This window comes from Phyllobates terribilis, unplaced genomic scaffold, assembly GCF_046119375.1.
Source record: "Phyllobates terribilis strain yellow unplaced genomic scaffold, ASM4611937v1 Scaffold_2__4_contigs__length_985480577, whole genome shotgun sequence".
Lineage (NCBI taxonomy): Eukaryota > Metazoa > Chordata > Amphibia > Anura > Dendrobatidae > Phyllobates > Phyllobates terribilis.
Window position 1 is genome coordinate 20,611,587 of NW_027362762.1, and position 144,179 is coordinate 20,755,765.

The 144,179-nt window shown below is 50.7% G+C and overlaps 3 protein-coding genes across 5 annotated transcripts in view; all 3 read left to right on the forward strand.

The window, feature by feature from the left end:
* LOC141189879 (transmembrane O-methyltransferase homolog) overlaps positions 1 to 5,213 on the forward strand; it is a 7,126-nt gene extending 1,913 nt beyond the window's left edge. The window contains exons 2-4 of the mRNA XM_073661178.1: positions 3,808 to 4,077; positions 4,185 to 4,381; positions 4,890 to 5,213. Of these exons, the coding sequence (XP_073517279.1) occupies positions 3,816 to 4,077; positions 4,185 to 4,381; positions 4,890 to 5,213 (783 nt within the window). The 5' untranslated portion in view covers positions 3,808 to 3,815. The remainder of the gene's footprint in view (positions 1 to 3,807; positions 4,078 to 4,184; positions 4,382 to 4,889) is intronic.
* Positions 5,214 to 23,166: 17,953 nt separating this feature from the next.
* Positions 23,167 to 28,147, forward strand: LOC141189853 (folate receptor alpha-like). 2 transcript variants are annotated; one of them, XM_073661176.1, is made up of 5 exons: positions 23,167 to 23,685; positions 25,516 to 25,783; positions 26,628 to 26,816; positions 27,392 to 27,527; positions 27,651 to 28,147. In XM_073661176.1, the coding sequence occupies exons 2-5, from the start codon at positions 25,523 to 25,525 to the stop codon at positions 27,926 to 27,928; spliced, it is 864 nt and encodes a 287-aa protein (XP_073517277.1). In that variant the 5' UTR covers positions 23,167 to 23,685; positions 25,516 to 25,522; the 3' UTR covers positions 27,929 to 28,147. The 2 variants fall into 2 exon arrangements, with proteins under 2 accessions (XP_073517277.1, XP_073517278.1); XM_073661177.1 differs by having other exon boundaries at positions 23,169 to 23,685; positions 25,642 to 25,783.
* Positions 28,148 to 32,290: 4,143 nt separating this feature from the next.
* INPPL1 (inositol polyphosphate phosphatase like 1) lies at positions 32,291 to 93,469 on the forward strand. 2 transcript variants are annotated; one of them, XM_073661170.1, is made up of 28 exons: positions 32,291 to 32,877; positions 55,824 to 55,887; positions 66,918 to 67,062; positions 73,795 to 73,897; positions 74,090 to 74,230; positions 74,974 to 75,064; positions 79,225 to 79,314; positions 80,087 to 80,185; positions 80,404 to 80,548; positions 82,202 to 82,308; positions 82,516 to 82,618; positions 82,744 to 82,940; positions 83,014 to 83,131; positions 83,202 to 83,298; positions 84,541 to 84,679; positions 84,867 to 84,966; positions 86,201 to 86,289; positions 86,512 to 86,593; positions 86,671 to 86,760; positions 87,653 to 87,766; positions 88,053 to 88,141; positions 88,843 to 88,930; positions 89,483 to 89,638; positions 89,716 to 89,800; positions 90,260 to 90,397; positions 90,793 to 91,504; positions 91,651 to 91,778; positions 93,168 to 93,469. In XM_073661170.1, exons 1-28 carry the CDS (start codon positions 32,696 to 32,698, stop codon positions 93,256 to 93,258), a joined length of 3,783 nt encoding a protein of 1,260 aa, XP_073517271.1. In that variant the 5' UTR covers positions 32,291 to 32,695; the 3' UTR covers positions 93,259 to 93,469. The 2 variants fall into 2 exon arrangements, with proteins under 2 accessions (XP_073517271.1, XP_073517270.1); XM_073661169.1 differs by having other exon boundaries at positions 90,257 to 90,397; positions 93,168 to 93,468.
* The last annotated feature ends 50,710 nt before the right edge of the window (positions 93,470 to 144,179 follow it).

The following is a 144,179-nucleotide window of genomic DNA, read 5'->3' on the forward strand; positions in this document are numbered from 1 at the left end:
ACATAGGGGGCAGTATTATAGTAGTTATATTTTTGTATATAGGAGCAGTATTATAGTAGTTATATTCATGTACATAGGAGCAGTATTATAGTAGTTATATTCTTATATATAGGGGGCAGTATTATAGTAGTTATATTCTTGTACATAGGGGGCAGTATTATAGTAGTTATATTCTTGTACATAGGAGCAGTATTATAGTAGTTATATTCCTGTACATAGGGGGCAGTATTATAGTAGTTATATTCATGTATATAGGAGCAGTATTATAGTAGTTATATTTTTGTATATAGGAGCAGTATTATAGTAGTTATATTCTTGTACATAGGCGGTTGTATTATAGTAGTTATATTCTTGTACATAGGAGCAGTATTATAGTAGTTATATTCTTGTACATAGGAGCAGTATTATAGTAGTTATATTCTTGTACATAGGGGGCAGTATTATAGTAATTATATTCTTGTACATAGGAGGCAGTATTATAGTAGTTATATTCTTGTACATAGGAGCAGTATTATAGTAGTTATATTCTTGTACATAAGGGCAGTATTATAGTAGTTATATTCTTGTACATAGGGACAGTATTATAGTAGTTATATTCTTGTACATTGGAGCAGTATTATAGTAGTTATATTCTTGTACATAGGGGGCAGTATTATAGTAGTTATATTTTTGTAGATAGGAGCAGTATTATAGTAGTTATAATCTTGTACATAGGGGGCAGTATTATAGTAATTATATTCTTGTACATAGGAGGCAGTATTATAGTAGTTATATTCTTGTACATAGGGGGCAGTATTATAGTAATTATATTCTTGTACATAGGAGGCAGTATTATAGTAGTTATATTCTTGTACATAGGAGCAGTATTATAGTAGTTATATTCTTGTACATAACGGCAGTATTATAGTAGTTATATTCTTGTACATAGGGACAGTATTATAGTAGTTATATTCTTGTACATAGGAGCAGTATTATAGTAGTTATATTCCTGTACATAGGGGGCAGTATTATAGTAGTTATATTCATGTATATAGGAGCAGTATTATAGTAGTTATATTTTTGTATATAGGAGCAGTATTATAGTAGTTATATTCTTGTACATAGGGGGTTGTATTATAGTAGTTATATTCTTGTACATAGGAGCAGTATTATAGTAGTTATATTCTTGTACATAGGGGGTTGTATTATAGTAGTTATATTCATGTACATAGGAGCAGTATTATAGTAGTTATATTTTTGTAGATAGGAGCAGTATTATAGTAGTTATATTCTTGTACATAGGGGGCAGTATTATAGTAATTATATTCTTGTACATAGGAGGCAGTATTATAGTAGTTATATTCTTGTACATAGGGGGCAGTATTATAGTAATTATATTCTTGTACATAGGAGGCAGTATTATAGTAGTTATATTCTTGTACATAGGAGCAGTATTATAGTAGTTATATTCTTGTACATAAGGGCAGTATTATAGTAGTTATATTCTTGTACATAGGGGCAGTATTATAGTAGTTATATTCTTGTACATAGGAGCAGTATTATAGTAGTTATAATCTTGTACATAGGAGCAGTATTATAGTAGTTATATTCTTGTACATAGGAGCAGTGTTATAGTAGTTATATTCTTGTACATAGGAGCAGTATTATAGTAGTTATATTCTTGTACATAGGGGGCAGTATTATAGTAGTTATATTCTTGTACATAGGGGGCAGTATTATAGTAATTATATTCTTGTACATAGGAGGCAGTATTATAGTAGTTATATTCTTGTACATAGGGGGCAGTATTATAGTAGTTATATTCTTGTACATAGGGGGCAGTATTATAGTAATTATATTCTTGTACATAGGAGGCAGTATTATAGTAGTTATATTCTTGTACATAGGAGCAGTATTATAGTAGTTATATTCTTGTACATAAGGGCAGTATTATAGTAGTTATATTCTTGTACATAGGGGCAGTATTATAGTAGTTATATTCTTGTACATAGGAGCAGTATTATAGTAGTTATATTCTTGTACATAGGAGCAGTATTATAGTAGTTATATTCTTGTACATAGGGGGCAGTATTATAGTAGTTATATTCTTGTACATAGGGGGCAGTATTATAGTAGTTATATTCTTGTACATAGGAGCAGTATTATAGTAGTTATATTCTTGTATATAGGGAGCAGTATTATAGTAGTTATATTTTTGTACATAGGAGCAGTATTATAGTAGTTATATTCTTGTACATAGGAGCAGTATTATAGTAGTTATATTCATGTACATAGGAGCAGTATTATAGTAGTTATATTTTTGTATATAGGAGCAGTATTATAGTAGTTATATTCATGTACATAGGAGCAGTATTATAGTAGTTATATTTTTGTATATAGGAGCAGTATTATAGTAGTTATATTCTTGTAAATAGGAGCAGTATTATAGTAGTTATATTGTTGTATATTTGGGGCAGTATTATAGTAATATTCTTGTACATAGGAGCAGTATTATAGTAGTTATATTCTTGTACATAGGGGGCAGTATTATAGTAGTTATATTCTTGTACATAGGAGCAGTATTATAATAATTATATTCTTGTACATAGGAGGCAGTATTATAGTAGTTATATTCTTGTACATAGGAGGCAGTATTATAGTAGTTATATTCTTGTACATAGGAGCAGTATTATAGTAGTTATATTCTTGTACATAGGGGGCAGTATTATAGTAGTTATATTTTTGTACATAGGGACAGTATTATAGTAGTTATATTCTTGTACATAGGAGCAGTATTATAGTAGTTATATTCCTGTACATAGGGGGCAGTATTATAGTAGTTATATTCATGTATATAGGAGCAGTATTATAGTAGTTATATTTTTGTATATGAGCAGTATTATAGTAGTTATATTCTTGTACATAGGGGGTTGTATTATAGTAGTTATATTCTTGTACATAGGAGCAGTATTATAGTAGTTATATTCCTGTACATAGGAGCAGTATTATAGTAGTTATATTCATGTACATAGGAGCAGTATTATAGTAGTTATATTTTTGTAGATAGGAGCAGTATTATAGTAGTTATATTCTTGTACATAGGGGGCAGTATTATAGTAATTATATTCTTGTACATAGGAGGCAGTATTATGGTAGTTATATTCTTGTACATAGGGGGCAGTATTATAGTAATTATATTCTTGTACATAGGAGGCAGTATTATAGTAGTTATATTCTTGTACATAGGAGCAGTATTATAGTAGTTATATTCTTGTACATAAGGGCAGTATTATAGTAGTTATATTCTTGTACATAGGAGCAGTATTATAGTAGTTATATTCATGTACTTAGGAGCAGTATTATAGTAGTTATATTTTTGTATATAGGAGCAGTATTATAGTAGTTATATTCTTGTACATAGGAGCAGTATTATAGTAGTTATATTCTTGTACATAGGGGGCAGTATTATAGTAGTTATATTCTTGTACATAGGAGCAGTATTATAGTAGTTATATTCTTGTACATAGGAGCAGTATTATAGTAGTTATATACTTGTACATAGGGAGCAGTATTATAGTAGTTATATTCTTGTACATAGGAGCAGTATTATATTAGTTATATTCTTGTACATAGGAGCAGTATTATAGTAGTTATATTCTTGTACATAGGGGGCAGTATTATAGTAGTTATATTCTTGTACATAGGGGGCAGTATTATAGTAGTTATATTTTTGTACATAGGGGACAGTATTAAATTAGTTGTGATATTTTCTCTCCTGGAGGAGGATTATGATTAGATTTCACAACTCTCCCGTTTTCTGTCGTGCAGGTTGGATCATGGTGTCTCCAGCCATTGCTTTGGCCTTCATCCCCTTCATTATCACTGTGATTATCCGGTACCGTCATTACTTTCTGCTCTTCTATCGTGCCGTCATTGTGCGTCGTATTCAGGATTACCTCACCGGTATCCCTCGGGAGGAGAGGGCCTTTCAGTACGTCATCACCCATGCCATCCCTGGAGACCCCCAGCACGTGCTCAACACATTTGACCAATATTGTTATCACTGCGAATATCTAAGTAACATCGGGCCCCAGAAAGGTATAAGTTACAAAGGGCCACCAAGACTGAGGAACATCTATCCTGTAACCTTATGGGGCTCTTCCCCATGAGATGTCACTCACGTGTCCCAATATTTCTATTTTCAGGGAAGATCCTGGACCGGCTGATTTACGAGAACGCGCCGCTCAATGTGCTGGAGCTGGGCACTCAGTGCGGGTACGCCACCATAATAATGGCGCAGGCTCTGCCCCTGGGCGCCAGACTATACACTGTGGATGCCAACCCCAGGAAAGCCGCGGTGGCTGAGAAGGTGATCCGACTGGCCGGGTTTGATGACGACACGGTGAGATATATAAGATAAATATATTTATTCTGTATGGTCAAATCACAGTTCTTGTCATGGTCATTGCAAAATTGTGCCCAAATTTTGCTCCGATTCTTATTTTCCCAAAATATCTACCAAGGAGGGGTTACTTCCAGGGCTATATGTGGATGGCAAATGATAAGCGCCAACTGGGGGGGCACAGTTATTAAACGGTGGTTGTTGCAAGCTACGATATGTCCTGTGCCCCCCTGACACTGACAGCTCCGCGTTCTGCCTGTAGGTGGGAAAAACCAAGATATTTAGGACATATATTGGCCAATTTATGTGCTAAGTATCTTCTTTTTTTTTCCTATTTTCTAAGGCAGTAATGCAATTCAGATGTGATATATTTCATGTTCACATGCTGTAGCGTTACAGAGTGCTGCTTCGTTAGTTATGCGTGGAGACGGCTGCTGTTACTATGCACCTGTTCACACCTGTTTTGTGTTTTGGAAGTGACGGTCAGTCTTCTGATATCGGCCTGTAGGTGGCGCTCCTGGTTGGGCCCTCCGATGACATCATTGCGCAGCTGAAGGACAAGCACGGGGTGCAGAAGTTGGACTTCATCTTCATGGATCATGGGAAGCGCTGCTACCTGCGAGACCTGCAGCTGCTGGAGGAGGTGGGACTGCTCCAGGAAGGGACCATCATCCTGGCGGACAACGTGCTCTTCCCCGGCGCCCCCCATTTCTTGCAGTACGTCAAGACGTCTGGGAAATATCAGCTGAAGATGCACCGCGGTCACCTGGAGTATTTCCGATACATCCGGGACGGGATGGCGGAGCTGACGTTCACCAAACTGCAGGACTGAGGACAATAAAGACTTTATTCCTAATATCTGCGCTCCGTTCATTTTTTTTTTGGGGGGGGGGGGGGGGGTTGGTCACCACCGTCACTGCACGAGTCACGCTAAAATCCAAAACTTAATGAGCACAAAGACCGCAGGCAATAATGAGACAGTTTCCGTATATAATCACTGAGCGCTCAATGACACAGGAAGTAATAAATAATACCGCGTCCTACCCAAAAACTGCGACATTTTTATTTCAAAACTTCTGAAAGTTTTTCACCTCTAAAATATATATAAAAAAAAAACTGGAAAGGTTTGGTATCACCGAAGCCGGACGGCCCTGGAGCATCAGGTGCCAGGTGATTTTTACACATAACAATGCATTAACAAAAAAACAATGGCCATATTGCGGGATTTTTAGTGAACCATGACACCATAGTGAACCGTGTGACGCCATAGTGTACCGTATGACGCCATAGTGTACCGTGTGACGCCATAGTGAACCGTGTGACGCCATAGTGAACAATGTGACGCCATGGTGAACAATGTGACGCCATAGTGAACCGTATGACGCCATAGTGTACCGTGTGACGCCATAGTGTACTGTGTGACGCCATAGTGAACCATGACACCATAGTGAACCGTGTGACGCCATAGTGAACCATGACACCATAGTGAACCGTGTGACGCCATAGTGAACCGTGTGACGCATAGTGAACCGTGTGTCGCCATAGTGAACCGTGTGACGCCATAGTGAACCGTGTGACGCCATAGTGTACCGTGTGACGCCATAGTGTACCGTGTGACGCCATAGTGTACCGTGTGACGCCATAGTGTACCGTGTGACGCCATAGTGAACAGTGTGACGCCATAGTGAACCGTGTGACGCCATAGTGAACCGTGTGACGCATAGTGAACCGTGTGTCGCCATAGTGAACCGTGTGACGCCATAGTGAACCGTGTGACGCCATAGTGTACCGTGTGACGCCATAGTGTACCGTGTGACGCCATAGTGTACCGTGTGACGCCATAGTGAACAGTGTGACGCCATAGTGAACAGTGTGACGCCATAGTGAACCGTGTGACGCCATAGTGAACCATGTGACGCCATAGTGTACTGTGTGACGCCATAGTGAACTATGTGACGCCATGGTGAACCGTGTGATACCATAGTGAACCGTGTGACGCCATAGTGAACCGTGTGACGCCATAGTGAACCGTGTGACACCATAGTGAAACATGTGACGCCATAGTGAACCGTGTGATGCATAGTGAACCATGTGACGCCATAGTGAACCACGTGACGCCATAGTGAACCACGTGACGCCATAGTGAACCACGTGACGCCATAGTGAACCACGTGACGCCATAGTGTACTGTGTGACGCCATAGTGCACCGTGTGACGCCATAGTGAACCATGTGACGCCATAGTGAACCATGACACCATAGTGAACCGTGTGACGCATAGTGAACCATGACACCATAGTGAACTGTGACACCATAAAGAACCGTGTGACGCATAGTTAACCATGTGACGCCATAGTGAACCATGACACCATAGTGAACCGTGTGACGCCATAGTGAACCGTGTCACGCCATAGTGAACAGCGTGACGCCATAGTGAACCGTGTGATGCCATAGTGAACCGTGTGACGCCATAGTGTACCGTGTGATGCCATAGTGTACTGTGTGACGCCATAGTGAACCGTGTGACGCCATAGTCTACTATGTGACACCATAGTGAACCGTGTGACGCCATAGTGAACCGTGTGACGCCATAGTGAACCGTGTGACTCCATAGTGAACCGTGTGACGCCATAGTGTACTATGTGACGCCATAGTGAACCATGTGACGCCATAGTGAACCATGTGACGCCATAGTGAACCATGTGACGCCATAGTGAACCATGTGACGCATAGTGAACCGTGTGACGCCATAGTGTACTATGTGACGCCATAGTGTACTATGTGATGCCATAGTGAACCATGTGACGCCATAGTGAACCACGTGACGGCATGGTGAACAACGTGACGCCATAGTGTTCTATGTGACGCCATAGTGAACCGTGTGACGCCATAGTGTACCATGTGACGCCATAGTGCACCGTGTGACGCCAGTGAACCATGTGACGCCATAGTGAACAATGTGACGCCATAGTGAACCACGTGACGCCATTGTGAACCACGTGACGCCATGGTGAACCACGTGACGCCATGGTGAACCACGTGACGCCATGGTGTACTATGTGACGCCATAGTGAACCGTGTGACGCCATAGTGTACCATGTGACGCTATAGTGAACCGTGTGACGCAATAGTGCACCGTGTGACGCCAGTGAACCGTGTGACGCCATAGTGTACCATGTGACGCCATAGTGAACCATGACACCATAGTGAACAACGTGATGCCATAGTGTACCATGTGACGCCATAGAGAACCATGTGACGCCATAGTGAACAACGTGATGCCATAGTCTACCATGTGACGCCATAGTGAACCATGACACCATAGTGAACAACGTGATGCCATAGTGAACCGTGTGACGCCATAGTGAACCGTGTGATGCCATAGTGTACTATGTGACGCCATAGTGTACCGTGTGACGCCATAGTGAACCGTGTGACGCCATAGTGAACCGTGTGACGCCATAGTGAATCGTGTGACGCCATAGTGTACCGTGTTACGCCATAGTGAACCCATAGTGTACCATGTGACGCCATAGTGACCCATGACACCATAGTGAACAACGTGATGCCATAGTGTACCATGTGACGCCATAGAGAACCATGTGACGCCATAGTGAACAACGTGATGCCATAGTGTATCATGTGACGCCATAGTGAACCATGACACCATAGTGAACAACGTGATGCCATAGTGAACCGTGTGACGCCATAGTGAACCGTGTGATGCCATAGTGAACCATGTGACTCCATAGTGTACCGTGCGACGCCATAGTGTACCGTGTGACGCCATAGTGAACCGTGTGACGCCATAGTGAACTATGTGACGCCATAGTGAACCATGACACCATAGTGAACTGTGTGACGCCATAGTGTACCGTATGACGCCATAGTGTACCGTGTGACGCCATAGTGAACCGTATGACGCCATAGTGTACTATGTGACGCAATAGTGAACCGTGTGACGCCATAGTGAACAGTGTGATGCCATAGTGAACCGTGTGACACCATAGTGAACCATGTGACACCATAGTGAACCATGACACCATAGTGAACCGTGTGACGCATAGTGAACAACGTGATGCCATAGTGTACCATGTGACGCCATAGAGAACCATGTGACGCCATAGTGAACAACGTGATGCCATAGCGTACCATGTGACGCCATAGTGAACCATGACACCATAGTGAACAACGTGATGCCATAGTGAACCGTGTGACGCCATAGTGAACCGTGTGATGCCATAGTGTACTATGTGACGCCATAGTGTACCGTGTATCGCCATAGTGAATCGTGTGACGCCATAGTGTACCGTGTTACGCCATAGTGAACCATGTGACGCCATAGTGAACCCATAGTGTACCATGTGACAACATAGTGAACAACGTGATGCCATAGAGAACCATGTGACGCCATAGTGAACAACGTGATGCCATAGTGTACCATGTGACGCCATAGTGAACCATGACACCATAGTGAACAACGTGATGGCATAGTGTACCGTGTGACGCCATAGTGTACCGTGTGACGCCATAGTGAACCGTGTGACGCCATAGTGTACTGTGTGACGCCATAGTGAACCATGACACCATAGTGAACCGTGTGACGCCATAGTGTACCGTATGACGCCATAGTGTACCGTATGACGCCATAGTGAACCGTGTGACGCCATAGTGAACAATGTGACGCCATGGTGAACCGTATGACGCCATGGTGAACCGTATGACGCCATGGTGAACCGTGTGACGCCATAGTGTACTGTGTGACGCCATAGTGAACCATGACACCATAGTGAACCGTGTGACGCCATAGTGAACCGTATGACGCCATAGTGTACTATGTGACGCCATAGTGAACCATGACACCATAGTGAACCGTGTGACGCCATAGTGAACCGTGTGACGCATAGTGAACCGTGTGTCGCCATAGTGAACCGTGTGACGCCATAGTGAACCGTGTGACGCCATAGTGTACCGTGTGACGCTTAGTGAACCGTGTGACGCCATAGTGTACCGTGTGACGCCATAGTGAACCGTGTGACGCCATAGTGAACCATGTGACGCCATAGTGAACCATGTGACGCCATAGTGAACCGTGTGACGCCATAGTGAACCGTGTGACGCCATAGTGAACCGTGTGACGCCATAGTGTACTGTGTGACGCCATAGTGAACTATGTGACGCCATGGTGAACCGTGTGATACCATAGTGAACCGTGTGACGCCAAAGTGAACCGTGTGACGCCAAAGTGAACCGTGTGACGCCATAGTGAAACATGTGACACCATAGTGAACCGTGTGATGCATAGTGAACCATGTGACGTCATAGTGAACCACGTGACGCCATAGTGAACCACGTGACGCCATAGTGTACTATGTGACGCCATAGTGAACAGTGTGACGCCATAGTGAACAGTGTGACGCCATAGTGCACCGTGTGACGTCATAGTGTACCGTGTGACGCCATAGTGAACCATGTGACGCCATAGTGAACCATGACACCATAGTGAACCGTGTGACGCATAGTGAACCATGACACCATAGTGAACTGTGACACCATAAAGAACCGTGTGACGCATAGTTAACCATGTGACGCTATAGTGTACTATGTGACGCCATAGTGAACCATGACACCATAGTGAACCGTGTGACGCCATAGTGAACCGTGTCACGCCATAGTGAACAGCGTGACGCCATAGTGAACCGTGTGATGCCATAGTGTACCATGTGACGCCATAGTGTACCGTGTGACGCCATAGTGTACTGTGTGACGCCATAGTGAACCGTGTGACGCCATAGTCTACTATGTGACACCATAGTGAACCGTGTGACGCCATAGTGAACCGTGTGACGCCATAGTGAACCGTGTGACGCCATAGTGAACCGTGTGACGCCATAGTGAACCGTGTGACGCCATAGTCTACTATGTGACACCATAGTGAACCGTGTGACGCCATAGTGAACCGTGTGACGCCATAGTGAACCGTGTGACGCCATAGTGAACCGTGTGACGCCATAGTGTACTATGTGACGCCATAGTGAACCATGTGACGCCATAGTGAACCGTGTGACGCCATAGTGAACCGTGTGACGCCATAGTGAACCGTGTGACGCCATAGTGTACTATGTGACGCCATAGTGTACTATGTGATGCCATAATGTCACTGTCACAGAATACTGGAGGTAGGGGGCCTAAGCTGACCCTAAGCTGGGGCCCTGACTAATCCCTCAACCTGGAGGTACTGTTAAAGGTACAGAGGTCCAGGCCGCCAGCGTAACCCCTACCTCCTGAGGATCCCTGCACCTCAGTAATCTAGTCCTGAGAAGGACCCCGATCACAACAATTGGGAACCAGAAATAATATGCCCACACACAGTATTTAGACGAACGAGACAGTACAAGGGAAAAACCAAAACCACCTTGCATACAACTTCTACACAACTACAACAGAGGGAACACCAACGGGAAAGGAGATAAATGATAAAGCGAGGAAAGGGAAAAAACACTTCCAAATACACTTATCTCAGCAACTCCAAACACCACGATCCGCTCTGTAAGTCTGAATGAAAAGCTTTCACCGACACCTCCCAAACAGACCTGCAGGAATATGAAGGAGTCTCACTAAAGAAGCATTGATTGCAGCTGGGCGAGGCTGGACCTCAGCTAGCCCAGAGAGAGAGAGAATTAACTCCTTCACTGCCGAAAAAACACAAAGCACCAACAAGTCAGCTGCGAGAAGTCAGGCTGTGTACTCGTGACGATCTTCGTGGCAACACACCCGTGACAGTACCCCCCCTTCTACGAGGGGCCTCCGGACCCTCAGGGCCAGGTTTATTCGGGTGAGTCGTGTGGAAGGCCCGAACTAATCGGTCTGCGTTAATATCCGACGCAGTAACCCACATCCTCTCCTCAGGACCATACCCCTTCCAATGAACCAAGTACTGAAGGGACCGGCGATTAAAGCGTGAATCAATGACCCTCGATACCTGGAACTCCAAGTTACCATTGACAACCACAGGAGGGGGAGGTAAAAGTGACGGTACCACCGGCGCCACATACCTCTTAAGCAATGATCTGTGAAACACGTTGTGAATTTTAAACGTAGGGGGGAGGTCAAGACGGAATGCCACCGGATTAATAATAGAACTGATTCTGTACGGCCCGATGAACCTGGGACCCAGTTTCCAGGAGGGAACCTTAAGTTTAATATTCCTGGTAGACAACCATACCTGATCGTTCACACTTAGGTCCGGACCAGACACTCTCCTCCTATCAGCCATACGTTTGTATCGGTTCCCCATAGTATTCAGATTCTTCAGCACCCCTCTCCATACTGAAGCGAGAGATGAGGAAAATCGTTCCTCCTCCGGAACCCCCGAAGAGCCCCCCCTACTGAAAGTACAAAACTGGGGGTGAAAACCATATGCCCCAAAAAACGGGGACTTACCAGTGGACTCGCTCCGCCTATTATTGAGAGCAAACTCTGCCAGAGGTAGGAAAGAAGCCCAGTCCTCCTGGTTCTCTGACACAAAACACCGGAGATATGTCTCCAAGCTCTGGTTCATACGTTCCGTCTGACCATTGGTCTGAGGATGAAAAGCCGACGAGAATGACAAATGCATCCCCCGCCGTGCACAAAACGCCTTCCAGAACTTGGACACAAACTGAGACCCCCGATCAGACACCACCTCGGAGGGTACCCCGTGAAGCCTCACAATCTCCCCAATGAACACCTGCGCAAGAGTTTTAGCATTAGGGAGAGCCGGAAGAGCGATAAAATGTGCCATCTTGCTGAACCTGTCCACTACAACGAGTATGACCGTTTTACCCGAAGACGGAGGGAGGTCCGTAATAAAGTCCATAGACAGATGAGTCCAAGGACGCTCCGGGATCTTCAAAGGTAAAAGGGCCCCAGACGGACGGGTATGTGAGGTCTTAGAGCGCGCACAAACCCCACAGGACGCGACAAAAGTTACCACCTCTTTATGTAAGTTAGGCCACCAAAACCGACGCGAGAGGAGATCCACAGTTGCTTTACTCCCCGGGTGTCCTGCAAAAACTGAGTTATGGTGTGCCTCGATCACCTTTTGTCGCAACTGATCTGGAACGAACAGTCTCCCCGGAGGTCCAACAGGGGCGTCCCCCTGAGCCTCCAATATCTCCTCCTCCAGCTCAGAGCATACTGCCGAAACCACCACCCCCTCCTGAAGAATAGGAATCGGGTCGTCCGTATTCCCGGCCCCAGGGAAACTACGAGATAAGGCATCCGCCTTTACATTTTTAGACCCAGGACGATATGTAACGACGAAATTAAACCTGGTAAAAAACAATGACCACCTAGCTTGTCTGGGATTCAGACGTTTAGCGGACTCCAGATATAGCAGGTTCTTGTGATCGGTGATGACGGTGACCGGATGAACTGCCCCCTCCAAAAAATGGCGCCACTCCTCAAAAGCTAACTTAATGGCCAAGAGTTCCCTATTGCCGACATCGTAATTCCTCTCAGCGGACGACAATTTTTTAGAGAAAAAGGCGCACGGATGCCACTTACCAGGGGACGAACCCTGTGACAATACTGCTCCCACCCCTACCTCGGAAGCGTCTACCTCTACAAAGAATGGCTGAGACGCATCAGGTTGAATGAGTATGGGTGCCGAGGCAAAACATTTTTTCAAGGAGGAGAATGCTTGACAAGCCTTGTCAGACCACCTAGAAAAATCCGTCCCCTTTTTAGTCATGTCTGTGAGAGGCTTAACCATGGACGAGAAATTACGAATGAACTTCCGGTAATAGTTAGCAAACCCCAGGAAACGTTGTAGTGCCTTAAGATTCTCCGGCCGATCCCACTCAAGAACTGCCCGCACTTTCCCAGGGTCCATACGAAAACCGGACGCTGAAACCAGGAAGCCTAAAAACTGGAGTTCCTGTACGGCGAACACACACTTTTCCCACTTGGCATACAGTTTATTATCCCGCAAGATCTGTAACACCTGTCTAACGTGCTCCTGATGAGACACCAGATCCGGCGAGTAAATTAAGATATCATCCAGATATATGACAACAAACTGTCCCACCAGGTGGCGAAAAATATCATTAACAAAGTGTTGAAACACCGCCGGGGCATTAGTCAGACCGAATGGCATGACAAGGTTCTCATAATGCCCCTCCGGAGTGTTAAAAGCCGTCTTCCACTCATCCCCCTCCTTCATCCTAATCAGATTGTACGCCCCCCTGAGATCCAACTTAGAGAACCATTTGGCGCCCACGATCTGATTAAAGAGATCGGGAATAAGTGGGAGCGGATACGGATCTCGGACCGTAATCCGATTAAGTTCACGGAAATCCAGGCAAGGGCGTAGGCCTCCATCTTTCTTCTTAACAAAGAAGAACCCCGCGGCCACCGGTGAAGATGAAGGTCTAATATGCCCCTTAGCCAGACTTTCAGAAATATAATCCTTCATGGCCTGCCTCTCAGGACCAGAAAGGTTATACAACCTAGCTTTAGGTAACTTGGCCTCAGGGAGCAGTTTTACAGAACAGTCATACTCGCGATGAGGAGGTAGTTCCTGACACCCATTCTCCGAGAATACATCCTCAAAGTCCGCCAGAAATGGAGGTAAGACCCAAGGAGTAACCGCACCGATGACCGTGTTCATGCAGTTTTTATTACAGAATTTACTCCATTGGCTTATCTCTCTGGTTTGCCAATTAATAACCGGGTTATGCTTAGCTAACCAAGGAAGGCCCAACACTATAGGAGTGGGAAGACCCTCCAACACGTAGCAAGACAACAGTTCTTTATGTATTGCCCCCACTTGAAGTTTTACGCCATGCACAGCTTGCAAAAAACTTCCCTGACCGAGAGGCCTGGCATCGATTGAGAATATGGGGATGGGTTTAGCCAACTCACTCAATCGCATACCTTGAACCCGGGCAAACCGAGCATCAACCAGATTAGCCCCGGCCCCACTATCCAGAAGAACAGATATCCTCTCAGTTCTCGCACCCACCACCACCTCCGCCGGTACGAGAAACTGAGACGAACCTAGGGACGAAATACCTACTCCCAGATTGCCGTCCACCACACAACCTGGGATCAACAGTTTTTTCGACGACTCTTTACTCTGCAAGGGACGGGATGGACACCCCCCAATAAAATGTCCCTTTTTCCCGCAGAGGAAACACCTTCCTGTCTTATGGCGCTCCACCGGTCCCCTTCCCCGAAATGATGTCCCTCCTAATTGCATAGGCTCCTCCGGACTGACCAGGGGAACCACCATATGAGGGGACCTTGAAGGAGGTGGAGACATTACAGGGGGTAGAGTTATCCCGCACCTCTCCCGAAGCCGTCTGTCAACGCGAATGGCAAGGGCCATAGCGGCTTCCAGTGACGCGGGAGAGTCATACTGTGCCAACACATCCTGTAATTTGTCGGATAAACCATGACAAAACTGGCTCCTAAGAGCCGGGTCATTCCACTGGGTGTCCGTGGCCCACCTACGGAACTCCGAACAGAATTCCTCCGCCGGACGATCTCCCTGCTGAATCCTACGTAACTTAGACTCAGCAAGGGAGATCCGATCTGGGTCATCATATACGAGTCCCAGAGCAGCAAAAAACCTATCCACTGACTGGAGAACCGGGGAGCTTGGGGGAAGAGAGAACGCCCAAGATTGTGGGTCCCCTTGTAGGAGCGAGATGACAATTCCCACCCTTTGTTCTTCGCTGCCCGATAACCGAGGCCGCAGCCGAAAGTACAATTTGCATGCCTCCCGGAAAACAAAAAACTTGTCCCGCCCCCCAGTGAACCTGTCAGGGAGAGCTACTTTAGGTTCTGGTCCGGCTTGCTCCAGAGGATGCAAAACCTTGGACCTAACGTCCGCCAGCCCCATGGACAAACTCTGCAACTGCCGAGCTAGACCGGCTACTGGATCCATGGTAGCTGGAGAAAAACTAAGTTGGTCGGTGAAAATGTCACTGTCACAGAATACTGGAGGTAGGGGGCCTAAGCTGACCCTAAGCTGGGGCCCTGACTAATCCCTCAACCTGGAGGTACTGTTAAAGGTACAGAGGTCCAGGCCGCCAGCGTAACCCCTACCTCCTGAGGATCCCTGCACCTCAGTAATCTAGTCCTGAGAAGGACCCCGATCACAACAATTGGGAACCAGAAATAATATGCCCACACACAGTATTTAGACGAACGAGACAGTACAAGGGAAAAACCAAAACCACCTTGCATACAACTTCTACACAACTACAACAGAGGGAACACCAACGGGAAAGGAGATAAATGATAAAGCGAGGAAAGGGAAAAAACACTTCCAAATACACTTATCTCAGCAACTCCAAACACCACGATCCGCTCTGTAAGTCTGAATGAAAAGCTTTCACCGACACCTCCCAAACAGACCTGCAGGAATATGAAGGAGTCTCACTAAAGAAGCATTGATTGCAGCTGGGCGAGGCTGGACCTCAGCTAGCCCAGAGAGAGAGAGAATTAACTCCTTCACTGCCGAAAAAACACAAAGCACCAACAAGTCAGCTGCGAGAAGTCAGGCTGTGTACTCGTGACGATCTTCGTGGCAACACACCCGTGACACATAGTGAACCATGTGACGCCATAGTGAACCACGTGACGCCATGGTGAACAACGTGACGCCATAGTGTTCTATGTGACGCCATAGTGAACCGTGTGACGCCATAGTGTACCATGTGACGCCATAGTGCACCGTGTGACGCCAGTGAACCATGTGACGCCATAGTGAACAATGTGACGCCATAGTGAACCACGTGACGCCATGGTGAACCACGTGACGCCATGGTGTACTATGTGACGCCATAGTGAACCGTGTGACGCCATAGTGTACCATGTGACGCTATAGTGAACCGTGTGACGCAATAGTGCACCGTGTGACGCCAGTGAACCGTGTGACGCCATAGTGTACCATGTGACGCCATAGTGAACCATGACACCATAGTGAACAACGTGATGCCATAGTGTACCATGTGACGCCATAGAGAACCATGTGACGCCATAGTGAACAACGTGATGCCATAGTCTACCATGTGACGCCATAGTGAACCATGACACCATAGTGAACAACGTGATGCCATAGTGAACCGTGTGACGCCATAGTGAACCGTGTGATGCCATAGTGTACTATGTGACGCCATAGTGTACCGTGTGACGCCATAGTGAACCGTGTGACGCCATAGTGAATCGTGTGATGCCATAGTGTACCGTGTTACGCCATAGTGAACCCATAGTGTACCATGTGACGCCATAGTGACCCATGACACCATAGTGAACAACGTGATGCCATAGTGTACCATGTGACGCCATAGAGAACCATGTGACGCCATAGTGAACAACGTGATGCCATAGTGTATCATGTGACGCCATAGTGAACCATGACACCATAGTGAACAACGTGATGCCATAGTGAACCGTGTGACGCCATAGTGAACCGTGTGATGCCATAGTGTACCATGTGACTCCATAGTGTACCGTGCGACGCCATAGTGTACCGTGTGACGCCATAGTGAACCGTGTGACGCCATAGTGTACTATGTGACGCCATAGTGAACCATGACACCATAGTGAACTGTGTGACGCCATAGTGTACCGTATGACGCCATAGTGTACCGTGTGACGCCATAGTGAACCGTATGACGCCATAGTGTACTATGTGACGCAATAGTGAACCGTGTGACGCCATAGTGAACAGTGTGATGCCATAGTGAACCGTGTGACGCCATAGTGTACTATGTGATGCCATAGTTAACCATGTGACACCATAGTGAACCATGTGACGCCATAGTGAACCATGACACCATAGTGAACCGTGTGACGCATAGTGAACCATGTGACGCCATAGTGAACCGTGTGACGCCATAGTGAACCGTGTGACGCCATAGTGAACCGTGTGACGCCATAGTGTACTATGTGACGCCATAGTGTACCGTGTGACGCCATAGTGAACCGTGTGACGCCATAGTGTACTGTGTGACGCCATAGTGAACCGTGTGACGCCATAGTGTACTATGTGACGCCATAGTGAACCGTGTGACGCCATAGTGTACTATGTGACGCCATAGTGAACCGTGTGACGCCATAGTGAACCGTGTGACGCCATAGTGAACCGTGTGACGCCATAGTGAACCATGTGACGCCATAGTGTACTATGTGACGCCATAGTGAACCGTGTGACGCCATAGTGTACTATGTGACGCCATAGTGAACCGTGTGACGCCATAGTGAACCGTGTGACGCATAGTGAACCGTGTGACGCCATAGTGAACCACGTGACGCCATAGTGAACCGTGTGACGCCATAGTATACCATGTGACGCCATAGTGAACCGTGTGACGCCATAGTGCACCGTGTGACGCCAGTGAACCGTGTGACGCCAGTGAACCGTGTGACGCCATAGTGAACCGTGTGACGCCATAGTGTACTATGTGACGCCATAGTGAACTGTGTGACGCCATAGTGAACCGTGTGATGCCATAGTGTACAATGTGATGCCATAGTTAACCATGTGACGCCATAGTGAACCATGTGACGCCATAGTGAACCATGACACCATAGTGAACCATGACACCATAGTGAACCGTGTGACGCCATAGTGAACCATGTGACGCCATAGTGAACCATGTGACGCCATAGTGAACCATGACACCATAGTGAACCGTGTGACGCCATAGTGAACCATGTGACGCCATAGTGAACCGTGTGACGCCATAGTGTACTATGTGACGCCATAGTGAAACATGTGACGCCATAGTGTACTATGTGACGCCATAGTGAACCGTGTGACGCCATAGTGTACTATGTGACGCCATAGTGAACCGTGTGACACCATAGTGAACCGTGTGACGCCATAGTGTACTATGTGACGCCATAGTGAACCGTGTGACGCCATAGTAAACCGTGTGACGCATAGTGAACCGTGTGACGCCATAGTGAACCATGTGACGCCATAGTGAACCACGTGACGCCATGGTGAACCACGTGATGCCATAGTGTACTATGTGACGCCATAGTGAACTGTGTGACGCCATAGTGTACTATGTGACGCCATAGTGAACCGTGTGACGCCATTGTGTACCGTGTGACGCCATAGTGTACCATGTGACGCCATAGTGAACCGTGTGACGCATAGTGAACCATGACACCATAGTGAACCGTGTGACGCATAGTGAACCATGTGACGCCATAGTGAACCATGACACCATAGTGAACCGTGTGACGCCATAGTGAACCGTGTGACGCCATAGTGAACCGTGTGACGCCATAGTGTACTGTGATGCCATAGTGAACCGTGTGACGCCATAGTGAACCGTGTGATGTTATAGTGTACCGTGTGATGCCATAGTGAACCGTGTGACGCCATAGTGTACCATGTGACGCCATAGTGTACCATGTGACGCCATAGTGAACCGTGTGACGCCATAGTAAACCGTGTGACGCATAGTGAACCGTGTGACGCCATAGTGAACCATGTGACGCCATGGTGAACCACGTGATGCGATAGTGTACTATGTGACACCATAGTGAACTGTGTGACGCCATAGTGTACTATGTGACGCCATAGTGAACCGTGTGACGCCATAGTGCACCGTGTGACGCCAGTGAACCGTGTGACGCCATAGTGTACCGTGTGACGCCATAGTGTACTATGTGACGCCATAGTGAACCATGTGACGCCATAGTGAACCGTGTGACGCATAGTGAACCATGACACCATAGTGAACCGTGTGACGCATAGTGAACCATGTGACGCCATAGTGAACCGTGTGACGCCATAGTGAACCATGACACCATAGTGAACCGTGTGACGCCATAGTGTACTGTGACGCCATAGTAAACCGTGTGATACCATAGTGAACCGTGTGACGCCATAGTGAACCGTGTGATGTTATAGTGTACCGTGTGACGCCATAGTGTACCATGTGACGCCATAGTGAACCGTGTGACGCCATAGTGTACCATGTGACGCTATAGTGTACCGTGTGACGCCATAGTGAACCGTGTGACGCCATAGTGTACTATGTGACGCCATAGTGAACCGTGTGACGCCATAGTGAACCGTGTGACGCCATAGTGTACTATGTGACACCATATTGAACCGTGTGACGCCATAGTGTACTATGTGATGCCATAGTGAACCGTGTGACGCCATAGTGTACCGTGTTACGCCATAGTGAACCATGTGACGCCATAGTGAACCATGACACCATAGTGAGCAATGTGATGCCATAGAGAACCATGTGACTCCATAGTGAACAACGTGAAGCCATAGTGTACCATGTGACGCCATAGTGAACCATGACACCATAGTGAACAACGTGATGCCATAGTGAACCGTGTGACGCCATAGTGTACCATGTGACGCCATAGTGAACCGTGTGACGCCATAGTGAACCGTGTGACGCCATAGTGAACCATGTGACGCCATAGTGAACAACGTGATGCCATAGTGTACCATGTGACGCCATAGAGAACCATGTGATGCCATAGTGTACCATGTGACGCCATAGTGAACTATGACACCATAGTGAACAACGTGATGCCATAGTGAACCGTGTGACGCCATAGTGTACCATGTGACGCCATAGTGAACCGTGTGACGCCATAGTGAACCATGTGACGCCATAGTGAACCATGACACCATAGTGAACAACGTGATGCCATAGTGTACCATGTGACGCCATAGAGAACCATGTGATGCCATAGTGTACCATGTGACGCCATAGTGAACTATGACACCATAGTGAACAACGTGATGCCATAGTGAACCGTGTGATGTTATAGTGTACCGTGTGACGCCATAGTGTACCATGTGACGCCATAGTGAACCGTGTGACGCCATAGTGTACCATGTGACGCTATAGTGTACCGTGTGACGCCATAGTGAACCGTGTGACGCCATAGTGTACTATGTGACGCCATAGTGAACCGTGTGACGCCATAGTGAACCGTGTGACGCCATAGTGTACTATGTGACACCATATTGAACCGTGTGACGCCATAGTGTACTATGTGATGCCATAGTGAACCGTGTGACGCCATAGTGTACCGTGTTACGCCATAGTGAACCATGTGACGCCATAGTGAACCATGACACCATAGTGAGCAATGTGATGCCATAGAGAACCATGTGACTCCATAGTGAACAACGTGAAGCCATAGTGTACCATGTGACGCCATAGTGAACCATGACACCATAGTGAACAATGTGATGCCATAGTGAACCGTGTGACGCCATAGTGTACCATGTGACGCCATAGTGAACCGTGTGACGCCATAGTGAACCGTGTGACGCCATAGTGAACCATGTGACGCCATAGTGAACAACGTGATGCCATAGTGTACCATGTGACGCCATAGAGAACCATGTGATGCCATAGTGTACCATGTGACGCCATAGTGAACTATGACACCATAGTGAACAACGTGATGCCATAGTGAACCGTGTGACGCCATAGTGTACCATGTGACGCCATAGTGAACCGTGTGACGCCATAGTGAACCATGTGATGCCATAGTGAACCATGACACCATAGTGAACAACGTGATGCCATAGTGTACCATGTGACGCCATAGAGAACCATGTGATGCCATAGTGTACCATGTGACGCCATAGTGAACTATGACACCATAGTGAACAACGTGATGCCATAGTGAACCGTGTGACGCCGTAGTGTACCATGTGACGCCATAGTGAACCGTGTGACGCCATAGTGAACCATGTGATGCCATAGTGAACCGTGTGACGCCATATTGAACCGTGTGACGCCATAGTGAACCATGTGACGCCATAGTGAACCGTGTGACGCCATAGTGAACCATGTGATGCCGTAGTGAACCGTGTGATGCCATAGTGAACCGTGTGACGCCATAGTGAACCATGTGACGCCATAGTGAACCATGACACCATAGTGAACAACGTGATGCCATAGTGTACCATGTGACGCCATAGAGAACCATGTGACGCCATAGAGAACAACGTGATGCCATAGTGTACCATGTGACGCCATAGTGAACTATGACACCATAGTGAACAACGTGATGCCATAGTGAACCGTGTGACGCCATAGTGAACCATGTGACACCATAGTGAACCGTGTGATGCCATAGTGAACCGTGTGATGCATAGTGAACCGTGTGACGCCATAGTGAACCGTGTGATGCCATAGTGAACCGTGTGACGCCATAGTGAACCATACTGTGCCGAGTCCGCGCTGGGAAAAGAAAAATGCTCCCTGACAGCAAACGAGGATCTTGGGCATAATTGTGAACTTCAAGAGGCGAAATGCTGAGGGTTTGTTACAATTGTATCCAGTGAGGTCAGTAGATCAGCAGAATAAATGTGTCAAGACTCCAGACTGTCACATCACCTGCACTGATACATTGTAACGATTGTCTGGACTGGATACAATTGTTCCAAATCCTCAGCTCTGAGAACTCGCACCATTCTGCAAATAATCAGGTAAAATAGTGAAAAGCCGTCATTTTGGGAGACTTCTTCGTGCTCGGCCGGATCCTATACTCGAGGTGTTACCGGCTCTGAGAGACTCTAGAATTTAATGCGTCTGTACAGGTTTTGGTTTTTTTTTTCCTGTCCCTTAGAGAAGCCCATAAGACTGTGCAGCGGCTCCTCCACATCCCCGGAAGCCGGTCCCTGTCCTCCCCCCGCTCACAACCGTTGTGGCTGCAATTTACAGCTGCATCGTGGGCCCCCGCAGAATGGCGGTGGTGGGCATACGTCCATCCTACTCTGTGGCCGAAAAGGAGTTGTCCAGGATTGGATGACTGTGACTTTAGGGATGTTACTGTAGCTCATCTCCATTCACTTCAGTGGAGCTGAGTTGTAATACCAGACAGAATCCTTGGTCAGGAGGGGGGCGCTGTTTCTGAAGGAAATCAGCCATGTCTTTCTAATCCTGAACCTCTCCTCACCTCTCCTCCTACGATGGTGCGGCACAATGGCTGTTCCTTTCTCACTAATCGTGGCGTCTGAACTCCATATTGAAAAGGGCCGCGACTGCCAGACGCCACTTCAGAGATTGGAAGACCCTCATACAGTTAGTAAGTGAAAATAATGGCGCTCTCCACCGCCCGAGGAGCGGCACAGCTCAGACCCTTGTGTATACAGCGACTCATAGAATCACAATGTGGCCACTAGGTGGCGGCACAACATATAGAACATGAGGTGACCCCCAGCCTGAACCTCTGGCGGCAAAAAAAACCACTGAGGGGGTCCACACATGGAAAAGACATGGTGGTGAGCCAAACATTTTGGGGGGATTCTCCTCACACTCTACACAGTCAGGCAGAGAGGTGCCATTTTTATCCCGGGCGTACATCTTATTTCACCACACTTCAGTTTTACTCTGGTTTATAAAAAGCCAGAGAAAATAAGGGAGGAAAATATATATATAAAACCGCCGCGCAGCTGCAGAGTGAGAGATCTGCCTTTAAAAACTGCAGGTGTGAACAGGGTTGGACTGGCCCACCGGAGAATCCTCCGGTGGGCCCTGGCCGGTGGGCCCTGGCTTCTCCTTCAGGAGAGTTCATAGTGCAAACTTAGCAGCTGCTATGGGGCTCTTGAGCGGGGAGAAAGGTGGGCTCTCAGAATCCAATCCTCTGGGGGGCCCAATGTTCTTCAGTCTGACACTGGGTGTGAACATCCCCTGGTGCCCCCCGCCCATCAGCAGGTAAGGAGCCTCCAGGGGGCGGTGCAGGGGTGCGGCTGCAGGTGATTAGTGTCCTGAGGGCACATGGATGCTTCTAACCTCACAGTCTTGGCTAAAGATTAATGCAGATGGCGACTCGCACTTTGTTCCCAGCTGAATATTCCCTGAGATAACATTTCCTTACTCTGCAGATTCTAGCAGGGATAAGAGACCGGGCAGGTTCTCTGCCTGACACCTGTCCACCTGGTCCCTGCCGCTTGTGGGACCTCAGCCCCCGATTCCTGCCGCTTGTGGGACCTCAGCCCCTGATTCCTGCCGCTTGTGGGACCTCGGCCCCTGATTCCTGCCGCTTGTGGGACCTCGGCCCCTGATTCCTGCCGCTTGTGGGACCTCGGCCCCTGATTCCTGCCGCTTGTGGGACCTCGGCCCCTGATTCCTGCCGCTTGTGGGACCTCGGCCCCTGATTCCTGCCGCTTGTGGGACCTCGGCCCCTGATTCCTGCCGCTTGTGGGACCTCGGCCCCTGATCCCCAGCACTTTCCACTCCTAGCCACCAAACCCCGTGGCACTTGCCCACCGGGACCCAGAACTGACACGTCCACATTGCGGTAAGTACAAGCCACTTATAACATTCAGGCAATGAGCCATAGACTGTATCTGTAATCATGGAGCTAAAGACCCCACACAATTCAGGTATTTCTTATGCAAGGCATGCTGAGACTTGTAGTGTGCTGCCCATGGTTGTTGATATAGGGTGTGTACAGGGAGTGGATGCTGTTGGATCCTGCTGCCTTGGTGGTAGTGGGGGGCTCCTCTGCCACATAAGACCCTTATATTATAGGGGTACCGATTCTGCATTAGGACCCAGAAGCCTGAATTCGCCTCCTTGGCGCTGTCACTTGGTAGGAAGCTGCTGATGGCTGTTCTTACAGCTGGGGGGCTATTACTTTCCCACTCTCCTCAGCGACCTAGGAGTGTGCCATGGACTGACCATTCAGGGCTCTGGGAAAGCTGCATACATGTCTGTGCACATCACATTCATATGTAAAATACCAATAAATTGAAAAGTCGGCAACTTTGTAATAATTTTGTGGCAGCTCTCTGCTGGCTGTCAATGAATGGCAACATACGGCTGCATGCCTGTCCTGCCTCTATACTACTGATAGATACAACTTGTTACAATGTATCCAGACAAGACAATCCTCGCTTCACGCCTAATAGTAAAAAGTATCTGCCCGGATGCGACTGTAGCAAATCTCCAGCTCGGGGAAGACAAAAGTGCGGTAGGACTATAGGGAGCTCACAGGTGAGTCACACCTGGTGTCTGGGGGTCCAACTCCTTTGACCCCATTATTATAAATGGCACATGATGGGACAGATTTATACTCCGGGCCATAAACGTTGATACGTCTCCGGTGACGGGTCGGGTTCGAGGTTCGGCATCTGGCGCAAAATTAAAAAATGTTTCCCGTTCACGAGCAGAAAGCGGAGATGCTGAAAATCTCGACTAATTAAAACACAAAGGTGTCAAAGCTTTAATTACGTGGGAAAAGCTTTGTAAAAATCGGAAACAATGTGACTCTTTTTTTTTTTTTTTTTTTTTTTTTTTTTTCAATTTTTGCTCCAATATTAAAGCAACTCAGCCAAATGGGCGAAGCTTGGGAGGTCCCGGGACAGCATGGGGCTACGTCCGCCCGGCAAAACTGTCCTGATCAGGCTCGTCTTTAAAAGTAGTGACGGGAGTAACGTTGGTAAGGTACGCCACAGCTCCTCGTGAATTAGACGAGCGCGTCTCGACCCATTTTGGCTGAGCTGCTGAACCTGGCAGGAAAACATAAATCTTAATCCGGAATAGCAGCGGATTGGACGCAGTTCACCTGCGCTGCGTCCAAACCGCTGCGTTGTACATTGGATGGATTTATAGAAATCCTCTGCCCACTGTGCTTCAATTTGCCACCGCGTAAACTCGCCGGCGGCGCGGCTTCAGGAGCTGCAGCATGTCAATGAAATTTCCACAATAGAATGGATAGGATGCAGTAACTCCGCATGGTTCAATGAACACATGCCGATTTATCTGCGGGACTGGACGCAGCAAAAACTACGCTGAGTCCATAGCGCTGCTATAGCCTGATCGTGGGCATGGTGCCTCAATGGCCGCACTTTTGAAGGGTGGGCATAGCCGAGCTCCGGCCCACCCCCGCTCTTCCCCAGCTCTGTCCATTTTGGCGGAGTTGCTTCAAAGTGGCATGAAAATACCAGAAGCTGTAAAATTTTGCGCAGCTCAGATATGCACAATAATTGATCAATTTTGTAAGAGTTTTATGCCAGTTTTCTGGTATAAAATCTTTGCTGAATTGGGTCTTAGTCTATTAATTACAGAGGTTTTTACGATATCCTGATTAGCCGGATGATCCCTGAACGTTACTGACTGTTTGTAGGAATCTAATGATTCTCCGGTGCTCAGAGCAATGTCAGATCATAGAAAGAACCAAGACTGAGGGCGATCACAATGTAGAACCAGCGAGACCGGCACCGATTACACTGCCAAACCTTCATCATTCTAGAACCATGCTGCGCTGCCTCCTCCTCCTCCTCCTGACCGCCGCGTCCTTACTGTCTGCTGCCAAGGAGGACTACATGAATCAGTGCATGGACGGGAAACACCACAAGACTGAGCCAGGACCTGAGGACAACTTACATGGTCAGGTGAGAAAAAACAGGAATATGTCGAATATAATACTGCCCCCTATGTACAAGAATATAACTACTATAATACTGCCCCCCTATGTACAAGAATATAACTACTATAATACTGCCCCCCTATGTACAAGAATATAACTACTATAATACTGCCCCCCTATGTACAAGAATATAACTACTATAATACTGCCCCCCTATGTACAAGAATATAACTACTATAATACTGCCCCCCTATGTACAAGAATATAACTACTATAATACTGCCCCCTATGTACAAGAATATAACTACTATAATACTGCTCCCTATGTACAAGAATATAACTACTATAATACTGCTCCCTATGTACAAGAATATAACTGCTATAATACTGCTCCTATGTACAAGAATATAACTACTATAATACTGCCCCTATGTACAAGAATATAACTACTATAATACTGCCCTCTATGTACAAGAATATAACTACTATAATACTGCCCCTATGTACAAGAATATAACTACTATAATACTGCTCCTATGTGCAAGAATATAACTACTATAATACTGCCCCTATGTGCAAGAATATAACTACTATAATACTGCCCCCTATGTACAAGAATATAACTACTATAATACTGCCTCCTATGTACAAGAATATAACTGCTATAATACTGCCCCCTATGTACAAGAATATAACTACTATAATACTGCTCCTATGTACAAGAATATAACTACTATAATACTGCTCCCTATGTACAAGAATATAACTACTATAATACTGCCCCCTGGGTACAGACAGGAGACTTTGGGTCCTGAGGTTGGTGCCCTCTGCGGTATTATGTGGGGTTTATTCTGTTTTCTTCTGTGCAGTGTGCAGCCTGGAAGGACAAGGCTTGTTGCACTGAGAACACCACCCATGCCGCTCACCAGGACCAGTCGTACCTGTACAGCTTTAACTGGAATCACTGCGGCTTAATGTCTGAACAGTGCAAGAAGCATTTTATCCAGGATACTTGTTTCTATGAGTGTTCCCCAAACCTGGGGCCCTGGATTCAGACGGTAAGAGGGAGGGACGGGACTACTAATATGGCGGGCATCGGGATGCAATCCACGAGGGTATGGGGCTCTGTACATTTTTACCTTTTATTGCTAATACTGCAGTCACAATTGTGCACGTGAGTAGGGTGAGTGCACCCATGGATGTTGGGGTTCATTGGGTCCAAAGTTTGGTTCTGGTACCAAAACTTTACTTGAACCCGAACCCCATAGAAGTCAATGGGGACTCGAATCTCTATATTTCTATTGAGAAGTTTGTGTTCAGTATGAACCCTGAACTTTGCCGTTGGGGTTCGCTCACCTCTACACACAAGTCATTGATTATCCTCCAGTCGCGTCCAGAGCTGCATTCGGTTCTATAGACTGTTTTTGGCAGCTGTTACCTCGCTGCGGTATAGTTTTCTCTTATGGTTTTATGTTCAACAAATATCCACAATGTGACAACTCTGTATATAATATCCTATAGCCAAGAGCTGTTGAGAATGCAGATGTGGGTAACTGTGATGTAACGGCAGAATTGTGAGTTCAGCTCTGGCTGTGGTTGGAGTATAAAGCCGGGCTGCTGTCTTCGCCTGCAGGTGGACCAGAGCTGGAGGAGGCAGCGCATCGTGGACGTTCCCCTCTGTAAGGAGGACAGCGAGGCTTGGTACAACGACTGCAAAGACGACTACACCTGCATGGAGAACTGGCACAAGGGCTGGAATTGGACGGACGGTGAGTGAGCGGCGCCCCCTCCTGGGACTATGAATGAATCCTGCCCGATATTTGTCTCCAGAGCTGACGCTCTAATATCCATGGCCACCTTTAAAGGTGCATCTTTGTCTTTATTCCTAACAGGAGTCAATAAATGTCCGGCTGGGACCTCGTGCCGGAAGATCGGAGTCGTCTTCCCGTCCGTGAAGGATTTCTGCGAGAAGCTCTGGAGTAATTCCTACAAGTTCACGGAGCACCTGCGGGGCAGCGGGCGGTGCATGCAGCTCTTCTTTCTCAACACTAGTGCCACCGCCAACGTCAAAGTGGCTGAATACTACGCCGGTCTCAAGGGCTCCGGCTCCAGTCCTCGCCTGGGGCTGGGGGTATTCCTGCTGCCCTTCTTATCACTGTGGGGGGTGTGAAGTTATTTGGTTTGCAGTCCTCAGAGCTGCGCTCCATAATACAAGACTCAGGAACTGACTGCTGACACCTAAGAAACCATGACCATGTGCCGTGCCTGCTCACATCGGCTGCTGCTGTGATATTTGTCATTCCACTACTATTCATATATTGCACGTCACAATATATCCAGTTGTTAAAGGGCCATACACACTAATAAAAGCGTGTCCATAGGCGGAAAAGTGTGCCCGTATGTTCTCTCTGTGCAGCGAAGGTGGTGGGGGTCTTTGGTTGTGACTTGCTCCCCTCTACCTGTTCAGAACATGAGCACGCTCCACTAAATTGTGAATGGGGTGGAGGAAAACTATAGAAATTGTGCATGCCTGTGAATGGGGTGGAGGAAAACTACGGAAATTGTGCATGCCTGTGAATGGGGTGGAGGAAAACTACGGAAATTGTGCATGCCTGTGAATGGGGTGGAGGAAAACTATGGAAATTGTGCATGCCTGTGAATGGGGTGGAGGAAAACTATGAAAATTGTGCATGCCTGTGAATGGGGTGGAGGAAAACTATGAAAATTGTGCATGCCTGTGAATGGGGTGGAGGAAAACTATGGAAATTGTGCATGCCTGTGAATGGGGTGGAGGAAAACTATGGAAATTGTGCATGCCTGTGAATGGGGTGGAGGAAAACTATGGAAATTGTGCATGCCTGTGAATGGGGTGGAGGAAAACTATGGAAATTGTGCATGCCTGTGAATGGGGTGGAGGAAAACTATGGAAATTGTGCATGCCTGTGAATGGGGTGGAGGAAAACTATGGAAATTGTGCATGCCTGTGAATGGGGTGGAGGAAAACTATGGAAATTGTGCATGCCTGTGAATGGGGTGGAGGAAAACTACGGAAATTGTGCATGCCTGTGAATGGGGTGGAGGAAAACTACGGAAATTGTGCATGCCTGTGAATGGGGTGGAGGAAAACTACGGAAATTGTGCATGCCTGTGAATGGGGTGGAGGAAAACTACGGAAATTTGCTAAATGGGCACTTAGAAAAGTGTATTTTCATTTTAAGTACCCCCGTGCCCCCAGCCGTGGCAGTGAAGAACCTATTATGGAAGGGTTTCAGCGCCTAGAAATAAACATGAATGCTTCCATTTAGGAACAAAACCCCCTTCCCCACCTATTGGGAAGAATGGGTTAGAAAAGTGGTGCTGAAATCCTCTGCACTGATGGATTGCTGAGAAGGGGATGTGTCTGTGAATGTGATGGCTTGTGCTGCCCTCTGGTGGCCGAGTGCAGACTCGCACACAATGACAGGCTGTTCTGGTCCCTGTGCTCACAGCTGTTGTATCATGATGGGAGTTATCCCTCTTGCGGCAAGAAATCCCCACAGGGCAGAGAAGGAGTTAATGGAAATGTCATTTGTGGTCGACAAGGAAATGAATCCCGATCTGCTCCTCCAGGAATCAAGAGCGTATTGTCCCGGGGCGGACACAGACAGGATGGGCCCTCGGGGCCGGTGTATGGGGCCCCTGGGCCGTCCAATAGCTCCTCATAATGCACAATTCCACCTGCTGTGGAGGTAGTAGTGGCCCCGGAGCTCAGGGGCCCCTGTGGGTCTGCAGAGATTGCACCAATGCTGCGTCCGCCATTGCGATGGTCTGTTAGGGCTCAGGCTCATATGCGAGAAATACGGACGAGGGTAATCTGATAAATCGCATTTCACTCTGAGCGATGTTCTCCACCAGTCTCTGCTCATCGGCGAATTTATTGATTTTCTTTCTCTTTCAAATGAAATCGGACTGAGAAAACAATCGCATGTGGCCGCGTAAACCGTCCGAGACTCGCCAATGGGTGAGAGAAAAACAGACGATCCGGGACGGACGATCCGGGACAGTGCATCCGGGACGGACGATCCGGGACAGCGTCCGACATTTACAGATACTTTACATTCTGTAGCACAGAACACTGTAAATGGTCGTCCTGTAATGATCGCAGAATGATGATATACGCATTGCATGTGGATCTCGTACGGACGGTAGGTGAGATGAAGATCGCATTGTCCCTCCATGACACTCGTCAGACTTTTCAGGAACAACGTCGGACAGTATTTTTTTTCTCGCAGATGAGTGAAAGCCCTAAAACTTGAAGCTGTGATGCCCCGAAAACCACGGGGATAAGTTGTCCGGCAGTGAAGGAGTTAATGAGATATGCAGCAGAAGACGAGACGTTCATGTGTCTGGAGAAGGGAGAAGAAAGGTCCAAGTACAGGTGCTCCGCGTCCCGGCGGCGGTAAGGGGCTCCGCGTCATGGTGAGCTGCGTTACCTCACACGGTCTGACGTCGGGGCCTCGCTACCTCACACAGTCTGACGTCGGGGCCTCGCTACCTCACACGGTCTGACGTCGGGGCCTCGTTACCTCACACGGTCTGACGTCGGGGCCTCGTTACCTCACACGGTCTGACGTCGGGGCCTCGTTACCTCACACGGTCTGACGTCGGGGCCGCGCTACCTCACACGGTGTGACGTCGGGGCCTCGTTACCTCACACGGTCTGACGTCGGGGCCTCGCTACCTCACACGGTCTGACGTCGGGGCCTCGTTACCTCACACGGTCTGACGTCGGGGCCTCGTTACCTCACACGCTCTGACGTCGGGGCCTCGTTACCTCACACGGTCTGACGTCGGGGCCTCGTTACCTCACACGGTCTGACGTCGGGGCCTCGTTACCTCACACGGTCTGACGTCGGGGCCTCGTTACCTCACACGGTCTGACGTCGGGGCCTCGTTACCTCACACGGTCTGACGTCGGGGCCTCGCTACCTCACACGGTCTGACGTCGGGGCCTCGTTACCTCACACGGTCTGACGTCGGGGCCTCGTTACCTCACACGGTCTGACGTCGGGGCCTCGTTACCTCACACGGTCTGACGTCGGGGCCGCGCTACCTCACACGGTGTGACGTCGGGGCCTCGTTACCTCACACGGTCTGACGTCGGGGCCTCGCTACCTCACACGGTCTGACGTCGGGGCCTCGTTACCTCACACGGTCTGACGTCGGGGCCTCGTTACCTCACACGGTCTGACGTCGGGGCCTCGTTACCTCACACGGTCTGACGTCGGGGCCTCGTTACCTCACACGGTCTGACGTCGGGGCCTCGTTACCTCACACGGTCTGACGTCGGGGCCTCGTTACCTCACACGGTCTGACGTCGGGGCCTCGTTACCTCACACGGTCTGACGTCGGGGCCTCGCTACCTCACACTGTCTGACGTCGGGGCCTCGTTACCTCACACGCTCTGACGTCGGGGCCTCGTTACCTCACACGCTCTGACGTCGGGGCCTCGTTACCTCACACGCTCTGACGTCGGGGCCTCGTTACCTCACACGCTCTGACGTCGGGGCCTCGTTACCTCACACGCTCTGACGTCGGGGCCTCGTTACCTCACACGTTCTGACGTCGGGGCCTCGTTACCTCACACGCTCTGACGTCGGGGCCTCGCTACCTCACACGCTCTGACGTCGGGGCCTCGCTACCTCACACGGTCTGACGTCGGGGCCGCGCTACCTCACACGCTCTGACGTCGGGGCCGCGCTACCTCACACGCTCTGACGTCGGGGCCGCGTTACCTCACGGAGGTGACCTCACCACCAGCTGTGGCCATTTTTCTTCACAGGTTATGGAGGCTCTCAGCAGGAGGTTGTGTCAGACATCGGGGAGATCTGACCCCAGATCTGCTGTGTATGAGGCTTGTGCGGATCCTTCAAGTGATCCCAGACAGACGGGCTGATCAGGACTCCGAATCATCGCCCCCAGGAGTCCTCGCTCTTAAAGGAATTTTCCAGATTTTACACAAAAATTTGCAGTCAGACTATGTGACTGTAGACTTGTGAATCCTCACAGCCACACAGGTGACATCGGGAGGTCATATTTACATCTACCTCCTGCCGAGATCCTCTATAACCTGAGAAGAAGTGATGGAGGTGACGGGGGTCACCAGATACTGATGATGGGGGCGACAGGCGGTCACCAGATACTGATGATGGAGGCGACGGGCGGTCGCTAGATACTGAGGATGGAGGTGACGGGCGGTCACCAGATACTGATGATGGAGGCGACGGGCGGTCGCTAGATACTGAGGATGGAGGTTTGATAGTTTTTTTTAATAATAACAGTGAATTATTTACTTCTACTTGTGAAACCTTCTGACTTCGCCGGACTTTCCCCACTACTGTGTAGACACACTGTGTAATGTATGATGTCAGTGTACAGCATACTGTCCAGCCTCTGTACACGGTGTATACGCTAGGTGCCGTCCTACTCTCTGCTGACACCAGGTGTCGCTGTCCATCCCCGGTGCAGTTACTCTGTGCGGCCGCTCGGTGTCGCTGTGTTCTCCGGTGTCCGGGGAGGAGGCGGCTGCTCTGTCTCCGGCGGTTCCTCTTTCTGGCCGCCAGTGTCGCTTTGTGGCCGCGGGATGTCGGGCGTTGTGTCGGTGCCCGGGGTTTGGCCGCTGTCCGCCCGGTGTCCGGGTGCTCAGTGACCGCGGCTCCTCCTCTCCTCCGGGCGCAGGGTGATGCGGGCTCGGGGGGCGCGGGCGGATTTCCTGGGGTGTCGCCCCCTCTCTGTGCGGGGCCCCCGGCTGCGGCCGCTCGCGGCTTTTACTTGACCCCTTGTAACTTTTTGTGGAAACTTGTTGCGACTTTTTACTTGTTGACACTTTAATTTCTTCCATTTATTTATTTTTTTTTAGTTTTTGGATTTTTTTTTTTTCTTACTTAATTTCCTGGAGATGGCGTCGAGCTGCGGCGCGGTGCTGGCGTCCAGCGCTGCGGGGAACATGGCGCTGCCCTGGTACCACCGCGATCTGAGCCGCGCCGCTGCCGAGGAATTATTGGCCAAGGCCGGGAGAGACGGCAGCTTCCTGGTCCGAGACAGCGAGAGCGTCACCGGGGCGTACGCCCTCTGCGTCCTGTGAGTACCCGTCACCCCCGCCTCCCATGGGGGCGACACACGAAGGATGGCGGAGGATGCGGTGCTGGTCACGGCCCGGCATCACCCGCCATACTGCGCTGCTATAACTGCCATCCCGCCGTCATGGCGGTAATCTGTGGTGGATACGGCGGACGCGTCCCGCTGAGCCTCCTGGCCCTGTGGCCGCCGTGAATCCAGTCCGGGCACAAATCTGTTAAAGGAATAGGAAAATTATTTACAATTGTGTATAGAACAGAAAAAGTTTAGAACTTAGGAGACTCCAACCAAAACTGTGGTCCCTCCAGGATTCTCCATCCTCCAGGTAGTCGGGCCCCCTCGCCGTTGTGTGGCCTCTGGTGGGAGTCGGGCCCCCTCGCCGTTGTGTGGCCTCTGGTGGGAGTCGGGCCCCCTCGCCGTTGTGTGGCCTCTGGTGGGAGTCGGGCCCCCTCGCCGTTGTGTGGCCTCTGGTGGGAGCCGGGCCCCCTCGCCGTTGTGTGGCCTCTGGTGGGAGCCGGGCCCCCTCGCCGTTGTGTGGCCTCTGGTGGGAGCCGGGCCCCCTCGCCGTTGTGTGGCCTCTGGTGGGAGCCGGGCCCCCTCGCCGTTGTGTGGCCTCTGGTGGGAGCCGGGCCCCCTCGCCGTTGTGTGGCCTCTGGTGGGAGCCGGGCCCCCTCGCCGTTGTGTGGCCTCTGGTGGGAGCCGGGCCCCCTCGCCGTTGTGTGGCCTCTGGTGGGAGCCGGGCCCCCTCGCCGTTGTGTGGCCTCTGGTGGGAGCCGGGCCCCCTCGCCGTTGTGTGGCCTCTGGTGGGAGCCGGGCCCCCTCGCCGTTGTGTGGCCTCTGGTGGGAGCCGGGCCCCCTCGCCGTTGTGTGGCCTCTGGTGGGAGCCGGGCCCCCTCGCCGTTGTGTGGCCTCTGGTGGGAGCCGGGCCCCCTCGCCGTTGTGTGGCCTCTGGTGGGAGCCGGGCCCCCTCGCCGTTGTGTGGCCTCTGGTGGGAGCCGGGCCCCCTCGCCGTTGTGTGGCCTCTGGTGGGAGCCGGGCCCCCTCGCCGTTGTGTGGCCTCTGGTGGGAGCCGGGCCCCCTCGCCGTTGTGTGGCCTCTGGTGGGAGCCGGGCCCCCTCGCCGTTGTGTGGCCTCTGGTGGGAGCCGGGCCCCCTCGCCGTTGTGTGGCCTCTGGTGGGAGCCGGGCCCCCTCGCCGTTGTGTGGCCTCTGGTGGGAGCCGGGCCCCCTCGCCGTTGTGTGGCCTCTGGTGGGAGCCGGGCCCCCTCGCCGTTGTGTGGCCTCTGGTGGGAGCCGGGCCCCCTCGCCGTTGTGTGGCCTCTGGTGGGAGCCGGGCCCCCTCGCCGTTGTGTGGCCTCTGGTGGGAGCCGGGCCCCCTCGCCGTTGTGTGGCCTCTGGTGGGAGCCGGGCCCCCTCGCCGTTGTGTGGCCTCTGGTGGGAGCCGGGCCCCCTCGCCGTTGTGTGGCCTCTGGTGGGAGCCGGGCCCCCTCGCCGTTGTGTGGCCTCTGGTGGGAGCCGGGCCCCCTCGCCGTTGTGTGGCCTCTGGTGGGAGCCGGGCCCCCTCGCCGTTGTGTGGCCTCTGGTGGGAGCCGGGCCCCCTCGCCGTTGTGTGGCCTCTGGTGGGAGCCGGGCCCCCTCGCCGTTGTGTGGCCTCTGGTGGGAGTCTGGCCCCCTCGCCGTTGTGTGGCCTCTGGTGGGAGTCGGGCCCCCTCGCCGTTGTGTGGCCTCTGGTGGGAGCCGGGCCCCCTCGCCGTTGTGTGGCCTCTGGTGGGAGCCGGGCCCCCTCGCCGTTGTGTGGCCTCTGGTGGGAGCCGGGCCCCCTCGCCGTTGTGTGGCCTCTGGTGGGAGCCGGGCCCCCTCGCCGTTGTGTGGCCTCTGGTGGGAGCCGGGCCCCGGCCTCCAACGCACTGTTGTCCGCCAGGATCCTAGCGTGACCCGTGGATAAGGCGGACTCCTGGCCCGTGGATAAGGCGGACCCCTGCCCTATGTTGTCTGTGATGTAGTCTGACACCTTTTTTCCTATGAAGTCCTGTTGTCAGGAGCAGCCATTGACGTATAGTGGGGTCCGCAGGGGAGGGTCCAGAGTTTGTGTTTTCAGTGCGGTCAGTGATGATTGGGATAGTTCCCAGGATCTCCTGAGGTTGCAACATTTTAGGTTGTGTTTGTTGTCAACTGCGGTCATGTGACCGGGTTTTGGGGCAACTCTCGTGGCATCGGTGACCCCGGAGTCGTCCTGTCCTCTGATTACAGCACCGACGCCTGCAGATCCGCGCTGCTCCAGTATACGGGGGATACAGGAGGGTATATACAGCCCTGCTCCAGTATACGGGGGTCCAGGAGGGTATATACAGCCCTGCTCCAGAATACGGGGGTACAGGAGGGTATATACAGCCCTGCTCCAGTATACGGGGGTCCAGGAGGGTATATACAGCCCTGCTCCAGTATATGGGTGGTACAGGAGGGTATATACAGCCCTGCTCCAGTATACAGGAGGTTATATACAGCCCTGCTCCAGTATACGGAGGTCCAGGAGGGTATATACAGGTGCATCTCACTACATTAGAATATCATCAAAAAGTTAATTTATTTCAGTTCTTCAATACAAAAAGTGAAACTCCTATATTATATAGAGTCATTACACACAGAGCGATCTATTATATAGAGTCATTACACAGAGGGATCTATTATATAGAGTCATTACACAGAGGGATCTATTATATAGAGTCATTACACACAGAGTGATCTATTATATAGAGTCATTACACGCAGAGGGATCTATTATATAGAGTCATTACACACAGAGGGATCTATTATATAGAGTCATTACACACAGAGGGATCTATTATATAGAGTCATTACACACAGAGGGATCTATTATATAGAGTCATTACACACAGAGGGATCTATTATATAGAGCCATTACACGCAGAGGGATCTATTATATAGAGTCATTACACGCAGAGGGATCTATTATATAGAGTCATTACACGCAGAGGGATCTATTATATAGAGTCATTACACGCAGAGGGATCTATTATATAGAGTCATTGCAGGCAGAGGGATCTATTATATAGAGTCATTGCAGGCAGAGGGATCTATTATATAGAGTCATTGCAGGCAGAGGGATCTATTATATAGAGTCATTGCACGCAGAGGGATCTATTTCTTGCAGCCAATGAAAACACAAAAGTCATTATCTCAGTAAATTAGAATACTTTATAACAGCTTGTCGTCCTCCTGAAATGTCTGTTCAGTAAATGCCTCAATACTTGGTCGGCTCCTTTTGCATCAATTACTGCATCAATGCGGCAATGTGGCATGGAGGGATCAGCCTGTGGCATGAAGGGGTCAGCCTGTGGCATGGAGGGATCAGCCTGTGGCATGGAGGGATCAGCCTGTGGCATGGAGGGGATCAGTCTGTGGCATGGAGGGATCAGCCTGTGGCATGGAGGCGATCAGCCTGTGGCATGGAGGCGATCAGCCTGTGGCACAGAGGCGATCAGCCTGTGGCACGGAGGCGATCAGCCTGTGGCACGGAGGCGATCAGCCTGTGGCACGGAGGCGATCAGCCTGTGGCACGGAGGCGATCAGCCTGTGGCACGGAGGCGATCAGCCTGTGGCACGGAGGCGATCAGCCTGTGGCACGGAGGCGATCAGCCTGTGGCACGGAGGCGATCAGCCTGTGGCACGGAGGCGATCAGCCTGTGGCACGGAGGGGATCAGCCTGTATCACGGAGGGGATCAGCCTGTATCACGGAGGGGATCAGCCTGTATCATGGAGGGGATCAGCCTGTATCATGGAGGGGATCAGCCTGTATCATGGAGGGGATCAGCCTGTATCATGGAGGGGATCAGCCTGTATCATGGAGGGGATCAGCCTGTATCATGGAGGGGATCAGCCTGTATCATGGAGGGGATCAGCCTGTATCATGGAGGGGATCAGCCTGTATCATGGAGGGGATCAGCCTGTATCATGGAGGGGATCAGCCTGTGGCATGGAGGGGATCAGCCTGTGGCATGGAGGGGATCAGCCTGTGGCATGGAGGGGATCAGCCTGTGGCACGGAGGCGATCAGCCTGTGGCACGGAGGCGATCAGCCTGTGGCACGGAGGCGATCAGCCTGTGGCACGGAGGCGATCAGCCTGTGGCACGGAGGCGATCAGCCTGTGGCACGGAGGCGATCAGCCTGTGGCACGGAGGCGATCAGCCTGTGGCACGGAGGCGATCAGCCTGTGGCACGGAGGCGATCAGCCTGTGGCACGGAGGCGATCAGCCTGTGGCACGGAGGCGATCAGCCTGTGGCACGGAGGCGATCAGCCTGTGGCACGGAGGCGATCAGCCTGTATCATGGAGGCGATCAGCCTGTATCATGGAGGGGATCAGCCTGTGGCCCTGCTGAGGGGTTATGGAGCCCAGGTGGCTTTGATAGCCGCCTTCAGCTCGTCTGCATTGTGGGGTCTGGGGTCTCTCATCTTCCTCTTGACAATACCCCATAGATTCTCTATAATAGATTCTCTATGGGGTTAAGGTCAGGCGAGTTTGCGGCCAATCAAGCACAGTGATACTGTTGTGTGTAAACCAAGTATTGGTACTTTTGGCCGTGTGGACAGGGGCCAAGTCCTGCTGGAGAATGACATTTCCATCTCCATAAAGCTTGTCGGCAGAGGGAAGCATGAAGAGCTGTAAAATGTCCTGGTAGACGGCGGCGCTGACTTTGGTCTTGATAAAACACAGTGGACCTCCACCAGCAGATGACATGGCCCCCAAACCATCACTGATGGTGGAGACTTCACACTAGACCTCCAGCAGCTTGGATTGTGGCCTCTCCACTCTTCCTCCAGACTCTGGACCTTGATTTCCAAATGAAATGCAAAATTTACTTTCATCTGAAAACACCTTGGAGCACTGAGAACAGTCCAGGTCTTCTTCTCCTTGGCCCAGGTAAGACGCTTTTGTCATTGTCTATTGGTGATGAGCGGCTTGAGACCAGGAATGTGACACTTGTAGCCCATGTCCTGGATACGTCTGTGTGTGGTGGCTCTGGAAGCAATGACTCCAGCAGCAGTCCACTCCTTGTGAATCTCTCCCACATTTTTGAATGGCCTTTTCCTAACAATCCTCTCCAGGCTGCGGTTATCCCGGTTACTTGTGCACCTTTTCCTACCACACAACTGTCCATTAATCTGCTTGGATACAGCGCTCTGTGAACAACCAGCTTCTTTAGCAATGACCTTTTGTGGCTTACCCTTCTTGTGGAGTGTGTCAATGACTACCTTCTGGACATCTGTCAAGTCAGCAGTCTCCCCCATGATTGTGGAGCCTACTGAAACAGACTAAGTGACCATTTTAAACGCTTCGGAAGCCTTTGCCGGTGTTTTTTGTTAATTATTCTAATTTACTGAGATAATGACTTTTGTGTTTTCATTGGCTGTAAGCCATAATCATCAACATTAACAGAAATAAACACGTGAAATAGATCCCTCTGTGTGTAATGACTCTATATAATAGATCCCTCTGTGTGTAATGACTCTGTATAATAGATCCCTCTGTGTGTAATGACTCTATATAATAGATCCCTCTGCGTGTAACGACTCTATATAATAGATCCCTCTGCGTGTAACGACTCTATATAATAGATCCCTCTGTGTGTAACGACTCTATATAATAGATCCCTCTGTGTGTAACGACTATATAATAGATCCCTCTGCGTGTAACGACTCTATATAATAGATCCCTCTGCGTGTAATGACTCTATATAATAGATCCCTCTGCGTGTAATGACTATATAATAGATCCCTCTTCGTGTAATGACTCTATATAATAGATCCCTCTTTTTTGTAATGACTCTATATAATAGATCCCTCTGCGTGTAATGACTATATAATAGATCCCTCTGCGTGTAACGACTCTATATAATAGATCCCTCTTCGTGTAATGACTCTATATAATAGATCCCTCTGTGTGTAATGACTCTATATAATAGATCCATCTGTGTGTAATGACTCTATATAATAGATCCATCTATGTGTAATGACTCTATATAATAGATCACTCTGTGTTTAATGACTCTATATAATAGATCCCTCTGTGTGTAATGACTCTATATAATAGATCCCTCTGTGTGTAATGACTCTATATAATAGATCCCTCTGCGTGTAATGACTCTATATAATAGATCGCTCTGTGTGTAATGACTCTATATAATAGATCGCTCTGCGTGTAATGACTCTATATAATAGATCCCTCTGTGTGTAATGACTCTATATAATAGATCCCTCTGTGTGTAATGGACTCAATATAATAGATCCCTCTGCGTGTAATGACGCTATATAATAGATCCCCCTGTGTGTAATGACTCTATATAATAGATCCCTCTGTGTGTAATGACTCTATATAATAGATCCCTCTGTGTGTAATGACTCTATATAATAGATCCCTCTGAGTGTAATGATTCTATATAATAGATCCCTCTGTGTGTAATGACTCTATATATTAGATCCCTTTGTGTGTAATGACTCTATATAATAGATCCCTCTGTGTGTAATGACTCTATATAATAGATCACTCTGTGTGTAATGACTCTATATAATAGATCCCTCTGAGTGTAATGACTATATAATAGATCCATCTGTGTGTAATGACTCTATATAATAGATCACTCTGTGTGTAATGACTCTATATAATAGATCCATCTGTGTGTAATGACTCTATATAATAGATCACTCTGTGTGTAATGACTCTATATAATAGATCCCTCTGTGTGTAATGACTCTATATAATAGATCCCTCTGTGTGTAATGACTCTATATAATAGATCCCTCTGTGTTTAATGACTCTATATAATAGATCCCTCTGTGTGTAATGACTCTATATAATAGATCCCTCTGTGTGTAATGACTCTATATAATAGATCCCTCTGTGTGTAATGACTCTATATAATAGATCCCTCTGCGTGTAATGACTCTATATAATAGATCGCTCTGTGTGTAATGACTCTATATAATAGATCGCTCTGCGTGTAATGACTCTATATAATAGATCCCTCTGTGTGTAATGACTCTATATAATAGATCCCTCTGTGTGTAATGGACTCAATATAATAGATCCCTCTGCGTGTAATGACTCTATATAATAGATTCCTCTGTGTGTAATGACTCTATATAATAGATCCCTCTGCGTGTAATGACTCTATATAATAGATCCCTCTGTGTGTAATGACGCTATATAATAGATCCCTCGGTGTGTAATGACTCTATATAATAGATCCCTCTGTGTGTAATGACTCTATATAATAGATCCCTCTGTGTGTAATGACTCTATATAATAGATTCCTCTGTGTGTAATGACTCTATATAATAGATCCCTCTGTGTGTAATGACTCTATATAATAGATCGCTCTGCGTGTAATGACTCTATATAATAGATCCCTCTGTGTGTAATGACGCTATATAATAGATCCCTCGGTGTGTAATGACTCTATATAATAGATCCCTCTGTGTGTAATGACTCTATATAATAGATCCCTCTGTGTGTAATGACTCTATATAATAGATCGCTCTGCGTGTAATGACTCTATATAATAGATCGCTCTGTGTGTAATGACTCTATATAATAGATCGCTCTGCGTGTAATGACTCTATATAATAGATCCCTCTGTGTGTAATGACTCTATATAATAGATCCCTCTGTGTGTAATGGACTCAATATAATAGATCCCTCTGCGTGTAATGACTCTATATAATAGATTCCTCTGTGTGTAATGACTCTATATAATAGATCCCTCTGTGTGTAATGACTCTATATAATAGATCCCTCTGCGTGTAATGACTCTATATAATAGATCCCTCTGTGTGTAATGACGCTATATAATAGATCCCTCGGTGTGTAATGACTCTATATAATAGATCCCTCTGTGTGTAATGACTCTATATAATAGATCCCTCTGTGTGTAATGACTCTATATAATAGATTCCTCTGTGTGTAATGACTCTATATAATCCCTCTGTGTGTAATGACGCTATATAATAGATCCCTCGGTGTGTAATGACTCTATATAATAGATCCCTCTGTGTGTAATGACTCTATATAATAGATCCCTCGGTGTGTAATGACTCTATATAATAGATCCCTCTGTGTGTAATGACTCTATATAATAGATTCCTCTGTGTGTAATGACTCTATATAATAGATCCCTCTGTGTGTAATGACTCTATATAATAGATCCCTCTGCGTGTAATCACTCTAATATAGGAGTTTCACTTTTTGTATTGAAGAACTGAAATAAATTAAATTTTTGATATTCTAATTTAGTGAGAAGTCCTGCTCCAGTATACAGGGAGGTACAGGAGGGTATATACAGCCTGGACCAGTATTCGGGGGTACAGGAGGGTCTATACAGCCCTGCTCCAGTATATGGGGGTACAGGAGGGTATATACAGCCTGGTCCAGTATTCGGGGGTACAGGAGGGTCTATGCAGCCCTGCTCCAGTATACAGGGGATACAGGAGGGTATACACAGCCCTCCTCCAGTATACAGGGGTACAGGAGGGTATATACAGTCCTCCTCCAGTATACGGGGGTACAGGAGGGTATATACAGCCCTGCTCCAGCATACAGGGGGTACAGGAGGGTATATACGGCCTTGCTCCAGTATACGGGAGGTACTGGAGGGTATATACACCCCTGCTCCAGTATACAGGGGGTACAGGAGGGTATATACACCCCTGCTCCAGTATACAGGGGGTACAGGAGGGTATATACACCCCTGCTCCAGTATACGGGGGCTACAGGAGGGTATATACACCCCTGCTCCAGTATACAGGGGGTACAGGAGTGTATATACACCCCTGCTCCAGCATACGGGGGGTACAGGAGGGTATATACGGCCTTGCTCCACTATGCGGGGGTACAGGAGGGTATATACACCCCTGCTCCAGCATACAGGGGGTACAGGAGGGTTATATACACCCCTGCTCCAGTATACAGGGGGTACAGGAGGGTATATACACCCCTGCTCCAGCATACAGGGGGTACAGGAGGGTATATACACCCCTGCTCCAGTATACAGGGGTACAGGAGGGTATATACGGCCTTGCTCCACTATGCGGGGGTACAGCAGGGTATATACACCCCTGCTCCAGTATACGGGGGGTACAGGAGGGTATATACACCCCTGCTCCAGTATACGGGGGGTACAGGAGGGTATATACACCCCTGCTCCAGTGTACGGGGGGTACAGGAGGGTATATACACCCCTGCTCCAGTATACTGGGGTACAGGAGGGTATATACACCCCTGCTCCAGTATACGGGTGGTACAGGAGGGTATATACACCCCTGCTCCAGTATACGGGGGGTACAGGAGGGTATATACACCCCTGCTCCAGCATACAGGGGGTACAGGGCGGTATATACAGCACTTCTCCAGCATACAGGGGGTACAGGAGGGTATATACACCCCTGCTCCAGCATACAGGGGGTACAGGAGGGTATATGCGGCCTTGCTCCAGTATACGGGGGGTACAGGAGGGTATATACACCCCTGCTCCCGTATACGGGGGGTACAGGAGGATATATACACCCCTGCTCCAGTATACGGGGGGTACAGGAGGGTATATACACCCCTGCTCCAGCATACAGGGGGTACAGGAGGGTTATATACATCCCTGCTCCAGTATACAGGGGGTACAGGAGGGTATATACACCCCTGCTCCAGCATACAGGGGGTACAGGAGGGTTATATACACCCCTGCTCCAGTATATGGGGGTACAGGAGGGTATATACACCCCTGCTCCAGTATACAGGGGGTACAGGAGGGTATATACAACCCTCCTCCAGTATATACAGCCCCCTCCAGTATACGGCTGTTTATACAGCAGAGGTGATTATTGATGTGTAATAATCTCCGCTGACGTCGTCCCCATTGTTCTGCGGCGCCGTCACCTTCAGGCCGCGACTCCAACAACCAGAAATCCGACTGTTTCCTTTCTACCGGGAGGAGAGAAGCTGAGGGGAAGCGGCAATGTCCTCGCAGGAATGAGGAGCCATCCGGGAGGAAGCGGACTCACCGTGGGGGGCGAGGATACAGGGTCGCGATCACACAGGACCCCCACATCTGAGGGTGCAGGGGCAGAGACCCTGAGGCCAGCGAGGTGTCATACGGGGCTGCTGGCTGCAGTTTTATCTGTCGGTCCTGATAGGAGTAACGTCAAGATGCCCGAAAAACCACTGCCACGTCCCCACCCCGAACGTCAGGACGCCAGAGACAACAGCCCCTGGCACCAGTGCCCCCTCCCCTACAGCGACAAATACCCCAATAACAATCCATTAGATACGACGGCCCCCAACATCAAGAAGGGAGGACGACCCCCACAGTCCAGAGACAATAAGTACGAGCTCTGGCTGACTCCAGCCTGCACTGGCTGATAACAGAGAGCAACAGACCTGCAGAACCGATGCAGAGAAGTCGGACACTGAGGAATCAGAAGAAGGAGCAGCACGAATCTGCAGGCCGTATATACCCTCCTGTATACTGGAGCAGGGCCGTATGTACCCTCCTGTATACTGGAGCAGGGCCGTATGTACCCTCCTGTATACTGGAGCAGGGCCGTATATACCCTCCTGTATACTGGAGCAGGGCCGTATATACCCTCCTGTATACTGGAGCAGGGCCGTATGTACCCTCCTGTATACTGGAGCAGGGCCGTATATACCCTCCTGCATACTGGAGCAGGGCCGTATATACCCTCCTGCATACTGGAGCAGGGCCGTATATACCCTCCTGCATACTGGAGCAGGGCCGTATATACCCTCCTGCATACTGGAGCAGGGCCGTATGTACCCTCCTGTATACTGGAGCAGGGCCGTATGTACCCTCCTGTATACTGGAGCAGGGCCGTATATACCCTCCTGTATACTGGAGCAGGGCCGTATATACCCTCCTGTATACTGGAGCAGGGCCGTATGTACCCTCCTGTATACTGGAGCAGGGCCGTATGTACCCTCCTGTATACTGGAGCAGGGCCGTATGTACCCTCCTGTATACTGGAGCAGGGCCGTATGTACCCTCCTGTACACTGGAGCAGGGCCGTATATACCCTCCTGCATACTGGAGCAGGGCCTTATATACCCTCCTGCATACTGGAGCAGGGCCTTATATACCCTCCTGTATAATGGAGCAGGGCCATATATACCCTCCTGTATAATGGAGCAGGGCCATATATACCCTCCTGTATACTGGAGCAGGGCCATATATACCCTCCTGTATGCTGGAGCAGGGCCATATATACCCTCCTGTATGCTGGAGCAGGGCCGTATATACCCTCCTGTATGCTGGAGCAGGGCCGTATATACCCTCCTGTATGCTGGAGCAGGGCCGTATATACCCTCCTGTATACTGGAGCAGGGCCTTATATACCCTCCTGCATACTGGAGCGGGGCCGTATATACCCTCCTGCATACTGGAGCGGGGCCGTATATACCCTCCTGCATACTGGAGCGGGGCCGTATATACCCTCCTGCATACTGGAGCGGGGCCGTATATACCCTCCTGCATACTGGAGCGGGGCCGTATATACCCTCCTGCATACTGGAGCGGGGCCGTATATACCCTCCTGTATACTGGAGCGGGGCCGTATATACCCTCCTGTATACTGGAGCGGGGCCGTATATACCCTCCTGTATACTGGAGCGGGGCCGTATATACCCTCCTGTATACTGGAGCAGGGCTGTATGTACCCTCCTGTATCCCCCCTTATACTGGAGCTGGGCTGTATGTACCCTCCTGTACCCCCATATACTGGAGCAGGGCTCTATGTACCCTCCTGTACCCCCGTATACTGGAGCAGGGCTGTATATATCCTCCTGTACCCCGTATACTGGAGCAGTGCTGTATATACCCTCCTGTACCCCGTATACTGGAGCAGTGCTGTATATACCCTCCTGTATCCCCCGTATACTGGAGCAGGGCTGTATGTACCCTCCTGTATCCCCACATATACTGGAGCAGTGCTGTATATACCCTCCTGGACCCCCGTATACTGGAGCAGGGCTGTATATACCCTCCTGGACCCCCGTATACTGGAGCAGGGCTGTATATACCCTCCTGGACCCCCGTATACTGGAGCAGGGCTGTATATACCCTCCTGTAGCCCCGTATACTGGAGCAGGGCTGTATGTACCCTCCTGTATCCCCCCGTATACTGGAGCAGGGCTGTATGTACCCTCCTGTATCCCCCCCGTATACTGGAGCAGGGCTGTATGTACCCTCCTGTATCCCCCCGTATACTGAAGCAGGGCTGTATGTACCCTCCTGGACCCCCGTATACTGGACAGGGCTGTATATACCCTCCTGGACCCCCATATACTGGAGCCGGGCTGTATATACCCTCCTGGACCCCCATATACTGGAGCAGGGCTGTATATACCCTCCTGGACCCCCGTATACTGGAGCAGGGCTGTATATACCCTCCTGTATCCCCCGTATACTGGAGCAGGGCTGTATATACCCTCCTGTATCCCCCGTATACTGGAGCAGGGCTGTATGTACCCTCCTGGACCCCTGTATACTGGAGCTGGCCTGTATATACCCTCCTGGACCCCCGTATACTGGAGCAGTGCTGTATATACCCTCCTGTACCCCCCATATACTGGAGCAGGGCTGTATGTACCCTCCTGTACCCCCATATACTGGAGCAGGGCTGTATTTACCCTCCTGTATCCCCCGTATACTGGAGCAGGGCTGTATATACCCTCCTGTACCCCGTATACTGGAGCAGTGCTGTATATACCCTCCTGTAGCCCGTATACTGGAGCAGTGCTGTATATACCCTCCTGGACCCCCTTTATACTGGAGCAGGGCTGTATGTACCCTCCTGGACCCCCCTAATACTGGAGCAGGGCTGTATATACCCTCCTGTATCCCCCGTATACTGGAGCAGGGCTGTATGTACCCTCCTGTATCCCCACGTATACTGGAGCAGGGCTGTATATACCCTCCTGGACCCCCGTATACTGGACAGGGCTGTATATACCCTCCTGTACCCCCATATACTGGAGCAGGGCTGTATATACCCTCCTGGACCCCCATATACTGGAGCAGGGCTGTATGTACCCTCCTGGACCCTCTTATACTGGAGCTGGGCTGTATATACCCTCCTGTACCCCCGTATACTGGAGCAGGGCTGTATATACCCTCCTGTATCCCTCGTATACTGGAGCAGGGCTGTATGTACCCTCCTGGACCCCCGTATACTGGAACAGGGTTGTATGTACCCTCCTGTACCCTCGTATTCTGGAGCAGGGCTGTATATACCCTCCTGGACCCCCGTATACTGGAGCAGGGCTGTATATACCCTCCTGTACCCCCTGTATGCTGGAGCAGGGCTGTATGTACCCTCCTGTATCCCCCCGTATACTGGAGCAGGGCTGTATGTACCCTCCTGTATCCCCACGTATACTGGAGCAGGGCTCTATATACCCTCCTGTACCCCCGTATACTGGACAGGGCTGTATATACCCTCCTGTACCTCCCCATATACTGGAGAAGGGCTGTATATACCCTCCTGGACCCCCGTATACTGGAGCTGGGCTGTATATACCCTCCTATACCCCCATATACTGGAACAGGGGTGTATATACCCTCCTGGACTCCCGTATACTGGAACAGGGTTGTATGTACCCCTTTATACTGGAGCAGGGCTGTATATACCCTCCTGTATCCCCGTATACTGGAGCAGGGCTGTATATACCCTCCTGGACCCCCATATACTGGAGCAGGGCTGTATATACCCTCCTGGACCCCCGTATACTGGAGCAGGGCTGTATGTACCCTCCTGTAGCCCCCGAATACTGGAGCAGGGCTGTATGTACCCTCCTGTAGCCCCGTATACTGGAGCAGGGCTGTATATACCCTCCTGTATCCCCCATATACTGGAGCAGGGCTGTATGTACCCTCCTGGACCCCCGTACACTGGAGCAGGGCTGTATATACCCTCCTGGACCCCCATATACTGGAGCAGGGCTGTATGTACCCTCCTGGACCCTCTTATACTGGAGCAGGGCTGTATATACCCTCCTGGACCCCCGTATACTGGAGCAGGGCTGTATATGTACCCTCCTGTAGCCCTGTATACCCCACAACTTTCCTCCCTCTCGTTGCTCTTCCTGGCAGCAGTCACCTTCCCTCTCGCTGTTGATGGAGAGATGCCACCAGTTCTCTATCGGTGAAGGATGAAGTAGGTAACTTCTCCGGGACTGTAAGAGAAATCTCTCACGACGGGGGTCCGGATGGCCGGGGGTCATTTCCTTAGCTGAGGTTCCGTCGCAGTGACCTCACCGCCCCGTACTAGGTGACGTCATGCTCTTCCCTTGCTGTCATTCAGGATCTTGGGGAGTGTTTTTCCTCTTTTCCTTGAGGTATTCGAGGTTCTGAATGTGTAAAAGAGGATGTGGTGAAGCCGAGGTGCCGTCACCTGCCGCAGCGGCTGCTGACTGATCAGAAGTGGTCGGGGCGATGAGTCACAGCCGTACAGATAGTGCACAGTACAGTACTGTCCTCACGCTGCACTCCCCCCGTGTATGGCTGCCAACAGGAAGTGGTGACCCCCCCCTCTGCCCGAATAGGCAAAATCCTGCTGCGTGTAATGCCGGCCAAACCGGTCCACAGCGCCATCCCACTAATGTCCAGTCCTACATCTACACTAGTTGCCTCCGGAGCTGCGCTCATCATTTTGCTGGTGTCCCGTTTGCTCTCAGGTTGCAATTCCTCAGTGACGCCCCCAACTGGTGCAGTTTTTATAATGCACCCACATCCCTGGCACGGCATGATGGCTAATACCTGTGAATGGCGCCATCATGCGTGCCCCGCGTTCACTGCACATGACCGCGCCACCATGGCTGCCGGCGGGGGATTCCTGGCGGGTGAGGCGTCTCTGTAGCCCGAGGCTTCACCATGTCACGCCTCATCATAGCAGGAATGTGCGGGAAACAGCTGCCGCCGAGACACGTCCGCGGGACGCCGAGGAGCAGCCGCACACCCCGTGCACCCACCCCTTACCCCCACCCCATACACCCACCCTGTACCCACTGCTCGGATACACATATATATATATATATATATATATATATATATATATATATATACTGTATAGAGTCACCGCAGGCACAAATCCAGACCAAGAGCCAAAATCATACAGTCCAGGGAGAGGCGCTGTATCTAATCCTCTCCTGTGTGATACTGTCTGCTGAGCTGTGTATCTAATCCTCTCCTGTGTGATACTGTCTGCTGAGCCGTGTATCTAATCCTATCCTGTGTGATACTTTCTGCTGAGCTGTATCTAATCCTATCCTGTGTGATACTGTCTGCTGAGCCGTGTATCTAATCCTATCCTGTGTGATACCGTCTGCTGAGCCGTGTATCTAATAATCTCCTGTGTGATACTTTCTGCTGAGCTGTATCTAATAATCTTCCTGTGTGATACTTTCTGCTGAGCTGTATCTAATCCTATCCTGTGTGGATACTGTCTGCTGAGCTGTGTATCTAATCCTCTCCTGTGTGATACTGTCTGCTGAGCCGTGTATCTAATCCTCTCCTGTGTGATACTGTCTGCTGAGCCGTGTATCTAATCCTATCCTGTGTGATACTGTCTGCTGAGCCGTGTATCTAATCCTATCCTGTGTGATACTGTCTGCTGAGCCGTGTATCTAATCCTCTCCTGTGTGATACTGTCTGCTGAGCTGTGTATCTAATCCTATCCTGTGTGATACTGTCTGCTGAGCCGTGTATCTAATCCTATCCTGTGTGATACTGTCTGCTGAGCCGTGTATCTAATCCTATCCTGTGTGATACTGTCTGCTGAGCCGTGTATCTAATCCTCTCCTGTGTGATACTGTCTGCTGAGCTGTGTATCTAATCCTATCCTGTGTGATACTGTCTGCTGAGCCGTGTATCTAATCCTATCCTGTGTGATACTGTCTGCTGAGCCGTGTATCTAATCCTATCCTGTGTGATACTGTCTGCTGAGCCGTGTATCTAATCCTCTCCTGTGTGATACTGTCTGCTGAGCTGTGTATCTAATCCTATCCTGTGTGATACTGTCTGCTGAGCCGTGTATCTAATCCTATCCTGTGTGATACTGTCTGCTTAGCCGTGTATCTAATCCTCTCCTGTGTGATACTGTCTGCTGAGCTGTGTATCTAATCCTATCCTGTGTGATACTGTCTGCTGAGCCGTGTATCTAATCCTATCCTGTGTGATACTGTCTGCTGAGCCGTGTATCTAATCCTATCCTGTGTGATACTGTCTGCTGAGCCGTGTATCTAATCCTCTCCTGTGTGATACTGTCTGCTGAGCTGTGTATCTAATCCTATCCTGTGTGATACTGTCTGCTGAGCCGTGTATCTAATCCTATCCTGTGTGATACTGTCTGCTGAGCTGTGTATCTAATCCTCTCCTGTGTGATACTGTCTGCTGAGCTGTGTATCTAATCCTATCCTGTGTGATACTGTCTGCTGAGCCGTGTATCTAATCCTATCCTGTGTGATACTGTCTGCTTAGCCGTGTATCTAATCCTCTCCTGTGTGATACTGTCTGCTGAGCCGTTTATTTAATCCTATCCTGTGTGATACTGTCTGCTGAGCCGTGTATCTAATCCTCTCCTGTGTGATACTGTCTGCTGAGCCGTGTATCTAATCCTCTCCTGTGTGATACTGTCTGCTGAGCCGTGTATCTAATCCTATCCTGTGTGATACTGTCTGCTGAGCCGTGTATCTAATCCTCTCCTGTGTGATACTGTCTGCTGAGCCGTGTATCTAATCCTCTCCTGTGTGATACTGTCTGCTGAGCCGTGTGTCTAATCCTCTCCTGTGTGATACTGTCTGCTGAGCCGTGTATCTAATCCTATCCTGTGTGATACTGTCTGCTGAGCTGTGTATCTAATCCTATGCTGTGTGATACTGTCTGCTGAGCCGTGTATCTAATCCTATGCTGTGTGATACTGTCTGCTGAGCCGTGTATCTAATCCTATCCTGTGTGATACTGTCTGCTGAGCCGTGTATCTAATCCTATCCTGTGTGATACTGTCTGCTGAGCCGTGTATCTAATCCTCTCCTGTGTGATACTTTCTGCTGAGCCGTGTATCTAATCCTCTCCTGTGTGATACTGTCTGCTGAGCCGTGTATCTAATCCTCTCCTGTGTGATACTGATAGCTGAGCTGTGTATCTAATCCTATCCTGTGTGATACCGTCTGCTGACCCGTGTATCTAATCCTATCCTGTGTATCTAATCCTATCCTGTGTGATACTGTCTGCTGAGCTGTGTATCTAATCCTTCCGTGTGATACTGTCTGCTGAGCCGTGTATCTAATCCTCTCCTGTGTGATACTGTCTGCTGAGCCGTGTATCTAATCCTATCCTGTGTGATACTGTCTGCTGAGCTGTGTATCTAATCCTATCCTGTGTGATACTGTCTGCTGAGCTGTGTATCTAATCCTCTCCTATGTGATACTGTCTGCTGAGCCGTGTATCTAATCCTCTCCTGTGTGATATTGTCTGCTGAGCCGTGCATCTAATCCTCTCCTGTGTGATACTGTCTTCTGAGCCGTGTATCTAATCCTCTCCTGTGTGATACTGTCTTCTGAGCCGTGTATCTAAACCTCTCCTGTGTGATACTGTCTGCTGAGCCGTGCATCTAATCCTCTCCTGTGTGATATTGTCTGCTGAGCCGTGTATCTAATCCTATCCTGTGTGATATTGTCTGCTGACCCGTGTATCTAATCCTCTCCTGTGTGATACTGTCTTCTGAGCCGTGTATCTAATCCTCTCCTGTGTGATACTGTCTGCTGAGCCGTGCATCTAATCCTCTCCTGTGTGATACTGTCTGCTGAGCTGTGTATCTAATCCTCTCCTATGTGATACTGTCTGCTGAGCCGTGTATCTAATCCTCTCCTGTGTGATATTGTCTGCTGACCCGTGTATCTAATCCTCTCCTGTGTGATACTGTCTGCTGAGCCGTGTATCTAATCCTATCCTGTGTGATACTGTCTGCTGAGCCGTGTATCTAATCCTATCCTGTGTGATACTGTCTTCTGAGCCGTGTATCTAATCCTCTCCTGTGTGATATTGTCTGCTGAGGCGTGTATCTAATCCTATCCTGTGTGATACTGTCTGCTGAGCCGTGTATCTAATCCTCTCCTGTGTGATACTGTCTTCTGAGCCGTGTATCTAATCCTCTCCTGTGTGATATTGTCTGCTGACCCGTGTATCTAATCCTATCCTGTGTATCTAATCCTCTCCTGTGTGATATTGTCTGCTGAGGCGTGTATCTAATCCTATCCTGTGTGATACTGTCTGCTGAGCCGTGTATCTAATCCTCTCCTGTGTGATACTGTCTGCTGAGCCATGTATCTAATCCTCTCCTGTGTGATACTGTCTGCTGAGCTGTGTATCTAATCCTTCCCTGTGTGATACTGTGCTGAGCCGTGTATCTAGCCGCAGTCACACAGATATACTGCTGCTGCATCTTGTCGTCCACCTTTTACTCGGGGCGTCCGCACTACAAACACCAGCATTCAGCCATGTTACCTATGGATCACGGGACTGTGTGGCCCATAGCAACCAATCAGGACTTAGCTTTCACTTCTTTAAAGCCTTGTTTCCTATAGTAACCAATCATAACTCTTCTTTCATCTTGCTCTTCATAGCCACCAATCAGAGCTAGGCTTTCTTGGTCGGGCCTGCTCTGGGAAAGTGAAAGATGAGCTTTGATTGGTTGAGGTGAAATTGGGACTGTTGTCATAGAAACAACATTTGATTGTTCCCCATCAAATCTGATTGGTCCTTACAGGCAGCGGTAATCAGTTATTACATTCGTTTCTGGTGGCTCCGCGCGGCGGTCAGCTCTCTATAATAATGGAGGGCAATGTGGAGACGTCCGATCTCTGGGGCCCGTCAGACTAATGACCCTTAATTATATCCCAGACGTCCTCCCATAACTGTAGCATCCCATCCATAACCCAGAGCCGGGAGCTTCAGCAGCTTAAAGGGGCAGGTCAGGATTAGACAGTAATGGCTGCTTACTGCCTGGACAGCGCCACTTTGGTCCACAGGTCATGTGCGGTATTACTGCTCCGCTCCTGTGACGGCAATGAAGCCTGTAGTGCTGCTTATAGAAGAAGCTGCCATGAATTCTGGACAACCCCTTTAAGAATGAATTCACACAGCAGAAAAATACTCCGCAAGCTGCGACTAATTCTGCTGGAAACGAATAATCATTTTTATTTCGTAGTCACAATCTGAGGAGACAGTTTTGCAGCAGTGCCTGAAAGCAAGTGATGGGCGTTTTAATAACGGCGGCCATATTAGTGTTTGCAGATATGTTCACTAAAGAGGGTGCGAGGGTTAAGTGATGTTCCTGCGCGACACTTCTCCTCGCCTGTCATTATTTCCCTATGTAAATACCCCCGAGGTCACGTGACCAGCGGCAGGCGGCGGGTTACAAGGTGGAGAGCGCGGATTCAGCCTCTCCACAATATGGCGTCGTCCATAGCAGGAGCTGAGTGCCGGACTATCAGACGGCGGATTGTAGGACGTGTCCATACTAATCAGTGGGGTGAGGCTAAGCCTTGTAAGTCGTCCCCTAGAGACCACCGCACGGCCGGCTGCACATGGCGACCGGGGGAAGTGACAGTCTGCAGATGGCGACCAGGGGATGCGACAGTCTGCAGATGGCGACCAGGGGATGCGACAGTCTGCAGATGGCGACCAGGGGATGCGACAGTCTGCAGATGGCGACCAGGGGATGCGACAGTCTGCAGATGGCGACCAGGGGATGCGACAGTCTGCAGATGGCGACCAGGAGATGCGACAGTCTGCAGATGGCGACCAGGAGATGCGACAGTCTGCAGATGGCTACCAGGGGATGCGACAGTCTGCAGATGGCGACCAGGGGATGCGACAGTCTGCAGATGGCGACCAGGGGATGCGACAGTCTGCAGATGGCGACCAGGGGATGCGACAGTCTGCAGATGGCGACCAGGAGATGCGACAGTCTGCACATGGCGACCGGGGGAAGTGACAGTCTGCAGATGGCGACCAGGGGATGCGACAGTCTGCAGATGGCGACCAGGAGATGCGACAGTCTGCACATGGCGACCGGGGGAAGTGACAGTCTGCAGATGGCGACCAGGGGATGCGACAGTCTGCAGATGGCGACCAGGGGATGCGACAGTCTGCAGATGGCGACCAGGAGATGCGACAGTCTGCAGATGGTGACCGGGGGAAGCGACAGTCTGCAGATGGCGACCAGGGGATGCGACAGTCTGCAGATGGCGACCAGGAGATGCGACAGTCTGCAGATGGCGACCAGGGGATGCGACAGTCTGCAGATGGCGACCAGGGGATGCGACAGTCTGCAGATGGCGACCAGGAGATGCGACAGTCTGCAGATGGTGACCGGGGGAAGCGACAGTCTGCAGGTGGCGACCGGGGGATGCGACAGTCTGCTGCATTTGGCGACCAGGGGATGCGACAGTCTGCTGAAGGTGGCGACCGGGGGATGCGACAGTCTGCTGCAGGTGGCGACCGGGGGATGCGACAGTCTGCTGCAGGTGGCGTCCGGGGGATGCGACAGTCTGCTGCAGGTGGCGTCCGGGGGATGCGACAGTCTGCTGCAGGTGGCGTCCGGGGGATGCAGCAGTCTGCTGCAGGTGGCGTCCGGGGGATGCAGCAGTCTGCTGCAGGTGGCGACCGGGGGATGCGACAGTCTGCTGCAGGTGGCTACAGGAGGATGCGACAGTCTGCTGCAGGTGGCTACAGGAGGATGCGACAGTCTGCTGCAGGTGGCTACAGGAGGATGCGACAGTCTGCTGCAGGTGGCGACCGGGGGATGCGACAGTCTGCTGCAGGTGGTTACAGGAGGATGCGACAGTCTGCTGAAGGTGGCGACCGGGGTGATGCGACAGTCTGCTGCAGGTGACGACCGGGGGATGCGACAGTCTGCAGATGGCGACCAGGGGATGCGACAGTCTGCCGCATTTGGCGACCGGGGGATGCGACAGTCTGCTGCAGGTGGCGACCGGGGGATGCTACAGTCTGCTGCAGGTGGCGACCGGGGGATGCGACAGTCTGCTGCAGGTGGCGACCGGGGGATGCGACAGTCTGCTGCAGGTGGCGACCGGGGGATGCGACAGTCTGCTGCAGGTGGCGTCCGGGGGATGCGACAGTCTGCTGCAGGTGGCGTCCGGGGGATGCGACAGTCTGCTGCAGGTGGCGACCGGGGGATGCGACAGTCTGCTGCAGGTGGCGACCGGGGGATGCGACAGTCTGCTGCAGGTGGCGACCGGGGGATGCGACAGTCTGCTGCAGGTGGCGACCGGGGGATGCGACAGTCTGCTGCAGGTGGCTACAGGAGGATGTGACAGTCTGCTGCAGGTGGCTACAGGAGGATGTGACAGTCTGCTGCAGGTGGCTACAGGAGGATGTGACAGTCTGCTGCAGGTGGCTACAGGAGGATGTGACAGTCTGCTGCAGGTGGCTACAGGAGGATGCGACAGTCTGCTGAAGGTGGCGACCGGGGTGATGCGACAGTCTGCTGCAGGTGGCGACTGGGGGATGCGACAGTCTGCTGCAGGTGGCGACCGGGGGATGCGACAGTCTGCCGCAGGTGGCGTCCGGGGGATGCAGCAGTCTGCTGCAGGTGGCGTCCGGGGGATGCGACAGTCTGCTGCAGGTGGCGTCCGGGGGATGCGACAGTCTGCCGCAGGTGGCGTCCGGGGGATGCGACAGTCTGCCGCAGGTGGCGACCGGGGGATGCGACAGTCTGCTGCAGGTGGCGACCGGGGGATGCGACAGTCTGCTGCAGGTGGCGACCGGGGGATGCGACAGTCTGCTGCAGGTGGCGACCGGAGGATGCGACAGTCTGCTGCAGGTGGCTACAGGAGGATGCGACAGTCTGCTGCAGGTGGCGACCGGGGGATGCGACAGTCTGCTGCAGGTGGCGACCGGGGGATGCGACAGTCTGCTGCAGGTGGCGTCCGGGGGATGCGACAGTCTGCCGCAGGTGGCGTCCGGGGGATGCGACAGTCTGCCGCAGGTGGCGTCCGGGGGATGCAGCAGTCTGCCGCAGGTGGCGTCCGGGGGATGCGACAGTCTGCCGCAGGTGGCGACCGGGGGATGCGACAGTCTGCCGCAGGTGGCGTCCGGGGGATGCGACAGTCTGCTGCAGGTGGCGACCGGGGGATGCGACAGTCTGCTACAGGTGGCGACCGGGGGATGCGACAGTCTGCTGCAGGTGGCGACCGGGGGATGCGACAGTCTGCTGCAGGTGGCTACAGGAGGATGCGACAGTCTGCTGCAGGTGGCTACAGGAGGATGCGACAGTCTGCTGCAGGTGGCGACCGGGGGATGCGACAGTCTGCAGGACGTCTCCCGCCGGTGCTTGTCGCTCGTGGCTGGGTGGTTTTCCAGTGACGGCTGTGAGGTCCTCGGGGTCTCGGGTGCGGCTCCGCAGGTGGAGCGCTCTGTGTTGCAGTCGTTTGTTTACAGTAATATCTGGTTGGCACAAATCACCCAAAACAAGTGTGTTGTGGGGCGAGGATCTCAGGTCGCTGTGACCTCACAAGGACGCGGGGGCAGCGGGGTGACATGGTGCGGACCGGCCCGGGCTGGAAACTCCCAGCGTCCTCTGCTGCTCTGACACCTGGCGCTCAGGTGATGGGCCGCACCCGTCCAGGTCACCTGGCCCTTTGTTTTATGAGGGAGCAGTGCCAGCCTGCAGAGGGCGCCACAGTACAGCAGAGGCTGCCGCCCAGCGATCCCTGCAAGAATAGCACATACAAGCAGTGACCTCGTACAGGGAATTCTGCCGGGGAGGATCTCTGCCGGGGATCCCTCCAGTTGTCTGTGGTTATAATCACCGGTGACCTGTAATAAAAGTCCTGTGTCTTCTCCCTGCAGGTTCCAGAAACACGTGCACACCTACCGGATCCTGCCCGATGAGGAGGACCACCTGGCTGTGCAGGTATCTACCACCCTGATAACGGGTATCTCTGCCCCTCTGATCCCTGCTCTATGGCGACCTTTCCATCATTTGTGCAGTATAAGCGCCTGCTGTCCCGCTATAAGCCTCAGACAACTCGGTTACATACAGGGGTCTGGTGGGCGGGTATAATGAGGTTGTGTAAGCCCCGCCCCCTGGACTCCTGGGCGTGTCCATCACCAGGGAGAACCCCATTTTTGAGTTGGGCTTATATAAGCCTCACATAAATCTACAGTGAGTAGTGTGGGCTGTTGCGCGGTCCATGCCGTTGCGTGGTTCGTGCTGGTGCTTGGGCCGGTGCATGTGCTGGATCGTGAGCCTTTGCTGTTGCGTGGGCCTGTGTTGGTGTGTGGGCTGTTGCGTGGTCCGGTGCACATGCATGGTCCAGTGCCGGTACGTGGGCCGTTGCGTGGGCTGATCTGTGGTCCGGTGCCGGCGTGTGGGTCATGCTGTTGTGTGGGTCATGCTGTTGTGTGGGTCATGCTGTTGTGTGGGTCATGCTGTTGTGTGGTCCGTGCTGTTGTGTGGTCCGTGCTGTTGCGTGGGATGTTGTGTGGTCTGGTGCCGGTGTGTGGTCTGGTGCCGGTGTGTGGGCTGTTGTGTGGTCCGTGCCAGTGCGTGGGCTGTTGTGTGGTCCGGTGCGTGGGCTGTTGTGTGGTCCGGTGCGTGGGCTGTTGTGTGGTCCGGTGCGTGGGCTGTTGTGTGGTCTGGTGCCGGTGTGTGGTCTGGTGCCGGTGTGTGGGCTGTTGTGTGGTCCGTGCCAGTGCGTGGGCTGTTGTGTGGTCCGGTGCGTGGGCTGTTGTGTGGTCCGGTGCGTGGGCTGTTGTGTGGTCCGGTGCGTGGGCTGTTGTGTGGTCCGGTGCGTGGGCTGTTGTGTGGTCCGGTGCGTGGGCTGTTGTGTGGTCCGGTGCGTGGGCTGTTGTGTGGTCCGGTGCGTGGGCTGTTGTGTGGTCCGGTGCGTGGGCTGTTGTGTGGTCCGGTGCGTGGGCTGTTGTGTGGTCCGGTGCGTGGGCTGTTGTGTGGTCCGGTGCGTGGGCTGTTGTGTGGTCCGGTGCGTGGGCTGTTGTGTGGTCCGGTGCGTGGGCTGTTGTGTGGTCCGGTGCGTGGGCTGTTGTGTGGTCCGTGCCGGTGCGTGGGCTGTTGTGTGGTCCGTGCCGGTGCGTGGGCTGTTGTGTGGTCCGTGCCGGTGCGTGGGCTGTTGTGTGGTCCGTGCCGGTGCGTGGGCTGTTGTGTGGTCCGTGCCGGTGCGTGGGCTGTTGTGTGGTCCGTGCCGGTGCGTGGGCTGTTGTGTGGTCCGTGCCGGTGCGTGGGCTGTTGTGTGGTCCGTGCCGGTGCGTGGGCTGTTGTGTGGTCCGTGCCGGTGCGTGGGCTGTTGTGTGGTCCGTGCCGGTGCGTGGCCTGTTGTGTGGTCCGTGCCGGTGCGTGGCCTGTTGTGTGGTCCGTGCCGGTGCGTGGCCTGTTGTGTGGTCCGTGCCGGTGCGTGGCCTGTTGTGTGGTCCGTGCCGGTGCGTGGCCTGTTGTGTGGTCCGTGCCGGTGCGTGGCCTGTTGTGTGGTCCGTGCCGGTGCGTGGCCTGTTGTGTGGTCCGTGCCGGTGCGTGGCCTGTTGTGTGGTCCGTGCCGGTGCGTGGCCTGTTGTGTGGTCCGTGCCGGTGCGTGGCCTGTTGTGTGGTCCGTGCCGGTGCGTGGCCTGTTGTGTGGTCCGTGCCGGTGCGTGGCCTGTTGTGTGGTCCGTGCCGGTGCGTGGCCTGTTGTGTGGTCCGTGCCGGTGCGTGGCCTGTTGTGTGGTCCGTGCCGGTGCGTGGCCTGTTTCGTGGTCCGTGCCGGTGCGTGGCCTGTTTCGTGGTCCGTGGACCTGTGTACTGTTGTGTGGGCCGGTGCGTGGGCCGGTGCGTGGGCCGTTGTGTGGGCCGGTGCGTGGGCCGTTGTGTGGTCCGGTGCGTGGGCTGTTGTGTGGTCCGTGCCGGTGCGTGGGCTGTTGTGTGGTCCGTGCCGGTGCGTGGGCTGTTGTGTGGTCCGTGCCGGTGCGTGGGCTGTTGTGTGGTCCGTGCCGGTGCGTGGGCTGTTGTGTGGTCCGTGCCGGTGCGTGGGCTGTTGTGTGGTCCGTGCCGGTGCGTGGGCTGTTGTGTGGTCCATGCCGGTGCGTGGGCTGTTTCGTGGTCCGTGCCGGTGCGTGGGCTGTTTCGTGGTCCGTGCCGGTGCGTGGGCTGTTTCGTGGTCCGTGCCGGTGCGTGGGCTGTTTCGTGGTCCGTGGACCTGTGTACTGTTGTGTGGGCCGGTGCGTGGGCCGTTGTGTGGGCCGGTGCGTGGGCCGGTGCGTGGGCTGTTGTGTGGTCTGGTGCGTGGGCTGTTGTGTGGTCTGGTGCGTGGGCTGTTGTGTGGTCTGGTGCGTGGGCTGTTGTGTGGTCTGGTGCGTGGGCTGTTGTGTGGTCCGGTGCGTGGGCTGTTGCGTGGTCCGTGCCGGTGCGTGGGCTGGTGCTGGTGCGTGGACCTGTGTACTGTTGTGTGGGCCGGTGCGTGGGCCGTTGTGTGGGCCCGGTGCCTGTGGCGGTGCGGTTCGTGTGCAGTTAAAAAAAGCAATCAGTTCAGACGCTGTATGTGCAGTGACGGTGTACAATACAATTGTCCGCTCGTCCCCAAGCGCGTCCTCACTCAGCTCCAGCTGTGAAATAGAAGGGTCTTGGACGTGGCGGTACAATCCCAATTTCACCACCATTTTTCGTTACCTTTTGAATACAAACAAGTGGAGAAGGGAAGGAAATCGGGAACGTAAATGTGTAAAGGGGCCGCGTCTTTAGGGGGCTGACTCCCCTTGCCTAATCCTTAGTGGAGCCGTTAGCATAGTAATGCGGGGGTCCGACTCTCACTGCTCCTGGAGGCCACCAAGAGCGCCATGTCCAGTATATACAGCTCAGCGGCGCCCCCCAGAGATGGGGAGGGAGCTGCTACTGGAAGTGCACAGAATGGTGATACAGACCCTCAGACAGCGTGGACCCTCAGCGCTGATTGTCCGGAGCTCGGAGGTCGGTGACAGCTGCTACTGTTTTCTGTGCTGAACATCAGTCTATACGAGCGAACGGACAGCTGCACAAACAGGTGGCTGACAGCAGGGGGCAGAGCGCTTTGTACACTAATCTATGGGGGACATCGCTGACCTCTGTATTATGGAGGGGGACATCGCTGACCTCTGTATTATGGAGGGGGACATCGCTGACCTCTGTATTATGGAGGGGGACATCGCTGACCTCTGTATTATGGAGGGGGACATCGCTGACCTCTGTATTATGGGGAGGGACATCGCTGACCTCTGTATTATTGTTATTATATATTATTATAGCGCCATTTATTCCATGGCGCTTTACATGTGAAGAGGGGTATACATAGAAGAACAATTACAATAATCTAGAACAAAACGAGTCAGCGACTGGTCCAGGAGGAGCGAGGACCCTGCCCGCGAGGGCTCACAGTCTACAAGGGATGGGTGAGGATACAGTAGGTGAGGGTAGAGCTGGTCGTGCAGTGGTATGGTGGAGCGAGGACCCTGCCCGCGAGGGCTCACAATCTACAGGGGATGGGTGAGGATACAGTAGGTGAGGGTAGAGCTGGTCGTGCAGCGGTATGGTGGAGCGAGGACCCTGCCCGCGAGGGCTCACAGTCTACAGGGGATGGGTGAGGATACAGTAGGTGAGGGTAGAGCTGGTCGTGCAGTGGTATGGTGGAGCGAGGACCCTGCCCGCGAGGGCTCACAGTCTACAAGGGATGGGTGAGGATACAGTAGGTGAGGGTAGAGCTGGTCGTGCAGTGGTATGGTGGAGCGAGGACCCTGCCCGCGAGGGCTCACGGTCTACAGGGGATGGGTGAGGATACAGTAGGTGAGGGTAGAGCTGGTCGTGCAGCGGTATGATGGAGCGAGGACCCTGCCCGCGAGGGCTCACAGTCTACAGGGGATGGGTGAGGATACAGTAGGTGAGGGTAGAGCTGGTCGTGCAGTGGTATGGTGGAGCGAGGACCCTGCCCGCGAGGGCTCACAGTCTACAAGGGATGGGTGAGGATACAGTAGGTGAGGGTAGAGCTGGTCGTGCAGCGGTATGGTGGAGCGAGGACCCTGCCCGCGAGGGCTCACAGTCTACAGGGGATGGGTGAGGATACAGTAGGTGAGGGCAGAGCTGGTCGTGCAGCGGTATGGTGGAGCGAGGACCCTGCCCGCGAGGGCTCACAGTCTACAAGGGATGGGTGAGGATACAGTAGGTGAGGGTAGAGCTGGTCGTGCAGCGGTATGGTGGAGCGAGGACCCTGCCCGCGAGGGCTCACAGTCTACAGGGGATGGGTGAAGATACAGTAGGTGAGGGTAGAGCTGGTCGTGCAGCGGTATGGTGGAGCGAGGACCCTGCCCGCGAGGGCTCACAGTCTACAGGGGATGGGTGAGGATACAGTAGGTGAGGGCAGAGCTGGTCGTGCAGCGGTATGGTGGAGCGAGGACCCTGCCCGCGAGGGCTCACAATCTACAAGGGATGGGTGAGGATACAGTAGGTGAGGGCAGAGCTGGTCGTACAGTGGTATGGTGGAGCGAGGACCCTGCCCGCGAGGGCTCACAATCTACGAGGGATGGGTGAGGATACAATAGGTGGGGGTAGAGCTGGTCGTGCAGCGGTATGGTGGAGCGAGGGCTCACAGTCTACAGGGGATGGGTGAGGATACAGTAGGTGAGGGTAGAGCTGGTCGTGCAGCGGTGTGGTGGAGCGAGGACCCTTCTCGCCAGGGCTCACAGTCTACAGGGGATGGGTGAGGATACAGTAGGTGAGGGTAGAGCTGGTCGTGCAGCGGTGTGGTGGAGCGAGGACCCTGCCCGCGAGGGCTCACAGTCTACAGGGGATGGGTGAGGATACAGTAGGTGAGGGCAGAGCTGGTCGTGCAGCGGTATGGTGGAGCAAGGACCCTGCCCGCGAGGGCTCACAATCTACAGGGGATGGGTGAGGATACAGTGGGTGAGGGTAGAGCTGGTCGTGCAGCGGTATGGTGGAGCGAGGACCCTGCCCGCGAGGGCTCACAGTCTACAGGGGATGGGTGAGGATACAGTAGGTGAGGGAAGAGCTGGTCGTGCAGCGGTATGGTGGAGCGAGGACCCTGCCCGCGAGGGCTCACAGTCTACAGGGGATGGGTGAGGATACAGTAGGTGAGGGTAGAGCTGGTCGTGCAGCGGTGTGGTGGAGCGAGGACCCTGCCCGCGAGGGCTCACAGTCTACAGGGGATGGGTGAGGATACAGTAGGTGAGGGCAGAGCTGGTCGTGCAGCGGTATGGTGGAGCGAGGACCCTGCCCGCGAGGGCTCACAGTCTACAGGGGATGGGTGAGGATACAGTAGGTGAGGGTAGAGCTGGTCGTGCAGCGGTATGGTGGAGCGAGGACCCTGCCCGCGAGGGCTCACAGTCTACAGGGGATGGGTGAGGATACAGTAGGTGAGGGTTGAGCTGGTCGTGCAGCGGTATGGTGGAGCGAGGACCCTGCCCGCGAGGGCTCACGGTCTATAAGGGATGGGTGAGGATACAGTAGGTGAGGGTAGAGCTGGTCGTGCAGCGGTATGGTGGAGCGAGGACCCTGCCCGCGAGGGCTCACGGTCTACAAGGGATGGGTGAGGATACAGTAGGTGAGGGCAGAGCTGGTCATGCAGCGGTATGGTGGAGCGAGGACCCTGCCCGCGAGGGCTCACAGTCTACAGGGGATGGGTGAGGATACAGTAGGTGAGGGTAGAGCTGGTCATGCAGTGGTATGGTGGAGCGAGGACCCTGCCCGCGAGGGCTCACAATCTACGAGGGATGGGTGAGGACACAGTAGGTGAGGGTAGAGCTGGTCATGCTGTGGTATGGTGGAGCGGTGGTTACTGCAGGTTGTAAGCTTGTCGGAAGAGGTGGGTTTTCAGGTTCCTTTTGAAGGTTTCCACGGTCGGCGAGAGTCTGATGTGTTGGGGTAGAGAGTTCCAGAGTAGGGCGGAAGCACGGGAGAAATCTTGTATGTGATTGTGGGAGGAGGAGATAAGAGGGGAGTAGAGAAGGAGATCTTGTGAGGATCGGAGGCTGCGTGCAGGTAAGTACCGGGAGACTAGATCACAGATATATGGATGAGACAGGTTGTGAATGGCTTTGTATGTCATGGTTAGGGTTTTGATCTTGAGTCTCTGGGTAATGGGGAGCCAGTGAAGGGATTGACAGAGGGGGGAGGCTGGGGAATAGCGGGGGGCAGGTGGATTAGTCGAGCAGCAGAGTTTAGGATAGATTGGAGGGTTGCGAGAGTGTTAGAGGGGAGGCCACAGAGCAGGAGGTTGCAGTAGTCGAGGCGGGAGATGATGAGGGTGTGCACTAGTGTTTTTGCAGATTCGTGGTTGAGGAATGTGCGGATCTGAGAGATATTTTTGAGTTGGAGTCGGCAGGAGGTGGAAAGGGCTTGGATATGTGGTGTGAAGGAGAGATCAGAGTCCAGGGTTACCCCGAGGCAGCGAGCTTGAGGGACTGGGGAGAGTGGGCAGCCATTGACTATGATTGATAGGTCAGTTGGGGGGCTGAGTGAGATGGTGGAAAGATGATGAACTCTGTTTTGTCCATGTTATGTTTTAGAAATCTGTCAGAGAAGAAGGATGAGATGGCGGTCAGACATTGTGGGATTCTGGTTAGTAGGGAGGAGATATCGGGTCCAGAGAGGAAGATCTGTGTGTCATCAGCATAGAGGTGATAATGAAAGCCATGAGACTATGAGCTGCCCCAGGCCAAAGGTGTAGATGGAGAAGAGCAGGGGTCCTAGAACTGAACCTTGGGGGACACTGACAGATAGGGGATGTGATGAGGAGGTGGTCTGTGAGTGGGAGACGCTGACTGTCCGGTCTGTTAGATATGAGGAGATCCAGGATAGGGCCAAGTCTGTGATACCGAGAGATGAGAGAGTCTGTAGTAAGAGGGAATGGTCCACTGTGTCGAAGGCTGATGACAGGTCCAGAAGGAGGAGGACAGAGTAGTGTCGCTTGGATTTGGCGGTTAGTAGGTCGTTGGTGACTTTAGTCAGGGCTGTTTCAGTAGAATGGTGCCAGATTGTAAGCGGTCGAAGAGGGAGCAGGAGGAGAGGTGGGAGGACAGTTCAGAATGGACGTGTTGTTCCTGTAGTTTTGAGGCATAGGGGAGAAGTGATATGGGGCGATAGCTAGACAGAGAGGATGGGTCAAGGGAGGGCTTTTTGAGGATGGGTGTGATCGAGGCGTGTTTGAAGCATGAGGGGAAGACACCAGTTGTTAGTGACAGGACTGTGGTGAGGTTAGAGATGAGATAGGACGGGATAGGGTCAAGTTCACAGGTGGTGAGGTGTGATTTGGAGAGTAAGGAGGAGACTTGATCTTCCGTAATGGTGGAGAAGCTGGTTTTGGAGGAGGAGGATTGAGTAGGTGTGGGGACTTTAGGCGAAAGCTTTGTCTGATGGTATCAATCTTCTGCTTGAAGAATGAGGCAAAGTCCTCGGGTGAGATGAGAGGAGAGGGAGGAGGCGCTGGGGGGCGGAGGAGAGAATTGAAAGTGTTGAATGGTTGTTTAGGGTTGTGTGACAGGGAGGATATGAGGGATGAGAAGTAGGTTTGTTTTGCTGCAGTGAGTGTGGACTTGAAGGTAATGAGGAACTGCTTGAATGCGATGAAGTGCTCGATGGAGTGGGACCTTTTCCATCTCCGCTCAGCAACCCTGGAGGCCCGTCTCAGTTCTTTGGTTAGGCTGGTGTCCCAGGGTTGCCTGTTGATTGTGCGAGCTTTGGTATTTGTGAGGGGGCGACCGAATTGAGAGCTGCGGCTATTGTGGCGTTATATAAAGGTGCAGCAACATCTGTATCATGTAATGAACTTATGTCTGTAAGACGGAGGAGGGATTCAGAGAGTGAGTGTAGGTCAAGGTGTTTGAGATTTCTGTGAGGGTATACAAGTTTGTGGAGTGGGGATTGTGGACCTGGGGAGGAGAGGATAGAGAATGTAAGTTGTGGTCAGAAAGAGGGAGAGGTGAGTTGGAGAGGTTGGATAGTGAACAGAGGCGGGTGAAGATGAGGTCCAGTGTGTGGCCATCTTTGTGAGTGGGGGCTGAAGACCATTGTGCGAGGCCGAAGGAGGATGTGAGGGATAGAAGCCTAGAGACAGATGAGTGGGAAGTGTCAATGGGGATGTTGAAGTCGCCCATGATGATGGTGGGGATGTCAGCGGAAAGGAAGAGAAGCAGCCAGGTGGTGAAGTGGTCGAAGAAAGTGGTGGCTGGCCCTGGGGGGAGGTAAATGTATTATGGGGGGCTTAGCTGACTTCTGTATAATGGGGGGGACAACGACGCTGACCTCTGTATTATGGGGGGGCATTGCTGACCTCTGTATTATGTGGGAGGCATTGCTGACCTCTGTATTATGGGGGGGGGGGGGCATTGCTGACCTCTGTATTATGGGGGGGGGGCATTGCTGACCTCTGTATTATGGGGGGGGGCATTGCTGACCTCTGTATTATGGGGGGGCATTGCTGACCTCTGTATTATTGGGGGATATTGCTGACCTCTGTATTATGGGGGGGCATTGCTGACCTCTGTATTATGGGGGGGCATTGCTGACCTCTGTATTATGGGGGGGCATTGCTGACCTCTGTATTATGGGGGGACATTGCTGACCTCTGTATTATGGGGGGACATTGCTGACCTCTGTATTATGGGGGGACATTGCTGACCTCTGTATTATGGGGGGGCATTGCTGACCTCTGTATTATGGGGGGGCATTGCTGACCTCTGTATTATGGGGGGGCATTGCTGACCTCTGTATTATGGGGGGGCATTGCTGGCCTCTGTATTATCGGGAGGACGTCGCTGGCCTCTGAATTATGGAGGGGACGTCGCTGGCCTCTATTATCGGGAGGACGTCGCTGACCTCTGTATTATGGGGGGGCATTGCTGACCTCTGTATTATGGAGGGGACGTCGCTGGCCTCTGTATTATCGGGAGGACGTCGCTGGCCTCTGAATTATGGAGGGGACGTCGCTGACCTCTGTATTATGGGGGGGCATTGTTGACCTCTGTATTATGGGGGAGGCATTGTTGACCTCTGTATTATGGGGGGGGGCATTGCTGACCTCTATTATGGGGGGGCATTGCTGACCTCTGTATTATGGGGGGGCATTGCTGACCTCTGTATTATGGGGGGGCATTGCTGACCTCTGTATTATGGGGGGGCATTGCTGACCTCTGTATTATGGGGGGACATTGCTGGCCTCTGTATTATCGGGAGGACGTCGCTGGCCTCTGAATTATGGAGGGGACGTCGCTGGCCTCTATTATCGGGAGGACGTCGCTGACCTCTGTATTATGGGGGGGCATTGCTGACCTCTGTATTATGGAGGGGACGTCGCTGGCCTCTGTATTATCGGGAGGACGTCGCTGGCCTCTGAATTATGGAGGGGACGTCGCTGACCTCTGTATTATGGGGGAGCATTGTTGACCTCTGTATTATGGGGGAGGCATTGTTGACCTCTGTATTATGGGGGGGGGCATTGCTGACCTCTATTATGGGGGGGCATTGCTGACCTCTGTATTATGGGGGGGCATTGCTGACCTCTGTATTATGGGGGGGCATTGCTGACCTCTGTATTATGGGGGGGACATTGCTGACCTCTGTATTATGGGGGGGACATTGCTGACCTCTATTATGGGGGGGACATTGCTGACCTCTGTATTATGGGGGGGACATTGTTGACCTCTGTATTATGGGGGGACATTGCTGACCTCTGTATTATGGAGGGGCATTGCTGACCTCTGTATTAATGGGGGGGGCATTGCTGACCTCTGTATTATGGGGGGGACGTCGCTGACCTCTATTATCGGGGGGACGTCGCTGACCTCTGTATTATCGGTGGGACGTCGCTGACCTCTGTATTATCGGGGGGACGTCGCTGACCTCTGTATTATCGGGGGGACGTCGCTGACCTCTGTATTATCGGGGGGACGTCGCTGACCTCTGTATTATGGTGGGGGACGTCGCTGACCTCTGTATTATGGGGGGGCATTGCTGACCTCTTATCGGGGGGACGTCGCTGGCCTCTGAATTATGGTGGGGGACGTCGCTGACCTCTGTATTATGGGGGGGCATTGTTGACCTCTGTATTATGGGGGGGCATTGCTGACCTCTGTATTATGGGGGGGCATTGCTGACCTCTGTATTATGGGGGGGCATTGCTGACCTCTGTATTATGGGGGGGCATTGCTGACCTGTATTATCGGGGGGACGTCGCTGGCCTCTGTATTGTGGGGGGGGCGTCGCTGACCTCTGTATTATGGTGGGGGACGTCGCTGACCTCTATTATGGGGGGGACGTCGCTGACCTCTATTATCGGGGGGACGTCGCTGACCTCTATTATCGGGGGGACGTCGCTGACCTCTATTATCGGGGGGACGTCGCTGACCTCTATTATCGGGGGGACGTCGCTGACCTCTGTATTATCGGGGGGACGTCGCTGACCTCTATTATGGGGGGGACGTCGCTGACCTCTGTATTATGGGGGGGACTTCGCTTAACTCTGTATTATGGGGGGGACGTCGCTGGCCTCTATTATTGGGGGGGATGTCGCTGGCCTCTATTATTGGGGGGGACGTCGCTGGCCTCTATTATGGGGGGGGACTTCGCTGGACTCTATTATGGGGGAGGACGTCGCTGACCTCTGTATTATGGGGGGGACGTCACTGGCCTCTATTATTGGGGGGGACGTCGCTGGCCTCTATTATGGGGGGGGGGCTTCGCTGGACTCTATTATGGGGGGGGACTTCGCTGACATCTGTATTATCGGGACGTCGCTGGCCTCTGTATTATGGGGGGAACATCGCTGACCTTTGTATTACGGGAGAGGACATCGCTGATCTCTGTATTATGGGGTGCTCTATGGGATGGGGTAGTTGTTGTATACTGGGGGTCTCGCTCCTCTGTGTATCACTCTTTGGCGGTCTCTCTGCTTTACTCTTTTGTCTCTCTCTCTACAGACATCTCTGGGGGTCCAGGTGCGACGCTTCAAGACCCTGGGGGACCTGATCGCACTTTACCTGCAGCCCAATCAGGGGATGGTGTGCACGCTGCTGTACCCCGTGGAGCGAGAGAAGGACGTCATAGAGGACAGAGACTATTCCGGTCAGGGAGCTCCTGTGTTTGGGAATGCTGGAACTTGTGGTTCTAATTTAGCTGACTTTTACTATCTCTCTAAAGGGGTTGTCCACTACTTTTACATTGATGCCCTATCCATAGGATAGGGCATCAATGTATGATCGTCCGGGGTCCCACACATGGCACCCCCACTGATCAGCTGTTATCGGTGCCGGCGGCAGCTGCCGGAAGTGCTCACCTGCGGGGCTCTGCCATCAAGTGGTAGTGGCCGCCGCAGTGTACTGCACATCCGCCTCCTATTCAATCGAACTACCACTTGATGGCGGAGCCCCGCAGGTGAGCACTTCCGGCAGCTGCCACCGGCACTGATAACAGCTGATCAGCGGGGGTGCCACGTGCGGGACCCCGGACGATCATACATTGATTCCCTACCCTATTGATAAGGCATCAATGTAAAAGTAGTGGACAACTTCTTTAATGCCTGGGATTTTTCTCCTGTGTTGATAGCATCTTATACAGGGAGGAGAGCGTCCATGGCAGACTCTGCAGGGAGGGGATCGTACAGGTGGTGTATAGGGAGGAGAGCGTCCATGGCAGGCTCTGCAGGGAGGGGATCGTACAGGTGGTGTATAGGGAGGAGAGCGTCCATGGCAGACTCTGCAGGGAGGGGATCATACAGCAGGTGTATAGGGAGGAGAGCGTCCATGGCAGGCTCTGCAGGGAGGGGATCGTACAGGTGGTGTATAGGGAGGAGAGCGTCCATGGCAGACTCTGCAGGGAGGGGATCATACAGGTGGTCTATAGGGAGGAGAGCGTCCATGGCAGACTCTGCAGGGAGGGGATCACACAGCAGGTGTATAGGGAGGAGAGCGTCCATGGCAGACTCTGCAGGGAGGGGATCATACAGCAGGTGTATAGGGAGGAGAGCGTCCATGGCAGACTCTGCAGGGAGGGCATCATACAGCAGGTGTATAGGGAGGAGAGCGTCCATGGCAGGCTCTGCAGGGAGGGGATCATACAGGTGGTGTATAGGGAGGAGAGCGTCCATGGCAGGCTCTGCAGGGAGGGGATCATACAGCAGGTGTATAGGGAGGAGAGCGTCCATGGCAGGCTCTGCAGGGAGGGGATCATACAGGTGGTGTATAGGGAGGAGAGCGTCCATGGCAGACTCTGCAGGGAGGAGATCATACAGGTGGTCTATAGGGAGGAGAGCGTCCATGGCAGTCTCTGCAGGGAGGGGATCATACAGCAGGTGTATAGGGAGGAGAGCATCCATAGCAGGCTCTGCAGGGAGGGGATCATACAGCAGGTGTATAGGGAGGAGAGCGTCCATGGCAGACTCTGCAGGGAGGGGATCATACAGCAGGTGTATAGGGAGGAGAGCGTCCATGGCAGGCTCTGCAGGGAGGAGATCATACAGCAGGTGTATAGGGAGGAGAGCGTCCATGGCAGGCTCTGCAGGGAGGAGATCATACAGGTGGTGTATAGGGAGGAGAGCGTCCATGGCAGGCTCTGCAGGGAGGGGATCATACAGGTGGTGTATAGGGAGGAGAGCATTGATGGCAGGCTCTGCAGGGACGGGATCATACAGGTGGTGTATAGGGAGGAGAGCGTCCATGGCAGACTCTGCAGGGAGGGGATCATACAGCAGGTGTATAGGGAGAAGAGTGTCCATGGCAGGCTCTGCAGGGAGGGGAACATACAGGTGGTGTATAGGGAGGAGAGCGTCCATGGCAGACTCTGCAGGGAGGGGATCATACAGCAGGTGTATAGGGAGGAGAGTGTCCATGGCAGACTCTGTAGGGAGGGGATCACACAGCAGGTGTATAGGGAGGAGAGCGTCCATGGCAGACTCTGCAGGGAGGGGATCATACAAGTGGTCTATAGGGAGGAGAGCGTCCATGGCAGGCTCTGCAGGGAGGGGATCATACAGGTGGTGTATAGGGAGGAGAGCGTCCATGGCAGACTCTGCAGGGAGGAGATCATACAGGTGGTCTATAGGGAGGAGAGCGTCCATGGCAGTCTCTGCAGGGAGGGGATCATACAGCAGGTGTATAGGGAGGAGAGCGTCCATAGCAGGCTCTGCAGGGAGGGGATCATACAGCAGGTGTATAGGGAGGAGAGCGTCCATGGCAGACTCTGCAGGGAGGGGATCATACAGCAGGTGTATAGGGAGGAGAGCGTCCATGGCAGGCTCTGCAGGGAGGAGATCATACAGCAGGTGTATAGGGAGGAGAGCGTCCATGGCAGGCTCTGCAGGGAGGGGATCATACAGGTGGTGTATAGGGAGGAGAGCGTCCATGGCAGGCTCTGCAGGGAGGGGATCATACAGGTGGTGTATAGGGACGAGAGCGTCCATGGCAGACTCTGCAGGGAGGGGATCATACAGCAGGTGTATAGGGACGAGAGCGTCCATGGCAGTCTCTGCAGGGAGGGGATCATACAGCAGGTGTATAGGGAGGAGAGCATCCATAGCAGGCTCTGCAGGGAGGGGATCATACAGCAGGTGTATAGGGAGGAGAGCGTCCATGGCAGACTCTGCAGGGAGGGGATCATACAGCAGGTGTATAGGGAGGAGAGCGTCCATGGCAGGCTCTGCAGGGAGGGGATCATACAGCAGGTGTATAGGGAGGAGAGCGTCCATGGCAGGCTCTGCAGGGAGGAGATCATACAGCAGGTGTATAGGGAGGAGAGCGTCCATGGCAGGCTCTGCAGGGAGGGGATCATACAGGTGGTGTATAGGGAGGGGAGGGGATCATACAGGTGGTCTATAGGGAGGAGAGCGTCCATGGCAGGCTATGCAGGGAGGGGATCATACAGGTGGTGTATAGGGAGGAGAGCGTCGATGGCAGGCTCTGCAGGGAGGGGATCATACAGGTGGTGTATAGGGAGGGGAGGGGATCATACAGGTGGTCTATAGGGAGGAGAGCGTCCATGGCAGGCTATGCAGGGAGGGGATCATACAGGTGGTGTATAGGGAGGAGAGCGTCCATGGCAGACTCTGCAGGGAGGGGATCATACAGGTGGTGTATAGGGAGGAGAGCGTCCATGGCAGGCTCTGCAGGGAGGAGATCATACAGCAGGTGTATAGGGAGGAGAGCGTCCATGGCAGGCTCTGCAGGGAGGGGATCATACAGGTGGTGTATAGGGAGGAGAGCGTCCATGGCAGGCTCTGCAGGAAGGGGATCATACAGGTGGTGTATAGGGACGAGAGCGTCCATGGCAGACTCTGCAGGGAGGGGATCATACAGCAGGTGTATAGGGACGAGAGCGTCCATGGCAGTCTCTGCAGGGAGGGGATCATACAGCAGGTGTATAGGGAGGAGAGCGTCCATAGCAGGCTCTGCAGGGAGGGGATCATACAGCAGGTGTATAGGGAGGAGAGCGTCCATGGCAGACTCTGCAGGGAGGGGATCATACAGCAGGTGTATAGGGAGGAGAGCGTCCATGGCAGGCTCTGCAGGGAGGAGATCATACAGCAGGTGTATAGGGAGGAGAGCGTCCATGGCAGGCTCTGCAGGGAGGGGATCATACAGGTGGTGTATAGGGAGGAGAGCGTCCATGGCAGGCTCTGCAGGGAGGGGATCATACAGGTGGTGTATAGGGACGAGAGCGTCCATGGCAGACTCTGCAGGGAGGGGATCATACAGCAGGTGTATAGGGAGGAGAGCGTCCATGGCAGGCTCTGCAGGGAGGAGATCATACAGCAGGTGTATAGGGAGGAGAGCGTCCATGGCAGGCTCTGCAGGGAGGGGATCATACAGGTGGTGTATAGGGAGGAGAGCGTCCATGGCAGACTCTGCAGGGAGGGGATCATACAGCAGGTGTATAGGGAGGAGAGCGTCCATGGCAGCCTCTACAGGGAGGAGATCATACAGCAGGTGTATAGGGAGGAGAGCGTCCATGGCAGGCTCTGCAGGGAGGGGATCATACAGGTGGTGTATAGGGAGGGGAGGGGATCATACAGGTGGTCTATAGGGAGGAGAGCGTCCATGGCAGGCTATGCAGGGAGGGGATCATACAGGTGGTGTATAGGGAGGAGAGCGTCGATGGCAGGCTCTGCAGGGAGGGGATCATACAGGTGGTGTATAGGGAGGGGAGGGGATCATACAGGTGGTCTATAGGGAGGAGAGCGTCCATGGCAGGCTATGCAGGGAGGGGATCATACAGGTGGTGTATAGGGAGGAGAGCGTCGATGGCAGGCTCTGCAGGGAGGGGATCATACAGGTGGTGTATAGGGAGGAGAGCGTCCATGGCAGACTCTGCAGGGAGGGGATCATACAGCAGGTGTATAGGGAGGAGAGCGTCCATGGCAGGCTCTGCAGGGAGGGGATCATACAGGTGGTGTATAGGGAGGAGAGCGTCCATGGCAGACTCTGCAGTGAGGGGATCATACAGCAGGTGTATAGGGAGGAGAGCGTCCATGGCAGGCTCTGCAGGGAGGGGATCATACAGGTGGTGTATAGGGAGGAGAGCGTCCATGGCAGACTCTGCAGGGAGGGGATCATACAGCAGGTGTATAGGGAGGAGAGCGTCCATGGCAGACTCTGCAGGGAGGGGATCATACAGGTGGTGTATAGGGAGGAGAGCGTCCGTGGCAGACTCTGCAGGGAGGGGATCATACTGCAGGTGTATAGGGAGGAGAGCGTCCATGGCAGGCTCTGCAGGGAGGGGATCATACAGGTGGCGTATAGGGAGGAGAGCGTCCATGGCAGGCTCTGCAGGGAGGGGATCATACAGGTGGTGTATAGGGAGGAGAGCGTCCATGGCAGGCTCTGCAGGGAGGGGATCATACAGGTGGTGTATAGGGAGGAGAGCGTCCATGGCACGCTCTGCAGGGAGGGCATCATACAGCAGGTGTATAGGGAGGAGAGCGTCCATGGCAGACTCTGCAGGGAGGGGATCATACAGGTGGTGTATAGGGAGGAGAGCGACCATGGCAGGCTCTGCAGGGAGGGGATCGTACAGGTGGTGTATAGGGAGGAGAGCGTCCATGGCAGGCTCTGCAGGGAGGGGATCATACAGGTGGTGTATAGGGAGGAGAGTGTCCATGGCAGGCTCTGCAGGGAGGGGATCATACAGCAGGTGTATAGGGAGGAGAGCGTCCATGGCAGGCTCTACAGGGAGGGGATCATACAGGTGGTGTATTGGTAGGAGAGCGTCCATGGCAGGCTCTGCAGGGAGGGGATCATACAGGTGGTGTATAGGGAGGAGAGCGTCCATGGCAGGCTCTGCAGGGAGGGGATCATACTGCAGGTGTATAGGGAGGAGAGCGTCCATGGCAGCCTCTGCAGGGAGGGGATCATACAGGTGGTGTATAGGGAGGAGAGCGTCCATGGCAGGCTCTGCAGGGAGGGGATCATACAGGTGGTGTATAGGGAGGAGAGCGTCCATGGCAGGCTCTGCAGGGAGGGGATCGTACAGGTGGTGTATAGGGAGGATAGCGTCCATGGCAGACTCTGCAGGGAGGAGATCATACAGCAGGTGTATAGGGAGGAGAGCGTCCATGGCAGACTCTGCAGGGAGGGGATCATACAGGTGGTGTATAGGGAGGAGAGCGTCCATGGCAGACTCTGCAGGGAGGAGATCATACAGCAGGTGTATAGGGAGGAGAGTGTCCATGGCAGGCTCTGCAGGGAGTGGATCATACAGGTGGTGTATAGGGAGGAGAGCGTCCATGGCAGACTCTGCAGGGAAGAGATCACACAGCAGGTGTATAGGGACGAGAGCGTCCATGGCAGGCTCTGCAGGGAGGGGATCATACAACAGGTGTATAGGGAGGAGAGCGTCCATGGCAGGCTCTGCAGGGAGGGGATCATACAGCAGGTGTATAGGGAGGAGAGCGTCCATGGCAGACTCTGCAGGGAGGGGATCATACAGCAGGTGTATAGGGACGAGAGTGTCCATGGCAGACTCTGCAGGGAGGGGATCATACAGCAGGTGTATAGGGAGGAGAGCGTCCATGGCAGACTCTGCAGGGAGGGGATCATACAGCAGGTGTATAGGGAGGAGAGCGTCCATGGCAGACTCTGCAGGGAGGGGATCATACAGCAGGTGTATAGGGAGGAGAGCGTCCATGGCAGACTCTGCAGGGAGGGGATCATACAGCAGGTGTATAGGGAGGAGAGCGTCCATGGCAGACTCTGCAGGGAGGGGATCATACAGCAGGTGTATAGGGAGGAGAGCGTCCATGGCAGACTCTGCAGGGAGGGGATCATACAGCAGGTGTATAGGGAGGAGAGCGTCCATGGCAGACTCTGCAGGGAGGGGATCATACAGCAGGTGTATAGGGAGGAGAGCGTCCATGGCAGACTCTGCAGGGAGGGGATCATACAGCAGGTGTATAGGGAGGAGAGCGTCCATGGCAGACTCTGCAGGGAGGGGATCATACAGCAGGTGTATAGGGAGGAGAGCGTCCATGGCAGACTCTGCAGGGAGGGGATCATACAGGTGGTGTATAGCGAGGAGAGCGTCCATGGCAGGCTCTGCAGGGAGGAGATCACACAGCAGGTGTATAGGGACGAGAGTGTCCATGGCAGTCTCTGCAGGGAGGGGATCATACAGCAGGTGTATAGGGAGGAGAGCGTCCATGGCAGACTCTGCAGGGAGGGGATCACACAGGCGGTGTGTCAGTGTACAGGGAGGAGAGCACCTGGATTACTTTGCTCTGGGTCTGCAGTCTGATATCCAGGATATCAATGCGGCCAATTAAAGGAATTTTCCTGTAACTGATTTGTCTGTTTTCATCATGTGTTTAAGATGGGGAGGATGAGAAGCCTCCGCTGCCGCCACGGTCGGCCTCTGCTAGTTTTTCTGGAGGGTCTTTGGTGCCGAGCTGTGGAGACATCAGTCCGTCCGAGAGGTAAGAAAGCCAGGAAGAAGGTGGCTGATGATCGCTGCTGGTCTCTGATGATCGCTGCTGGTCTCTGATGATCGCTGCTGGTCTCTGATGATCGCTGCTGCTGTCAGTGTGTCTTCATATCTGGATTTGGTGTATCTGCTTCTGGGAAAGCTGGGTGACAACCAATATGGCCGCTCTTCTGATCCTTTACAGCTCCAGTAACGGGCTCAGCACCGTGTCTCACGATTACCTGAAGGGCAGCTACGCCCTGGACTTGGAAGCCGTTAAATCTGGAGGCACCAGTCTGCCGCACCTCAACAAGACGCTGGTCCACTCCTGCAAGCGGCTGCACGGGTAAGACATGGCCGAGGGTCTGTGCCGTGGCCGAGGGTCTGTGCCGTGGCCGAGGGTCTGTGCCGTGGCCGAGGGTCTGTGCCTTAGTCGAGGGTCTGTGCCCCAGCGCTGTGCCGAGGGTCTGTGCCATGGCATAGACTCTGTGACCGGGCGCCGTGCCAAGGATCTGTGCTGTGGCCAAGGGTCTGTGCTGAGGGTCCATTGTGGCTCACAGAGTAGACAATGTACAGGCCAGACCAGGCTACAGGGCGATACAGACCACCGAGGAGGTTTCATCCCGCTCCGGACCCTCATAGCTTGTGCTTATTATTCACTTTACAATACGGCTTCTGGCGTCTGCAAATAACTATAATAAGCGCTAATGCTGCTGTCAGTGAATGGAAAAACTCTCACAGCTGAGGATTTGTTACTGTTGTTTACAGTCTGAACCCTGATATTCTGGTGATGTAACTTGAGCTTCCATTCAGTCGGGGGGTCTTGACTCACTGACAGCAGTCGGGGGTCCTGACAAGGAGCAGATTGTTTTTTCTTTTCAGTACATGATGCTGGAGCATTGCTGGTAAGACGGTCCCCATTCTTGTCTATGGAGCGTCACTGCCCCCTGCAGGCCTGCTATTGTGTCACTGCCTAACCCCTCCAATCTTTTACCTGGCATCCCAGATTTTCTGTGCACCCTGCCCTGATTATCTTCTTCTGTTTTAGCCATAATCTGATTCATCACTTCTATTTTTTTTGGCTTTCAGGGAAGTTGATAAAGTTTTATCCGGGCTGGAAATTCTGTCCAAGATTTTCGACCAACAGAGCTCACCGATGGTGGCCAAGATTGTGCAGCAGGTGGGAAGGTGGAGGCGCGGCCGTGGTGCGCGGACATACACATACGTAAAGACATACATACAGTACAGACCAAAGTTTGGACACACCTTCTCATTAAAAGATTTTTCTGTATTACTATGAAAATTGTACATCTTGAAGGAGTTCCCAGAGATGCTTAGCACTTGTTGGCCCTTTTGCCTTCACTCTGCGGTCCAGCTCACCCCAAACCATCTCGATTGGGTTCAGGTCTGGTGACTGTGGAGGCCAGGTCATCTGGCGTAGCACCCCATCACTCTTGCTCTTGGTCAAATAGCCCTTACACAGCCTGGAGGTGTTTGGGGTCATTGTCCTGTTGAAAAATAAATGATGGTCCAACTAAACGCAAACCGGATGGAATAGCATGCCGCTGCAAGATGCTGTGGTAGCCATGCTGGTTCAGTATGCCTTCAATTTTGAATAAATCCCCAACAGTGTCACCAGCAAAGCCCCCCCACACCATCACACCTCCTCCTCCATGCTTCACGGTGGGAACCAGGCATGTAGAGTCCATCCGTTCACCTTTTCTGCGTCGCACAAAGACACGGTGGTTGGAACCAAAGATCTCAACTGTGTGTATATATATATATATGAGTGTGCAAAGCAGTCATCAAAGCAAAAGGTGGCTACTTTGAAGAACCTAGAATATAAGACATATTTTCAGTTGTTTCACACTTTTTTGTTAAGTATATAATTCCACATGTGTTAATTCATAGTTTTGATGCCTTCAGTGTGAATGTACAATTTTCACAGTCATGAAAATACAGAAAAATCTTTAAATGAGAAGGTGTGTCCAAACTTTTGGTCTGTACTGTATCTATCTATATATATATATATATATCAGTTGTGCTCAAAAGTTTACATACCCCGGCAGAATTTTTCCTTTCTTGGCCTTATTTCAGAGAATATGAATGATAAAAAAAACCTTTTTCTCCCCTCATGGTTATTGGTTGGGTGAAGCCATTTATTGTCAAACTACTGTGTCTTCTCTTTTTAAATCTTAATGACAACCAAAAACATCCGAATGACCCTGATCAGAAGTTCACATACCCTGGTGATTTTGGCCTGATAACATGCACAGAATTTGACACAAATGGGGTTGAATGGCTACTAAAGGTAACATCCTCACCTGTGACCTGTTTGCTTGTAATCAGTGTGTGTGCATAAAAGCTGAGTGAGTTTCTGGGATCCAGACAGACTCTTGCATCTTTCATCCAGCCACTGACGTTTCTGGATTGTGAGTCATGGGCAAAGCAAAAGAATTGTCAACAGATCTACGGGGAAAGGTAGTAGAACTGTATAACACAGGAAAGGGACACAAAAAAGTATCCAAGGAATTGATAATGCCAGTCAGCAGCGTTCAAACTGTGATTAACAAATGGAAAATCAGGGGCTCTGGAAAAACCAAACCACGGTCAGGTAGACCAACAAAAATTTTGGCCACAACTGCCAGGAAAATTGTTCGGGATGCAAAGAAAAACTCACAAATAACATCAGCTGAAATTCAGGACTCTCTGAAAACTAGCGGTGTGGCTGTTTCAAGATTCATAGAATCATAGAATCATAGAATGGTAGAGTTGGAGGGGACCTCCTGGGTCATCTGGTCCAACCCCCGGCTCAAAGCAGGATTCACTAGATCATCTCAGACAGATGTCTGTCCAGCCTCTGTTTGAAGACGTCCATTGAAGGGGAACTCACCACCTCTCGTGGCCGCCTGTTTCACTCATTAATCACCCTAACTGTCAAAAAGTTTTTTCTAAAATCTAATCTGTGTCTCCTCCCATTCAGTTTCATCCCATTGCTTCTAGTCTTTCCTTGTGCAAATGAGAATAATGATGATCCTTCTACAATGTGACAGCCCTTGACATATTTGTAGACAGCTATTAAGTCTCCTCTCAGTCTTCTTTTTTGCAAGCTAAACATTCCCAAATCCTGCAACCGTTCCTCATAGGACATGGTTTGCAGACCAGTCACCATTCTGGTCGCTCTTCTCTGAACTTGCTCCAGTTTGTCTATGTCTTTTTTAAAATGTGGTGCCCAAAACTGTACACAGTATTCCAGATGAGGTCTGACCAAAGAGGAGTAAAGACCGATAATGACTTCACGTGATCTAGACTGTATGTTTCTGTTAATACATCCCAGAATTGTATTTGCCTTTTTTGCTGCTGCATCACACTGTTGACTCATGTTCAGTCTATGATCTATTAGTATACCTAAGTCTTTTTCACATGTACTGTTGCTTAGCTCTATTCCTCCCATTCTGTATATGCTGTTTTCATTTTTATTGCCCAGATGTAGTACTTTGCATTTTTCCCTGTTAAAAACCATTCTGTTGGTTGCTGCCCACTGCTCCAGTTTATTTAGGTCTTTTTGAATCCTCTCTCTCTCTTCTCTAGTATTAGCTATCCCTCCTAGCTTTGTGTCATCAGCAAATTTAATCAGTTTACCCTCAATTCCTTCATCTAAATCATTGATGAAGATGTTGAACAATACAGGTCCCAGGACGGAGCCCTGTGGTACCCCACTTGAGACATTCATCCAGCTGGATGTGAAGCCATTTACGACCATTCTTTGAGTCCGATCACTAAGCCAGTTATGAATCCACCTAACAGTTGCCTGGTCCATTGCATACTTGGTCATTTTTTCAATAAGGATGGTGTGAGATACTTTGTCAAATGCTTTGCTGAAGTCAAGATATACTATATCTACAGCATTTCCCTGATCCACCCAGTCAGTGATTCTGTCATAGAAGGAAATTAAGTTAGTCTGACATGACTTGTTAGTTACAAACCCATGCTGACTCTGGTTAATCACTTCATTCTTATCCAGGTACTTACATACATGATGTTTAATAATTTGTTCAAAGATCTTTCCTGGTATAGAAGTCAGACTCACCGGCCTATAGTTCCCTGGGTCCACCATTCACAATAAGGAGGCACTTGAAGAAAAATGGGCTGCATGGTCGAGTCGCCAGAAGAAAGTCATTACTGCGCAAATGCTACAAAGTATCTCGCCTACAATACGCCAAACAGCACAGAGACAAGCCTCAAAACTTCTGGAACAAGGTAATTTGGAGTGATGAGACCAAAATTGAACTTTTTGGCCACAACCATAAATGTTACATTTGGAGAGAGGTCAACAAGGCCTATGATGAAAGGAACACCATTCCTACAGTAAAGCATGGAGGTGGATCGCTGATGTTTTGGGGATGTGTGAGCTACAAAGGCACAGGAAACTTGGTAAAAGTTGAAGGAAAGATGAATGCAGCATGTCATCCGCAAATACTAGAGGCAAAATGTGCACTCATCCTCCCGGAAGCTGCGCATTTGACGTACTTGGACGTTCCAACATGACAACGATTCAAAACACAAAGCCAAGTCGACCTGTCATTGGCTACAGCAGAACAAAGTGAAGGTTGTGGAGTGGCCATCTCAGTCTCCTGACCTCAATATCATTGAGCCACTCTGGGGAAATCTCGAGCGCAGTTCATGCTAGATAGCCCAGGAATTTACAGGAACTGGAGGCTTTTTACCAAGATGAATGGGCAGCTTTACCATCTGAGAAAATAAAGACCCTCATCCACAACTACCACAAAAGACTTCAAGCTGTCATTGATGTTAGAGGGGGCAATACACGGTATTAAGAGCTGGGGTATGTGAACTTCTGATCAGGGTCATTTGGATGTTTTTGGTTGTCATTAAGATCTAAAAAGAGAAGACACAGGAGTTTGACAATAAATGACTTCACCCAACCAATAACCATGAGGGGAGGAAAAGGTTTTCTGAAACCAAGAAAGGAAAAATTCTTCCGGGGTATGTAAACTTTTGAGCACAACTGTGTATGTGTGGATATATATTTATATTATGATATAATTTTATACACATTGAATGTGATAGGGCTGTGTGTGAGGACAGTGGCTGGGGTGGAGGAGAGACCGTGGTGCACAGCCATACATATATATACACACGTTGAATGTGATGGGGCTGGATGTGATGACGGAGCCTGTTGTGGGGGGCTCGGGACCACCACACCCTTGGCTCTAGTGGTGCCGTGTTATTCTGCGTGTGCGGGAGGAGCAGTGTCTTAAAAGCTTATTTTATCCCTGGGGTCTTCAGGATTTTCTCTTTCTTCTCTCTCGTTATCAGGCTGCAAACCAGAGCAGCGAGCAGGAGCTGGAGAGCCTGGTCCTCAAGCTGTCCGTCCTCAAGGACTTCCTGTCCAGCATCGAGAAGAAGGTGGGGGTCACACTGGAGGAGGGAGGGGGGCACAGGAAAGGAAGAAGGGGAGCGGGTAATGGAGGAGGGGGATGGGGTCATAGAGGAGAGGGAGAGGGATCACAGTGTAAGAGGAGTCATGGTGGAGAAAATGAGGGTCAAGACGGGGGAGTGTGTGGGGGTCACGCGGGAGTGGGAGAGGGGGTTGAGTAGGGAGAGTGAGTCATGGAGGAGCGGGTGGGGATCATGGAAGAGGAGGGAGAGGGGGTCATGGAGGAGAGAGAGGGGGTCATGGTGGAGGAAGGATGAGTCATGGAGGAGGGAGTGGGGGTTGAGTAGGGAGAGGGGGTCATGGAGGACGGGGTGGGAGTAATGGAGGAGGAGGAGGGGATCAGGGAGGGGAGAGGGTAATGGAGCAGGGGGAAGGGATCATGGAGGAGAGAGAGGGATCACGGTGGAGGAGGAAGGAGGAGTCATGGTGGAGGCAGAGGGGGTCACGACATGGGGAGGGAGTGGTGGCTGAGTAGGGAGAGGGGGTCATGGAGGGGGGAGAGGGGGTCATGGAGAGGGGGTCAGGGGAAGGGGGTGTGGATCATAGGAGAGGGGGTCATGAAGGAGTGAGAGGGGAACACACACAGGGAGGAATGGCATCTCCAAATCTAACAGTATTCCTATCCAGAGGGACCCTCATCCGCTGGGAGTAGTCCAGTTCATGAAGGAATGATGGGGGTTGTTGGCTCTGTCTCTTATTGTCTCACTGATTGTCGGCCTTTGTTCTGTATTTTCTCTTCAGGCGCTGAAAGCATTGCAGGACATGAGCAGTTCAGCGCAGTCGGCCCCCGTGCCGCAGTCTTCCAGAAAGGCCAAGATCATCCCTGTGCAATCCTTTGAGGTGAGGCAGACCCCGCAGTGCCCTCCTCCTGCCTACAGGTGGCGATATATAGCACACATCAGCCCCCTCCTGTATTGCACCTGGGGCCCCGCATGGACCCGGTCCCCGCAGTTTTCATCTCGGCCACGCTTGTGTCATTTAGGTTATAACTCTCAGGGTCTCGTGGATTTGGTGGAGCTGTCAGATCCCAAACTTGAAGTCACTGTTATTTCCTGCAGGTGAAACTCGACATGCTGGACCTCACCAAGATCGTGAAATCGCAGAAGTACACGCTGACCGTGGACGTGGACGGAGGGAAGCTGGTGGTCATGAAGAAGGTGAAGGAGGCTCAGGAGGACTGGAACACCTTCGCCCACGACAAAAGTGAGTAGTGTCAGAGAACTGAGACCGGTCTGGAGTCGGGATGAGCGTTGCGATTTGCGCTGCCGCAGACTGGTGTCTGGTCCTTCATGGCCGCTGGTCTTCACCTCTGCACCTCAGCCGTCATCCTGGTGGCCTCTTACTAGGACCACCACATCATACAGTAACCTCCATGGCTGCCGGTCTTTACTTCGGCACCTTGGCCGTCATCCTGGTGGCCTCTTACTAGGACCACCACATCATATAGTAACCTCCATGGCTGCCGGTCTTTACTTCGGCACCTTGGCCGTCATCCTGGTGGCCTCTTACTAGGACCACCACATCATACAGTAACCTCCATGGCTGCCGGTCTTTACTTCGGCACCTTGGCCGTCATCCTGGTGGCCTCTTACTAGGACCACCACATCATATAGTAACCTCCATGGCCGCCGGTCTTTACTTCGGCACCTTGGCCGTCATCCTGGTGACCTCTTTCTGGGACCACCACATCATACGGTAACCTCCATGGCTGCCGGTCTTTACTTCGGCACCTTGGCCATCATCCTGGTGACCTCTTTCTGGGACCACCACATCATATAGTAACCTCCATGGCCGCCGGTCTTTACTTCGGCACCTTGGCCGGCATCCTGGTGACCTCTTTCTGGGACCACCACATCATACGGTAACCTCCATGGCTGCCGGTCTTTACTTCAGCACCTCGGCCGTCATCCTGGTGACCTCTTTCTGGGACCACCACATCATACGGTAACCTCCATGGCTGCCGGTCTTTACTTCGGCACCTTGGCCATCATCCTGGTGACCTCTTTCTGGGACCACCACATCATATAGTAACCTCCATGGCCGCCGGTCTTTACTTCGGCACCTTGGCCGGCATCCTGGTGGCCTCTTACTACGACCACCACACCATATAGTAACCTCCATGGCTGCCTGTCTTTACTTCGGCACCTTGGCCGTCATCCTGGTGGCCTCTTACTAGGACCACCACATCATATAGTAACCTCCATGGCCGCCGGTCTTTACTTCGGCACCTCGGCTGACATCCTGGTGGCCTCTTACTAGGACCACCACATCATATAGTAACCTCCATGGCCGCCGGTCTTTACTTCGGCACCTTGGCCGGCATCCTGGTGGCCTCTTACTACGACCACCACATCATATAGTAACCTCCATGGCTGCCGGTCTTTACTTCGGCACCTTGGCCGTCAGCCTGGTGACCTCTTTCTGGGACCACCACATCATATAGTAACCTCCATGGCCGCCGGTCTTTACTTCGGCACCTCGGCCGGCATCCTAGTGGCCTCTTACTACGACCATCACGTCATATAGTAACCTCCATGGCCGCCGGTCTTTACTTCGGCACCTCGGCCGGCATCCTAGTGGCCTCTTACTACGACCATCACATCATATAGTAACCTCCATGGCCGCCGGTCTTTACTTCTGCACCTCGGCCGGCATCCTGGTGGCCTCTTACTAGGACCACCACATCATACAGTAACCTCCATGGCCGCCGGTCTTTACTTCGGCACCTTGGCCGGCATCCTGGTGGCCTCTTACTACGACCATCACATCATATAGTAACTTCTAGACCGGCATGATGTGACTGTGTTCGCTCGGGGGTCTGCCATACTAAAGCCCCTTTTACCTCCGTCCTTGTAGTCCGGCAGCTGATCAAGTCCCAGCGGGTCCCGTCCAAGCTTGGAATCGTGTTTGAGAAGGAGAAGGATAAGACCCAACGGAAAGACTTCATATTCGTCAGCGCCAGGGTAAGACGTCCACATGTCCGAAGCTTTGTATCACATGACCTGGATGCAAATATGACTTAAAGGGATTGTCCATCTAGTATGTCCGGAGTCTGAATAAGTAAAGTTCCCTTCTGCCTAATGGGGGTTGTAGTTTGGAGCAATATTACAGTATGTAGAGAACGTAATGGACGCCGCGTCTGATACCACGATGTCCTCGCTTTTCTTTAGAAACGAGAAGCCTTCTGCCAATTGCTTCAGTTAATGAAGAACAAGCACTCCAACCAAGACGAGCCGGACATGATCTCCGTCTTCATAGGGACCTGGAACATGGGTGAGAACAATGTAGCAAATCTGCTAGTTTTCACATTGGCCACTAGATGTCAGCAGAGCAGGAGGTAAGGCAGATCTCGTATTACTGCTTGCTGTAAAAACTTTGTGATATCATCTTCTACAAAGGAAGTGTCCCGCCCCAGAAGAACATCACCTCCTGGATGGGCTCCAAGGGATTGGGGAAGACGCTGGATGAGATGGCGGTCACCATACCCCACGACATCTACGTGTTCGGAACGCAGGAGAATTCTGTAGGCGATAAGGAGTGGGTGGATTTCCTGAGGGTGATGCTGAAAGAGTGCACCGAGCTGGACTATCGGCCGGTACGTGCCGGGACAGGACCCCCCCATCGCCGTGAGGTAACCGCCATTATAACTCTGCCGCCGTGTCCCGCAGGTCGCCATGCAGTCCTTGTGGAACATCAAGATCGTCGTCCTGGTTCGCGTGGAGCACGAGAACCGGATCACTCACGTGAGCACGTCCAGCGTCAAGACTGGCATAGCCAACACCTTAGGTGAGGACGGCGATCGGGGGGGGGGTGGGAAACAAGATGGCAGCTGTAACACGGCCTCTTCTCCACACAGGGAATAAAGGCGCAGTGGGCATCTCCTTCATGTTCAATGGGACCTCATTTGGCTTTGTGAATTGTCACCTGACCTCAGGGAATGAGAAAACCGCCAGGTAAGTTCTCCAGGCGCTAAAAGTCTCGTGAGGAGAGGTGGGGGAGGCCGTCTCCTGCTGGGGGGGGTAGGGAGCGGTGCCTTCTCCTGCCAGGGGGAGGCGGTGTCCTTTTCCTGCCGGTGGGGAGGCAGGGGCACAATCTTCTCCCGGGGGCAGGCAAGGGCGGTTACCTTCTCCTGCCGGGGAGGCGGCGACCTTCTCCTGCCAGGGGAGACGGGGGCAGCGACCTTCTCCTGCCAGGGGAGGCAAGGGCGGTTACCTTCTCCTGCCAGGGGAGGCTGGGGCAGCGACCTTCTCCTGCCAGGGGGGGCGGGGGCGGCAACCTTCTCCTGCCAGGGGGGGCGGGGGCGGCGACCTTTCCTGCCAGGCGGGGCTGGGGCGGCGACCTTCTCCTGCCAGGGGGGGCGGGGCGGCGACCTTCTCCTGCCAGGGGGGGCGGGGGCGGCGACCTTTCCTGCCAGGCGGGGCTGGGGCGGCGACCTTCTCCTGCCAGGGGGGGCGGGGCGGCGACCTTCTCCTGCCAGGGGGGGTGGGGGCGGCGACCTTCTCCTGCCAGGGGGGGTGGGGGCGGCGACCTTCTCCTGCCAGGGGGGGTGGGGGCGGCGACCTTCTCCTGCCAGGGGGGGTGGGGGCGGCGACCTTCTCCTGCCAGGGGGGGTGGGGGCGGCGACCTTCTCCTGCCAGGGGTGGCGAGGCGGCGACCTTCTCCTGCCAGGGGGGGCGGGGCGGCGACCTTCTCCTGCCAGGGGGGGCGGGGCGGCGACCTTCTCCTGCCAGGGGGGGCGGGGCGGCGACCTTCTCCTGCCAGGAGGGGCGGGGGCGGTGACCTTCTCCTGCCAGGGGGGGCGGGGGCGGCGACCTTCTCCTGCCAGGGCGGGCGGGGTGGTGACCTTCTCCTGCCAGGGCGGGCGGGGCGGTGACCTTCTCCTGCCAGGGGGGGGCGGCGACCTTCACCTGCCATGGGGGCGGGGCGGCGACCTTCTCCTGCCAGGGGGGGTGGGGGCGGCGACCATCTCCTGCCAGGGGGGGTGGGGGCGGCAACCTTCTCCTGCCAGGGGGGTGGGGGCGGCGACCTTCTCCTGCCAGGGGTGGCGGGGCGGCGACCTTCTCCTGCCAGGGGGGGCGGGGGCGGCGACCTTCTCCTGCCAGGGGGGGCGGGGCGGCGACCTTCTCCTGCCAGGGGGGCGGGGGCGGCGATCCTCTCCTGCCTGGGTCTCTCACATGTTGCCTGGTGTCTCTCAGACGTAATCAGAATTACCTGGACATCCTGCGGCTCCTCTCTCTGGGCGATAAGCAGCTGAACTCCTTTGACATCTCTCTCCGCTTCACTCATCTCTTCTGGTTCGGAGACCTGAACTACCGTCTGGACATGGACGTACAGGTGAGGCCGGACCCCGACATGCAGCAGCAGGTGTCGTACATCTACATTGTGGGATGTGTCCTGACCCCACGGGGGTCCGCACCTCTATGTGTCATACGCAGGGGGCCCGTGCTGACTGAGGGTCCCTGTGTGATATGTATTATGGGGGCGCTGCATCATTTTCCTTCTTGTTTATGTCTTATTACAGGAAATCCTGAATTTTATCAGCCGGAAGGAGTTTGAGCCGCTGCTGAAAGTCGATCAACTCAACCTGGAGAAGGAGAAGAACAAGATCTTCCTGCGATTCAGTGAGACCCAATCCCAAGTGTAACCCCCCTCATCACACGGAGCCCCCTCACTGACCTTATATATATCATCACGCTATCCTGCCATCAGCACATCACACTGTCCCCCTCCCTATCGGCCCATCACACTGTCCCCCTCCCCATCGGCCTATCTCTCTATCCCCTACATCAGCATGTCATGTTCCCTCCCTCTCCATCAGCCCATCGACATGTCACGTTCCCTCCCCATCGGCCCATCACACTATTCCCCCCCCCCCCATCGGCCTATCTCTCTATCCCCGCCATCGGCATGTCACGTTCCCTCCTCCCCATCGGCCCATCACACTATCCTCCCTCCCCATCACACTATCCTCCCTCCCCATCACACTATCCCCCCCCCCCCATCGGCCCATCACACTATCCCTCCCCCCTCCATCAGCCTCTCTCTCTATCCCCTCTATCAGTCAGTCACATTCCCTACTCCCCATCGGGCCATCACATTATCCCCCCTTATTGGTCGATCTCTCTATCCCCTCCATCTGCATGTCACGTTCCCTCCTCCCCATCGGCCCATCACACTATCCCCTCATCGGCATGTCACGCTCCCTCCTCCCCATCGGCCCATCACACTATCTTCCCTCCCCATCGGCCCATCACACTATCCCCCCATCAGCATGTCACATTCCCTCCCCCCATTGGCCCATCACACTATTCTCCCCCTCATCTGCCCATCACACTATTCTCCCCCCCCATCGGCCTATCTCTCTATCCCCTCCATCGGCATGTCACATTCTCTCCCTCCCCATCGGCATGTCACATTCTCTCCCTCCCCATCGGTCCGTCACATACTATCCCACCCCCATTGGCCCGTCACACTATCCCACCCCCATTGGCCCGTCACACTATCCTCCCTCCCCATTGGCCCGTCACACTATCCTCCCTCCCCATTGGCCCGTCACACTATCCTCCCTCCCCATTGGCCCGTCACACTATCCTCCCTCCCCATTGGCCCGTCACACTATCCTCCCTCCCCATTGGCCCGTCACACTATCCTCCCTCCCCATTGGCCCGTCACACTATCCTCCCTCCCCATTGGCCCGTCACACTATCCTCCCTCCCCATTGGCCCGTCACACTATCTTCCCTCTCCATCAACCCGTCGCACTATCCTCCCTCCCCATCGGCCCGTCACACTATCCTCCCGGCCCATCGGGCCCCATCATCCTGTCTTCAGCATCTCTGGTTTCTGTCTGTTGCAGGTGAGGAGGAGATCACGTTCCCCCCCACATATCGCTATGAGAGGGGCTCTAGGGACACTTACGTGTGGCACAAGCACAAACCCACTGGGGTGAGTAGTTAACCCCCGCCTCTCCAGCTCTTCCCCTTTCTCTGCTCGCAGTCCACATTTGGTGTATGATGCATCAGTCTCGGCCTCCATGTTTGTTCCCCTCCCGAGTCTTGTATCTACTGATGTATACAGCGAGGTGTGCGGTGCCTCGTACCTCGCCTGCTGTAATATCAGGATGGTATAACCCGGGGATTCAGCAGCTTGTTCTGGGTTGTGTTTCAGGTCAGGACTAATGTTCCTTCCTGGTGTGACCGGATCCTGTGGAAATCCCACCCAGAAACTCACATGATATGTAACTCGTATGGTGAGCGTGGATTAGGACGTGTGGGTGGGGCATGGTGGGCGTTAACCTGTGATGTCATCTGTGGTGGTTCTCTGCAGGGTGCACTGATGACATCATGACCAGCGATCATTCCCCGGTCTACGCATCCTTCGAGGTCGGCGTGACATCACAATTTGTCTCTAAGAAAGGTGGGAAGTTTATAAATAAAGTTTTTCATAAAGAGACAATATAATTGGAGCTGCAGGACATGGGAATGCGGTGTGACATCCTGCTCGCGCAATCTGCCCCACCCCCGAGTACTAGAGGAGACAGGAGCTGCCATGTAAATGTGCTCCACCCCCGGGTACTAGGGGAGACCAGAGCTGCCATGTAAATGTGCTCCACCCCCGGGTACTAGGGGAGACCAGAGCTGCCATGTAAATGTGCTCTACCCCCGGGTACTAGGGGAGTCAGGAGCTGCCATGTAAATGTGCTCCACCCCCGGGTACTAGAGGAGACAGGAGCTGGCATGTAAATGTGCTCCACCCCCGGGTACTAGAGGAGACAGGAGCTGCCATGTAAATGTGCTCCACCCCCGGGTACTAGGGGAGACCAGAGCTGCCATGTAAATGTGCTCCACCCCCGGGTACTAGGGGAGACCAGAGCTGCCATGTAAATGTGCTCTACCCCCGGGTACTAGAGGAGACAGGAGCTGCCATGTAAATTTGCTCCACCCCCGGGTGCTAGGGGAGACCAGAGCTGCCATGTAAATGTGCTCCACCCCCGGGTGCTAGGGGAGACCAGAGCTGCCATGTAAATGTGCTCCACCCCTGGGTACTAGGGGAGACAGGAGCTGCCATGTAAATGTGCTCCACCCCCGGGTACTAGGGGAGACCAGAGCTGCCGTGTAAATGTGCTCCACCCCTGGGTACTAGAGGAGACAGGAGCTGCCATGTAAATGTGCTCCACCCCTGGGTACTAGGGGAGACAGGAGCTGTCATGTAAATGTGCTCCACCCCCAGGTGTTAGAGGAGACAGGAGCTGCTGCGCTCTGCTTAGTCTGCCCTGGTCCTATGAGCTGACAATTGGTCTCATATCTAGGTCTCTTGAAGCCATCGGATCAGGCCTACATAGAGTTTGAGAGCGTTGAGGCCATAGTGAAGACGGCGAGCAGAACCAAGTTCTTCATCGAGTTTTATTCCGGATGTTTGGAAGGTGAGTGGATACTGGGAATGACGTCCGCAGCTCCCGTGTGAATGTGCTCCACCATCGGGTACTAGGGGAGACCGGAGCAGCCGTGTGAATGTGCTTCACCCCTGGGTACTAAGACCGGAGCTGCCGTGTAAATGTGCTCCATCCCCGGGTAGTAGGGGAGACCAAAACTGCCTGTGAATGTGCTCCACCCCCGGGTTTTGTGGGAGACCAAAGCTGCCGTGTGAATGTGCTCCACCCCCGGGTTTTGGGGGAGTCCTCTTTATTGAATTTTCTTGTTTTCCTACAGAGTATAAGAAGAGCAGTGAGAATGACAGTCAGAGCATCGATAACATCAACTTTCTGAAAGTCCAGTGGTCATCGAGGCAACTGCCAACTGTGAGTGACCCACATGTCTGCAGAGCATCGCACTGTCCCCTCTACCTACTGATAGACACATAATGCTATCCTGCAGATTATTATACACCTCTGCCCCCTCGGCCCTGCTCTGCCCCCCCCGGCCCTGCTCTGCCCCCCCCCCGGCCCTGCTCTGCCCCCCCCCCCCGGCCCGGCTCTGCCCCCCCCCCCCCCGGCCCGGCTCTGCCCCCCCCCCTGCCCGGCTCTGCCCCCCCCCCCCCCGGCCCGGCTCTGCCCCCCCCCTGCCCGGCTCTGCCCCCCCCCCCCCGGCCCGGCTCTGCCCCCCCCCCCCCCGGCCCGGCTCTGCCCCCCCCCCCCCCCCCCCCCGGCCCGGCTCTGCCCCCCCCCCCCCCGGCCCGGCTCTGCCCCCCCCCGGCCCGGCTCTGCCCCCCCCCGGCCCGGCTCTGCCCCCCCCCCGGCCCGGCTCTGCCCCCCCCGGCCCGGCTCTGCCCCCCCTCGGCCCGGCTCTGGCCCCGCTCTGCCCCCTCGACCCCGCTCTGCTCTCTCTTCTTCCTTACTGATACATAGTCATCTATTCTGCAGACTATCACACCACTGACCTCTAGTTCAGCAGATCACTGCAGCGCCACCTTGCTGTCCCCAGGGGGTCACATTATCTGCTATGCTGTGCCCTGACTGGCCGCAGCGGTGACGTCATTCTCGGCTTTGTCCTGCTCTTACAGCTGCGGCCCATCCTGTCTGAGATCGAGTACCTGCAGGACCAGCACTTACTGCTGACCGTGAAGTCCATGGACGGCTACGAGTCGTACGGTGAGCACCGCTCCTTACAGCCGCTGGTAACGAGGCCTCCGGTGCCAGCGACGTATCGCAGCACATTGATGTATGCGGCAGGAGGGGCGTCCAGATCAGGAGGGTTCTCTCAATCTGACCCAGAATACTGCTGGTCACTGACAGAAAGCAGAGGTGCTGCTGATAGCGAGGAGCACGGCACACGGTCTATAGAAATCTGCAGAGGATCCATTGAGATCTGCTGTGCTGGAGAATCAGACGGGTACACGGGTACGATACAGGCAGAGGGGCGGCCGACCTGTGAGCCATGTCCTGTGTGTGCCGTGTATAGGTCACGTGTCCCGTATGTGCCATGTGTAGGTCACGCGTCCCGCAGGTGCCGCGTGTAGGTCACGTGTCCCTCATGTGCCACGTGTAGGTCACGTGTCCCTCATGTGCCACGTGTAGGTCGCATGGGTCGCGTGTAGATCACTTGTCCCGCATGTGTCGCGCGTGTCCCTCATGTGCCGCGCCTGTAGGTCGCGTGTCCCGCATGGCTCGCGTGTAGATCATGTGTCCCGTCCATCTCCGCAGGCGAGTGTGTGATTGCACTGAAGTCCATGATCGGCAGCACCGCGCAGCAGTTCCTGACGTACTTGTCTCACCGGGGCGAGGAGACCGGGAACATCCGGGGCTCTATGAAAGTGCGGGTGCCCGCGGAGCGCATGGGGACCAGAGAGCGCCTGTACGGTAAGAATGAGAAATGACGCCCTCTGAGGGGGCGGGGGGCCGCAGTCACATGACCCGACGTTCCTCTCCTCCTCTAGAATGGATCAGTATTGACAAAGATGAGACTGGAGCCATGAAAGGCAAACCACCGTCCATGTCCCGTCCCAACCACGAGTACAGCAGGTAATGCCCCCGCCGTGCTCCCCTCTACTGTTCCCCCAGCGCCGTGCGCCTCTCCACTGTTCCCCCCGCTCCGTGCGCCCCTCCACTGTCCCCCCCCGCTCCGTGCGCCCCTCCACTGTTCCCCCCCCGCTCCGTGCGCCCCTCCACTGTTCCCCCCCCCCGCTCCGTGCGCCCCTCCACTGTTCCCCCCCTGCTCCGTGCGCCCCTCCACTGTTCCCCCCCGCTCCGTGCGCCCCTCCACTGTTCCCCCCGCTCCGTGCGCCCCTCCACTGTTCCCCCTGCGCCGTGCTCCTCTCTCCCCCCCCCGTGCGCCCCTTGCCTCCCCCATGTACTCTGCCCGCCCCTGCACATCCCTCCCCCCTTCATCGCTGTGCCCCCTCACCTGCTCACCCGTCGCACGCTCCTCATCTCGGTCGCTTCCATCCAGCTGTAAATGTTTCTTCCTCCTTCCACCAGCAGGAAGCCCCCGCTGTCTGAGGCTCCAACCCCCACACTTGGGAAGGTGTTTGAAGAACCTGAGAAAGTTCCGGCTCACCCCACCGGCCGCCCGCCGGCTGTACTGCCCGGCACCACCAAGGAGGACCCGGCGCTGGCGCGGTGAGTGCAGTAATGAGGGGCGACATTCTTGTGGGATTGTGGGAGTTGTAGTGCCCCCATTTGTCAATTTAATACAGTAATGACTGCGCTGCATTGTGGGGTCTTGCCTCTGTCTGTCTGGACTGAGGCTGTCTCTGCAGATTTTGATGTGAGTGGAGTACAAGACTTGGTGTAAAAACACAATTTTTGCAGCAGCTTTGGCTGTGATGGGGGTATAAGACACAGCGAAAGCAGCGCACATGATGGTGTAGAATAATGGCCACCGTGGACCCCTTTAGGATGGGGGTCATGTTTAAAGGAGCTGCTAATGCAGAAGGCCTTTGTCGGCCCCTTTAAGCTGCAGCTTGCGTAGTACCGGAGCGGAGCTTGACCTTTTTGCATTTTGTCCTCTGCAGGTGTAAGATGGAGGCGCAGGTGGAGGGTGATGGGCTCGGCACAAAGAACAGCTTCAATAACCCGGCATACTACGTCCTGGAGGGGGTCCCCCATCAGCTGTTACCCCCCGATGGGCCGACCGCCACTTCCTCTGCGGCCCCCAAGAACAAAGTCCAGATCACGGTCCCAGCACAGCGGCGTCCGTTCCAGCAGAGCGCCCGGAGCGAGGAGACTTCTTCCGATGAAGATGGGGGCACCCTGAATCTGCCGCCCCCGGATTTCCCACCTCCTCCGCTCCCAAAATCCGCCGACTTTGAGATACTGGATAATCCATTCTACATGACGTCGGGCGAGCTGCACCCCCGACTGCTGGAGGAGGGCGAGCAGCGCAAAGTCAGGGTGGGCGTCACCTTCAGTGATCCTCCCGATGCAAAGTATCACCCCAAAACGCAGTCCCGGCCCCCCATACCGCCCCCACAGTCCTCCTATATAGCAGAGACACACGGTGGCGGCCCTGCGCACCAGGACGACCGCTCCTGCTCCGTGCTGCAGATGGCGCGCACCCTGAGTGAGGTGGACTATTCAGGGAGCAAAGCCGAAGCCCAGAGCCGGCACCTCCTGTCCGGGAAAAGCAAGATGGAGCTTCCCCCCCGCAGCATGGACTTCAGCCGCCCGCTCGTCTTCCCCCCGCACTGCATCCGGGAGAGCATCCAGGAGGACCTGGCTGAGGAGGTGAGAGCCCAGCGAGAAGGCCGGCTGACAACCGGCACCGCATCCTCCAAGTGTCACCAGCTTCCCATCTATTACTTGGTGGCGCTGCCGCCATTGGTGTGCAGCCTCCTCCCTCCCCGATCACTCTCCCATCTTCTTCCCTACAGGCTGCGTACCAGGGGGGCCGCAACTCGCTGCCGGGGTCCAGCGTGGGCGAGTGGCTGCGGGGCATCGGGCTGGAGAGATACGAGGAGGGGCTCATACACAATGGCTGGGACGACCTGGAGTTCCTCAGGTACGGAGGAGCACGAGCCCAACACCCCAAAGGCACAGAAGAGTGGGGACCACCAAAGGGGGCACTGCGCTTATACATAGCAGTGTAAAGCATGGAGGACAGCAGAGACCTGTTGAGCCTTGAATCAGATGTGAGGTGGGGTATAGGGCATCTCCGACTCCAGTACACAATGCACCTGAGCTGAAGTCCCTGAGCAGAGCTGTAGTGTAAAGCATGGAAAAAAGGGGATTTCTGAAAAAAAATGGAATTCAGTCTCTGATAGACAATGTAGATGCAACAGTAGTCACTGACTATAGAAAAGGCTGCAGTGTAAAGCATGGGGGACTGAGCCAGTGATGAGGCAAGAGGTGGATATTCTCTCCCCTCAGACTCCAGTAGATCCTGCAGGTTAGAGCTACCCATAGAAGCGAGCCTCCTGCGCGATGCTCTGCTGCGCACAGATAGGCGTGATGCTCTGCTGCGCACAGATAGGCGTGATGCTCTGCGGCGCACAGATAGGCGTGATGCTCTGCGGCGCACAGATAGGCGTGATGCTCTGCGGCGCACAGATAGGCGTGATGCTCTGCGGCGCACAGATAGGCGTGGTGCTCTGCGGAGCACAGATAGGCGTGGTGCTCTGCGACAAACAGGCGTGATGCTCTGCGGCGCACAGATAGGCGTGATGCTCTGCGGAGCACAGATAGGCGTGGTGCTCTGCGACAAACAGGCGTGATGCTCTGCGGCGCACAGATAGGCGTGATGCTCTGCGGAGCACAGATAGGCGTGGTGCTCTGCGACAAACAGGCGTGATGCTCTGCGGCACACAGATAGGCGTGGTGCTCTGCGACAAACAGGCGTGATGCTCTGCGGCACACAGATAGGCGTGGTGCTCTGCGGCACACGGATAGGCGTGGTGCTCTGCAACAAACAGGCGTGATGCTCTGCGTCGCACAGATAGGCGTGGTGCTCTGCGGCACACAGATAGGCGTGGTGCTCTGCGGCACATGGATAGGCGTGGTGCTCTGCGGCACACGGATAGGCGTGGTGCTCTGCGGCGCACGGATAGGCGTGGTGCTCTGCGGCGCACGGATAGGCGTGGTGCTCTGCGGCGCACGGATAGGCGTGGTGCTCTGCGGCGCACGGATAGGCGTGGTGCTCTGCGGCGCACGGATAGGCGTGGTGCTCTGCGGCGCACGGATAGGCGCGGTGCTCTGCGGCGCACGGATAGGCGCGGTGCTCTGCGGCGCACGGATAGGCGCGGTGCTCTGCGGCGCACGGATAGGCGCGGTGCTCTGCGGCGCACGGATAGGCGCGGTGCTCTGTGGCGCACAGGTATGCGCGGTGCACAGATTGGCGCGATGCTCTGCAGTGGTCTCTTCCCACTTCACCTCATCACCTTGTGTCTTGCAGTGACATCGTGGAGGAGGACCTGGAGGAGGCCGGCGTGGTGGATCCCAGCCACAAGAAGATCATATTGGACAACCTGCAGATCCGGAAATGAGCGCGGCCCCCGCCACTCCACGAGCCTGCGCTGCTGCACCTTACCCCGCTCCGCGGAGCCTCGCCCTCACTGACGCCTTACGCAGGATATTCCTGTTTGCGCTGGTGCTGTGTTGCTGGACACCGGCGCCGCCCATCCTTCCGCCGCCCCTTCCGCTGCCCCTCCCCCGTCCTTCCGCCGCCCCTCCCCCGTCCTTCCGCCGCCCCTCCCCCGTCCTTCCGCCGCCCCTCCCCCGTCCCTCCAGACATTTCTGTAGATGTGATGTGTTTTTAGCGGTCACTAATCTTCCGCCTCCGCAGGCGCACAACGTTTTATTTCTACTTTTTTTTCTATATATTTAATACGTTTTCACATTTCAAATGTTAGACCAAAATGGCCGCCGCGCTGCCGGTCCTGGACGGTGTCGTGTGGCCGCCATCTTGTCTGCCTTTATAACCCACAGGTGCCTTATGAAGTCACCCGGACTTATAAAGTGTTACTATGGGGCGCGTGTTCACCAGGGCAAGAATCCCCCCGCGCTGCGACCGTGGAGGAATCCCCCCGCGCCGCGACCGTGGAGGAATCCCCCCTGCGCCGCGACCGTGGAGGAATCCCCCCTGCGCCGCGACCGAGGAGGAATCCCCCCTGCGCCGCGACCGAGGAGGAATCCCCCCTGCGCCGCGACCGTGGAGGAATCCCCCCTGCGCCGCGACCGTGGAGGAATCCCCCCTGCGCCGCGACCGAGGAGGAATCCCCCCGCGCTGCGACCGAGGAGGAATCCCCCCGCGCCGCGACCGTGGAGGAATCCCCCCGCGCCGCGACCGAGGAGGAATCCCCCCTGCGCCGCGACCGTGGAGGAATCCCCCCCGCGCCGCGACCGTGGAGGAATCCCCCCCGCGCCGCGACCGTGGAGGAATCCCCCCCGCGCCGCGACCGTGGAGGAATCCCCCCCGCGCCGCGACCGTGGAGGAATCCCCCCCGCGCCGCGACCGTGGAGGAATCCCCCCCGCGCCGCGACCGTGGAGGAATCCCCCCCGCGCCGCGACCGTGGAGGAATCCCCCCCCCGCGCCGCGACCGTGGAGGAATCCCCCCCCGCGCCGCGACCGTGGAGGAATCCCCCCCGCGCCGCGACCGTGGAGGAATCCCCCCCGCGCCGCGACCGTGGAGGAATCCCCCCCGCGCCGCGACCGTGGAGGAATCCCCCCCGCTCCTCGACCGTGGAGGAATCCCCCCGCTCCTCGACCGTGGAGGAATCCCCCCGCTCCTCGACCGTGGAGGAATCCCCCCGCGTTTGAGGCGGAATCCCCCCACGTTTATGAGCCAATCACATTTCAATGACTGGACTCAGGCTCATGTTTCCAGGTGTCATGTCGGATGGAGAGAACGCTGCCCCCTGCTGGAGTGGCTGTGTACATACACCAGGTACAAAGGGCCTCATTCTCTCCCCCGCTGATCGGGGGTCCTGAAGCAGCGCAGGGGGCAGCAGACGTTCCCGTCACCTGAATCTATTTGAGCGACTCATAATGTGCGAAATATTACGAGGGGCGACACAGACCGCGCAGATCGCCTTCCTGTACTGATCGAGAGTAATGTCTTATTCTCTAGTCCCACCCGGAGCTGCATTCACTATTCTGCTGTGTCGTTTCCTCTAGTTACCACCAAAGCTGCGGTGAGCTTTCTAGTGTTTTATTGGTAGCTCTGTCGTTCTTTTCATGTAGATGACTTGTATATGGTGCCTTTCTCTGTAGTCCCAACCAGAGCTGTGCTCACCATTCTGCTGTCATCTTTTTTTTTTTTCTTTTACTCAGGTTCGTGCCAGAGCTGCACTCAGCATGGCCGTCTTATAGCCGCAGCTCTCAATTCTTAATGTGCTGATTATGAGTTTTTCTCTAGTCCCATCTGGAGCTGCAGTCACAATTCTCGTGTTTTCATTATTTTGTTTACTCCAGTTAGCCCCAAAGCTGCAGTCTCTATTCTAGAGTTGTTTGCTGTCATTCAGTCCTTTTCTTTATGTAGTTCAGAAGTTGTATCTTGTCTCTTCCCATAGTCTCAACAAGAGCTGCGCTCACCCTTCTACCGTTTGATCATTTTTTACTCTAGTTACCACCAGAGCTGCATTCAGTGCTCTAGTGTTTAATTGGTGACTTCCAATCAGTTTCTTTATGTGCTGATTATGAACGATATCATGTCTTTTTCTCTAGTCCCAACCAGAGCTGCGCTCATCATTCTGCTGTTTGATCATTTCTTTTACTCTAGTTACCACCAGAGCTGCATTCAGGATTCTAGTTGTTTATCAATAACTCTCAATCCTTATCTTTATGTGCTGTTTATGACTTTTATTCTATCTTTTTCTCTAGTCCCAACCAGAGCTGCGTTCACAATATTGCTGTTTTCTCATTTCTTTTAATCCGGTTATCGCCAGAGCTGCATTCACCATTCTGCTGTTTTCTTGTTGTTTTTTTCTCCAGTTACTACCTGAGCTGTAGTCATCATACTGCTGCTACCTCGTTTCTTTTTCTCCGGTTACCACCAGAGCTGCATTCGCAATACTGCTGTTTTCTTGTTTTTTCTCTGGTTATCACCAGAGCTGCATTCACCATACTGTTGCTACCTCGCTTCTTTTTCTCCGGTTACCACCTGAGCTGCATTCGCAATACTGCTGTTTTCTTGTTTTTTTCTCTGGTTATCACCAGAGCTGCATTCGCCATACTGTTGCTACCTCGCTTCTTTTTCTCCTGTTACCACCGGAGCTGCATTCACCATTACGGAGCCCACTATGATGCACAATGCTGACAGAATTGTAATTGCAGCTCTGGATGTGACTCCGGATCAGAATGAGAATGGTCAGAAGTGAAGCGACACTGAACATTGATAATGGGGGGAGCTTTTCACAATAGGAGGGGCCGTCTGTGATGTCACATAGTGTATAATGAATAGTGACATCATCACTTATGCTTGCGGACCCTCTGACTGCCACCGATCGATACAGCGCTGCCAGCGACAGCCACATCACTGCCACTGACTGCCCCTGTCAGCGCCCCTGCAATACCAGCTAGAGACACCAGGGGGCAGTGTATCCCCATCCAGATCAGACTGATCCTAATGTGTTACAGCATTTCTATGGGACATTCTTACCAATGAGGGACGTCCCAGCCACAGCGCCCCCCAGTGCCTGACATTAGTAAGGAGTCTAAAAAAAAGGGAAATGAGCACCTGGTTCTGACCGAACAGACCACGTCGTCCGGCTGCACTAACTCGTCAGACTGTTATGTCGCTGATTAATATTCGTGTGTTTTGACATTAAAGAAAAAAAAATTAATATGAAACTTCTGTCTATAAATGAATCAAAAGTTCCCAAAAACCCACAAGTGATTTTCAGAAAGACAAATCTCCCCACACTGCACCCACAGTCCACCATCCGGGGGCAGGAGGCGTCCTGGATCACACGAGACACAAGCTAACACCAGTATGTTACACCGCTCAGAAACATAAAGGGACCCCTGAAATCCCCCCTCCTAGATCTGAATGATGAAATCTTCTCATTGAATACTTTGTTCTGTAGAAGCTGAATGTGCTGACAACAAAATCACACAAAAATCATCAATGGAAATCACATTTATTAACCAATGGAGGCCTGGATTTGGAGTCACCCCCAAAATTAAAGTGGAAAAACACACTACAGGCTGATCCAACTGTGATGTAATGTCCTTAAAACAAGTCACAATGAGGCTGAGTATTGTGTGTGGCCTCCACGTGCCTGTATGACCTCCCTACAACGCCTGGGCATGCTCCTGATGATGCTCAGTATTGTGTGTGGCCTCCACGTGCCTGTATGACCTCCCTACAACGCCTGGGCATGCTCCTGATGAGGCTGAGTATTGTGTGTGGCCTCCACGTGCCTGTATGACCTCCCTACAACGACTAGGCATGCTCCTGATGAGGCTGAGTATTGTGTGTGGCCTCCACGTGCCTGTATGACCTCCCTACAACGCCTGGGCATGCTACTGATGAGGCTGAGTATTGTGTGTGGCCTCCACGTGCCTGTATGACCTTCCTACAACGCCTGGGCATGCTCCTGATGAGGCTGAGTATTGTGTGTGTGTGGCCTCCACGTGCCTGTATGACCTCCCTACAACGCCTGGGCATGCTCCTGATGAGGCTGAGTATTGTGTGTGGCCTCCACGTGCCTGTATGACCTCCCTACAACGCCTGGGCATGCTCCTGATGAGGCTGAGTATTGTGTGTGGCCTCCACGTGCCTGTATGACCTCCCTACAACGCCTGGGCATGCTACTGATGAGGCTGAGTATTGTGTGTGGCCTCCACGTGCCTGTATGACCTCCCTACAACGCCTGGGCATGCTACTGATGAGGCTGAGTATTGTGTGTGGCCTCCACGTGCCTGTATGACCTTCCTACAACGCCTGGGCATGCTCCTGATGAGGCTGAGTATTGTGTGTGTGTGGCCTCCACGTGCCTGTATGACCTCCCTACAACGCCTGGGCATGCTCCTGATGAGGCTGAGTATTGTGTGTGGCCTCCACGTGCCTGTATGACCTCCCTACAACGCCTGGGCATGCTCCTGATGAGGCTGAGTATTGTGTGTGGCCTCCACGTGCCTGTATGACCTCCCCACAATGCCTGGGCATGCTCCTGATGAGGCTAAGTATTGTGTGTGGCCTCCACATGCCTGTATGACCTCCCTACACCGCCTGGGCATGCTCCTGATGAGGCTGAGTATTGTGTGTGGCCTCCACGTGCCTGTGTGACCTCCCTACAACGCCTGGGCATGCTCCTGATGAGGCTGAGTATTGTGTGTGGCCTCCACGTGCCTGTATGACCTCCCTACAACGCCTGGGCATGCTCCTGATGAGGCTGAGTATTGTGTGTGGCCTCCACGTGCCTGTATGACCTCCCTACAACGCCTGGGCATGCTCCTGATGAGGCTGAGTATTGTGTGTGGCCTCCACGTGCCTGTATGACCTCCGTACAACGCCTGGGCATGCTCCTGATGAGGCTGAGTATTGTGTGTGGCCTCCACGTGCCGGTATGACCTCCCTACAATGCCTGGGCATGCTCCTGATGAGGCTGAGTATTGTGTGTGGCCTCCACGTGCCTGTATGACCTCCCTACAACGCCTGGGCATGCTCCTGATGAGGCTGAGTATTGTGTGTGGCCTCCACGTGCCTGTATGACGTCCCTACAACGCCTGGGCATGCTCCTGATGAGGCTGAGTATTGTGTGTGGCCTCCACGTGCCTGTATGACCTCCCAACAACGCCTGGGCATGCTACTGATGAGGCTGAGTATTGTGTGTGGCCTCCACGTGCCTGTATGACCTCCCTACAACGCCTGGGCATGCTACTGATGAGGCTGAGTATTGTGTGTGGCCTCCACGTGCCTGTATGACCTTCCTACAACGCCTGGGCATGCTCCTGATGAGGCTGAGTATTGTGTGTGTGTGGCCTCCACGTGCCTGTATGACCTCCCTACAACGCCTGGGCATGCTCCTGATGAGGCTGAGTATTGTGTGTGGCCTCCACGTGCCTGTATGACCTCCCTACAACGCCTGGGCATGCTCCTGATGAGGCTGAGTATTGTGTGTGGCCTCCACGTGCCTGTATGACCTCCCTACAACGCCTGGGCATGCTACTGATGAGGCTGAGTATTGTGTGTGGCCTCCACGTGCCTGTATGACCTCCCTACAACGCCTGGGCATGCTACTGATGAGGCTGAGTATTGTGTGTGGCCTCCACGTGCCTGTATGACCTTCCTACAACGCCTGGGCATGCTCCTGATGAGGCTGAGTATTGTGTGTGTGTGGCCTCCACGTGCCTGTATGACCTCCCTACAACGCCTGGGCATGCTCCTGATGAGGCTGAGTATTGTGTGTGGCCTCCACGTGCCTGTATGACCTCCCTACAACGCCTGGGCATGCTCCTGATGAGGCTGAGTATTGTGTGTGGCCTCCACGTGCCTGTATGACCTCCCCACAATGCCTGGGCATGCTCCTGATGAGGCTAAGTATTGTGTGTGGCCTCCACATGCCTGTATGACCTCCCTACACCGCCTGGGCATGCTCCTGATGAGGCTGAGTATTGTGTGTGGCCTCCACGTGCCTGTGTGACCTCCCTACAACGCCTGGGCATGCTCCTGATGAGGCTGAGTATTGTGTGTGGCCTCCACGTGCCTGTATGACCTCCCTACAACGCCTGGGCATGCTCCTGATGAGGCTGAGTATTGTGTGTGGCCTCCACGTGCCTGTATGACCTCCCTACAACGCCTGGGCATGCTCCTGATGAGGCTGAGTATTGTGTGTGGCCTCCACGTGCCTGTATGACCTCCGTACAACGCCTGGGCATGCTCCTGATGAGGCTGAGTATTGTGTGTGGCCTCCACGTGCCGGTATGACCTCCCTACAATGCCTGGGCATGCTCCTGATGAGGCTGAGTATTGTGTGTGGCCTCCACGTGCCTGTATGACCTCCCTACAACGCCTGGGCATGCTCCTGATGAGGCTGAGTATTGTGTGTGGCCTCCACGTGCCTGTATGACGTCCCTACAACGCCTGGGCATGCTCCTGATGAGGCTGAGTATTGTGTGTGGCCTCCACGTGCCTGTATGACCTCCGTACAACGCCTGGGCATGCTCCTGATGAGGCTGAGTATTGTGTGTGGCCTCCACGTGCCGGTATGACCTCCCTACAACGCCTGGGCATGCTCCTGATGAGGCTGAGTATTGTGTGCGGCCTCCACGTGCCTGTATGACCTCCCTACAACGCCTGGGCATGCTCCTGATGAGGCTGAGTATTGTGTGTGGCCTCCACGTGCCAGTATGACCTCCCTACAACGCCTGGGCATGCTCCTGATGAGGCTCAGTATTGTATGTGGCCTCCACGTACCTGTATAACCTCCCTACAACGCCTGGTCATGCTCCTGATGAGGCTGAGTGTTGTGTGTGGCCTCCACATGCCTGTATGACCTCCCTACAACGCCTGGGCATGCTCCTGATGAGGCTGAGTATTGTGTGTGGCCTCCACGTGCCTGTATGACCTCCCTACAACGCCTGGGCATGCTCCTGATGAGGCTGAGTATTGTGTGTGGCCTCCACGTGCCTGTATGACCTCCGTACAACGCCTGGGCATGCTCCTGATGAGGCTGAGTATTGTGTGTGGCCTCCACGTGCCGGTATGACCTCCCTACAACGCCTGGGCATGCTCCTGATGAGGCTCAGTATTGTATGTGGCCTCCACGTACCTGTATAACCTCCCTACAACGCCTGGTCATGCTCCTGATGAGGCTGAGTGTTGTGTGTGGCCTCCACATGCCTGCATGACCTCCCTACAACGCCTGGGCATGCTCCTGATGAGGCTGAGTATTGTGTGTGGCCTCCACGTGCCTGTATGACCTCCGTACAACGCCTGGGCATGCTCCTGATGAGGCTGAGTATTGTGTGTGGCCTCCACGTGCCGGTATGACCTCCCTACAACGCCTGGGCATGCTCCTGATGAGGCTGAGTATTGTGTGCGGCCTCCACGTGCCTGTATGACCTCCCTACAACGCCTGGGCATGCTCCTGATGAGGCTGAGTATTGTGTGTGGCCTCCACGTGCCTGTATGACCTCCCTACAACGGCTGGGCATGCTCCTGATGAGGCTGAGTATTGTGTGTGGCCTCCACGTGTCTGTATGACCTCCCTACAACGCCTGGGCATGCTCCTGATGAGGCTGAGTATTGTGTGTGGCCTCCACGTGCCTGTATGACCTCCCTACAACGCCTGGGCGTGCTCCTGATGAGGCTGAGTATTGTGTGTGGCCTCCACGTGCCTGTATGACCTCCCTACAACGCCTGGGCGTGCTCCTGATGAGGCTGAGTATTGTGTGTGGCCTCCACGTGCCTGTATGACCTCCCTACAACGCCTGGGCATGCTCCTGATGAGGCTGAGTATTGTGTGTGGCCTCCACGTGCCTGTATGACCTCCCTACAACACCTGGGCATGCTCCTGATGAGGCTGAGTATTGTGTGTGGCCTCCACGTGCCTGTATGACCTCCCTACAACACCTGGACATGCTCCTGATGAGGCTGAGTAGTGTGTGTGGTCTCCATGTGCCTGTATGACCTCCCTACAACACCTGGGCATGCTCCTGATGAGGCTGAGTATTGTGTGTGGCCTCCACGAGCCTGTATGACCTCCCTACAACGCCTGGGCATGCTCCTGATGAGGCTGAGTAGTGTGTGTGGTCTCCATGTGCCTGTATGACCTCCCTACAACACCTGGACATGCTCCTGATGAGGCTGAGTAGTGTGTGTGGTCTCCATGTGCCTGTATGACCTCCCTACAACACCTGGGCATGCTCCTGATGAGGCTGAGTATTGTGTGTGGCCTCCACGTGCCTGTATGACCTCCCTACAACACCTGGACATGCTCCTGATGAGGCTGAGTAGTGTGTGTGGTCTCCATGTGCCTGTATGACCTCCCTACAACACCTGGGCATGCTCCTGATGAGGCTGAGTATTGTGTGTGGCCTCCACGTGCCTGTATGACCTCCCTACAACACCTGGGCATGCTCCTGATGAGGCTGAGTATTGTGTGTGGCCTCCACGTGCCTGTATGACCTCCCTACAACACCTGGACATGCTCCTGATGAGGCTGAGTAGTGTGTGTGGTCTCCATGTGCCTGTATGACCTCCCTACAACACCTGGGCATGCTCCTGATGAGGCTGAGTATTGTGTGTGGCCTCCACGTGCCTGTATGACCTCCCTACAATGCCTGGTCATGCTCCTGATGAGGCTGAGTATTGTGTGTGGCCTCCACGTGCCTGTATGACCTCCCTACAATGCCTGGGCGTGCTCCTGATGAGGCTGAGTAGTGTGTGTGGCCTCCATGTGCCTGTATGACCTCCCTACAACGCCTGGGTATGCTCCTGATGAGGCTGTGTAGTGTCTGTGGCCTCCATGTGCCTGTATGACCTCCCTACAACGCCTGGGCGTGCTCCTGATGATGCTCAGTAGTGTGTGTGGCCTCCACGTGCCTGTATGACCTCCCTACAACGCCTGGGCGTGCTCCTGATGAGGCTGAGTATTGTGTGTGGCCTCCACGTGCCTGTATGACCTCCCTACAACGCCTGGGTATGCTCCTGATGAGGCTGAGTATTGTGTGTGGCCTCCACGTGCCTGTATGACCTCCCTACAACGCCTGGGCGTGCTCCTGATGAGGCTCAGTATTGTGTGTGGCCTCCACGTGCCTGTATGACCTCTCTACAACGCCTGGGTATGCTCCTGATGAGGCTGAGTATTGTGTGTGGCCTCCACGTGCCTGTATGACCTCCCTACAACGCCTGGGCGTGCTCCTGATGATGCTCAGTAGTGTGTGTGGCCTCCACGTGCCTGTATGACCTCCCTACAACGCCTGGGCGTGCTCCTGATGATGCTCAGTAGTGTGTGTGGCCTCCACGTGCCTGTATGACCTCCCTACAACGCCTGGGCATGCTCCTGATGAGGCTGAGTATTGTGTGTGGCCTCCACGTGCCTGTATGACCTCTCTACAACGCCTGGGCATGCTCCTGATGAGGCTGAGTATTGTGTGTGGCCTTCACGTGCCTGTATGACCTCCCTACAACGCCTGGGCATGCTCCTGATGAGGCTGAGTATTGTGTGTGGCCTTCACGTGCCTGTATGACCTCCCTACAACGCCTGGGCATGCTCCTGATGAGCCTGAGTATTGTGTGTGGCCTCCACGTGCCTGTATGACCTCCCTACAACGCCCGGGCATGCTCCTGATGAGGCTGAGTATTGTGTGTGGCCTCCACGTGCCTGTATAACCTCCCTACAACGCCCGGGCATGCTCCTGATGAGGCTGAGTATTGTGTGTGGCCTCCACGTGCCTGTATGACCTCCCTACAACGCCTGGGCATGCTCCTGATGAGGCTGAGTATTGTGTGTGGCCTCCACGTGCCTGTATGACCTCCCTACAACGCCCGGGCATGCTCCTGATGAGGCTGAGTATTGTGTGTGGCCTCCACGTGCCTGTATGACCTCCCTACAACGCCTGGGCATGCTCCTGAGGAGGCTCAGTATTGTGTGTGGCCTCCACGTGCTTGTATGACCTCCCTACACCGCCTGGGCATGCTCCTGATGAGGCTGAGTATTGTGTGTGGCCTCCATGTGCCTGTATGACCTCCCTACAACGCCCGGGCATGCTCCTGATGAGGCTGAGTATTGTGTGTGGCCTCCATGTGCCTGTATGACCTCCCTACAACGCCTGGGCATGCTCCTGATGAGGCTGAGTATTGTGTGTGGCCTCCATGTGCCTGTATGACCTCCCTACAACGCCTGGGCATGCTCCTGATGAGGCTGAATATTGTGTGTGGCCTCCACGTGCCTGTATGACCTCCCTACAATGCTCGGGCATGCTCCTGATGAGGCTGAGTATTGTGTGTGGCCTCCACGTGCCTGTATGACCTCCCTACAACGCCTGGGCGTGCTCCTGATGAGGCTGAGTATTGTGTGTGGCCTCCACGTGCCTGTATGACCTCCCTACAACGCCTGGGCGTGCTCCTGATGAGGCTGAGTATTGTGTGTGGCCTCCACGTGCCTGTATGACCTCTCTACAACGCCTGGGCATGCTCCTGATGAGGCTGAGTATTGTGTGTGGCCTCCACGTGCCTGTATGACCTCCCTACAACGCCTGGGCATGCTCCTGATGAGGCTGAGTATTGTGTGCGGCCTCCACGTGCCTGTATGACCTCCCTACAACGCCTGGGCATGCTCCTGATGAGGCTGAGTATTGTGTGTGGCCTCCACGTGCCTGTATGACCTCTCTACAACGCCTGGGCATGCTCCTGATGATGCTCAGTATTGTGTGTGGCCTCCACGTGCCTGTATGACCTCCTTACAACGCCTGGGCATGCTCCTGATGAGGCTCAGTATTGTGTGTGGCCTCCACGTGCCTGTATGACCTCCCTACAACGCCTGGGCATGCTCCTGATGATGCTCAGTATTGTGTGTGGCCTCCACGTGCCTGTATGACCTCCCTACAACGCCTGGGCATGCTCCTGCTGAGGCTGAGTATTGTGTGTGGCCTCCACGTGCCTGTATGATCTTACAACGCCTGGGCATGCTCCTGATGAGGCTGAGTATTGTTTGTGGCCTCCACGTGCCTGTATAACCTCCCTACAACGCCTGGGCATGCTCCTGATGATGCTCAGTATTGTGTGTGGCCTCCACGTGCCTGTATGACCTCCCTACAACGCCTGGGCATGCTCCTGATGAGGCTGAGTATTGTGTGTGGCCTCCACGTGCCTGTATGACCTCCCTACACCGCCTGGGCATGCTCCTGATGAGGCTGAGTATTGTGTATGGCCTCCACGTGCCTGTATGACCTCCCTACAACGCCTGGGCATGCTCCTGATGAGGCTGTGTAGCACCCTGAGGATTCGGCTGCTACAGGAGTATTGCACCTCAACCCAGAGGTGTGATATTCCACTCCCGGGTGAGGAAGGAGTGTGGAACTGGGCTCAGATAGACTGCATGCACTACATACATCCCATTCCAGAGGAGCAGGCCGACGGCACTCCCACTTAGAAATGTGCAGGTGCGACCGAGCCTGTTCCTGGCTGGAGTGGGAGGGGGGAGGAACATCCCATGTAGTGTAGGGGCAGATAGGGGGAGCAGTCTGGGTAGTGGTAGGAGCTCATTGGGTGCTGGTCACCTGAGCTCACACATAGAGGGATATATAAGGAGGGCACCAACTTAGAATCAGGGTCAGTCAGTAAGCTGCAGAGGACAAGTCAGATGCAGAGAGCAGGAAACAGCAGCCCTGGAGAGAGAGAGAGTGGAGTGAAGAAAGACCCAGAGGGGGACAAAGAAGGGACCCAAGAACCCAAATAAGAACACCGGGTGAGGAGTCAGCAAGAGGGTACCGGAACCCAAGCTGGTGGGGGCAAAGACATTCCCCAGCCAGAGACCGGAGACCGTGGGCAGTGTCTGTCACGGTCACCCACTACATTCACCCTGAAGGCACACCACAGGAAGGGTCAGGGAACCTAAGGCCAAAGGTTGCCCAACAGAAGGCCCGAGGGAGCTGGACTTAGGTGAATCACTGGTGGGGACGGCTGAAGTAAGGACAGAGGGAGAGCTCAGGGCCACGCTCCGGACTTGTTTGGGGGTTGGCCGGATCCAGGACCTGGTGGACGCAGCACGGCTCGGGAGGTCACTTGGAGCTAGAGTGACCAGGAACATCTGCAGTAAGTAAAGACCCTTAACTGCACTACCCGAGTCTGTCATCATTACCGGCTGCACCGCACCACCACAACCCCCATCCTCTGCGCCTGTCCCCTCTGAGGCTATACCCCTCCCGTTGGGGGTTATCCCACCAAGCTGCGCATCCACCATCAGCCTCAGCGGACCCTGCTGCAGCGGCGGCCACAGTGACCGCATCACAACGGGTGGCGTAGTCGACACAACGAACTTTAATAACATCAGTAAAGACTGCCACATAACCCTGAGCTTGACGCCCTGGGCACGGGACCGGGTCACAGCCGCTCGGAGACTACAACCCCCCATCTGATCCGGTGCCGGGTATTCCCCTCAAAAAGGAATATGTCCCAGGGGGCGCGTCAACTTTGGCGTAGTCGGCAGGATTACGTGCCCGCAACACCCGGGTACTGCGTGCCTGAAGAAAAGTGCAAGTTTACCTCAGAAAGAAGTCTCCCGCCGGTTCCGGAGGGTCCACGCCATCGGACTCCATCACCAGTCGTTTCCCGCCGATTGTCCGCCATTTCCAGCTTGTTCCCGCCATCTGCAGAGTTTCCCGCCACTGGGCGACGCTTCCCGCCAAAACCGCAGATTTCCCGCCTTGGAAGAGCAGCGGACGCCATTATGGGCGTGCCAAAGGAGGGCAAGAGGCCACCTCCCATCGTGGGCCAGGACAGAAAATGGCGCCAAAAGTGGAAACCGCCCCCACCAACAGAGACTGTGATGCTGGAGGTGTCTGTCAGCGTGAAAGAACCACCCTTGGAGCTGACAGTCACCGAGTTGCCCCGGGACCGCCCTCGAAGTGGGAGGAGACGAAAGAGAAGAGAAAAGATGGGTGTCGCTTGGAGCAGGCTAGAACGAGCGCACCCGGAGGCAAGGTGTCCAGAGCGAGAGCACCCGGAGTCGAGAAGAGGAAGAGTAGACCCGGGAATGGAGCGGCAGCAGAGCAGCACCGGCCCGCTGGCCAGGAGCCTGCAGAAGGAAGAAGGAGGAGAGCAGAGCAGCACCGACCCGCTGGCCAGGAGCCTGCCGGAAGCAGAGCAGAGCAGCACCGACCCGATGGTCAGGAGCCTGCTGGAGTCAACAACCCCGCTAGGCTTAGCGGAGATCCTGGCGCAGCTTCCCCGAGATCGGGAGTGCGCGCGGAGTGCCCTGGAGGGCCTCGCGGGAAGGATGGCCCGAGTGCAGAGGGAGATCCTGGCGGAGTGGGGCCGGGAGATGGCCCAGCAAGCTGGAATCCGTCCACGGAACCCGCTCCCTTGGAAGAAGACACCGACTACCTCTGCGGATGACGCGGGAGGACCCAAGGCCGGAGACGGCGCAGAAGAGGGAGCGAGACGTATGGCAGCAGGTAAGGGGGACGCCTATACCCCATACCGGAAGACCACCCACCTGCCCCAGCTCCCCGTCGCAGAGCCCGAAAGTCCCCCTGCCGTACCCGAGACCGCCATGACACCGCCACCGACTAGGCCCCGACCGGAAGCCGCCGTCGCGACCCCAGTGACGTCACGCGTCGTGACCCAGAGCGTGGCGAAGGAAGGGAAGCCTCCGGCCTGGTCGCAAGGCCTAGCGTTTCCGGGCGCCGCATCCCCAGCAGAGCCATCTACCTCCGCGGAGCCTCCGGCCTGGTCGCAAGGTCAGGTGGCCCAGGGCGCCGCCGTGTTAACAGTTCCATTTACCTTCCAGATGCCCCCGGCCTGGCCGCAAGGCCTGGGTAACCTGGGCGCCCCCACCATCGCGCCCGCACCCGTAACATCAAGGGTGCCAAGTCTGGGAGAGGACCCCTTCAGCCAGCTAGCGTGGCCGGACGGGCGGCCCTTCATCTGGCCCGAAGAATTCTTGGAACTGGAGCGACAAAAGAAGTTAGGTCCCCTGTGTGAGCCCCTGATCCCGGCTCCAAAGCCCGTGACTCGGGTCTCGCCTCCACTAGAAGAAGCCCAATTCGTGTGGGACCCCACGGGAGAAGATTTGATGGGGTTCACCGGAGAGACTCGGGCAGCTGCAGCAGAGCGTACCGAGTGTTGCCGTCAACAGCTGGCAGAGTTCAAGAGAGAGCGGGAGGAGAGGCGGGCCAGAGAGCAATGGGCCCGGACCCGCAGCGCGGAGCAAAAGAGTCGGACCAGAAGGGACCCCTATGCAGCAGATCGTCCCCGTACCATCGGGACGGTAATAAAGTTTAATGCGCAGCATGGGTGGGGCTTCATAAAGGACCGGAACACCATGGGTGACGTCTTCGTTACCCGACGGGATGTCGAGTCTCACCTGCCAGAGGGTCACAAAGGCCGTGACCTCTACGTCGGTGACGAGGTAACGTTCACCCGGCACAAGTGTGCCAAGGGACCTTACGCCCTCCACGTGCATCGCCTGACAGAGGAGGAGTTGCGGTGTAGGGAGGAGGAGCCAGAAGACCCGGACGGGTTCAAGGCTAAAAGGTACTATGACTGAAATAGTACAAAGGAGATGTAAATAGTTACCCGTCGGGGTACACAAGTAACCGTGGCTGCTTTAAAGTTTAGTCCCCGTTGGGACCAGTGAACAGTTTAACCCGTGTGTCCCCTACCCAAACCAGGCTGAGGACTGTGAGCAGCCATCCCATTCCCTTTACTTGGCCGGGGACTGAGAACGGCCAAAACTTCCCTGTACATAGTTGCGCTTCCTAAGGCGCCCCCTACTGGTTTTATGAGAAACTGCTTATCAAAAGACTGTCGCACTTTACCTGGTCACGAGTTGCACGGTGACCAGAGGAGGAAGAAAGAAAGAGACGACGAGAATGTTATAATGATGTCTATATGAAAAAGTTTATATATATATAATATTTTATATGTTTTATATGTTTATAAAAATTTGTATGTTTTGGTGTTTTTGTCTTTGCAGCCCGAGGACGTGCTGTGATTTACCAGGGGGGAATGTAGCACCCTGAGGATTCGGCTGCTACAGGAGTATTGCACCTCAACCCAGAGGTGTGATATTCCACTCCCGGGTGAGGAAGGAGTGTGGAACTGGGCTCAGATAGACTGCATGCACTACATACATCCCATTCCAGAGGAGCAGGCCGACGGCACTCCCACTTAGAAATGTGCAGGTGCGACCGAGCCTGTTCCTGGCTGGAGTGGGAGGGGGGAGGAACATCCCATGTAGTGCAGGGGCAGATAGGGGGAGCAGTCTGGGTAGTGGTAGGAGCTCATTGGGTGCTGGTCACCTGAGCTCACACATAGAGGGATATATAAGGAGGGCACCAACTTAGAATCAGGGTCAGTCAGTAAGCTGCAGAGGACAAGTCAGATGCAGAGAGCAGGAAACAGCAGCCCTGGAGAGAGAGAGAGTGGAGTGAAGAAAGACCCAGAGGGGGACAAAGAAGGGACCCAAGAACCCAAATAAGAACACCGGGTGAGGAGTCAGCAAGAGGGTACCGGAACCCAAGCTGGTGGGGGCAAAGACATTCCCCAGCCAGAGACCGGAGACCGTGGGCAGTGTCTGTCACGGTCACCCACTACATTCACCCTGAAGGCACACCACAGGAAGGGTCAGGGAACCTAAGGCCAAAGGTTGCCCAACAGAAGGCCCGAGGGAGCTGGACTTAGGTGAATCACTGGTGGGGACGGCTGAAGTAAGGACAGAGGGAGAGCTCAGGGCCACGCTCCGGACTTGTTTGGGGGTTGGCCGGATCCAGGACCTGGTGGACGCAGCACGGCTCGGGAGGTCACTTGGAGCTAGAGTGACCAGGAACATCTGCAGTAAGTAAAGACCCTTAACTGCACTACCCGAGTCTGTCATCATTACCGGCTGCACCGCACCACCACAACCCCCATCCTCTGCGCCTGTCCCCTCTGAGGCTATACCCCTCCCGTTGGGGGTTATCCCACCAAGCTGCGCATCCACCATCAGCCTCAGCGGACCCTGCTGCAGCGGCGGCCACAGTGACCGCATCACAACGGGTGGCGTAGTCGACACAACGAACTTTAATAACATCAGTAAAGACTGCCACATAACCCTGAGCTTGACGCCCTGGGCACGGGACCGGGTCACAGCCGCTCGGAGACTACAACCCCCCATCTGATCCGGTGCCGGGTATTCCCCTCAAAAAGGAATATGTCCCAGGGGGCGCGTCAACTTTGGCGTAGTCGGCAGGATTACGTGCCCGCAACACCCGGGTACTGCGTGCCTGAAGAAAAGTGCAAGTTTACCTCAGAAAGAAGTCTCCCGCCGGTTCCGGAGGGTCCACGCCATCGGACTCCATCACCAGTCGTTTCCCGCCGATTGTCCGCCATTTCCAGCTTGTTCCCGCCATCTGCAGAGTTTCCCGCCACTGGGCGACGCTTCCCGCCAAAACCGCAGATTTCCCGCCTTGGAAGAGCAGCGGACGCCATTATGGGCGTGCCAAAGGAGGGCAAGAGGCCACCTCCCATCGTGGGCCAGGACAGAAAATGGCGCCAAAAGTGGAAACCGCCCCCACCAACAGAGACTGTGATGCTGGAGGTGTCTGTCAGCGTGAAAGAACCACCCTTGGAGCTGACAGTCACCGAGTTGCCCCGGGACCGCCCTCGAAGTGGGAGGAGACGAAAGAGAAGAGAAAAGATGGGTGTCGCTTGGAGCAGGCTAGAACGAGCGCACCCGGAGGCAAGGTGTCCAGAGCGAGAGCACCCGGAGTCGAGAAGAGGAAGAGTAGACCCGGGAATGGAGCGGCAGCAGAGCAGCACCGGCCCGCTGGCCAGGAGCCTGCAGAAGGAAGAAGGAGGAGAGCAGAGCAGCACCGACCCGCTGGCCAGGAGCCTGCCGGAAGCAGAGCAGAGCAGCACCGACCCGATGGTCAGGAGCCTGCTGGAGTCAACAACCCCGCTAGGCTTAGCGGAGATCCTGGCGCAGCTTCCCCGAGATCGGGAGTGCGCGCGGAGTGCCCTGGAGGGCCTCGCGGGAAGGATGGCCCGAGTGCAGAGGGAGATCCTGGCGGAGTGGGGCCGGGAGATGGCCCAGCAAGCTGGAATCCGTCCACGGAACCCGCTCCCTTGGAAGAAGACACCGACTACCTCTGCGGATGACGCGGGAGGACCCAAGGCCGGAGACGGCGCAGAAGAGGGAGCGAGACGTATGGCAGCAGGTAAGGGGGACGCCTATACCCCATACCGGAAGACCACCCACCTGCCCCAGCTCCCCGTCGCAGAGCCCGAAAGTCCCCCTGCCGTACCCGAGACCGCCATGACACCGCCACCGACTAGGCCCCGACCGGAAGCCGCCGTCGCGACCCCAGTGACGTCACGCGTCGTGACCCAGAGCGTGGCGAAGGAAGGGAAGCCTCCGGCCTGGTCGCAAGGCCTAGCGTTTCCGGGCGCCGCATCCCCAGCAGAGCCATCTACCTCCGCGGAGCCTCCGGCCTGGTCGCAAGGTCAGGTGGCCCAGGGCGCCGCCGTGTTAACAGTTCCATTTACCTTCCAGATGCCCCCGGCCTGGCCGCAAGGCCTGGGTAACCTGGGCGCCCCCACCATCGCGCCCGCACCCGTAACATCAAGGGTGCCAAGTCTGGGAGAGGACCCCTTCAGCCAGCTAGCGTGGCCGGACGGGCGGCCCTTCATCTGGCCCGAAGAATTCTTGGAACTGGAGCGACAAAAGAAGTTAGGTCCCCTGTGTGAGCCCCTGATCCCGGCTCCAAAGCCCGTGACTCGGGTCTCGCCTCCACTAGAAGAAGCCCAATTCGTGTGGGACCCCACGGGAGAAGATTTGATGGGGTTCACCGGAGAGACTCGGGCAGCTGCAGCAGAGCGTACCGAGTGTTGCCGTCAACAGCTGGCAGAGTTCAAGAGAGAGCGGGAGGAGAGGCGGGCCAGAGAGCAATGGGCCCGGACCCGCAGCGCGGAGCAAAAGAGTCGGACCAGAAGGGACCCCTATGCAGCAGATCGTCCCCGTACCATCGGGACGGTAATAAAGTTTAATGCGCAGCATGGGTGGGGCTTCATAAAGGACCGGAACACCATGGGTGACGTCTTCGTTACCCGACGGGATGTCGAGTCTCACCTGCCAGAGGGTCACAAAGGCCGTGACCTCTACGTCGGTGACGAGGTAACGTTCACCCGGCACAAGTGTGCCAAGGGACCTTACGCCCTCCACGTGCATCGCCTGACAGAGGAGGAGTTGCGGTGTAGGGAGGAGGAGCCAGAAGACCCGGACGGGTTCAAGGCTAAAAGGTACTATGACTGAAATAGTACAAAGGAGATGTAAATAGTTACCCGTCGGGGTACACAAGTAACCGTGGCTGCTTTAAAGTTTAGTCCCCGTTGGGACCAGTGAACAGTTTAACCCGTGTGTCCCCTACCCAAACCAGGCTGAGGACTGTGAGCAGCCATCCCATTCCCTTTACTTGGCCGGGGACTGAGAACGGCCAAAACTTCCCTGTACATAGTTGCGCTTCCTAAGGCGCCCCCTACTGGTTTTATGAGAAACTGCTTATCAAAAGACTGTCGCACTTTACCTGGTCACGAGTTGCACGGTGACCAGAGGAGGAAGAAAGAAAGAGACGACGAGAATGTTATAATGATGTCTATATGAAAAAGTTTATATATATATAATATTTTATATGTTTTATATGTTTATAAAAATTTGTATGTTTTGGTGTTTTTGTCTTTGCAGCCCGAGGACGTGCTGTGATTTACCAGGGGGGAATGTAGCACCCTGAGGATTCGGCTGCTACAGGAGTATTGCACCTCAACCCAGAGGTGTGATATTCCACTCCCGGGTGAGGAAGGAGTGTGGAACTGGGCTCAGATAGACTGCATGCACTACATACATCCCATTCCAGAGGAGCAGGCCGACGGCACTCCCACTTAGAAATGTGCAGGTGCGACCGAGCCTGTTCCTGGCTGGAGTGGGAGGGGGGAGGAACATCCCATGTAGTGCAGGGGCAGATAGGGGGAGCAGTCTGGGTAGTGGTAGGAGCTCATTGGGTGCTGGTCACCTGAGCTCACACATAGAGGGATATATAAGGAGGGCACCAACTTAGAATCAGGGTCAGTCAGTAAGCTGCAGAGGACAAGTCAGATGCAGAGAGCAGGAAACAGCAGCCCTGGAGAGAGAGAGAGTGGAGTGAAGAAAGACCCAGAGGGGGACAAAGAAGGGACCCAAGAACCCAAATAAGAACACCGGGTGAGGAGTCAGCAAGAGGGTACCGGAACCCAAGCTGGTGGGGGCAAAGACATTCCCCAGCCAGAGACCGGAGACCGTGGGCAGTGTCTGTCACGGTCACCCACTACATTCACCCTGAAGGCACACCACAGGAAGGGTCAGGGAACCTAAGGCCAAAGGTTGCCCAACAGAAGGCCCGAGGGAGCTGGACTTAGGTGAATCACTGGTGGGGACGGCTGAAGTAAGGACAGAGGGAGAGCTCAGGGCCACGCTCCGGACTTGTTTGGGGGTTGGCCGGATCCAGGACCTGGTGGACGCAGCACGGCTCGGGAGGTCACTTGGAGCTAGAGTGACCAGGAACATCTGCAGTAAGTAAAGACCCTTAACTGCACTACCCGAGTCTGTCATCATTACCGGCTGCACCGCACCACCACAACCCCCATCCTCTGCGCCTGTCCCCTCTGAGGCTATACCCCTCCCGTTGGGGGTTATCCCACCAAGCTGCGCATCCACCATCAGCCTCAGCGGACCCTGCTGCAGCGGCGGCCACAGTGACCGCATCACAACGGGTGGCGTAGTCGACACAACGAACTTTAATAACATCAGTAAAGACTGCCACATAACCCTGAGCTTGACGCCCTGGGCACGGGACCGGGTCACAGCCGCTCGGAGACTACAACCCCCCATCTGATCCGGTGCCGGGTATTCCCCTCAAAAAGGAATATGTCCCAGGGGGCGCGTCAGCTGAGTATTGTGTGCGGCCTCCACGTGCCTGTATGACCTCCCTACAACGCCTGGGCATGCTCCTGATGAGGCTGAGTATTGTGTGCGGCCTCCACGTGCCTGTATGACCTCCCTACACCGCCTGGGCATGCTCCTGATGAGGCTGATTATTGTGTGTGGCCTCCACGTGCCTGTATGACCTCCCTACACCGCCTGGGCATGCTCCTGATGAGGCTGAGTATTGTGTGTGGCCTCCACGTGCCTGTATGACCTCCCTACACCGCCTGGGCATGCTCCTGATGAGGCTGAGTATTGTGTGTGACCTCCACGTGCCTGTATGATCTCCCTACAACGCCTGGGCATGCTCCTGATGAGGCTGAGTATTGTGTGTGGCCTCCACGTGCCGGTATGACCTCCCTACAACGCCTGGGCGTGCTCCTGATGAGGCTGAGTATTGTGTGCGGCCTCCACGTGCCTGTATGACCTCCCTACAACGCCTGGGCATGCTCCTGATGAGGCTGAGTATTGTGTGTGGCCTCCACGTGTCTGTATGACCTCCCTACAACGCCTGGGCATGCTCCTGATGAGGCTGAGTATTGTGTGTGGCCTCCACGTGCCTGTATGACCTCCCTACAACGCCTGGGCGTGCTCCTGATGAGGCTGAGTATTGTGTGTGGCCTCCACGTGCCTGTATGACCTCCCTACAACGCCTGGGCGTGCTCCTGATGAGGCTGAGTATTGTGTGTGGCCTCCACGTGCCTGTATGACCTCCCTACAACGCCTGGACATGCTCCTGATGAGGCTGAGTATTGTGTGTGGCCTCCACGTGCCTGTATGACCTCCCTACAACGCCTGGGCATGCTCCTGATGAGGCTGAGTATTGTGTGTGGCCTCCACGAGCCTGTATGACCTCCCTACAACGCCTGGGCATGCTCCTGATGAGGCTGAGTATTGTGTGTGGCCTCCACGTGCCTGTATGACCTCCCTACAACGCCTGGGCATGCTCCTGATGAGGCTGAGTATTGTGTGTGGCCTCCACGTGCCTGTATGACCTCCCTACAACGCCTGGGCATGCTCCTGATGAGGCTGAGTATTGTGTATGGCCTCCACGTGCCTGTATGACCTCCCTACGACGCCTGGGCGTGCTCCTGATGAGGCTGAGTAGTGTGTGTGGCCTCCATGTGCCTGTATGACCTCCCTACAACGCCTGGGCGTGCTCCTGATGAGGCTGAGTAGTGTGTGTGGCCTCCATGTGCCTGTATGACCTCCCTACAACGTCTGGGCGTGCTCCTGATGATGCTCAGTATTGTGTGTGGCCTCCACGTGCCTGTATGACCTCCCTACAACGCCTGGGCGTGCTCCTGATGAGGCTGAGTAGTGTGTGTGGCCTCCATGTGCCTGTATGACCTCCCTACAACGCCTGGGCGTGCTCCTGATGATGCTCAGTAGTGTGTGTGGCCTCCACGTGCCTGTATGACCTCCCTACAACGCCTGGGCGTGCTCCTGATGAGGCTGAGTATTGTGTGTGGCCTCCACGTGCCTGTATGACCTCCCTACAACGCCTGGGCGTGCTCCTGATGAGGCTCAGTATTGTGTGTGGCCTCCACGTGCCTGTATGACCTCCCTACAACGCCTGGGCGTGCTCCTGATGAGGCTCAGTATTGTGTGTGGCCTCCACGTGCCTGTATGACCTCTCTACAACGCCTGGGTATGCTCCTGATGAGGCTGAGTATTGTGTGTGGCCTCCACGTGCCTGTATGACCTCCCTACAACGCCTGGGCATGCTCCTGATGAGGCTGAGTATTGTGTGTGGCCTCCACGTGCCTGTATGACCTCCCTACAACGCCTGGGCATGCTCCTGATGAGGCTGAGTATTGTGTGTGGCCTCCACGTGCCTGTATGACATCCCTACAACGCCTGGGCGTGCTCCTGATGAGGCTGAGTATTGTGTGTGGCCTTCACGTGCCTGTATGACCTCCCTACAACGCCTGGGCATGCTCCTGATGAGGCTGAGTATTGTGTGTGGCCTCCATGTGCCTGTATGACCTCCCTACAACGCCTGGGCATGCTCCTGATGAGGCTGAGTATTGTGTGTGGCCTCCATGTGCCTGTATGACCTCCCTACAACGCCTGGGCATGCTCCTGATGAGGCTGAGTATTGTGTGTGGCCTCCACGTGCCTGTATGACCTCCCTACAACGCCCGGGCATGCTCCTGACGAGGCTGAGTATTGTGTGTGGCCTCCATGTGCCTGTATGACCTCCCTACAACGCCTGGGCATGCTCCTGATGAGGCTGAGTATTGTGTGTGACCTCCACGTGCCTGTATGACCTCCCTACAACGCCTGGGCATGCTCCTGATGAGGCTGAGTATTGTGTGTGGCCTCCATGTGCCTGTATGACCTCCCTACAACGCCTGGGCATGCTCCTGATGAGGCTGAGTATTATGTGTGGCCTGCACGTGCCTGTATGACCTCCCTACAACGCCTGGGCGTGCTCCTGATGAGGCTGAGTATTGTGTGTGGCCTCCACGTGCCTGTATGACCTCCCTACACCGCCTGGGCGTGCTCCTGATGAGGCTGAGTATTGTGTGTGGCCTCCACGTGCCTGTATGACCTCCCTACAATGCTCGGGCATGCTCCTGATGAGGCTGAGTATTGTGTGTGGCCTCCACGTGCCTGTATGACCTCCCTACAACGCCTGGGCATGCTCCTGATGAGGCTGAGTATTGTGTGTGGCCTCCACGTGCCTGTATGACCTCCCTACAACGCCTGGGCATGCTCCTGATGAGGCTGAGTATTGTGTGTGGCCTCCACGTGCCTGTATGACCTCTCTACAACGCCTGGGCATGCTCCTGATGAGGCTGAGTATTGTGTGTGGCCTCCACGTGCCTGTATGACCTCTCTACAACGCCTGGGCATGCTCCTGATGAGGCTGAGTATTGTGTGTGGCCTCCACGTGCCTGTATGACCTCCCTACAACGCCTGGGCATGCTCCTGATGAGGCTGAGTATTGTGTGTGGCCTCCATGTGCCTGTATGACCTCCCTACAACGCCTGGGCATGCTCCTGATGAGGCTGAGTATTATGTGTGGCCTGCACGTGCCTGTATGACCTCCCTACAACGCCTGGGCGTGCTCCTGATGAGGCTGAGTATTGTGTGTGGCCTCCACGTGCCTGTATGACCTCCCTACACCGCCTGGGCGTGCTCCTGATGAGGCTGAGTATTGTGTGTGGCCTCCACGTGCCTGTATGACCTCCCTACAATGCTCGGGCATGCTCCTGATGAGGCTGAGTATTGTGTGTGGCCTCCACGTGCCTGTATGACCTCCCTACAACGCCTGGGCATGCTCCTGATGAGGCTGAGTATTGTGTGTGGCCTCCACGTGCCTGTATGACCTCCCTACAACGCCTGGGCATGCTCCTGATGAGGCTGAGTATTGTGTGTGGCCTCCACGTGCCTGTATGACCTCTCTACAACGCCTGGGCATGCTCCTGATGAGGCTGAGTATTGTGTGTGGCCTCCACGTGCCTGTATGACCTCTCTACAACGCCTGGGCATGCTCCTGATGAGGCTGAGTATTGTGTGTGGCCTCCACGTGCCTGTATGACCTCCCTACAACGCCTGGGCATGCTCCTGATGATGCTCAGTATTGTGTGTGGCCTCCACGTGCCTGTATGACCTCCCTACAACGCCTGGGCATGCTCCTGATGAGGCTGAGTATTGTGTGCGGCCTCCACGTGCCTGTATGACCTCCCTACAACGCCTGGGCATGCTCCTGATGATGCTCAGTATTGTGTGTGGCCTCCACGTGCCTGTATGACCTCCTTACAACGCCTGGGCATGCTCCTGATGAGGCTCAGTATTGTGTGTGGCCTCCACGTGCCTGTGTGACCTCCCTACAACGCCTGGGCATGCTCCTGATGAGGCTCAGTATTGTGTGTGGCCTCCACGTGCCTGTATGACCTCCCTACAACGCCTGGGCATGCTCCTGATGATGCTCAGTATTGTGTGTGGCCTCCACGTGCCTGTATGACCTCCCTACAACGCCTGGGCATGCTCCTGCTGAGGCTGAGTATTGTGTGTGGCCTCCACGTGCCTGTATGACCTCCCTACAACGCCTGGGCATGCTCCTGATGAGGCTGAGTATTGTTTGTGGCCTCCACGTGCCTGTATAACCTCCCTACAACGCCTGGGCATGCTCCTGATGATGCTCAGTATTGTGTGTGGCCTCCACGTGCCTGTATGACCTCCCTACAACGCCTGGGCATGCTCCTGATGAGGCTGAGTATTGTGTGCGGCCTCCACGTGCCTGTATGACCTCCCTACAACGCCTGGGCATGCTCCTGATGAGGCTGAGTATTGTGTGCGGCCTCCACGTGCCTGTATGACCTCCCTACACCGCCTGGGCATGCTCCTGATGAGGCTGAGTATTGTGTGCGGCCTCCACGTGCCTGTATGACCTCCCTACACCGCCTGGGCATGCTCCTGATGAGGCTGAGTATTGTGTGCGGCCTCCACGTGCCTGTATGACCTCCCTACACCGCCTGGGCATGCTCCTGATGAGGCTGATTATTGTGTGTGGCCTCCACGTGCCTGTATGACCTCCCTACACCGCCTGGGCATGCTCCTGATGAGGCTGAGTATTGTGTGTGGCCTCCACGTGCCTGTATGACCTCCCTACAACGCCTGGGCATGCTCCTGATGAGGCTGAGTATTGTGTGTGGCCTCCACATGCCTGTATGACCTCCCTACAACGCCTGGGCATGCTCCTAATGAGGCTGAATATTGTGTGTGGCCTCCACGTTACTGTATGACCTCCCTACAACGCCTGGGCATGCTCCTGATGAGGCTGAGTATTGTGTGTGGCCTCCACGTGCCCGTATGACCTCCCTACAACGCCTGGGCATGCTCCTGATGAGGCTCAGTATTGTGTGTGGCCTCCACATGCCTGTATGACCTCCCTACAACGCCTGGGCATGCTCCTGATGAGGCTGAGTATTGTGTGTGGCCTCCACGTGCCTGTATGACCTCCCTACAACGCCCGGGCATGCTCCTGATGAGGCTGAGTATTGTGTGTGGCTTCCACGTTCCTGTATGACCTCCCTACAACGCCTGGGCATGCTCCTGATGAGGCTGAGTATTGTGTGTGGCTTCCACGTTCCTGTATGACCTCCCTACAACGCCTGGACATGCTCCTGATGAGGCTGAGTATTGTGTGTGGCCTTCACGTGCCTGTATGACCTCCCTACAACGCCTGGACATGCTCCTGATGAGGCTGAGTATTGTGTGTGGCCTTCACGTGCCTGTATGACCTCCCTACAACGCCTGGGCATGCTCCTGATGAGGCTGAGTATTGTGTGTGGCCTTCACGTGCCTGTATGACCTCCCTACAACGCCTGGGCATGCTCCTGATGAGGCTGAGTATTGTGTGTGGCTTCCACGTTCCTGTATGACCTCCCTACAACGCCTGGACATGCTCCTGATGAGGCTGAGTATTGTGTGTGGCCTTCACGTGCCTGTATGACCTCCCTACAACGCCTGGGCATGCTCCTGATGAGGCTGAGTATTGTGTGTGGCCTCCACGTGCCTGTATGACCTCCCTACAACGCCCGGGCATGCTCCTGATGAGGCTGAGTATTGTGTGTGGCCTCCACATGCCTGTATGACCTCCCTACAACGCCTGGGCATGCTCCTGATGAGGCTCAGTATTGTGTGTGGCCTCCAGGTGCCTGTATGACCTCCCTACAACGCCTGGGCGTGCTCCTGATGAGGCTGAGTATTGTGTGTGGCCTCCACGTGCCTGTATGACCTCCCTACAATGCCTGGGCATGCTCCTGATGAGGCTGAGTATTGTGTGTGGCCTCCACGTGCCTGTATGACCTCCCTACAACGCCTGGGCATGCTCCTGATGAGGCTGAGTATTGTGTGTGGCCTCCACGTGCCTGTATGACCTCCCTACAACGCCTGGGCATGCTCCTGATGAGGCTGAGAATTGTGTGTTGCCTCCACGTGCCTGTATGACCTCCCTACAACGCCTGGGCATGCTCCTGATGAGGCTGAGTATTGTGTGTGGCCTCCACGTGCCTGTATGAGCTCCCTACACCGCCTGGGCGTGCTCCTGATGAGGCTGAGTATTGTGTGTGGCCTCCACGTGCCTGTATGACCTCCCTACAACGCCCGGGCATGCTCCTGATGAGGTTGAGTATTGTGTGTGGCCTCCACGTGCCTGTATGACCTCCCTACAACGCCCGGGCATGCTCCTGATGAGGCTGAGTATTGTGTGTGGCCTCCACGTGTCTGTATGACCTCCCTACAATGCCTGGGCATGCTCCTGATGAGGCTGAGTATTGTGTGTGGCCTCCACGTGCCTGTATGACCTCCCTACAACGCCTGGGCATGCTCCTGATGAGGCTGAGTATTGTGTGTGGCCTCCACGTGCCTGTATGACCTCCCTACAACGCCTGGGCATGCTCCTGATGAGGCTGAGTATTGTGTGCGGCCTCCACATGCCTGTATGACCTCCCTACACCGCCTGGGCATGCTCCTGATGAGGCCGAGTATTGTGTGTGGCCTCCACGTGCCTGTATGACCTCCCTACAACGCCTGGGCATGCTCCTGATGAGGCTCAGTATTGTGTGTGGCCTCCACGTGCCTGTATGACCTCCCTACACCGCCTGGGCATGCTCCTAATGAGGCTGAATATTGTGTGTGGCCTCCACGTTCCTGTATGACCTCCCTACAACGCCTGGACATGCTCCTGATGAGGCTGGGTATTGTGTGTGGCCTCCACGTTCCTATACGACCTCCCTACAACGCCTGGGCATGCTCCTGATGAGGCTGGGTTTTGTGTGTGGCCTCCACGTGCCTGTATGACCTCCCTACAACGCCTGGGCATGCTCCTGATGAGGCTGAGTATTGTGTGTGGCCTCCACGTGCCTGTATGACCTCCCTACAACGCCTGGGCATGCTCCTGATGAGGCTGAGTATTGTGTGTGGCCTCTACATGCCTGTATGACCTCCCTACAACGCCCAGGCATGCTCCTGATGAGGCTGAGAATTGTGTGTGGCCTCCACGTGCCTGTATGACCTCCCTACAACGCCCGGGCATGCTCCTGATGAGGCTGAGTATTGTGTGTGGCCTCCACGTGCCTGTATGACCTCCCTACAACGCCTGGGCACGCTTCTGATGAGGCTGAGTATTGTGTGTGGCCTTCACGTGTCTGGCATGCTCCTGATGAGGCTCAGTATTGTGTGTGGCCTCCACGTGGCTGTATGACCTCCCTACAATGCCTAGGCATGCTCCTGATGAGGCTCAGTATTGTGTGTGGCCTCCACGTGCCTATATGACCTCCCTACAACGCCTGGGCATGCTCCTGATGAGGCTGAGTATTGTGTGTGGCCTCCACGTGCCTGTATGACCTCCCTACACCGCCTGGGCATGCTCCTGATGAGGCTGAGTATTGTGTGTGGCCTCCACGTGCCTGTATGACCTCCCTACAACACCTGGGCATGCTCCTGATGAGGATGTGTGTAGCCTCCATGTGCCTGTATGACCTCCCTACAACGCCTGGGCATGCTCCTGATGAGGCTGAGTATTGTGTGTGGCATCCACGTGCCTGTATGACCTCCCTACAACGCCTGGGCATGCTCCTGATGAGGCTGAGTATTGTGTGTGGCCTCCACGTGGCTGTATGACCTCCCTACAACGCCTGGGCATGGTCCAGATGAGGCTGAGTATTGTGTGTGGCCTCCACGTGCCTGTATGACCTCCCTACAACGCCTGGTCGTGCTCCTGATGAGGCTGAGTATTGTGTGTGGCCTCCACGTGTCTGTATGACCTCCCTACAACGCCTGGTCGTGCTCCTGATGAGGCTGAGTATTGTGTGTGGCCTCCACGTGTCTGTATAACCTCCGTACAACGCCTGGGCATGCTCCTGATGAGGCTGAGTATTGTGTGTGGCCTCCACGTGCCTGTATGACCTCCCTACAACGCCTGGGCATGCTCCTGATGAGGCTGAGTATTGTGTGTGGCCTCCACGTGGCTGTATGACCTCCCTACAACGCCTGGGCATGGTCCAGATGAGGCTGAGTATTGTGTGTGGCCTCCACGTGCCTGTTTGACCTCCCTACACAGCCTGGGCGTGCTCCTGATGAGGCTGAGTATTGTGTGTGGCCTCCACGTTCCTGTATGACCTCCCTACAACGCCCGGGCATGCTCCTGATGAGGCTGAGTATTGTGTGTGGCCTCCACGTGCCGGTATGACCTCCCTACAACGCCTGGGCATGCTCCTGATGAGGCTGAGTATTGTGTGTGGCCTCCAAGTGCCTGTATGACCTCCCTACAATGCCTGGACATGCTCCTGATGAGGCTGAGTATTGTGTGTGGCCTCCACGTGCCTGTATGACCTCCCTACAACGCCTGGGCATGCTCCTGATGAGGCTGAGTATTGTGTGTGGCCTCCACGTGCCGGTATGACCTCCCTACAACACCTGGGCATGCTCCTGATGAGGCTGAGTATTGTGAGTGGCCTCCACGTGCCTGTATGACCTCCCTACAACGCCTGGGCATGCTCCTGATGAGGCTGAGTATTGTGAGTGGCCTCCACGTGCCTGTATGATCTCCCTACAACGCCTGGGCATGCTCCTGATGAGGCTGAGTATTTTGTGTGGCCTCCACGTGCCTGTATGACCTCCCTACAACGCCTGGGCATGCTCCTGATGAGGCTGAGTATTGTGTGTGGCCTCCACATGCCTGTATGACCTCCCTACAACGCCTGGGCATGCTCCTGATGAGGCTGAGTATTGTGTGTGGCCTCCACGTGCCTGTATGACCTCCCTACAACGCCTGGGCATGCTCCTGATGAGGCTGAGTATTGTGTGTGGCCTCCACGTGCCTGTATGACCTCCCTACAACGCCTGGGCATGCTCCTGATGAGGCTGAGTATTGTGTGTGGCCTCCACGTGCCTGTATGACCTCCCTACAATGCCTGGGCATGCTCCTGATGAGGCTGAGTATTGTGTGTGGCCTCCACGTGCCCGTATGACCTCCCTACAACGCCTGGGCATGCTCCTGATGAGGCTCAGTATTGTGTGTGGCCTCCACGTGCCTGTATGACCTCCCTACAACGCCTGGGCATGCTCCTGATGAGGCTGAGTATTGTGTGTGGCCTCCACGTGCCTGTATGACCTCCCTACAACGCCTGGGCGTGCTCCTGATGAGGCTCAGTATTGTGTGTGGCCTCCACATGCCTGTATGATCTCCCTACAACGCCTGGGCATGCTCCTGATGAGGTTGTGGATGGTCTCCTGTGGGATCTCCTCCCAGACCTGGACTAAAGCATCCGCCAACTCCTGGACAGTCTGTTGGTGGATGGAGCGAGACATGATGTCCCAGATGTGCTCAATCGGATTCAGGTCTGGGAAACGGGCGGCCAGTCCATAGCTTCAATGCCTTCATCTTGCACGAACTGCTGACACATTCCAGCCACATGAGGTCTGGCATTGTCCTGCATTAGGAGGAACCCAGGGCCAACCGCACCAGCATATGGTCTCACAAGGGGTCTGAGGATCTCATCTCGGTACCTAATGACAGTCAGGCTACCTCTGGCGAGCACATGGAGGGCTGTGCGGCCCTCCAAAGAAATGCCACCCCACGCAATTACTGACCCACTGCCAAACCGGTCATGCTGAAGGATGTTGCAGGCAGCAGATCGCTCTCCACGGCGTTTCCAGACTCTGTCACGTCTGTCACATGTGCTCAGTGTGAACCCGCTTTCATCTGTGAAGAGCACAGGGCGTCAGTGGCCACTTTGCCAATCCTGGTGTTCTGTGGCAAATGCCAAGCGTCCTGCACGGTGTTGGGCTGTGAGCACAACCCCTATCTGTGGGCGTCGGGCCATCATACCAAACTCATGGAGTCGGTCTCTAACCATTTGTGCAGACACATGCACATTTGTGGCCGGCTGGAGGTCATTTTGCAGGGCTCTGGCAGTGCTCCTCCTGTTCCTCCTTGCACAAAGGCGGTGGTAGCGGTCCTGCTGCTGGGTTGTTGCCCTCCTACGGCCCCCTCCACGTCTCCTGGTGTACTGGCCTGTCTCCTGGTATCGCCTCTGGACACTACGCTGACAGACACAGCAAACCTTCTTGCCACAGCTCGCATTGATCTGCCATCCTGGATGAGCTGCACTACCTGAGCAACTTCTGTGGGTTGTAGAGTCCGTCTCATGCTACCACGAGTGTGAAAGCACAACCAACATTCAAAAGTGACCAAAACATCAGCCAGAAAGCATTGGTACTGAGATGTGGTCTGTGGTCCCCACCTGCAGAACCACTCCTTTATTGAGGGTGTCTTGATAATTGCCAATAATTTCCATCTATTGTCTATTCCATTTGCACATCAGCATGTGAGATTAATTGTCAATCAGTGTTGCTTCCTAAGTGGACAGTTTGATTTCACAGAAGTTTCATTTACTTGGAGTTATATTCTGTTGTTTAAGTGTTTCCTTTATTTTTTGAGCAGTGTATAAATTCATCCATAACGTCTCAGCGCAGAGCACTATATGGCGTAAACTTCCACTGAGCAAAAATTCACCACCAATATACTGAGTATAAGGGAATGGTGAACTGCCCCGTATACAAAATATAACTGCTATAATACTGAACCCTATGTACAAGAATATATCTACTATAATACTGCCCCCTATGTACAAGAATATAACTACTATAATACTGCCCCTATGTACAAGAATATAACTACTATAATACCGCTCCTATGTACAAGAATATAACTGCTATAATACTGCCCCCTATGTACAAGAATATAACTACTATAATACTGCTCCCTATGTACAAGAATATAACTACTATAATACTGCTCCTATGTACAAGAATATAACTACTATAATACTGCTCCTATGTACAAGAATATAACTACTATAATACTGCCCCCTATGTACAAGAATATAACTACTATAATACTGCCCCTATGTACAAGAATATAACTCCTATAATACTGTCCCCTATGTACAATAATGTAACTACTATAATACTGCTCCTATGTACAAGAATATAACTACTATAATACTGCTCCTATGTACAAGAATATAACCACTATAATATTGCCCCTATGTACAAGAATACAACTACTATAATACTGCTCCAATGTACAAGAATATAACTACTATAATACTGCCCCCTATGTATAAGAATATAACTATTATAATACTGCCCCTATGTACAAGAATATAACTACTATAATACTGCTCCTATGTACAGGAATATAACTACTATAATACTGCGCCATATGTCCAAGAATATAACTACTATAATATTGCCCCTATGTACAAGAATATAACTACTATAATACTGCTCCAATGTACAAGAATAAAACTACTATAATATTGCCCCTATGTATAAGAATATAACTACTATAATACTGCTCCTATGTACAAGAATATAACTACTATAATACTGCCCCTATGTACAAGAATATAACTACTATAATACTGCGCCTATGTACAAGAATATAACTACTATAATACTGCCCCATATGTCCAAGAATATAACTACTATAATATTGCCCCTATGAACAAGAATATAACTACTATAATACTGCCCCCTATGTACAAGAATGTAACTACTATAATACTGCTCCCTAAGTACAAGAATATAACTACTATAATACTGCTCCTATGTACAAGAAAATAACTACTATAATACTGCCCCTATGTACAAGAATATAACTACTATAATACTGCTCCCTATGTACAAGAATATAACTACTATAATACTGTTCCTATGTACAAGAATATAACTACTATAATACTGCCCCTATATACAAGAATATAACTACTATAATACTGCCCCTATATACAAGAATATAACTACTATAATACTGCTCCTATGTACAAGAATATAACTACTATAATACTGCTCCTATGTACAAGAATATAACTACTATAATACTGCTCCTATGTACAAGAATATAACTACTATAATACTGCCCCTATATACAAGAATATAACTACTATAATACTGCCCCTATATACAAGAATATAACTACTATAATATTGCCCCTATATACAAGAATATAACTACTATAATACTGCCCCTATGTACAAGAATATAACTACTATAATACTGCTCCCTATGTACAAGAATATAACTACTATAATACTGCCGCAATGTACAAGAATATAACTACTATAATACTGCCCCCTATGTACAAGAATATAACTGCTATAATACCGCTCCTATGTATAAGAATATAACTGCTATAATACTGCCCCTATGTACAAGAATATATCTACTATAATACTGCTCCTATGTACAAGAATATAACTACTATAATACTGCTCCTATGTACAAGAATATAACTACTATAATACTGCTCCCTATGTACAAGAATATAACTACTATAATACTGCTCCTATGTACTAGAATATAACTACTATAATACTGCCCCCTATGTACAAGAATATAACTACTATAATACTGCTCCTATGTACAAGAATATAACTAGTATAATACTGTTCCTATGTACAAGAATATAACTACTATAATACTGCCCCTATGTACAAGTATATAACTACTACAATACTGCCCCCTGTGTACAAGAATATAACTACTATAATACTGCTCCTATGTACAAGAATATAACTATTATAATACTGCTCCTATGTACAAGAATATAACTACTATATTACTGCCCCCTATGTACAAGAATATAACTACTATAATGCATCCCTCTATGTACAAGAATATAACTACTATAATACTGCCCCCTATGTCCAAGAATATAACTACTATAATACAGCCCTCTATGTCCAAGAATATAACTACTATAATACTGCTCCTATGTACAAGAATATAACTACTATAATACTGCTCCCTATGTACAAGAATATAACTACTATAATACTGCTCCTATGTGCAAGAATATAACTACTATAATAGTGCCCCTATGTACAAAAATATAACTACTGTAATACTGCCCCCTATGTACAAGAATATAACTACTATAATACTGCCCCTATGTACAAGAATATAACTACTATAATACTGCCCCCTATGTCCAAGAATATAACGACTATAATAATTGCCCCTATGTCCAATAATATAACTACTATATTACTGCCCCCTATGTACAAGAATATAACTGCTATAATACTGCCCCCTATGTACAAGAATATAACTACTATAATACTGCCCCCTATGTACAAGAATATAACTACTATAATACTGCTCCTATGTACAAGAATATAACTACTATCATACTGCCCCTATGTACAAGAATATAACTACTATAATACTGCCCCTATGTACAAGAATATAACTACTATAATACTGCCCCCTATATACAAGAATATAACTACTATAATACTGCCCCCTATGTACAAGAATATAACTACTATAATACTGCTCCTATGTACAGGAATATAACTACTATAATACTGCGCCATATGTCCAATAATATAACTACTATAATACTGCTCCTATGTACAAGAATATAACTACTATAATACTGCCCCCTATGTAAAAGAATATAACTACTATAATACTGCTCCAATGTACAAGAATATAACTACCATAATACTGCCCCCTATATACAAGAATATAACTACTATAATACTGCCCCCTATGTACAAGAATATAACTGCTATAATACTGCCCCTATGTACAAGAATATAACTATTATAATACTGCCCCTATGTCCAAGAATATAACGACTATAATAATTGCCCCTATGTCCAATAATATAACTACTATATTACTGCCCCCTATGTACAAGAATATAACTGCTATAATACTGCCCCATATGTCCAGGAATATAACTGCTATAATATTGCCCCTATGTACAAGAATATAACTACTATAATACTGCTCCAATGTACAAGAATATAACTACTATAATACTGCTGCTATGTACAGGAATATAACTACTATAATACTGCTCCTATGTACAAGAATATAACTACTATAATACTGCCCCTATGTTAAAGAATAAAACTACTATAATACTGCCCCTATGTAAAAGAATATAACTACTATAATACTGCTCCTATGTACAAGAATATAACTACTATCATACTGCCCATATGTACAAGAATATAACTACTATAATACTGCCCCTATGTACAAGAATATAACTACTATAATACTGCCCCTATGTACAAGAATATAACTACTATAATACTGCCCCCTATATACAAGAATATAACTACTATAATACTGCCCCCTATGTACAAGAATATAACTACTATAATACTGCCCCTATGTACAAGAATATAACTACTATAATACTGCGCCTATGTACAAGAATATAACTACTATAATACTGCCCCATATGTCCAAGAATATAACTACTATAATATTGCCCCTATGAACAAGAATATAACTACTATAATACTGCCCCCTATGTACAAGAATGTAACTACTATAATACTGCTCCCTAAGTACAAGAATATAACTACTATAATACTGCTCCTATGTACAAGAATATAACTACTATAATACTGCCCCTATGTACAAGAATATAACTACTATAATACTGCTCCCTATGTACAAGAATATAACTACTATAATACTGCTCCTATGTACAAGAATATAACTACTATAATACTGCCCCAATATACAAGAATATAACTACTATAATACTGCCCCTATATACAAGAATATAACTACTATAATACTGCTCCTATGTACAAGAATATAACTACTATAATACTGCTCCTATGTACAAGAATATAACTACTATAATACTGCTCCTATGTACAAGAATATAACTACTATAATACTGCCCCTATATACAAGAATATAACTACTATAATACTGCCCCTATATACAAGAATATAACTACTATAATATTGCCCCTATATACAAGAATATAACTACTATAATACTGCCCCTATGTACAAGAATATAACTACTATAATACTGCTCCCTATGTACAAGAATATAACTACTATAATACTGCTCCTATGTACAAGAATATAACTACTATAATACTGCCGCAATGTACAAGAATATAACTACTATAATACTGCCCCCTATGTACAAGAATATAACTGCTATAATACCGCTCCTATGTATAAGAATATAACTGCTATAATACTGCCCCTATGTACAAGAATATATCTACTATAATACTGCTCCTATGTACAAGAATATAACTACTATAATACTGCTCCTATGTACAAGAATATAACTACTATAATACTGCTCCCTATGTACAAGAATATAACTACTATAATACTGCTCCTATGTACTAGAATATAACTACTATAATACTGCCCCCTATGTACAAGAATATAACTACTATAATACTGCTCCTATGTACAAGAATATAACTAGTATAATACTGTTCCTATGTACAAGAATATAACTACTATAATACTGCCCCTATGTACAAGTATATAACTACTACAATACTGCCCCCTGTGTACAAGAATATAACTACTATAATACTGCTCCTATGTACAAGAATATAACTATTATAATACTGCTCCTATGTACAAGAATATAACTACTATATTACTGCCCCCTATGTACAAGAATATAACTACTATAATGCATCCCTCTATGTACAAGAATATAACTACTATAATACTGCCCCCTATGTCCAAGAATATAACTACTATAATACAGCCCTCTATGTCCAAGAATATAACTACTATAATACTGCTCCTATGTACAAGAATATAACTACTATAATACTGCTCCCTATGTACAAGAATATAACTACTATAATACTGCTCCTATGTGCAAGAATATAACTACTATAATAGTGCCCCTATGTACAAAAATATAACTACTGTAATACTGCCCCCTATGTACAAGAATATAACTACTATAATACTGCCCCTATGTACAAGAATATAACTACTATAATACTGCCCCCTATGTCCAAGACTATAACGACTATAATAATTGCCCCTATGTCCAATAATATAACTACTATATTACTGCCCCCTATGTACAAGAATATAACTGCTATAATACTGCCCCCTATGTACAAGAATATAACTACTATAATACTGCCCCCTATGTACAAGAATATAACTACTATAATACTGCTCCTATGTACAAGAATATAACTACTATCATACTGCCCCTATGTACAAGAATAAAACTACTATAATACTGCCCCTATGTACAAGAATATAACTACTATAATACTGCCCCCTATATACAAGAATATAACTACTATAATACTGCCCCCTATGTACAAGAATATAACTACTATAATACTGCTCCTATGTACAGGAATATAACTACTATAATACTGCGCCATATGTCCAATAATATAACTACTATAATACTGCTCCTATGTACAAGAATATAACTACTATAATACTGCCCCCTATGTAAAAGAATATAACTACTATAATACTGCTCCAATGTACAAGAATATAACTACCATAATACTGCCCCCTATATACAAGAATATAACTACTATAATACTGCCCCCTATGTACAAGAATATAACTGCTATAATACTGCCCCTATGTACAAGAATATAACTATTATAATACTGCCCCTATGTCCAAGAATATAACGACTATAATAATTGCCCCTATGTCCAATAATATAACTACTATATTACTGCCCCCTATGTACAAGAATATAACTGCTATAATACTGCCCCATATGTCCAGGAATATAACTGCTATAATATTGCCCCTATGTACAAGAATATAACTACTATAATACTGCTCCAATGTACAAGAATATAACTACTATAATACTGCTGCTATGTACAGGAATATAACTACTATAATACTGCTCCTATGTACAAGAATATAACTACTATAATACTGCCCCTATGTTAAAGAATAAAACTACTATAATACTGCCCCTATGTAAAAGAATATAACTACTATAATACTGCTCCTATGTACAAGAATATAACTACTATCATACTGCCCCTATCTACAAGAATATAACTACTATAATACTGCCCCTATGTACAAGAATATAACTACTATAATACTGCCCCTATGTACAAGAATATAACTACTATAATACTGCCCCCTATATACAAGAATATAACTACTATAATACTGCCCCCTATGTACAAGAATATAACTACTATAATACTGCTCCTATGTACAGGAATATAACTACTATAATACTGCGCCATATGTCCAATAATATAACTACTATAATACTGCTCCTATGTACAAGAATATAACTACTATAATACTGCCCCCTATGTACAAGAATATAACTACTATAATACTGCTCCAATGTACAAGAATATAACTACCATAATACTGCCCCCTATATACAAGAATATAACTACTATAATACTGCCCCCTATGTACAAGAATATAACTGCTATAATACTGCCCCTATGTACAAGAATATAACTATTATAATACTGCCCCTATGTCCAAGAATATAACGACTATAATAATTGCCCCTATGTCCAATAATATAACTACAATATTACTGCCCCCTATGTACAAGAATATAACTGCTATAATACTGCCCCATATGTCCAGGAATATAACTGCTATAATATTGCCCCTATGTACAAGAATATAACTACTATAATACTGCTCCAATGTACAAGAATATAACTACTATAATACTGCTGCTATGTACAGGAATATAACTACTATAATACTGTGCCATATGTCCAAGAATATAACTACTATAATACTGCTCCTATGTACAAGAATATAACTACTATAATACTGCCCCTATGTAAAAGAATATAACTACTATAATACTGCCCCCTATATACAAGAATATAACTACTATAATACTGCCCCCTATGTACAAGAATATAACTACTTTAATACTGCCCCTATGTACAAGAATATAACTACTATAATACTGCTCCAATGTACAAGAATATAACTACCATAATACTGCTCCTATGTACAAGAATATAACTACTATAATATTGCCCCTATGTACAAGAATACAACTACTATAATACTGCTCCAATGTACAAGAATATAACTACTATAATACTGCCCCCTATGTATAAGAATATAACTACTATAATACTGCCCCTATGTACAAGAATATAACTACTATAATACTGCTCCTATGTACAGGAATATAACTACTATAATACTGCGCCATATGTCCAAGAATATAACTACTATAATATTGCCCCTATGTACAAGAATATAACTACTATAATACTGCCCCTATGTGCAAGAATATAACTACTATAATAATTGCCCCCTATGTCCAATAATATAACTACTATATTACTGCCCCCTATGTACAAGAATATAACTGCTATAATACTGCTCCTATGTACAAGAATATAACTACTATAATACTGCTCCAATGTACAAGAATATAACTACTATAATATTGCCCCTATGTATAAGAATATAACTACTATAATACTGCCCACTATGTACAAGAATATAACTACTATAATACTGCCCCTATGTGCAAGAATATAACTACTATAATACTGCTCCTATGTACAAGAATATAACTACTATAATACTGCCCCTATGTACAAGAATATAACTACTATAATACTGCTCCTATGTACAAGATTATAACTACTATAATACTGCCCCTATGTACAAGAATATAACTACTATAATACTGCCCCTATGTACAAGAATATAACTACTATAATGCTGCCCCCTATGTACAAGAATATAACTACTATAATACTGCCCCTATGTACAAGAATATAACTACTATAATACTGCCCCCTACTTACAAGAATACAACTACTATAATACTGCCCCTATGTACAAGAATATAACTACTATAATACTGCTCCTATGTACAAGAATATAACTACTATAATACAGCCCTCTATGTGCAAGAATATAACTACTATAATACTGCCCCCTATGTACAAGAATATAGCTACTATAATACTGCCCCCTTTTTACAAGAATATTACTACTATAATACTGCCCCTATGTACAAGAATATAACTACTATAATACTGATGCTATGTACAAGAATATAACGACTATAATACTGCTCCCATGTACAAGAATATAATTACTATAATACAGCCCACTATGTACAAGAATATAACTACTATAATACTGCCCTTATGTGCAAGAATATAACTACTATAATACTGCCCCTATGTACAAGAATATAATTACTATAATACAGCCCACTATGTACAAGAATATAACTACTATAATACTGCCCCTATGTGCAAGAATATAACTACCATAATACTGCTCCTATGTACAAGAGTATAACTACTATAATACTGCCCCTACGTACAAGAATATAACTACTATAATACTGCTCCTATGTACAAGAATATAACTACTATAATACTGCCCCTATGTGCAAGAATATAACTACTATAAAACTGCTCCTATGTACAAGAATATAACTACAATAATACTGCCCCCTATTTACAAGAATATAACTACTATAATACTGCCCTCTATGTACAAGAATATAACTACTATAATACTGCCCCCTATGTCCAAGAATATAACTACTATAATACTGCCCTCTATGTCCAAGAATATAACTACTATAATACTGCCCCTATGTAGAAGAATATAACTATTATAATACTGCCCCCTATGTACAAGAATATAGCTACTATAATACTGCTCCCTCTATACAAGAATATAACTACTATAATACTGCCCCCCATGTACAAGAATATAACGACTATAATACTGCTCCTATGTACAGGAATATAACTACTATAATACTGCCCCCTATGTCCAAGAATATAACTACTATAATACTGCCCTCTATGTCCAAGAATATAACTACTATAATACTGCCCCTATGTAGAAGAATATAACTATTATAATACTGCCCCCTATGTCCAAGAATATAACTACTATATTACTGCCCCCTATGTACAAGAATATAACTACTTTAATATTGCCCCATATGTACAAGAATATAACTACTATAATACTGCCCCATATGTACAAGAATATAACTACTATAATATTGCCCCTATGTACAAGAATATAACTACTATAATACTGTCCCCTATGTACAAGAATATAACTACTATAATACTGCCACTATGTACAAGAATACAACTACTATAATATTGCCCCTAGGTACAAGAATATAACTGCTATACTGCTCCTATGTACAAGAATATAACTACTATAATACTGCCCCCTATGTACAAGAATATAGCTACTATAATACTGCTCCCTATGTACAGGAATATAACTACTATAATACTGCCCCCTATGTACAAGAATATAACTACTATAATACAGCCCCCTATGTACAGGAATATAACTACTATAATACTGCCCCTATGTACAAGAATATAACTACTATAATATTGTCCCTAGGTACAAGAATATAACTGCTATACTGCTCCTATGTACAAGAATATAACTACTATAATACTGCTCCCTACGTACAGGAATATAACTACTATAATACTGCCCCCTAAGTACAAGAATATAACTACTATAATACTGCCCCCTATGTACAAGAATAGAACTACTATAATACTGCCCCTATGTGCAAGAATATAACTACTATAATACTGCTCCTATGTACAAGAATATAACTACTATAATACTGCTCCAATGTACAAGAATATAACTACTATAATATTGCCCCTATGTATAAGAATATAACTACTATAATACTGCCCACTATGTACAAGAATATAACTACTATAATACTGCCCCTATGTGCAAGAATATAACTACTATAATACTGCTCCTATGTACAAGAATATAACTACTATAATACTGCCCCTATATACAAGAATATAACTACTATAATACTGCTCCTATGTACAAGAATATAACTACTATAATACTGCCCCTATGTACAAGAATATAACTACTATAATACTGCCCCTATGTACAAGAATATAACTACTATAATGCTGCCCCCTATGTACAAGATTATAACTACTATAATACTGCCCCTATGTACAAGAATATAACTACTATAATACTGCCCCCTACTTACAAGAATACAACTACTATAATACTGCCCCTATGTACAAGAATATAACTACTATAATACTGCTCCTATGTACAAGAATATAACTACTATAATACAGCCCTCTATGTGCAAGAATATAACTACTATAATACTGCCCCCTATGTACAAGAATATAACTACTATAATACTGCCCCCTTTTTACAAGAATATTACTACTATAATACTGCCCCTATGTACAAGAATATAACTACTATAATACTGATCCTATGTACAAGAATATAACTACTATAATACTGCTCCTATGTACAAGAATATAATTACTATAATACAGCCCACTATGTACAAGAATATAACTACTATAATACTGCCCCTATGTGCAAGAATATAACTACTATAATACTGCCCCTATGTACAAGAATATAATTACTATAATACAGCGCACTATGTACAAGAATATAACTACTATAATACTGCCCCTATGTGCAAGAATATAACTACCATAATACTGCTCCTATGTACAAGAATATAACTACTATAATACTGCCCCTACGTACAAGAATATAACTACTATAATACTGCTCCTATGTACAAGAATATAACTACTATAATACTGCCCCTATGTGCAAGAATATAACTACTATAAAACTGCTCCTATGTACAAGAATATAACTACAATAATACTGCCCCCTATTTACAAGAATATAACTACTATAATACTGCCCTCTATGTACAAGAATATAACTACTATAATACTGCCCCCTATGTCCAAGAATATAACTACTATAATACTGCCCTCTATGTCCAAGAATATAACTACTATAATACTGCCCCTATGTAGAAGAATATAACTATTATAATACTGCCCCCTATAAACAAGAATATAGCTACTATAATACTGCTCCCTCTATACAAGAATATAACTACTATAATACTGCCCCCCATGTACAAGAATATAACGACTTTAATAATTGCCCCCTATGTCCAAGAATATAACTACTATATTACTGCCCCCTATGTACAAGAATATAACTACTATAATATTGCCCCATATGTACAAGAATATAACTACTATAATACTGCCCCATATGTACAAGAATATAACTACTATAATATTGCCCCTATGTACAAGAATATAACTACTATAATACTGTCCCCTATGTACAAGAATATAACTACTATAATACTGCCACTATGTACAAGAATATAACTACTATAATATTGCCCCTAGGTACAAGAATATAACTGCTATACTGCTCCTATGTACAAGAATATAACTACTATAATACTGCCCCCTATGTACAAGAATATAGCTACTATAATACTGCTCCCTATGTACAGGAATATAACTACTATAATACTGCCCCCTATGTACAAGAATATAACTACTATAATACAGCCCCCTATGTACAGGAATATAACTACTATAATACTGCCCCTATGTACAAGAATATAACTACTATAATATTGCCCCTAGGTACAAGAATATAACTGCTCTACTGCTCCTATGTACAAGAATATAACTACTATAATACTGCTCCCTACGTACAGGAATATAACTACTATAATACTGCCCCCTATGTACAAGAATATAACTACTATAATACTGCCCCCTATGTACAAGAATAGAACTACTATAATACTGCCCCTATGTGCAAGAATATAACTACTATAATACTGCCCCTATGTACAAGAATATAACTACTATAATACTGCCCCTATGTACAAGAATATAACTACTATAATACTGCCCCTATGTACAAGAATATAACTACTATAATACTGCTCCTATGTACAAGAATATAACTGCTATAATACTGCTCCTGTGTACAAGAATATAACTACTATAATACTGCCCCCTATGTACAAGAATATAACTACTATAATACTGCCCCCTATGTACAAGAATATAACTACTATAATACTGCCCCCTATGTACAAGAATATAACTACTATAATACTGCTCCTATGTACAAGAATATAACTACTATAATACTGCCCCTATGTAAAAAGAATATAACTACTATTTTACTGCCCCCTTTTTGCAAGAATATTACTACTATAATACTGCCCCTATGTACAAGAATATAACTACTATAATACTGCCCCCTATGTACAAGAATATAACTACTATAATACTGCCCCTATGTAAAAAGAATATAACTACTATTTTACTGCCCCCTTTTTGCAAGAATATTACTACTATAATACTGCCCCTATGTACAAGAATATTACTACTATAATAATGCTCCAATGTACAAGAATATAACTACTATAATACTGCCCACTATGTACAAGAATATAACTACTATAATACTGCCCCTGTGTACAAGAATATAACTACTATTATACTGCCCCCTTTTTACAAGAATATTACTACTGTAATACTGCTCCTATGTACAAGAATATAACTACTATAATACTGCCCCTATGTACAAGAATATAATTACTATTATACTGCTCATATGTACAAGAATATAACTACTATAATACTGCCCCCTATGTACAAGAATATAACTGCTATAATACTGCTCCTATGTACAAGAATAAAACTACTGTAATACTGCTGCTATGTACAAGAATATAACTACTATAATACTGCCACCTATGTACAAGAATATAACTACTATAATACAGCCCTCTATGTACAAGAATATAACTACTATAATTTTGCCCCCTATGTCCAAGAATATAACTACTATAATACTGCCCTCTATGTCCAAGAATATAACTACTATAATACTGCCCTATATGTACAAGAATATAACTACTATAATACTGCCCCCTATGTCCAAGAATATAGCTACTATAATACTGCCCTCTATGTCCAAGAATATAACTATTATAATACTGCCCCCTATGTACAAGAATATAGCTACTATAATACTGCTCCCTATATACAAGAATATAACTACAATAATACTGCCCCCCATGTACAAGAATATAACGACTATAATAATTGCCCCTATGTACAAGAATATAACTACTATAATACTGCTCCAATGTACAAGAATATAACTACTATAATACTGCCCCTATGTACAAGAATATAACTACTATAATACTGCTCCTATGTACAAGAATATAACTACTATAATACTGTCCCCTATGTACAAGAATATAACTACTATAATACTGCTCCTATGTACAAGAATATAACTTCTACAATACTGCCCCCTATTTACAAGAATATAACTACTATAATACTGCCCCTATGTACAAGAATATAACTTCTATAATACTGCCCCTATTTACAAGAATATAACTTCTATAATACTGCCCCTATGTACAAGAATATAACTACTATAATACTGCTCCCTATGTACAGGAATATAACTACTATAATACTGCTCCTATATGCAAGAATATAACTACTATAATACTGCTCCTATGTACAAGAATATAACTACTATAATACTGGTCCTATGTATAAGAATATAACTACTATAATACTGCTCCTATATACAAGAATATAACTCCTATAATACTGCCCCTATGTACAAGAATATAACTACTATAATACTGCTCCTATGTATAAGAATATAACTACTATAATACTGCCCCTATTTACAAGAATATAACTACAATACTACCCCCTATGTACAAGAATATGACTACTACAATACTGCCCCCTATTTACAAGAATATAACTACTATAATACTGTCCCTATGTAAAAGAATATAACTATCATAATACGGCCCCCTATGTATAAGAATATAACTACTATAATACTGCGCCTATGTACAAGAATATAACTACTATAATACTGCCCCTATGTAAAAGAATATAACTACTATAAAACTGCTCCTATGTACAAAAATATAACTACTATAATACTGCCCCTATGTATAAAAATATAACTACTATAATACTGCTCCTATGTACAAGAATATAACTACTATATTACTACCCCCTATGTACAAGAATATAACTACTATAATACTGCTCCTATGTTCAAGAATATAGCTACTATAATACTGCTCCCTATGTACAAGAATATAGCTACTATAATAATGCTCCTATGTACAAGAATATTACTACTATAATACTGCCCCTATGTACAAGAATATAACAACTATAATACTGTCCCTATGTACAAGAATATATCTACTATAATACTGCTCCTATGTACAAGAATATAACTACTATAATACTGCTCCTATGTACAAGAATAGAACTATAATACTGCCCCCTATGTACAAGAATAAAACTACTATAATAATGCCCCCTATGTACAAGAATATAACTGCTATAATACCGCTCCTATGTATAAGAATATAACTGCTATAATACTGCCCCTATGTACAAGAATATAACTACTATAATACTGCTCCTATGTACAAGAATATAACTACTATAATACTGCTCCTATGTACAAGAATATAACTACTATAATACTGCTCCCTATGTACAAGAATATAACTACTATAATACTGCTCCTATGTACTAGAATATAACTACTATAATACTGCCCCCTATGTACAAGAATATAACTACTATAATACTGCTCCTATGTACAAGAATATAAATAGTATAATACTGCTCCTATGTACAAGAATATAACTACTATAATACTGCCCCTATGTACAAGTATATAACTACTACAATACTGCCCCCTGTGTACAAGAATATAACTACTATAATACTGCTCCTATGTACAAGAATATAACTACTAAAATACTGCTCCTATGTACAAGAATATAAGTACTATAATACTGCTCCTATGTACAAGAATATAACTACTATATTACTGCCCCCTATGTACAAGAATATAACTACTATAATACAGCCCTCTATGTACAAGAATATAACTACTATAATACTGCCCCCTATGTCCAAGAATATAACTACTATAATACTGCCCTCTATGTCCAAGAATATAACTACTATAATACTGCTCCTATGTACAAGAATATAACTACTATAATACTGCCCCCTATGTACAAGAATATAACTACTATAATACTGCTCCCTATGTACAAGAATATAACTACTATAATACTGCTCCTATGTGCAAGAATATAACTACTATAATAGTGCCCCTATGTACAAGAATATAACTACTGTAATACTGTCCCCTATGTACAAGAATATAACTACTATAATACTGCCCCTATGTACAAGAATATAACTACTATAATACTGCCCCTATGTACAAGAATATAACTACTATAATACTGCCCCCTATGTCCAAGAATATAACGACTATAATAATTGCCCCTATGTCCAATAATATAACTACTATATTACTGCCCCCTATGTACAAGAATATAACTGCTATAATACTGCCCCCTATGTACAAGAATATAACTACTATAATACTGCCCCCTATGTACAAGAATATAACTACTATAATACTGCTCCTATGTACAAGAATATAACTATCATACTGCCCCTATGTACAAGAATATAACTACTAAAATACTGCCCCTATGTACAAGAATATAACTACTATAATACTGCCCCTATGTACAAGAATATAACTACTATAATACTGCCCCCTATATACAAGAATATAACTACTATAATACTGCCCCCTATGTACAAGAATATAACTACTATAATACTGCTCCTATGTACTGGAATATAACTACTATAATACTGCGCCATATGTCCAATAATATAACTACTATAATACTGCTCCTATGTACAAGAATATAACTACTATAATACTGCCCCCTATGTACAAGAATATAACCACTATAATACTGCTCCAATGTACAAGAATATAACTACCATAATACTGCCCCCTATATACAAGAATATAACTACTATAATACTGCCCCCTATGTACAAGAATATAACTGCTATAATACTGCCCCTATGTACAAGAATATAACTATTATAATACTGCCCCTATGTCCAAGAATATAACGACTATAATAATTGCCCCTATGTCCAATAATATAACTACTATATTACTGCCCCCTATGTACAAGAATATAACTGCTATAATATTGCTCCATATGTCCAGGAATATAACTGCTATAATATTGCCCCTATGTACAAGAATATAACTACTATAATACTGCTCCAATGTACAAGAATATAACTACTATAATACTGCTGCTATGTACAGGAATATAACTACTATAATACTGTGCCATATGTCCAAGAATATAACTACTATAATACTGCTCCTATGTACAAGAATATAACTACTATAATACTGCCCCTATGTAAAAGAATATAACTACTATAATACTGCCCCCTATATACAAGAATATAACTACTATAATACTGCCCCCTATGTACAAGAATATAACTACTTTAATACTGCCCCTATGTACAAGAATATAACTACTATAATACTGCCCCTATGTACAAGAATATAACTACTATAATACTGCCCCCTATGTACAAGAATATAACTACTTTAATACTGCTCCAATGTACAAGAATATAACTACCATAATACTGCTCCTATGTACAAGAATATAACTACTATAATATTGCCCCTATGTACAAGAATACAACTACTATAATACTGCTCCAATGTACAAGAATATAACTACTATAATACTGCCCCCTATGTATAAGAATATAACTATTATAATACTGCCCCTATGTACAAGAATATAACTACTATAATACTGCTCCTATGTACAGGAATATAACTACTATAATACTGCGCCATATGTCCAAGAATATAACTACTATAATATTGCCCCTATGTACAAGAATATAACTACTATAATACTGCTCCAATGTACAAGAATATAACTACTATAATATTGCCCCTATGTATAAGAATATAACTACTATAATACTGCTCCTATGTACAAGAATATAACTACTATAATACTGCCCCCTATGTACAAGAATATAACTACTATAATATTGCCCCTATGTACAAGAATGTAACTACTATAATACTGCCCCCTATGTACAAGAATGTAACTACTATAATACTGCTCCCTATGTACAAGAATATAACTACTATAATAATGCTCCTATGTACAAGAATATAACTACTATAATACTGCCCCTATGTACAAGAATATAACTACTATAATACTGCTCCCTATGTACAAGAATATAACTACTATAATACTGCTCCTATGTACAAGAATATAACTACTATAATACTGCCCCTATATACAAGAATATAACTACTATAATACTGCCCCTATATACAAGAATATAACTACTATAATACTGCTCCTATGTACAAGAATATAACTACTGTAATACTTCTCCTATGTACAAGAATATAACTACTATAATACTGCTCCCTATGTACAAGAATATAACTACTATAATACTGCCCCTATATACAAGAATATAACTACTATAATACTGCCCCTATATACAAGAATATAACTACTATAATACTGCCCCTATATACAAGAATATAACTACTATAATACTGCCCCTATATACAAGAATATAACTACTATAATACTGCCCCTATGTACAAGAATATAACTACTATAATACTGCTCCCTATGTACAAGAATATAACTACTATAATACTGCTCCTATGTACAAGAATATAACTACTATAATACTGCCGCTATGTACAAGAATATAACTACTATAATACTGCCCCCTATGTACAAGAATATAACTGCTATAATACCGCTCCTATGTATAAGAATATAACTGCTATAATACTGCCCCTATATACAAGAATATAACTACTATAATACTGCTCCTATGTACAAAAATATAACTACTATAATACTGCTCCTATGTACAAGAATATAACTACTATAATTCTGCTCCCTATGTACAAGAATATAACTACTATAATACTGCTCCTATGTACTAGAATATAACTACTATAATACTGCCCCCTATGTACAAGAATATAACTACTATAATACTGCTCTTATGTACAAGAATATAACTAGTATAATACTGCTCCTATGTACAAGAATATAACTACTATAATACTGCCCCTATGTACAAGTATATAACTACTACAATACTGCCCCCTGTGTACAAGAATATAACTACTATAATACTGCTCCTATGTACAAGAATATAACTACTATAATACTGCTCCTATGTACAAGAATATAAGTACTATAATACTGCTCCTATGTACAAGAATATAACTACTATATTACTGCCCCCTATGTACAAGAATATAACTACTATAATACAGCCCTCTATGTACAAGAATATAACTACTATAATACTGCCCCCTATGTCCAAGAATATAACTACTATAATACTGCCCTCTATGTCCAATAATATAACTACTATAATACTGCTCCTATGTACAAGAATATAACTACTATAATACTGCCCCCTATGTACAAGAATATAACTACTATAATACTGCTCCCTATGTACAAGAATATAACTACTATAATACTGCTCCTATGTGCAAGAATATAACTACTATAATAGTGCCCCTATGTACAAGAATATAACTACTGTAATACTGCCCCCTATGTACAAGAATATAACTACTATAATACTGCCCCTATGTACAAGAATATAACTACTATAATACTGCCCCCTATGTCCAAGAATATAACGACTATAATAATTGCCCCTATGTCCAATAATATAACTACTATATTACTGCCCCCTATGTACAAGAATATAACTGCTATAATACTGCCCCCTATGTACAAGAATATAACTACTATAATACTGCCCCCTATGTACAAGAATATAACTACTATAATACTGCTCCTATATACAAGAATATAACTACTATCATACTGCCCCTATGTACAAGAATATAACTACTATAATACTGCCCCTATGTACAAGAATATAACTACTATAATACTGCCCCCTATATACAAGAATATAACTACTATAATACTGCCCCCTATGTACAAGAATATAACTACTATAATACTGCTCCTATGTACAGGAATATAACTACTATAATACTTCGCCATATGTCCAATAATATAACTACTATAATACTGCTCCTATGTACAAGAATATAACTACTATAATACTGCCCCCTATGTACAAGAATATAACTACTATAATACTGCTCCAATGTACAAGAATATAACTACCATAATACTGCCCCCTATATACAAGAATATAACTACTATAATACTGCCCCCTATGTACAAGAATATAACTGCTATAATACTGCCCCTATGTACAAGAATATAACTATTATAATACTGCCCCTATGTCCAAGAATATAACGACTATAATAATTGCCCCTATGTCCAATAATATAACTACTATATTACTGGCCCCTATGTACACGAATATAACTGCTATAATACTGCCCCATATGTCCAGGAATATAACTGCTATAATATTGCCCCTATGTACAAGAATATAACTACTATAATACTGCTCCAATGTACAAGAATATAACTACTATAATACTGCTGCTATGTACAGGAATATAACTACTATAATACTGTGCCATATGTCCAAGAATATAACTACTATAATACTGCTCCTATGTACAAGAATATAACTACTATAATACTGCCCCGATGTAAAAGAATATAACTACTATAATACTGCCCCCTATATACAAGAATATAACTACTATAATACTGCCCCCTATGTACAAAAATATAGCTACTTTAATACTGCCCCTATGTACAAGAATATAACTACTATAATACTGCTCCAATGTACAAGAATATAACTACCATAATACTGCTCCTATGTACAAGAATATAACTACTATAATATTGCCCCTATGTACAAGAATTCAACTACTATAATACTGCTCCAATGTACAAGAATATAACTACTATAATACTGCCCCCTATGTATAAGAATATAACTACTATAATACTGCCCCTATGTACAAGAATATAACTACTATAATACTGCTCCTATGTACAGGAATATAACTACTATAATACTGCGCCATATGTCCAAGAATATAACTACTATAATATTGCCCCTATGTACAAGAATATAACTACTATAATACTGCTCCAATGTACAAGAATATAACTACTATAATATTGCCCCTATGTATAAGAATATAACTACTATAA

Excerpts from the sequence above, each read along its gene's own strand:
- LOC141189853 (XM_073661176.1), top strand. The coding sequence starts at position 25,523 with ATGATTCTCCGGTGCTCAGAGCAATGTCAGATCATAGAAAGAACCAAG. Across the intron at positions 26,817-27,391 it reads TGGGGCCCTGGATTCAGACG|GTGGACCAGAGCTGGAGGAG; the intron begins GTAAGAGGGAGG and ends CTTCGCCTGCAG. Across the intron at positions 27,528-27,650 it reads GGGCTGGAATTGGACGGACG|GAGTCAATAAATGTCCGGCT; the intron begins GTGAGTGAGCGG and ends TATTCCTAACAG.
- INPPL1 (XM_073661169.1), top strand. The coding sequence starts at position 32,696 with ATGGCGTCGAGCTGCGGCGCGGTGCTGGCGTCCAGCGCTGCGGGGAAC. Across the intron at positions 67,063-73,794 it reads AGAGGACAGAGACTATTCCG|ATGGGGAGGATGAGAAGCCT; the intron begins GTCAGGGAGCTC and ends CATGTGTTTAAG. Across the intron at positions 79,315-80,086 it reads TGTCCAGCATCGAGAAGAAG|GCGCTGAAAGCATTGCAGGA; the intron begins GTGGGGGTCACA and ends TTTTCTCTTCAG.